Source organism: Gordionus sp. m RMFG-2023, chromosome 3, assembly GCF_954871325.1.
Source record: "Gordionus sp. m RMFG-2023 chromosome 3, tfGorSpeb1-WG-v2, whole genome shotgun sequence".
Classification (NCBI taxonomy): domain Eukaryota; kingdom Metazoa; phylum Nematomorpha; class Gordioida; order Chordodea; family Parachordodidae; genus Gordionus; species Gordionus sp. m RMFG-2023.
In genome coordinates, this window is record NC_088777.1 from 51195399 (window position 1) to 51339577 (window position 144179).

Consider the following 144179-nt stretch of genomic DNA (forward strand, 5'->3'; position numbering starts at 1 on the left):
AGTACAAATTATTACTTAAAATTACTCATGACCACTCCACACGATTATAAACAAGCCATATTGGGGAACTCTTAAACTTTTCTTATTATTCTGGATAGTACTATAATATAATTGCAGTAAATAGCCTATATCAAGAAATATATAATCTTGCTTAAAAATCAGAGACCTGCTGGCCCGATCCTAAGCCAAACTCCTGTATATGAGTTATTCACTGGTCAGAAAATTTTTTAAAGTTTTTTTTAATCTACGAATTGATTCTTGCATATAGCCAATTATAAAAATTTAAGAATATTTTTTCGAGAAAAATTCATTATTATATATCTTCATTTATCGTTCTGTTTAAAATATAATATATAACAATTTTCTTCCCTATCACGCCATCTTATGGATATAAATTTATTTTTTAAAACCTTTGGAAAATGATCAATCCATTTTTTTTTTAAATGGTGAAATCGTATCTCATCATAGAGTGTTAAATCTAAGTTCAGTTTTTTTATTGGTAATAATATCCCATGCTTGCCAAAAAATCTATGAGCGTAGTTACGAAAAAAAATATTAATCAATAAATATGAAATAAGTTTTATTTATGACAAATAAAGACATTTTCTGATAGAAGTCAAGGTCAGTTATCCGGTTTTAAAGGTCTAAGACTGAGACCTGATTAATTGATTGATATTTTTCAAGGACCGCGAACTGGACCTGTGTTCGTTTTTGATATTAACGTTTTGAATTCTTATCATTTTTTTTACCATATTTTTGTGTATATTTTATTTTAAATCACTATTTTAAGGAGCTATTTTAACTTTGTTATTTTTGGCAATATTCTATTGAAAGCGAAAAGTTTGTTAAAATAATCCCAATTACAATACCAAATTTAATGTATCTTTAGCAAACGTGTAACTTAAAAGTCTAATAATATTCTATATTAAAAATTTTTAAGTACTTTAAGCAGACATCTGATAAAACAAACCATCAAATTCTTATCATTAATGTATCTATTCTTTATTTTAATATACTACTCACAAGTACCCACTTTCCTCGGTACCATTTAGATAAATATTCAATAAACTGTACATATTAATAAAAGGGTAATAAAATTATTGATAATAGAATGCCTGCTGATGAGTACTTTAGAATGATCAGGTTTTCGTAATTTAGTCAGATATCTGAATTTAACTGCTATAATCTGATATAGAAAAACAACTAAAAACATTTATACATTACATTTAGAAAAAATTAATTAATAGAAATTTTCTAAAAGAAATGATTAGTTAATAAGTAAATATATGGAATAAATTAATTTCCATTCGTAGTCATACTCTATAATTGATACATAATTTACAATATATAGCCATGTATAAACCATATGCCACTTCCTCGTAATTATAAAGAAATATCTCTTGTTATAAAAGAAGTAATTGATATATTCAGTTTGAGCCTTGAATCCCGTCATTTAACTCATATTTGCTATCGTAATTTACCAGGGGTATTGTCAACCCAAGAACTATTACCTTACCCAATCCTGAGTTTTATTAAAAAATTTTATATTTATTTTAAAATTTTTATAGCTAATAATGGCGATTTAAAATTTTTGGTTTTAAAATAGGGCCTTTATAGACCCGGCCCGGGTATGAACAATATAAAATGGAAAGAAATATTGAAGGAGCTTATCAATTGAAAAAGTGAAAGCTAAAATGGAAAAAAAAGATATAGAAGGACAAAAATACCTTAGCTAGTTACAGGGAAATAATCGGTCTCACAAGATTTAAACGTTAGCAAATTAACTTAGAAATTAATCAAAAGATTTTTTTTAAATATAAAAATATTATAAAACTCATATATAACTAACTTTATATTCAAATCAATTCTTCAATAAAACAATATATATGCATTGTCTGGAAGAGATTAAAATCTTAACAACTCTATTTTACTTATGGATGGGTTATTACAGCTAAATCAGGATCTTAGTCCTTTCTGCCATCTTTTGGGGAGCGAAATATACAAGGAATATTTTATATAAAAATTTATATTTAGACCAAATATAGATTTTTAACAAGAACTACCATAATTTATGAAACTGCTTCTTTCCCATGTAGGTTACAATTTTCTATTATTATTTATTATTAGGAAATTAAAAAGATACAATTATTTAAAATTACCACAGTCTCAAAATAACCAAAATAATTATTATATAATATAGATAATTATTATTTATCATGAATTAATTAATAATGACAATTTTATAATCAAAAAAAAAATGTTATAAGAATAAACGCGTAATATTAAAAGTAGAAGACTCAATTACGTTTATCATTTTGTCTCTACTCTCTAATAAATGGTGTTCCATCTCACACGTTATGTTATAAAGTGCAATATCAGATCGATTTTGAAAAATATTACTGGTAATGCCATTATGATATATTTTCAGTGTGAATTTTTTGTTTTGTTCAATCATTGCCTAAAATATTTGTTTATGTGAATTAGTTTAAAAAAAAAATTCTTGTAATAGTATAGGTTCCATAATATCTGAAATGTTAATTCACTCATATTAATACTGAATAATATAAAATTAGTGATACAATGCTTCATACAGATTCATCCATTCTTAAGAGAATTGAAAATTCTAAGTCGTGATTGATATTGATGCCGATTACCACTATAGAACAAAGAGCAGATAAATTGTTGTTCACCTCTATTACCATCTTAATTATTAAAATCCAAATTTAGTAGATTACATATCATAATAAATTAAACTTTTAAAATTATAATATATGAAATAAATTTCATTTAAATGTTATAATATTTTGATAACTAAAATTATCCCCCACTTAATAAATGTATATTTCGAGTTTATTGAAATTTTTTAACACGATTATTCTGGGAATAAGACTATATAATATAGAAATATGAACTAATGATTTACTTAACTCATAAGTGGTAATATTTAAATATTTGATTTAGTTTGTATAAAAGCAAACATTTAGAAAAGTAGCTTAGATATATATTTACATTTAACCCATCTAATACCCAAGATAGATGAATAATTTCAGATATATTACGGATATAAATATTTGCTTACTAAATATATTCTACCTTATATTAAATACAAAGGATTAAGATGGTGACCTTATTTGTTGATGAAATATGAAAAGATTTCAAATTTTTTATGGCAATCTTTATATCTTCAATTGGGATCCTGAACATTGACAAACTGTAGGTAGATGCGCTTCCATAATAATTGTAAGAGGACTTGTATATTAAATCTATGAAGCGCTCGGTACGACTATCTGAATCATAGTATGGAAACAAGGGTAGATTTCTTAAAGTATTAAGAAATTAATCTTAAATTTAAAATAAAATATTATAACTTCATAAAAATTGTCAAATTTTCTTTTGACAAAATCACATTGTAAACTCCTTCAAATAACACGTGTTGGGAAATATTATGTATATCGATATACATTGCTTTTATAAGGTATAAATATAAATTTAATATAATATTTTTTTAAATTTACCTTTTCCGAAAATGGATTTAAAATTAGCTAACCCATAGCCTGAAAAGATAAAATAGCATAATATTTACTTGCAAATTAAAAAAAAAAATTTTTTTTTTGATTTCTTTACTTGCAATTTTGTATAATGACATTAACATTGGGTCTGGTAATGGGAATCGATATATAACTATTGTTAAACATTTTGAAAAAGATGGATATTAATTTTATGGGTGGTAATCCCAGCGAACCTTTGTAAATTATATATGATTCGTGAATTTCGTAAATTTCAAGCAATCCCTTGTACGGTTGCACGAATCGTAACTATAATAACATTCTATCAATAAAAATTTTCATGTTTAGAGGATTTCGATACTTACACTTGTAACAGGATCATCCTCAGTAGTATCTCTATAACCTTCAATTTTATATCTGCGCGTATCATTTGAATTGGAGATCATATTTTATGTTGAGTTTGAATGTAATATTTACATCGGCGAGGATAGACCACAATAACTTAGGATTCGTGTCTATATAATACTATGCATTAATAAATTAGAATTCTATTTAACCGATTATTTAAAAAATCGTCAATATCAAGATTTTGGTAAATTTTCCTAAGCCTCTAAATATTATCAAAAATGTAAATTATTTTTCCAACTATAAAATAAAATATTGAAGCTTAGATAAATAGTTTGTTTAAAATGATATTTTTTTAAATTTTACCAATTATAGGTTTCCAAAAACACAGATATATCAAATTTTACTTTAAAAAGTATCTTTTTTAAACCTTATAGAGGACATCATTTAAAGGATGTAAAAATTTAAATCAAGTTTGAAACGAAATACACTTTTAATTTAGTTCCGTACTACATGACGAAATACATGGCTAAGTGAAAGTAACGAGCAACAGTAGTCGCAAAATCCTTTAACCACTTTTGCATTTATTTAATTATTCAAAATATTTAATCGATAAACTAGAGAGACGATACAATATTGAAAAGTAGTTAATTTGTAATTTTTTTAAGAATCAGAACGTTATTTATTATTTTTTTTGATAAAATAGCTAAAATTTGCGAACAGAGATGTGCGATTCCCGGCTTAGCATCCATTTTTTAAAAAAAAATTGGACTCTGGCAACAGTTTTATATATTTGATGAATTCTGATATTTCATATAGAAGTGATTGTGATAATCATCAAAGTTACAATATTTTTAATTTTAACCCACTCCCAATAAATAGTTATTTATTTTGGTGTTCAACATCATATAATTTGATTTAGAATCTTGTATTTAAAAAAAAAATTAAACCAGGGCCGGGTGACCCTAATAAAAAATTATAACTTAGATAAATATTTAGCCGCATCGAGGCATTAACTAAATTAGAACCTAGTCGCGACTAAAGGGTCGCATTTGCCAGACCTCTGGTAGATTAATCGTTAACATAATTGGTAAAATGTTAGACATATTTATTTTTTTAAATTTATTACCGTGGCATTTAAAGCAGCAGTGATTAATTTCAGATTATTTGAGTACAATTGATCAAGGTTGTATTTGTAAAGGTAATTGTGGAAATTTCTTAACAGGCTTTGCGGCATTTTCCAAATGACTAAACTATCGACTGATTGCAAAGTAGCATCGCTAAAATATCTTTATATTAGTTTATTAATAATTTCACTCGCCTTAAATTAAACCGTTTTGAATCAATTAAATTGTATAATCTTATTTCTTTACATTTGCAAATTCAATTCAATTAATTTAAATTATATAATTATATTAATTTACAATTAAATTAATATTATACTAGTTAATAATATGGTTATTGATTTACATATGTCAATGGATAAATCTTAATCAATCTAGCAAAATATAGTAACTTTATATCTCAAACTATTAATCTAAATAAAAAATTAAATATTTGATCAGAAATTATATTCACAAATCTCCCCTCGCTGTCATCAAATGACTTGACCATTATAAAAAATATGATATTAAATTTTTACGATTAATTTTAAAAGTTAATATTGGTTAGAATCTTAAAAATAATATATAAATCTATGGAATACTTAGACGAATTGAAGTGTTGTGAGAAGGAGTATATAGTCAGGAAATCGCATTTGACAAAAGTCTGTCATAATATAGAATGTATATTTATAATATAATTCTAATTTATATCGTGTAAACCTGTAAAAAATGTTACATGTACTATAGTAATTATCCATAATAGTAGCATTGAATAATTCATATTTTTAAAGAAAAATATAATAATAAACAAAAATTAAAATTTTTCTTAGGCTTAGATTGATATCTTATTTTAATAAATTTTAAAAATTATTAATAAAAAATGTTTGAGAGAAATTATCATTTTTTTATATTGTTTTGTTATGTAGTATTTTCACCTTAACTTATATATTTTAACAAAATATTCATTATTTTTGATGAATAAAAATATAAATATAATGCTGATATGTTGTTAATTTTTTTTTTTTGATTTATAAATATTACATAGAATATATATCATATTCATGAAATATATATTTAAAAAAAATAAGGTTATTATTCTAATACAAAGTATAAAATTACTCATGACCTCTCCAGACTATTGTAAACAAGCTATATTAGTTGTTATACTTATAGTATTATTCTCTACTATATAATTGCAGTAAATAGACTTATACCAAGAAATACATAATCTAGATTAAAGAACAGAGACCTGTCAGCCCGATCCTATGCCATGCTAGGGTACACTGCCTGGATTCTGCTGTATTTTAATTTTTTACCAGTGCCGGGGTCGAAATTATTTTTAAAAAAAAATACCTGGGCAGGGCCATATATTTTCGAAAAAAAATATATTTTTGAATCGCTATTTTTAGCTATAAAAATTAAAAATAAATATAAACTATTTTTGAAGAAATCCTGGCCCTGACCATGTATATGGTATCCCTACAGGTTCTCTGTTAAAAGTTAAAGGAGCTAAATTTTGACTAAAGTTTGATTGGCTAGGGTTTTTGATTTTTTTAACTTTAAATTTCGGTTTTTTTTAATTTATTTTCTCTCTTTCTTTCATACTTTCTTTCTTTCTTTCTTTCTTTCTTTCTTTCTTTCTTTCTTTCTTTCTTTCTTTCTTTCTTTCTTTCTTTCTTTCTTTCTTTCTTTCTTTCTTCTTTCTTTCTTTCTTTCTTTCTTGAAGATTATAGCATATGATGAATCCCTAAATAACCAAATATAGAATGTAAACTTTGTTATACTATTATAGAAGATACGTTTATAAATATTTTTTTAGTCACATTAACATAGTATCTTTTACTTTTCTAAGCTAAATACACGAAAATAGGATTGTTATGAAAAATATGCTAAATTAATTAGAAAGAGTTATATATATATATTTATATAACATCCTAAAATTATCTTTTAATATGAGTCTATGTTTTACCTACCACGCAATTCTCTAGGCCATCTTAAAATTAGGCATAATGTAAACTAAACAACTTTCTAATCTTTCTGAAAATATATATATGCCGGAATATTTAAAGGGATTGGAATCATACAAGATCAACGTTAGATTTAAAGGGATAACTATAAAAAAAATTAGGGTTTTAGGTTAATGCAATGGTAATACGATGTTATCACGTTTTAACCGCGATAAAGAGGGACCTTATTATTTTAAATTGCGTTAGGCGGGCGTTTCACTTCATTTATTTATTTTAATTTTATTATTTATGAAATATTTTAAAGTTATTTATCTTGATTTTATAAAGGGTAGATAGATATTAGTGTTCTTTAAATGGTCAGATTTAGGTAGAGTTTAAAAAGCGGCCATAAATATTTTTACGTAAGACTTATAGATTTGACAAATAGAGGTCCAAACCTTTCTGCCATCTGTGCGCGAAATTTCCAGGCTTACGTGATAACATTTTGGTTATCATCATAATCATGCTGTTTTTTTAAAAAAATAGATCCAAACCGGGCCTTTAGACAACACTAGTTGACATGTTCAATATAGGCATTAATCAATATCTATCTATAAAAAATCTTTCTAACTGGACGTCAATCACTCTCTCTTACTGGGCGGGTTTAGGCTTTGTAGCGGGTCAGGAATAATATCGATATGGGTATAAAATAAAAGTTCATTTAAATATTTTTTATTTGTTATTTTAATTAAACGTGTCTGGGGTAGAAAGGGGGTCGGGTTGGGGGGGGGGAGTGCTAAAAATAAAATATTGATATGGTTATCAAATAAAAGGCAAATCAGTCCAAGTGGGCGGGATTAAATCTTGGGTGGGGGGGGGGGGGGGGTCAGGAATATTATTATCAAGACAAAATACTGATACGGATATCAAAGAAGAGGTCATTAAAATATTTTGCTACCATAATGTTCATTACTTATGGTCGGGTCTAGCTTTGGGGAGGGCCAGGCATATTTTTATCAATGCAAAATATAAATAGAAGCTAATTAAAATGGGTATTGCTATCAAACATTACAATATCTTTTGACTAAATTAATAGTATTCCCTCTAGGTCATTTTGGATTTTATTAAGTCCGAATTGATGGGAGTAGGGGGGGGTGGTAAAAATACAAAATTTATATAGGTATCAAATAAAAAATAGTTAATGAAAATTACGAAAAAATCATTTATAGAGTTAATACTTAAATTTAGAATTTGCGGTTTTATATTATATATAAATATATATATTTAATAATATTCAAATTTTTTTTTTTATGATGCCCTTATTTTGGTTTTATCAAAAAATAAATAAATAAACCTAAACCCACCCAAATTAGGCTTACAAATATTGGTATCTTCAAAAATATTTTAATTTTCTTGAAGCCCATATATAATTGTTTTTACCTTCATCCCCACTACTCACCCCTCCCTCAAGTCCTAACCGTTAAGATCAAAAGTGATACATTTTTATTTTTTTAACACCACACACCCTCCCTCAGACCAAGCCCAACTCATTAAGTCCAAGCGTCAATATGATTATTTCAAGTCAAAAAATATTAAAATTTGCCTTTATTTCACAACCATATCGATATTCAGCATTGATAAAAACTCAAGACCCCAAGGGGCCATCAAGAGAGGGCTTGGATTGATCTTTTAATTACCTATCTATTGACAGCTATATTGGACATATCTATTCTTCATAAAGCCAATAAAATAAACAACATTAAATATGAATAATAATAAAATTAAAAATAGATAAAGATAAAGATAAAGATAAAGATAAAGATAAAGATAAAGATAAAGATAAAGATAAAGATAAAGATAAAGATAAAGATAAAGATAAAGATAAAGATAAAGATAAAGATAAAGATAAAGATAAAGATAAAGATAAAGATAAAGATAAAGATAAAGATAAAGATAAAGATAAAGATAAAGATAAAGATAAAGATAAAGATAAAGATAAAGATAAAGATAAAGATAAAGATAAAGATAAAGATAAAGATAAAGATAAAGATAAAGATAAAGATAAAGATAAAGATAAAGATAAAGAGTAACGCTTGTAAAACGTTTTTCAAAATATGGCCCCTCTTTATCACGGTTAAAACCTGATCGTCCAATAGATTTCTCCCTCAAAAATTTAATTCTTAAAGGGATTTTTTTTAAATCGGTAAACGTAAAATAATTCCCCGTTAAAAATATATCCCAAAGACAATCATGAACATAATTCCAGGTGGTATAAAATAATCCTAAAAACTTATTTTAAGAAATAAATTTCCCTAAAAGTTAAATCCAGGGAAAAAATTTCTATATTCCCTAGTGCACACAAATTGAGCGTTTCAAACGCTGCGTTGCAAACGCAACTAATGCATTTCGAATACATTCGTTTAAATTGCGCACTTTTACTATTTCAATCGCGCCAATTTTAAAAAACTTGCTTTTTTGTAACTTTTTCCTAAAACAAAAATTTTGATACGATGGATATTCCTTCAAAAATGTAAGAAATATGATATATTTTTTAAATATGAATTGATCGACAACATAGTATATAAAATTTATAACAGGTAAAATTGTCTTTTGACATGGTATATCTTTATTTCCTAAAAATATTTTCTTTAAAAAAATGTATAATGGACAACTTGGCCAAAAAAATTAATTTTAAAACCTATTTTATTAAATTTTTATTGCTTTAATTATTTTTTAAAAAAATTTGAGCAAAAATCCTTTTTTTTAAAAAAGATTAAGATTAATCAAATTTTAACTTAAAAAATTCAAAACATCACGAAAAAATCTCTCAAGTATCATAATATTTAAAAAATTGTGACTTCTTCTAATTTAATAAAACGAAAATATATTAAAACACCTGCTTATCGGCATTTTATCTAAAACTCTTTCTTCAGCCCATTTATGATTAATCCTCAAGGAAATTTTAATTAGACTTCTCATGATCTAGATCTGCTCCTTAACATTATTATTAATTGACTTTCCCATCAATATAATTAATTTGTCTAAATATAATTTATTTTTGTATTTATATATTTATCAAAGTGAACTCTAGTATAATATTGGTCAAAAAATCTGACTTAGATATTGGGGTCAGGAAAAAAGTGAATCAAAATTTATAACCCTTTGAAACCTAACTATATAATAAAAAAAATTTTTAAAAAAAAATTATTCAATTTGACCTCATCAGTCATAGCATACAAAATGAGATACAAATATTTGCTGCCTATACAAAAGCCATATATAAGTAAAATATTAAAATAATTAAATTTATTACAATAATTTATACAAAATTTTACACATATTAATTAATTTCAATTTAGTAATAAAAATTCCATAAAAGAAAACATGTGTATAACAAGATTTATTATTGAAATATCAAGCAAATTTGATAAAACTATAAAAAATAATATTCTCTAAACATAGGCCTTACTTTAAATAAAGTTAAATCTGAAATATGCTTTTTAAATTAAAATACTCTAGAAGTCCAAGGGTTTAAAATCATTTAAAAAATCGAAATTAATCTTCTAGCACCTTTAAACAGTTTTTCCAACTGTGAGGTGTTCGTGGAAAAATTTTTCGAAGGCTTATTAGGACTTAAAAATGTTTTAAAAGAAATTCCTACACACCAGAGCTTTTTTCTTTTAAAAAAATATTTATTTTTACTAAAAATTTTACATATTTTTAGATCTTCTTCCTTTTTTTAAATAATGAAATTATTAACCGTGTTCATGAATTTTTTCGAAGTTTATTATAAAATATTTTAAATATTAAATTGGAAGATTTTAATTGGGGTTTCTCACCATTACCCTTGAAAATGGGTGGTTTAGATTTATATCCTTTAAATCTTATATCTCTTTCCTCATTTTTGGCATCCCGTTTGATGAATAACGCCATGATATCTTCTTTTATCTCTCCTAAAGATAACCTTTTAGACTCAGCCTTGACAGCTTGGGTATCTTTAGCTCCACCTGAAGCTGTTTTACCCACAATCTTAACACATCAATCTATTCGAACCTTTAATTGAAAAATTTTTTTAAATAATCTCATCAAACCCCCCTAGCGTAATTCAACTATTACAGAATGCTGACTGTGTTATGAATGGTTGGAAGCATTACCAAGTCGTAACCTAGGTAACCTCTTATCAGATTAACAATTAAGAGTTGCCTAGGCCATCGACTTGGATGTAACATTGTTCAACTACATACATGCATCAAATGTAAAATATTAGTTGACTCCAAAGGGAGACATGGTCTAAATTGTATATATAGTCAAGGCAGGCATGCTAGGCATGCAGCTATTAATTTAGCTATTAGCCGTTCTCTTACAAGGGCCCGGATACCAAACATCCTGGAGCCTACAAATTTATCATTATATGATGGCTTAAGACCAGATGGCTTAACTTCCGTGCCTTGGTCTTTAGGGAAACCCTTAATTTGGGACTTCACATGCATATCTTCTTTCCCAAAAAATTTAAATTCTAATCCTGTTGATATAGCCGAGAAGAAAAAAACAATGAAATATTTCAATATTTTTACACCGATCGTTATATCTTCCCTTGGACACATGCCAAGCGGAACTTTAAAATTCTTAAAAAATATTGGCGATAAGATAAGAGCCCTTACATCAGAACCAAAAGAATATTATTTTTTAAGACAAAACCTACAAATCATTATTTTAAAATATAATTATACATGTTTTTTGGGAACTTGTAGTCCCACCTCCGTTTTTATTTAATATTTTTTTATTTTATCCTATATTTGATATGTTAATTTTAATATTATTTTATTTGATATTATATTCAAATACAATGTTTTTATATCTTAAAAAAAAATACTCTGTGAATATCAAATAAAGATAAAAAATTTAATAAATGATTTTTTGTTTGCACTTAATATATTTAAAATAAATGAGATTTTATTGAATAATTTTTTATATGGTTGAGTAATGTTCATAAATAATTTATTTTTAAGAAATAATATTAATCAAGTTAGATAAATATCCTAAAAATTTTTATGACTAAAAGAAATATTTCATCATTATTATCTTGATTGAGACAAATGAATCTGAGTGGTAAGGTTCTTTGACAATCATATATATAAGCTGTTGACATTATTTGGTGACATATTTGAGGTTAATTTTCTGGAGAATGTATAAATTTCTTTGAATAATCTATGGGCTAAATTAAATTATGAAATAATCATAACGTTTACATACGCGACAGTCGTAACAATTGGTGCTGTAGTATTGTTGAGTGGTGGTGTGGCTTTTAAATATGTAAATCTTGATTTTTTTAATTTTGAGAGTATTAACAAAGTTTAATTGAAGAATTTGAAAAAGTCAGTTGAGGTTAGTGTTACATGTTGGTAAAAAGTAATATATAATAATGTTTTATTTCAATTTAAAGTTTAATGTTTAGGCATTAATGTCATATTATAATATATTTCTTTATTTATTTTTGTTAGTTTTAATATACATGTACATTTAAATTTCTTTAAGGCAACAATTGTAATGATATGTAAATTAGGCATTTAGTTATATTAAATTATGTTTAATTTTGATATATATATATACATAATATATCCAAATAGTTAGAATAAAAACTTTTTCTTTAGACAAATTGAAATAAACACTATTATATCGTTTCCATATATCAAGCCTAGTGTTGTTAATCGACTAAATTTAGTCAACTAACAGACGACTAACTAATAGTTTTAGTCGAAAAATTTGAATAAAAACTTTAGTAACTCTATACACTAATTTAGTCGACTAAAAGAACTAGTCGGCAGTGGCTAGGTGCCCCCAAAAATTGGGGGTATATAGAATATTTTCTAGGTGCCCCACAAATAGATACTTTTAAGCTTATTAGATACATATATTGAATTTATGGGGGCAATAAGATAAACAGATACTTTTAAGTAGATACCTTTAAGCTTATTAGATATATATATTGAAATTATGGGGGGCAATAAGAAAAATAGATACTTTTAAGCTTATTAGATACAATCGAAATTATGCGGGCAATAAGAAAAATAGATATAGATACATAAATTTAAATTATGGGGCAATAAGAAAAATATATACTTTTAAGCTTATTAGATACATATATTTAAATTATGGGGGCAATAAGAAAAATAGATACTTTTAAGCTTATTAGATACATATAATTAAATTATATGGGCAATAAGAAAAATAGATACTTTTCATAAAATTTTTATTTAAAATCATAAAATTAATCACTTATCTTGTAATACAACATTCACAGATCTTATTAAAATGTGCCTAGAATTTTTCCCCATAATATCTAACGACTCGAAGATAAATGAAAACTTTACTTGTTAAACAAAAATGAGCAAGAATATCATCAATGCTTTAAAACCTAAATTCAGGAGGTCAATTCTTGACGATTTGAAAGATGGGCATACTACGCAGTTCTAACAGATGCATCTAATAAGGGTAATAATGAAATATTAAAATATTTCTCTTGATCCTCCGCTATTTCAACAAAATTAAGGACGTTTCAAGAAAAGTATTAAATTTTTTCCCCTTAAATATTGAAAAATACAAAGACATAGTTAACCATATAATGGTAAATATAGCAGATTCGGTATTATCAAATTGCATGTCAGCTTTCTGATCTGATAATGCCTCAGTGAATTTGGAAAAAGCATTGATAACCCTGAATCAGCTATATTTACATTATGTGGTTAGCTACATTGTTGGATTTTTCACTATCCGAGTAAAATTTTTTTAACAGTAATATTGAAATATTCTTGGGAAATATTTTAATATTTCCCTTATTAGATGCATCTCTTAGAATTGCATATGGATGCCAATCTTTCAAATCGTCTTGACCTCTTGGATTCAGGTACTAAAACCAAGTAAGGTTTGCACTTATATTGGAGTCATTAAACATAAGATTCTACCAACATTGCAGTGGCGTAGCCAGAATTTTATCATGGAAGGGGGGGGGGGGGTTTAAAAAATTTTTCGGGGCGTTTTTTGAACACTTAATTGCTTAAATTATGGATTTGTTAAAATTGTTTTATATTTTCATATAACAAAATTTTAGGGTATTTTATTATATATTTTACTTTATTTAATCATGTATATATTTTTATTAATTAAAATATTTTCAAAATGTTGATATTTTATATAATACAGATATTTATAAATTATAATGTATAAAGACTCTATTTAAAAAAAAGTAATTTTTTATAATTATATAAAATATGTGTAATTCTTATGCAAATAATGGTATTTAAAAAAATATGATGATATTATCTTATAAATAATACTTTTATTACAAAAAAAAATTGATTATATATTAAAACTAATAAAATTTTATTGCTATTTTTTGATTTGAATTTAAAAAGAGAGATTTACTTTTCTCTGAGATTTATCTAGAATCAAATTTTTATCTAACATAATCTCCTTATAAATATTCAATAGGAATCCATTTAAACGTTTTTCACGGGTTGTGTTTCTTAAATAGGTTTTTAACCTTTCTAAAGTTAAAAAAGATCTTTCATTAGCGCAGGTACTTATTGCAAGGTAGCAAAAATAATTAATAATGTTTTGATATTAGGCAGGGAATCTAAAATGCAATTACAAATGGAAAGGGCCTGCAGAGAATTTTTTGGTCTCAAAGAATACCCTATTCTGTCAAGATTTTTATACCAAAATCACAAAGTATATCATATAAACCTACTAAATCATCAGCAGAAAACTGAGATTTTTTTAATATCCTCTCGTGTTTCAAGTGTAATCAACAGTTTAGACTGAACCGCAAAAGAAAATAAAAGCTTTTTAAAATATAATTATGACTAACAAATCTTTCTTTCAATTGAAATAAAAATGTATCAATAAGAGGAATAAAAATGTTTATGTAAAAATCATCAATCGTAGATGCATCAATATTTGATCGATTGGATTGTCTAGAGACTACTCTAGGTTTAAAAATTTCAATTCTAAACATATTAGCAATCTCCTTTACTTTTTCATATATTTCATGAAATTTTTCATCCACATTCTCTCTGATATTTGTTAATATTTCAACAATATTCATTGCTCTATTCATAATCTCCCTTAAATCCAAATCAATTTTTTGTAGCTTTATGCTAAAATCATATGTTAATTAAATAATAAATAAACACATTGAATTGAAATTAAAAACTATGGCTTAATATTAGCCCGCAAAAGATTTTCGGCATCTGCTGAATCTTTTTCCTTGCTTGATATATAAAATTCTAGTGCTTCAAAGACAACATCATAAAATAAACACATTGAATTGAAATTTAAAAAATGTGGCTTAATAATAGCCTGCAAAAGATTTTCGGCATCTGCTGAATCTTTTTCCTTGCTTGATATATAAAATTCTAATGCTGCAAAGGCAACATTTTCCCATTTTTTATGGGGGGGGGGGGGTGAACCCCCAAAACCTTCCCATGCCTACGCCACTGCAACATTGTGATGATATAGCTCTTTGAATGTTGAACTACATGATAGGTTTATACGATTTCCGAAGCTGTAGTTGAATATGTATGATCTATTTTTTTTTGTAGAATATTTTTGTATTGCAATAGATGTTAATATACGATATACTCTCCTGTACTGACTTGTATGAATAAAATGATGTTGATTTATTATTGGATATAAATAAAACAGGATAAAAAGAAATTTACAAATTAGACATGTTTTTCGAAATATTTAAAATTTATTTTAAAAATATAAAAATATTCAATACTGTGTCTCAAAATCATTATTTATATATTAAAAACGTTGAAATACTTTATTAAAAAATTGCGGAAATTAAAATTGCGGTAGATTTTTGCGGGAGATTTCCAATTGCGGTAGTTTTGCGTGAGAGAGATATCTGCGTGTAAACTAAAAAATTGCGGGAGTCTCTCGTTGATGGGGAAGACATGTCATCCCTGTTCGGGATATCTAGATGCCTTAAATCAATGGGATGGAGCAGGAAAAGGGTTGGAAAAGAACCCGATAGACGGAATTCCCCAGATGTTATAAATATTAAATATTGCCTAAAAATGATGAACGTGCCATTTCAAAGTATATTCTATGAAACAGGCTTCAATTACCACGTCAATTTCCACTATGGATGGGCACCTCTAGGTAAGAGGCCATCCGTCAAACTCTCTCCTTCAGAGGGGGAAAACGTATCGGTTTTACGCACCATAGGAATTAATGGTTTCAAAAAATACATGATTATTAGTGTTGTTAAACGGCTCGTTTTGAGCCGATTTTTAAAACGGCTAACTCAATATTTTAGCCAGAAAAATATTGCCTAAGCCTCAAGATTTCGATAATATATGTATAGACCTTTGTTCCTTCTATGAGAAAAATCTTCAGGCATGTGTAATATTTTTTTGGATGAAGTATTGAGTTAGCCGTTTTATCGTCAAAACAACACTAATGATTATAGACGGGGCAGTTACATCAATAAAATTCAAAACTTACATGGATGAATTATCATCCATATTACCGATGAATTCGCTAATAATAATGGATAATGCGCCCATTCACCGAGCTCATATAATAACAGAAAACTATCAATGAATTTTATGAATTTAAAAAAAAAAGATGGAGCAATGTATAACGCGATCAATTAATTTTTAAAAGCAAATTTCATTTAATTGACAATATTTTGATAACTAAAATTATGCCCCTACATAATAATGTGTATTTCGAGTTTATCGGAATTTCCTAACCAGATTATTATTGTGAATTGTACTATATCTTTTAGATATGTGAACGAATATCTTACTTAACTCATAAGAGGTAATAATTTATTATTGATTTAGTTTATATAAAAGCCATTTACAAAAGTAGCTAAAGATACTTTTACACTTGTCCCATCTACTACCCAATTGCCTATATAATACCTAGACTGACGATTCAATCATTAAATTGCGTTTTTAAGCGTCGTTAAAAGTTAATCAGCTGGACCCGCCATTTTGGTAACACATAGTAATTATTCTCATTTAAAATCTACTATTAAATTGATAACTTGCTTCCTTATTTTCTAGATGATCCGGTAATTTTTTAATAAATTTTGCATTAGATATAAGATAAATTAGGCTCTCGTTTAAAGATACGCATGTGAAGTCCCAATTTAAGGATTTCCCTAAAGTCCAAGACACGGAAGTTAAGCCATCTGGTCTTTAGCCATCATTTAAAATAAATTTGTAGGCTCCAGAATGTTTGGTATTCGGGCCCTGGTAAGAGAACGGCTAATAGCTAAATTAATAGCTGCATTGCATGCCTGCCTTGACTATATATTCAATTAAGACCATGTCTCCCTTTAGAGTCAACTAATATTTTACATTTGATGCATGTATGTGGTAAGAATGTTACATCGAAGTCGATGGCCTATGGCAACTCTTAGTTGTTCATCTGATATGAGGTTATCTAGGTGACGACTTGGTAATGCTTCCAACCATTCATAACCACTAGTACAGTCAGCACTCTGTAATCGTTGAATATACTTCAAAGGGGGGGTTTGATGAGATTATTTAAAAAAAATTTTTAATTAAAGGTTCGAAGATAGATTGGTGTGTTAAGATTGTGGGTAAAACAGCTTCAGGTGGAGCTAAAGATACCCAAGCTGTCAAGGCTGAGTTTAAAAGGCTATCTTTAGGAGAGATAAAAGAAGTTATCGTGGCGTTATTCATCAAACGCGATGCCAAAAATGAGGAAAGAGATAATAGATTTAAGGATATAAATCTAAACCACCCATTTTCGAGGGTAATTGTGAGAAATCCCAATTAAAATCTTCCAATTTAATATTTAAAATATTTTTTAATAAACTTCTAGAAAATTAATGAACAAGATTAATAATTTCATTATTTAAAAAAAAGGAAGAAGATCTATAATTATGTAAAATCTTTGGTAAAAAAATATATATTTTTAAAAGAAAAAAGCTCTGGTGTAAAGGAATTTCTTTTAAAATATTTTCAAGTCCTATTAAGCCTTCGAAAAATTTTTCCGCCAACACCTCACAGTTGAAAAAACTGCCTAAAGGTGAAACTAGAAGATTAATTTCACTTTTTTTAATGATTTTAAACCCTTGAACTTCGAGAGTATTTGAATTTAAAAATCATATTTCAAATTTAGCTTTATTTAGAGTAAGGCTTATGTTTAGAGAATTCTTCTCTATATATTCTATTGCTGCAAGAATATTTTTAGAAGGTCCGCAAATGGTACCATCATCTAGATACCATATGTTAAATCTAAATTAAAAAATAATTTTAGACAATGAACTAGGTTATGTATACCTAAACTAAAGATCAGACGGCCCAAAGGGTCTCCTAGTTGAATACCTTCGTCAGATGGAATTGTATATTGCCCGAATTTGACTATAATTTAAACAATGAAAATATAAGTTGACAAAATAATAATAAAATTTATGCATGTAAATTTACTGATCACTTATTGTAATGTTAGACCATTCAACATGTTCCAAAATACAATTGCAATAAAATAATCATAATTTTAAAATAGGTTTTGGTCTCTAATAAAATGAGTGTTTCTCCTCATCCGAAATAAACACTAACCCTTATCTTTTAATATCTTCAAACTAGCCCCAAATATGGTCCTCAAATTTAATATTAGTCAACATAAATTCCATATTTTAGAATCTTATAAATTCCATCTAATATAATATTAACCCTAGCCCACATCAAGACCTATCATTAAGAGTAGTATAATAATAAATTTTGTTATTACTCCTCTTAGCTTATGAACAGAGAACAAATAAACTATATATTAATAAATATTAGACAATCCCACAAATTTGAAAAAAATTCAATATTTTGTTTCATCAAAAAACATATATAGATATAAAAATGTTTCAAGAATATTGAATATGATAAATAGGCATTTTCTTGAATAATAATAATATTAAAATGGGATATTTTGTTATAACTACATATAGATATAATAATTATCAATTATTTTTTTTTGATTATAAATAAGTATTTTCTTTATTATTATAGATATATTTTATTAAAATTTATACATTTTTTAAATGATATTTACATTTTAATTTTATTTTTGTTTTTAGATTAGTTATTGTATTATGAAATTTTTGAATTTTTAAGAACAGCTGTTGAATGATTTTGACAAAATTCCAGCACCACCCTTTTAAATGACATTTTATTTGAATTTTCCAAAGGAAAACCTACCATTTTCAACTTTGTACGATTTATGTCACAAAAGAATTTTATTTTTGAAAGATGTTTATAATTCTCCAACGAAAGATATTGACAAAATTTTTGAAAATGCAAAATACAATTTTGATTTTATAATTCCAAATAGTGTTAAAGACAATATTTCACATCATATTCTTAGGCATTAATAAATATTGTATTCTTTAGTATTATTTCTCATTTATTAGAGTATTATGTTCAATGCAATATGAATATTTTGAATTTTTTATAACATCAGAGACAATTTGGTTTAGCTATTGTCTAGAGAGTATGAATTCTAAAGAGTTTTTAAAATTTTGGAGATATATTGAAAACTCATTAAATATGTATAATTCTAACCCTTCTGTTGAAAAAGGTTTTAAATAATGTTTATATATATATATATAATAATGATTATTTTTAATAAATTTACAAAATTATGATGTTATTATTTATATTTTATTAAATCTCATTAAAATTTATAATTTTTTAAAATTAAATATATTTTGGCTTTTAGAGTCTGGCACTACAAAGTAGTGTCAGCCATGCAGAGTTCTGCATTATTACTTAGTGTTTGTATTTTTAACTATTTAATTTGCAGAAGATACAGTTACTTTTAATATTTCACTATTTTTTTGATATATAATGCTTATTCAATTTAAAAGATTAAATATTTAATTTAAATCCATATTAGACTCTTTTTTTTAAAAAATCCCCCCCCCCCTCCTAATGATTTCTTGCCCAAATAATAATATTTAATTAATAAATCTCAATTAAATATATAAAAGGTTTTTCTGTTTCAATACAACACTAATAATAGCTAAAAAATTATTTTGAGGAATATACTATACCAAAACAATGCATCCCTTATCAAGTGCTATGGGCCAAAATATTTTTTATTATAGGGATTGGGTTCCAATTGTATTTGTTATAAAATTAAGTGCACACAATTTACCTCAACCTGACATACGTTTTTGCCTATCACTTGTTAAGGCCATCGAAATTGGGTTGAGAATAAAAGATTTCGAAATATTTCGAAATTTAATTATAAATATAAAATGACTATCTGGTCACCCATTTCTAATACTTGTTTGTAAAATATTATGAGGTGACAATGATGATAAAATAGTTATCTGCAAAATCTGTTGATTTTTTTAAGGGCAAGAATGCATTTGACAAGCACAAGCCTATAAATTCATCCTTCTTTTATTGAAGAGAATAATCTTTTTTTTATAATGAAAATTGGAAATATTAATTTATACTAAAATTGTCTTAATAATTGCAACTCACATAAATTTAAATAATTTTTTTTAACACTATTTTGCCCTCTTCAGCCCCAATTGACCAGCTATTTAACTTTGCTAACCTTGTCAATGGGTAGTATAAAATAGGCATTATCTGAGAAATATATTTTAAAAATAAGAATTATTTATAAAATTTTTAATATAGTTTTCGGTATTTTTTGGTCCTAATACTGTCGGTCAGACCGAAAGGGACCAATGAGCAACCACAGTCCAGACCGATCTTTTTTTTAGTCCGGATCATGGCGGGCCAGTTTTTAAAAATTAATATTTAAGTTTAATCAATTCATATAATATTTTCTTAAATTTTTTTTATATATTTTATTTTACATTACTTTTCTAGGGGAGTTACTCCCGCATTTGAGATTTTTTTCTTCTTTCTTTTTTTAGTTCATTTTTTTATTCTGCAACGAAATGTTTGTCAAAAAACGTATTTTAATTTTAAAATTAAATAATTGTATTATTTAATATATTATTCGTATTTGATCTGATATTCTTAACAAAAAGACCGGTCTTTGACCATGGTCTGGACCGGGCATTTATTTAAGGTTTGAGGTCTGGTTCGTGCCTATCGACCCGGATTAAAGACTGAATCATGACTTTCACTATTCTACATAAGTCAAATCAATATAAATAAAGTGTTTTGTTTAGACCATTATGTTATAATTTATAACGCGATATCCAAAAATATTATAAGGCTTCACCGTTATGTCAATTTTTTTTAAGTATCTGTTATCTTACATCTTACTGATATTTTTGGGAAAAAAATATCATGTATTAGTATCTAAATACCTTTTTAAGGAATATCATCATCAGTAAAATTTAGATCCAAGAACAATATTAATATTTTTCTTTCCGATTAAATATCATTATGAAATGAGTTTTCAAAAAATCAGATGTTAAATATTTTATATAATTGATTTTTCATATAATATTTACAATTATTACTGAATATTTTAAATTCGATGCCTATTTTAATAAGTTTGGGCCATTTTCTTAACTCCATTTATAAGAGATATGAGTTAGGCTTAGACCTAGAAAATGTTTACCTGGTTAGGCTATGGGTAGTGTTGTTAAACGGGTCGATTAGAGCCGATTTTTTAAAAACGGCTAACTCGATAATTTTTTTTTCCAGAAAAATATTATACAACCCCGAAGATATTTTGCTCTTCCATGGCACGAAGGTTTGAAAATCTATTATCGAAATCTCGAAACCTATGACATGTTTATCCGGCTAAAATGTTGAGTTAACCGTTTTTAAAAAAATCCGCTCAAATCGAACCGTTTAAACAACACTAGCTATGGGTTGGCTTTACCTAACCAAAATCGATTTCAACAATTATTAAGATATATAGGACAATAAATTATCATTAGTTCTCCCAAAATAAAAATAACCAACTAATTAGTGTGTAATAATTCATTTTTTTTTGCTTGTTAAAACTTAAAATAAATTATGTATATATATTATATTTTAGCCGCCTCGGAATTCTTCAACATTTTTACGCCTATATATCAACAAATCGATTCGCTCTTCGTCTCCAACCTTAAACTTTGGATGGAAGAACAGAAAATTGGCGATATAATAAAACCCAAAAATAGTGTTAACTCGTCGTCGCTTAACGATACGCTAGCTTTCAAGGTCCCTTTCTATTCCTCGGTCTACAGGTTAGTAGCCAAAAAAAAATTGGGATTAAGCCATGGCCAAGCCATGGTGACGTTTAAATGGCTCAAGACCTTTATGACCCACACCTTTCAGCATTTGTTGGATGTTAGTCGCTCCTACTACAAAAATTTTATGATCGCACTTATAAACAAGGATAAACGATTCGAAAGAATGCACACCTTCGCGAAAGTTGATATTTTATTTTCTTTCTTTTGTATTATGCCCTACTTAAAGGTCTGTAATGGTCGGGTTATAGCAAAAAAGCTGCCCGCCCATTCGTTGTTTTGAAATTTATTTAACCCGCCCACGCCTACCCATTACTTTAAAATATTTTAAACCGCCCGCCACCCCCCCCCCATGTTGAAAATATTTAAAAAAAACCCCGACCATGCTTATTCAAAGTATGGGCGGGCGAGCGAAAAACCCGCCCAATGCAGACCTCTATGCCCTAACCCCCTCTCCATCCATCTTTTCTCATTCTTTTCTGGAATCTAATCGTTGACCCGACTGGGAGCTGGCTACCTCCACTCCACCTTTAGGTGTTATTTGATAAAAATGAGATATTTTTAATAAAAAAATTAATTAGCTTATAGAGACCCTTACAAAGCCCCCCCCCCCTCCATGTTTTATTTGGCCTGGTTTAGGCTATCATTGAACCATATATTACTTGATATTTTGCCTAAAATCAAAATCACATGTTTTCAAGGGGTTGAATAAGATATAAAGGATTATACATCTTTGTGAGAAGGGGAGGGGTGGGGTCAGAAACTTATAATTAGATAATCTTGTCACACTAACTTGTACCAAAATATTTTTAAGGGCCAGGCAGAAAGTTTGATTGAATTTTTTTCTCCTATTTTATTAATTTCTAATATCTCAAAAATCGGGGATTTTTTATTTTCCGGGGGATTTATTTTCCCTAGATTCCAATAGGGATTATATTTTGACTTTTGCCTCATTCATTCATACGAATCGAATAATTCCGTATTCATGATTGTATACGAATAATGAGAACATTATTCGATTCGAATAGAAAATTAAACTAATTTACTAATAATTGTTAAAATTCTTATAAATGTTTATAATAATCTACCACCCTTCCCCAATCCTACTTTCTAGAATGTTCTCGAAAAGGAATGTCGGATCAAGGTGAGCTCGCCCGTTTCTCCCAAATCGAAAGACAGCAGGTACATTAAATCCGAGGAAATCGACAGGTTATCCAAATATTTTCCTCCCTGCATGGAATACTTGCACCTCAAATTAAGGTTCATTCATCGTTTGGATCATCATAGCAGAGTATATAATTACAACCACCACTCCTCTCTCCCCATACCGTATATTTTTCTAAGTAAGATCTGCCCAGTGTTGTTGTTTACTATATTTAATTGTTATCGATTTAAATGGCCCTGACTCATTTTGAAGATTTGAGCCTTAAAAAAATATTCTAGATCTGTGTTTTTGCAACGAAATCCTTCAATTACGACTCTTACGACCTATATTCCTAGCTAATATTTTATATGTATGTAGCTAATTTAGAGTTTGACAGCGTTTTATTTTTCGTCTTCAGAAATTATTTTATTGAAGCTTTAATTTTGCGTGTTATTTAGGTAAGGGACGCACCGCGATATTTAGACTAGTTTTATTCTGCTTTATGGATTAGAGTTTTAAAAATATAAATGTAAGCATAGAATATGTAATTGTTCTATATTTTTTCTAAGTATATATTTTGAAAAGTCTTATTTAGATATTTACCCTGGGGCGAGTTGTGATCCCAATATACTTCCACCCTACATTTATCTGAGCATAATATGATGAATTTATTCACAGAATTTAGTTAACTTTGAGCTAAATAAAAATTATTTTTAAAAAATCTTAATCATTCCATATTATAATAACTATACATTGTAATTCCTTGTTTTACAGATCAGATATTCCTTATTCCTCAAAAGTGCTGGGCTCCCTTTTAGTGAAGCCTTAGACTTCTGGAGGAATGAATATTCCAAGACTAGACAGAGCTCGGCTTCTCACTCGTGCCATTGCAATCATACTTGGACTTCTTCGTCGGAATACGATTCCAAAAATGGTAAATCTTTTGTCTGCATATTCCCACAATCGCTTTTAATGCATATCTGGCTATGAGAGCGCCCATACAGCAAAAATTTTATTTAAGTTTTGCACTAAACTGCTGTTTTTAGGGCATATATTATTCCCATCATGCTCTGATCAGTTTTGCTAACCACCACTATAATTGAAAACTAAAAAAGAATGGCACAGGAAGCACCCATTTTATCTTTCAAAATTTTCCATTTTTTTTTCTTTCGATTTACACCACAAATAAATTTATGAATATTTATATCCATTTTATAAATGCACTTAGATGATAAAAGGTACACCTATAATTTGAGGCACCTATACGGAATGGAAGGTTCTCGCAAAAACTATTCCTGTCATTCGTGTACCCAGATCCAAGTTTTTTTTTATTTTGTTTATTTTAAGTGGTCTTCGGTGTTAAAGTTATATTATGTTAGCAAAATTATTTGTCGTTTATATTTATTTTAAAAATATCATTTTAATCATTTGAGATACGTGTAAACTTTTTTAAAATTTATCGTATTTAAGTAAGACACGAAAATTGGTCAATGATATTATTTTTGAAAATTAAATTTTTTTTTTTTAAAAAAATAAATAAAATAAGTCTAATCTAATAAAAGATGGCGAAATGGTAGGCTGTCCGTTCGCCCACTTCCCCGAAAAAAATCTGCAAAATTTTTTGACGAAAAGGATACCTGCCGCGATAGAATTCAAATATTCTGGCCAGAATTGTTAATATTTTATTTTTTTTTAATAGGCCCACCTCAAACAAGACGAAAGTAACCTGATTTCGCCTCTCAAATGCAAATATAAAAACATGTTTTTAGCCTATGATTCGTTTATATTTTACAGCTGTCGCAAAATCTTATTACATCTTAGCTTGAGGTGGGACATAACCATTTATTTATACCATGTTGCTCAAATTTCACTTATTCAGATCGTTAATGGGAATCCTATTAAATGGTTTTTACTCGGATCTTGAACCCGGTAAGCTAAGGACTGTAACCATAACGTGTTCGTTACAAGAGAAAAACCGGACCGAAAACCCGAACTTTTTTTAAAAAAATTTAACCGGAAACGATTCTAACAAATGCACAACTACGTTTATTCTTTTTAATATGAATTAAAATAAGCTCTAAACTGGGTTAAATATAAGAACTAGAACCGCCCTTTGAAAAATTTGGAATGGACCAACTGATAAATATTTTTCCTCAAGCTATTACCATCATTTATAATATATTATTCCTATATATGATTCAATCTTACACTGAGATCATGTTTGCAATTCTGAATTTATAATCTAATTTAAAAAAAAAAAAATTACATATACAGCTTCATCCTCAGAACCTGGGTACCTTACTAAGGGTCGAAGCGAGTTGATAGAAAATATCTTAAACAATAAAAAGGATAAAAGGTATAATAAATGTTGCGACGAATTCTTAAAAATTAGGCGATCAATAGCTTTTTCCCGCCAGAACGTTTTCTTATTTGGCACGGAGGCCACGAGTGACCTGGTAGTAATGAAGCCGACGGATTATTTTGCAGCTATGACCGCTCCCTCAAATTAATAATTAAAATTAGGGATCAAAACTGGAAGCATATTTCTTGAATATTACTTTATTATGTTTATATAGAGAAAATAAATTATATGATGACAAATACATTGTCGCGCCCTTTCCTGAATTGTTAAAGCCTTTTTGGGGCTAAATGGACCATCATATGTTTTTAAAATTATTCCAGTATTATAAAACATATTTTATTTTATTTTTTAAATTTATAAAACCTGACACATACTTTATTAAGCTTTTCTGTATTTACTATCTATTCCATGTTCGACATTTTTTAAAAAAAATATATAATAGTCACCTTTTGGACAAGATATACATTGTATAAATTATTTTCTAAATTATTATTTATACCTTATTTTGTGCAATATTTAGAGTCTCATGCACCTTTTTGTTGAAATTGAATTGAATAAAATAATATATATTGTGGTAGGTAAATCTAATAGATGGGTAATTTCCATCATGAATTTTTTTTTTGGTATTTATTTAAAAACATGATCATATATTGATTTTACCTCAAGCTAACTTTAAAATTGATTTACTTTTCGTAAGCAGTAATATAACTGTCCAATAAAAACTTGGGACAATTGAATAGGAGAAGTAAATCCACATTTATAAGTAGGATGGTAAAGAGTTCAAAATTTTGTTATTAAACAACGATATGATTTAAAATATAAAATACTTTATTTAAAATTTTTGAAATCAAATATTTTATTTGGGTAAATTTAAAAAATTACATATCGAATAACTAATATTTTAAAAAATGACATAAGATTTGCATCAGTCAAAACATAATATTTTAGATTTAATTTCATTTTAATTTATTTTTTCATCATTTTTAAGAGTAATTCACATGTTATAATTAATCTATATCAAATAATTAGAAAAATAAAAGTTAATCCCATAAACAGTAATTAATAAACAAATACTTAAGTGCAAAATTAATTATATATACATATATATTATGTATACAATGGGAAATTTTTTTGTTTGTGATAAATGACTTTTTTGGGTAATTATAGGAATTTATTTAAAAATCCCAAATTGGGTTACCACTCAACCCCGTCTTATACGGGACGGTCCCAAAAAATATTCTTTTTTTTCCTATTAATAAAAGCGATATTTTTTTTATCGAGGATGATAGTAAATAAAAGGTAGTTAAAAAAAGCCTCACTTTTATTTAGAATTATATTATTTTCCCCTCAAAAAATAAATATCAAATCAAATATAAATTTTTTTTAATCTTTCTATTTATTTCTCATTTGTACATTAATATTTTATTTCACGAAAATTAAAAATATATTGCATTTTTTCTTAAAAAAACATTGATGAGGGCCCTTAGAGAAATATCAGAATGGCCTAAATCAGATATTTCATCTGAAGAAGCTGATACAATTATGACAGCCGATTATTCTTACAAATATCTGTGTGAAAGAATTTTATATCTTTTTTAAAAATTTTCTAAGCAGCAAAAATAATTTTTTACTTAAAATTTTGATTATTTTTGTCAGGTGGATTTTTTTTTCGGTGTCTTGTCCTGTTGTCCGAATCTTTATGTCCAGACACTTCTGCCTTACTAATATATGATTTTTTTTGAATAATAGAAAATATTGGTAGAAAAAATTGAATGTATACTCAGAGAAATTGGTGTTGTTAAACGGTTCTATTTAAGATTTTTAAAAAACAGCTGACTCTAGATTTTAGACAGCCAAAAATATTGTCCTAAGCCTCGAGATTTTGTGTCATCTATGCATAATCTTCAGGCTGCATAATATTGTTTTAAGAAAATTAGGCTCAAATCGCGCCATTTAACAAATGTAATTTTTTTAATAATTCGTTTAAGATGTTCCTTGTGGAACTGTTATTTTATTTTTAAACTTTATTCACATATTGCGTGTTCTGTCAATCGCTTTTTAAAAAATTTAATCCAGTCTTTCATTAATTTTTAAATATTTTTAACGAAATCAATTTCCCAATCGAAAAATCATGTGTTTATTGTTCGTGCTAATCAGATTAGGAATTATTTGATTCTTAAAAATCGTATTTTGGTAATTTTACAAGATGACCAAGAGATCTTGATGGACAATTCTTTGGCCAAGGTATAAAATCCTTTAAATAGTTGGCTTAAAATGATATCCTATAGGGCCATGGATTTTAACATTTAAATCAGTAGCAGAAAATTAGTAGAAATATTATTAAAAATTAGGCATAGAAGATTGCTAGAACAATTATTCGAATGGGGGAACAAAAAAGGAGAAGTTAGAACACTATGCTCAAAAATTCTAAATAGGTAAAAAAAATTGGTCAGGAATTTTCTATGATAAAAAATATAGAAAAAGGTTATTATTAAAAAGTATACTGGGATCACTATTATATGAAGTAAGTATGAAACAGAGTAAACCGATTAAACGTCATATTGATCAAGTAAAGAAAAGAACCGAAAATATATTAACCGAAGAGTATACCAAATAGAAGAGAGAACTGAAGAAATAGTAGACAAAGAGGGCATAGTAAATAATAACGACGAAATGAATCTAAAGGAGAGTTAGGAAAATGATACAAATCAAGATGCTGAAGAAAGTATTATACAAAAGTCAGAAACTACATGTCATGATCGATATCCCAAAAGAGTATACACAGACGAAACCAATTAAATTAAGGGATAAATGTTATGTATTAGTTTATTTATTATTTTATAATTTTCGTAATATATATCATTTTGGATTATTTTGTGAATATGGGATACACATAGATATATAATGGGACTTTAGAGAAAATAAGATAAAGGATTTTTTTTGCAAATTCTGGAATTGCTAAAGTGAATTAGAGATATTAGATATTTGGCTATACAATGAAAGGGTAATAAATTTTGGCAATAGACCAAGATCGCTATTAATGCCATTGTCAAATGATTTATTTTTAGTCCTGGCATAATTTTCCCTATTTGAATAATACATCTTTAATTTTAGAATAGGAATGATAGTTAAATATGATGTTTTATATTTAGTGAACAATTTTTTTAAAAACGGTTCCGAAAAAAACAAAAGTAATTTTTCCCTTTGGGTTGAATTTTCGAGTGATTTTTTTGAAAAAAATAAATAACATATTCGCGTTTAAGGTTTAATTATAGTTACTTTTGGTAAGCAATAATTATGTTATGATACAAGCAAACTTCCCTAAGCTGATCAATGATATCTTCGCCCGAGAATTAGATTATCTCATCTCCACATTTTGTAATTTTACTACAGGCGAGCAATTTTAAAAAATTAAACATCGATATTAAATCGGCTTATAAAAAAAAATTTTTTTTTGTCATCAAGAAGGATAAAAAGATCTCAGATAACTAGTAGTCAGGTGAAACTAAGTTATCCAAGACTAAACTAACTATTAGGTAAAAACATTAACTTAAACTAATTCCTTCAAGTGTTTTTAAAAACTTGTAACTTTAAAAAATGTAATTGTAACTTTAAAAAATGTAATTATAACTTTAAAAAATGTATCTATAACGCATTACGAAAAATCTTACAGGTTACCTCCCACCCGCCTACATTATGGGGAGGGTGAAAATATTTTTAAGACAATGGGCTACCCGTAAGAGTAAATTTAAAATGTATTATCGGGCGAAAAGAACGCGAAGATATTATAATAATATTTTAAAAAAATTTGTAATTTTATAATACTGCATATTTTATAAATTTAAAGTAAAAATCTATTAGAATAAAAATCAACCAATCAAATAATTTAAAAACATTGGGCCGAACCTTTAAAAGGTGAATTATCTATTTCTTATTTTGCATTGATATTTAACGCACACTTGGCGGGTAAGATTTATAAAAGCTACAGATAAAGTGTATTTTTTGATCTATTCTCGTTCACTTTTTTCCCTTGCAAGGTTCTCCTAATTTATTTCATGTTAGCGGGAAGGTGTTTTTTTCTGGCAATGTATAATTTTTCCCAACTTTTATTTTAAGCTCGTTTTTTTTTAATTTAAAAATCTTACCGAAAATGTATTCTATCATGTTTGAAGTGCCTACCCTAAGAAATTCAGATAATTTTAACATGAACTTTAGAACTTAATATAATTTATTGTGTTGTTTAAGTTACTTTTGAAACATAAATAGTAACAGTTACTAATTACATTTCAAAAAACTTAACTAGTTACAGTTACTAGTTACAATTTTTAAAATATAACTAGTTACAGTTATTTTTTAGAAAAAAGTAACTCGTTGCTTTTTACTAGTTACTTTAACAACTAAATTTTTCCATAGATTTTTCATATAAATTATAAAATAACTCGAAATTTAACGGTAAAAAGTATCTACAAAAGATGGGTATTCTAAACATGCTGGAATTCATTTCCGGTAAAATTAGATTTTTAAATTTTAAAAAAAACGCGCCAAAAAAGTGTTTTAAAGTTTGAAAATGCTAATATATATATATATATAATGAAATTAAATTAATGATTGATTGACGGAAATTTTTATTTATCCAAACATGATTAACATAAAAATATAAATACATATATATTGTAATATATAAAAAAACGCGTTAATATATACAAAACATGTTCATTAAAAAAATCGCGCGCGTTAACCGATCATAACCCGCCATCTCCCCATCATTATTAAAACATTAATAAATTTATATGATTTTTTTAAAATTTTTTCCGCTAGGATTCATGCTAACAACATTAATACCGACTTAATTTTACTAATCGACCAATAATTTTTTTTTTAAAAATATTCAGCTGATATGATTTTTTTTTCTCCATTTTTTTCCCCCCAAAAGATTAGCATTTTTTTTTGCATTTTTGTAAAAATTTATTTAAAATTTTTGTATAAAAATTTTTAAAAAAAATAATACATCAAAAAATAGTCTCTGAGGCTTTTTTTTTAAGTAGAAGAGGAAAAAAAATGTTCCATTTATTACAATAGCTCACGTGACGAAGACGTCAAAAACAAAAATACAGATAAATTCGATATAATATTCATTCGCACCTTTTTGCTTACGCGATTCAAAATGGTCGATACATTACGATTGTGAAGTACCACCAAAAAACCTACGCGAAATATATTTTTTTGGTGGATTAATAAAAAAAATCGGTTAACAAATACTACAATAACAATAATTATTTATAATTAAGATCCGTAAAAAAACAAAATTCGTGATTTTATTTAGCGGTAGGGATAACGGTGATGTTGCTAGAACAAGACGTCCTTATGGCACTATAATCGTTGCCGTTTCTCCTAAATATTCGACCAGCCCATTGAGCGATCTCTTTACCTCTTTTGCCTACCAGGTCCACGCCGTTTCCCTTGGCGCTGGCGGACGAATCCAGAATTTCCATGGTGGACTCGGAATGAGTGATAGTATTGGTGAGGACGGAACAGAGCGGAGGAAATAACAGAGCCGAGGGAGGGTTGGTCGCGGAATTATTGGACGAGGATCTACGATTTTTAGCGTTGGCCCAGATTTTGTATAAGGATATTAGGGCCTGGTGAACCTTTTCGTTTGAAGAATGCAGACATAAATATGATGAACATAGAGTTGGCATGTGATCCATGCACTGACAGATCCAAGTCTGACCGGAGTTCGGTCAGACATTCTAAAGAAAGAAAAGAAAGAAAGAAAGAAAAGAAAGAAAGAAAGAAAGAAAGAAAGAAAGAAAGAAAGAAAGAAAGAAAGAAAGAAAGAAAGAAAGAAAGAAAGAAAGAAAGAAAGAAAGAAAGAAAGAAAGAAAGAAAGAAAGAAAGAAAGAAAGAAAGAAAGAAAGAAAGAAAGAAAGAAAGAAAGAAAGAAAGAAAGAAAGAAAGAAAGAAAGAAAGAAAGAAAGAAAGAAAGAATTTTTTTTAGGGAAAATTATTTATATAAACATTTAACAAATATGTTTACTTCTCCATTAAGATAGCAACAATAGAGGGATATGGCGAGTCCCTGGATGAATATAAAATATACAAAGAGTTAAATTTAATTACTCGTCTTAATATTCAAAAAAATAGATATATTTAATTTATAGCGTAAAATGTAAAACTATTAGATAAGGTAAGGAAAAATAATGCGAATGGTTAGTTGGAGCATAGTTCACCGCCCCCCCTACCTTAAAAGTGTTACATAACCGGCCGTCACTCAAATTTCTAGAAACTTTGCTATTTTTTAAAATTCGAAAACTTTTCAAAATAAAAAAAAATCGTCAAGTATTTTGATCTACGAATATTTTTTTGGGGGAATGCTCCATTTTAATCTAAAATTCCAATTCTTTTTAATTAAAAAAAATTGATTTTTATGCATTAAAAATCTTTTTGTGATTTTTATGCATTAAAAATCTTTTTGCATTAAAAAAATCATTGTGATTTTTATGCATTATAAAAAATTTTCGAAAAATCAAAAAAAAATTTTTTTTAAAGCTTTGTTTATTTTTAGATGGTAAATCAAGTTAAAATTTAAATTAATTATAAATAAATATTTTTTTTAAAAAAAAATAAATTTGAAAACTAAAATAATAAATTTTTGTAAAGTTACCTAGAGTGTGTGTTGTTGTTTAAACGGCTCGATATTTAAAAAAAAGGCTAACCCAATTATTTCCGCCAAAAAATATTTCGCATGGCGGGAGATTTTGCTAGTAGAAGATTTGGATGTCTATCAACGAAATTCTCGTAGCCATTTTAATAAAAAATTGAGCCGTTTTTAACATTACGACGTAGAAATCGAAAATACTTTCCTATTTATTCCGTATCTAGTTTACTATATTATTAAAAAATTCTTTCATATAAATAGGCAATAACCGTATTTTAATTTAATTTAATATTAAATACATTGTTTTCTTTTTGGTAATTTATAACATTATAAAAAAAATTCAATGTCAAAGTATAAATACAGTATAAATTATGAAAAAATTGTGAGACGCGAACGATATCGATTTTAAAAAATAAATAAATTCCAGGGTTGGATATTTAAAACCGAAATCGGATTAAGTTTGAAAACCGGACCGGTTTTAAGAGCCATATCGTGAATTCAAGCCTCACTTTTTTTTCAAAATAATTTACAAAATATTTATTGGATTTTTGCATCACGCATAATCGCATATATTATATCGTATATTAATGAAGGGATTGGTTAACCTGAGTTGAGTGGAGAGCTGGCGATAGCCTTCTGCTAAAATAGTGACCATTGCTGAAGAACAAATGCGTTATGCCGAACAAAGGCATCAGGAATAGAAACCCTTTATAAGAATGACTTGTTTTTTAAATAAATTAAATAATAAGAAATTCGAAATTGAAATATAATTTTTTTTTTCCTCTTCCGAGTACCAAAACCCTATTTTTTGATCCCTTTCTTTCTCTCCTTCTTCCTTCCGTTCTTTCTTCCTTCCGTTCTTTCTTCCTTCCGTTCTTTCTTCCTTGAAAAGATGATCATACAATGAATACGCAAAAAAGATTAATTAGTGCCAATAAAATTATTGTTGTAATAAATAAATATGGATAATAAAGTTATGAATTTTTATTTTTTTACTCTTTGGGGTGACCGACAGGCGATTTCCGCTTTTTATAGACGATATAGCACACTACCAATAACAGCGAAAAATTGATCTAATATAGGCCACGTTAAATATATACGGTATATAATTTAAACAGTCATTTCGAATTAATCAGTCAATACGCGTATCTTGGAATTCATAATGAAGCGCGATCGCGATTGACCCATGATATAGAGAGACGTATCAGCTGGATCGATCGCGGCGATTTTCACTATGAATTCATGGATAAATACGAAATGATTTTATTTTTATTTTTTTAAATCGCTGGCGATTAGCTTTTGCGACTCAAGTTGCGCCATTGGTAACTATAAATGCGATATGATATATTTGCTGTATTTTGTAATTATCGCTGCTAAATAGCGATCGCAATCGCATCACTATGATCAAGATATAGCCTTAGCCAATATGTGTAAATATCGTGCAAAAAAGTGACTAAAATTTATAATGTAAGGTATTCTACACACGCTTGAGGGAACACATTTTTGAAAAGAAAAGGAAAAATCCGCCAAAAATTAATGACTTAAAGGTGGTTAATAGCACAATTTTGGCTAAATGCTTCATTTTTTTTTGAAAAATAAATGTTAGGTATATCCAAATTTGCCTGAAATGTACTTCCCCTATAAATTTTTAGACAATTCGATCATTAACTTTCGAATCATTTCTAGTTCACATACTAGCAATACGCGACTTGATTTGAACACGCACAAAAGAGATTGATTTCTAGTGAGATGTTACCCGTCATACGCATTACTAATTACACAAAGTCACTCCATTTGAGCCGATTGTTAATAGCGGCTGACTCAATACTTTTTAGCCAGAAAATCCTTTTGGAATAATAGATTGGTCCAAACTATTTGTTGCCATTCTTATGAACAAAATCTTTAGTGTCGCCGTTTTGTTTAGATAAAATATTAAATTAGCTGCCACCCCCCCCCCCACATTTTTTTTAAAAAAATCGGCTCACATGGAGCCATATATGTATCAAAGTGCTTTCTCTTTATTTTATTTTTTTTTTTAAAAATCTTTCATATCCATGTTCATAAATTTCCGGGTGTTGAATCAATCTCCTGGACTTATATTAATTTTGTAAAAAAAAAAATTAGTTGAAGGTCAATAGGACCGGGTCGGACCGGATCCTATTGACCTGGTAAAGGTCGGTTGCTATTCGATCGATTTTTTGGAAAATGAAACAATTTTAGTTATTTTATCAAATCAAGCTCGGCCCGGGTGGTTGATATACAAAAAAAAATTATTTAACCAATCATTGACTTACAATAATAATTATGAACCACGAGTAACCCAAGTAATTTAAGGTTTTGTCCTGACTACATCTTTATATTATTTTTTTTATAGAAAAAAAAAATATTTTATGAAACATTGCATTAGAAAGAATTCATTGCTATTTTTCAAACTTAGACTTCTACAGTTCGACGAATTTGCTTCTTTTTCCTTTCTAAACCCATCTTCTCCATTCCTTTTTCTTTCTTTCCTTCTTTCTTCTAATTCTTTATTATTTTCTTATTTATCCCTCACTTCTTTGTTGTGTTAATCTTCCTTTCCTAATTTTTTTTAATACCTATCCCCCAGAGTAACGTATCTGTATAAGATTGTTATGGTGACCATGATCCATGGCACGCCCCATCCTATGATCTTGAAAAATTTGAGAGGGGAGACCTTGTTTTCGAAACCTCTTATTAACAGCTGGAACAGGAAAAGGCCCTCGTTCAGCATCCAAAAATAGCTACAAGTGTGAAGGTAGTAATATATGAACCAGGTTATGGTGCATAATTTCTGCCGTATTTAAGTATAATAATAATATGGTTACTGGGTTCATAGAATCGTGCATTGAAAACAATTTTTTCCGATACGGGTCTGACCACATATGCGCACAAATTGAGCGCTTCAAACGCTATTGGTTAAAATTACTGTTTGACGTTAGCTAATTTTGTTAAACGGCTCGTTTTGAGCCGATTTTTAAAAAAGGCTAACTCAATATTTTAGCCAGAAAAATATTGCCTACATCTCGAGATTTCGCTAATAGGTGTACAAACCTTTGTTCCTTCTACGAGCAAAATCTTCAGGATTACGTAATATTATTCTGGATGAAATATTGAGTTAGCCGTTTATAAAAATAGGCTCAAAACGAGCCGTTTAACAACACTAGCGTTAGCAATCATTTTAAAAAAAAAGGCAAACAGGTTTCCTTTTTTATAACTATTTTTTATTCTTCGCTTTGTAATATTATATAAAAATGTTAATATAAATAATTTACTTATATAATCCTAAAAAAAATGGAATATTTAGAAATTAAAAAAATAAAAACGCAGACGATAATATAATTTTCGAAGATAATTCCTTTTTTTTTAGAAACTTATAAATTTTGAATGACAGCCTCAATTTAAACAAGGGATGTGTTAGGTCTTTTTTATTTCAAAAATTACGGCAAAACGTAAACGCTCAATTAGTGCGCACTGTAAGCCTCTTAGGTCTGGCTCAAACTAAGACAAAATGAACATCATTTATCGCAACAGCTGCTAATTTAATTTTTTTTTAAAAAAAAATTAGGCTTTTAGCACGATTTACGTTTGTGGTGAAAGATTATATTAGGTCATAATTATTATATAAGCCCCGGCCTTAGTTCGGTCTATATTTAAAATATGATTTGTATCGGCTCCGAGAGAATCTTATTGGGATCGGAACCATCTAATTACAAAAAGAGTATCGAAAGCCCGTTAGAATTCGATTTCGGTCCAACTGGCAAAGGGCTAACCCGTACTGGACTATAATGATTGACCCAAAACCAAGGGAGGAACACCTAAGTTTTTTTTAAAAAAATGACGCCCATATAGAAAGGTTCGAAGATTATAATCCATCGTTGAACGTAAGCAAACGCCCAATTAATTGAAGACATTATTCGAATAAAGTCCCCCTCCCTCCATCCCCATGTGTGGATGTGATATATTTTAAGATTTCTAAGAAGAAGAAGAAAAAATATAACAGAATAATGAAACGATGCACTAATGCTAATTTTTTTTTAAAAAACCCAGGGAAGCGAAACGGTTTTTGGGTCGACATTGCTCTTGGTGGAATTGCGATATCCGCTTTGAGTTGAATTGCGAGATTCTGGGATTGTGCCAATTTGTTCCAGGTGTATCAACTTTTTCGTGTACAACGAAATTACGTAATAGAAAAAGAACCAGCTAGCGATGGATAGCACGAATGAGATTATCATATTGCAATGGATAGAATTGCGGGAACATTTTAAATTCCTATTTTATACAACCCCCCGAGGAAAATATAAAAAAATAAAATATATATTTAAAATTTATACTTTCATACAATTATATTAAAATTAACAAACTTGGACTCAACGATTAATTTATTAAAAGTGTACAGTATATACATTAGAAGTCAGCTGTTAAGTTAATAGACTTGTCTAAATGACTTTCGAATGGTGTTCAATGTATAAACACTTTTTAAATACATTTTTTTATGGATGAATTGTCAATCCAATCTAGATTAGTATTTATGTCATTGACTTTAATAAAATTTTTTTAAAAAAAATCAGCCATTTTCTCCAGACGCGCAATTATATAAATGATATTATATATCAATTTTGGAATAGCAGCTGGGATCAAGGGAATTGATGTCATATTGTTAGATAAAGAGTGAGACACAGAAGGTTTCTAGATTCCCATCAGGATCAGTGTTTTTTTCCAAGTGTCACCAGATTTATTTTAAAAAAAATGAGTTTAAATAAAATTTGGTCATTGTTTGGTAAATTGGTATGATGACTGTTATCCATAAAAAGTGCATTATCGTTAGTCCATAATAATTATAGTCCATCTATCATATATATATCTTTATAAATGTGAATGGCATTTAGTTTAAAATATATATCAAAAGTCTATCATAAGTTTGAAATGGCTGGCTAAAAATTTTACTTTAGGCACTTCAAAAGAAGCAGAGCCAATAGCAAGGCCGCTAACGATATGATGTATCCGCTGAAATAGATGTAGAGATTTATGTGGTCCGTATTCTATGGATATAATTATTTTAAAGAATTAAACATTTATTTCTTTCTTTCTTTCTTTCCTTATTTTTTTCATCTCTACTTTCATTTAGAGAAGCTCCTTAACGATCTTATAGAACAGATGATGGTGATCAGTTAAAAGAAGGAAAAAAATTATAATCGTGTGCATGGTACCTTTCGGGTTCAAAACATATTTTTTTTCGGAGAGCGAAAGGAATGAAACTGGAATATAAATTTTTTTTTAAAAAAAAGTTCCAGAGATTTCAGGAACTTTTAGAGTCATATAAAAACGAAAAAAATCAGCGGGAAAACGAATAATAATAAATTTAAGAAAATTTGAATAAACAAATTAATGAATTCTAGAAAGAAAGAAAGAAAGAAAGAAAGAAAGAAAGAAAGAAAGAAAGAAAGAAAGAAAGAAAGAAAGAAAGAAAGAAAGAAAGAAAGAAAGAAAGAAAGAAAGAAAGAAAGAAAGAAAGAAAGAAAGAAAGAAAGAAAGAAAGAAAGAAAGAAAGAAAGAAAGAAAGAAAGAAAGAAAGAAAGAAAGAAAGAAAGAAAGAAAGAAAGAAAGAAAGAAAGAAAGAAAGAAAGAAAGAAAAGAAAAGAAAAGAAAAGAAAAGAAAAGAAAAGAAAAGAAAAGAAAAGAAAGTGCCTATAAATTTATCACAATCATTTTATAACTCGTTTATTTTGTTAAATTGTGATAATCAAAAAAAAATTTTTTTACTCTTTCAATTTATTATATAAGAAAATAAATTATATATTTTGAATTTGCGTTTTTAAAATTTATATTTAAAAATGTTTATTTATAGCTTTTGTAAGTGTTTTTTTCCCTTGTTTTTTTTACTTTTGGAAAAAAAATATAGTTTTTTAAATGTTTTTTATTATCCTTGTTTCCTATCCTAAATACAACCAAATATTGATAAAGAGACACATTATACTTCCGCATCATCAATCTCATATACGTCATCGGATACCCGCATATTTTGGTGAACCGAGGTAACGGCGGAAGTGTGATTTGCGGAAAGCGAATTGTTCCAAGTGTAGTGAGTGATTGTTGACAAATGCATAACTTTTTCTTTTTTTAAAAAAAAGGAAGAAATTTGGTCTCTCGGAGTTGAAAGGGAAATGGGTTATAACTTTAGCCGCGGCTGGTAAATGTCAATCATTTTTGAGCGAAATATGGGGGAGTTAGGTAGTTTAATTGAGATTTATCAAAAATCGCATCAAGTTTCTTTCGTTACCCTAATTTTAATAATAAAAAAATAATTGTAAAAACGCATAAAAAAAATAATGAAAAGAACTTTTTCGTAAAATAATAAATAAATATTTTGGAAAGAGGAGGTTGGAGAATATAAAAGAAAGTAAGAAAGATAGAAAAAGAAAGAAAGATAGAAAGAAAGCAAGCAAGCAAGCAAGCAAGCAAGAAAGAAAGAAAGAAAGAAAGAAAGAAAGAAAGAAAGAAAGAAAGAAAGAAAGAAAGAAAGAAAGAAAGAAAGAAAGAAAGAAAGAAAGAAAGAAATATATTTGAAATAGGAAAATGTTAATATTTTTTTTGTCTAAATAATTATTTTTATACATCCAATTTAATTTAAAAACTTTTATTATTAAAATTTTCGCAAACTTTTATAAACTTTCGAGCTAAACATTTAATAATATTTAATATTTTTTTTAGAATTTCTCTAAACTTCAAATATAATTATAATAAACTTTCGTAAATTCGAGTAAATAATTTAGGCCACTATTTTATTTTTGCTATAAAAATTAGCTTATTTCTTTTTTTCCGTTAAAGTTACGAAAATTTATTAATTTGCTTATTTAGTCAACAACCTTAATAACCCAGAGTTTCGAAATTTGTTGAAAATAAAAATCTTTTTACGTACCGTGCCATAAATGTTACTTTAAAAATGTAAGTCGTTAGCTTAAAAGTTCCAAAAAGGAAACATTCATATATATTTTATTTAGAAAATTTACAAAAAACCAGTATTTTATTTTGAAAGTAACGAGCTTAAGATACATATTTATAGAACTATATTTCAAAATAAAAAAAAAATTTGTATCTGGGTATTATAACTTGAATATACAAAAAATGAATCCACTAGAAAAATTAAAAAAAAATTTTTATATATAATTAACAATTCTTATCTCCACGAAAAAAAAAATTATTTTTTCTTAAGTAGAGATAAGGTATTTTTTTTTAAATCACCACCATATAAAAAAAATGGCGACAAACTTACTCATCTTTGAATGGAATGATTTGGAAATCATCTTAAAAACAGATTTATAAAAAAAAAAAATTTTTTTTTTAAAATAAATATAGTTTGGATAGAAATATTTATACATTTTTTATAATAGTTAATAGATCTATTTCCAATCATTTTATAGGTAAATTTTTTTTTATATATAGAATCATAATTCAATAAATATATTAAGTTATCATATCAATCATAGTAAAAAATAAAAATAAATTTAAAAGCCTTTTTTTAAAAAAAAATCAAAATATTTTAAGTAATTTCCTTTTAAAAAAAAATAATATCATTTTTTATGGAATTATAAGATATACATTAGGATTATTAGACGAGCGAAAAGAACTAAAAAAAATGGATCTAGACTAGTTAACTGCCATCGCCTATTAATGGAGTAATTTAATTAATAATATTTATTTTTTTTTAATGGTAGGGGTTCCCCCCCCCTCATCCCTAAACGGAAATATCGTAATTAACTAATAAGTTGTCTATCTTTGTAATAATGATACAAACCTACTAACACGCGCGAAAAAAGAGATGGAAGGATGGTGGGGGAGGGGGGAGAGGGTGGCAAAAATCCAATCGCGTCATTGAAATCCCGTGGTGTAAAGATGCAAAAAAAATATAGGAGACCTATAATTTTTAACTAAAATAAACAGTAATAGTTTTAAAGAGGTTATGACCTGTTTCGGGGTCGGTTATAGGAAAAACAATTTCTAAGGAGAAACCTTTGAGTCTATAGAAGCAAGAACCAAGATCCCCTACTTCTTCCAAGTTCCAAAACTCTTCTCAGAACAAGCTTTTTAGAATTTCTAAAAGGGAAAGAGAAGAAAAAAACGAGCTAATAACACCAACGTAAATCGCTTATTTTCTATGAGCGATTACCGCTTCAAAAACTCATTCACTTTTTCGGAAAGCAATTAATGTAGTAAAATATAACTATTACCGCTTGAGAAGAAGAAAAAAACTTAAGAAGGTGGCATCTGAATAAATCCTTGGTTTAGAAAAAGCATAAGCATTGGATTAAGGGGCGAACATAATCTGCCGGGTCGGGTGACTAAACCTATCTCAAAAATAAATAGTAGGTCCAAGCAAGACCGGACCTCGATGAACCGGGACCCTCGTATATATATAAGGATTTGCATCCATTTTGTTTTGTTTAGGTGAAATAATAACATTTTCTTTTTAAAAAAAAATTAAAAAATTATACCTGTGTTTTGTTTACGACAATGTATATGTAATACCACTCGAGAGAATATATTTCCGCTAAATAATAAATTTAAAAAAATGAGAGAGGATCCAACGAATCGCGAATCTCGAATTTTTCGATTAAATTATTTTCTTTATCAGGAATAACTAAAAAAAAAAAAGAAGTAAAAACTGAATTTATATGTGTTTATTCTTCCAAATCTTAAATCTTAGAAACCAATCAGGATTATTCAAATTTTTAAAGATGGCACCGATTTTAATTATATAACTTATTTATTATGTTTTTGGATTGGTTAAAAAAAAATATTGAAATATTAATTTAGGCGCCTCTGAAAAAAAATATATATATATCAGGGGGGAATTACTGGTCTATATAAAAAGACAATTTTATCAAAATATTAGACATTCAAATTTTATTTAAAAAAAAAATTTTGTTTTTTGTATCATTCTCATTTAACGGCGCCCGCTTAGTTTTAATATGTAATATTTCTTTTATAAGTTTTTTTGTTTTGATTAGGCTAGGCTGTGTATCCAAAAAAAAATACGAGATAATTCGGGAAAATTTTTTAATAATACTATTGTTTTTAAGTGCTCGTTTTGAGCCGATTTTTAAAAACGGCTAACTCAATATTTCATCCAGAAAAAATATTACGCGAACCTGAAGATTTTACTCATAGAAGGAACCAAGGTCTAGGACATATGTTATCGTGAGCCGTTTAACAACACAGGGATATATTACCCTTTATTTTATAATAGAAAAAAAATGAAAGGATGGGCTTTATAACGATGACATGTAAGTAATCCAATAACACCTGGATCTGAAGAACACATTCGTAAATAATGCATTCGAAAGCGTCGTTGAATGCAAATCAGCTGGACTAGCCATTTTGGTAAACCCATATGGTAAATTGTTAAAAAAAACCACTATTTAAATTGATAATACGCTTCTATTATTATCTCGATGATCAGGCGATTTCTTTAATAAAGTTCGCGTCAGACATAGGAATAAACTGGACTCTCATAATTTTTAATAATGATACGGGTATTCAAAATGGCGTCCCCAGCTGTTTTCATTTGTGCAACACTTTTAATGAATGCATCGTCAATCTATGTATTATTATTATATGTCATTATTTTATAGAAATTTTATTTATCAGCTCTGACTCGACCCGTCGAATAACCCGGTCCGATTCTTGTAGATGGGGGGACTAACGAACTTTCGACGTGATAGTTTATAAATTATTTTTCCTATAAAAAAGAGGGGAAAATTAAAAACTTTCAATAGAAAAATTGGAAATCTTAACTGATTTATTGGTTTCCTATTTTATTTTTTTCCTCCCTTCTTTCTTTGAGGGAGATAAAAGCTCTAACTAGATTGTATATCATGTCTGGACCAGAACTGCAGTTCCAAAAATATCTGCCATCCCTTATGGCAAGAATTCGTTTCGTCGCATGACACAAATAAAGCATGCGCATTTAGATTTAGAGCGTGTCATTTTTGTCACCATTTTATGAACCAAGTATTTAATAATTTTTTAAAAAAATTATAATTAGCAACCTAACTCTTGTGCCGCCTTCCTTTATAGTGAGCACAAATTGAGCGTTTACGTTTTGCCGTAATTTTTAAATTAAAAAAAAACGTAACGCATCCCTTGTTTAAATTGAGGTTGTCTTTTTATTATTATCCGTCGATTCAAAATTTTAAATAAGTTTCTAAAAAAAAGATTTGTCTTTGATTATCGTCTGCGTTCTTATTTCTTTAATTTCTTAAATATTCATTTTAAGGATTATAAGTAAGTTATTTATATTACATTTTATATAATATTACAAAATGGAGAAATAAAAAAAGTATTGTAAAAGCAAATTTTTATAAAAATGGTTGCTAACACCAAACGGTAATTTTACCAATTAGCATGGAGGTCATTTAAAAGGAATTATTGGCACTTGCAATGCAGGGTTTGAAACGATTAATTTGTACGCGTTATTATAACTAAAATAGGACCGACCGCTGGGACAATGCCAACGTAACAGGTCCGATATAAGGCTTCACAAATCATTTAATCCTAATTTAAGCAAGTTATGAGATACTTTAATAAATAGTTAGTTAATCCATATGACAGTTGTTAATTTATCAAGATAAAAAACATCTGTATCTCTTAGATATATTTTCACTGTATAGGTATTTGTATCTGGATACATTTAATAGATTAATATGTTTTAAAATTATTATTTATTATATTTAAAAAATATTAAAATTTGAATTATTTTTTTGTAATAAAATTATAAAAATTTCTGTCGTTTATTTCTTTCCACATAAGACAAGACAAGTTTAATTTAGACAATGGATGACGAAAATATGGTATGACGTTTATCAATAATATTTCTATATTATATTATTAATTTCGACGATCAACATTAGTGACATAATGACAAATTAAGAAATATAAGAAACAATAGATACAAGCATCAGCAAATTATTCATTCAAACTTTTTTGGATGGCTTTTCAAATGCCAGAAAATTTGACACTAAAAAATAATTGACACAGAGAAGATAAACTTTCAAAGTTTTCGAATGATATTATTTTTTTGAAAAAAGTGCATAAATTTGTTGTGTAATAAATATATGCAATCTAATTTAAAAAATCAGTCATATAATCCAATGTATCCGCTTCAGATGCAATATCTGTTTTAGGTGCTACTGATATTTCTCCAAGAGCATACAAAATAGGTTCTTCTAGATCCAAAAAATGCTGTAATAGCTTGATGTCGAGGACTCTATCTTGTCGGACAGGCTTTTTGCAATTTCTTTTTTTCCTGTAGCACAAGAAGTTTCAGAAATAATTATATATTTAGCAAATTCTGCCTAGTTGGATATCTGAACTTTTCATGCATTCTAGAAATTTTATCATAGTTTATTAATAGAGATAAAAATTCATTTTAACTTTTTGCTAATATTTAGAATAGTATATAACCTATTTGAAATAGAATACTTTGCAATAATCATTTTTCTGGCTACGCGTCTGCCTGCGCAGGCGTGAGGAAAGTGTGCCAATTTATTTAAATTCATCCAAAACTTATATCTGAATAAATTTAATGACATATAATTCATTCATTTATGTATGTCTCGATGAAAAAATACCCTCTGGCACGCCATTTTGGTTTTATAGAAATTAGCCTCCCCCCACACACTGATACATTATTTACTATGGGTTCGGTTTTACGGAAAACAAAATGGCACCTCACCAGCTGATTTATATCACGATCAAAATGTTTTTCTTTGCATGTCGTTAGATTTAGAGAAACCTTCAATCAATAATACTACCACCTATCCGAATTTTTTATTATTATTCTTTTAAATTCCATACAAATTATTTTAAGTTTATTATAAATCTAAACTTCCGCGATTATATACGTCTGTGTCCTAAATATCAAAAATATAATTAGTAAACTTTCGTTTCGAAACTTTAACGAAATAAAAAGGAGATAAGCTGTTCTTAATATAAAAATAAAAACATGACCTAAAGCATAATTCTAGAAAATATTAAAATTTTAGCATATTTACGATTTGTTTAAAATTTAAAAACTTCTGAAAGTTTTTATTTATTTTTGCGAATTTTTAAACCAGATTTAGGACATAGCAATAAAATATACATTACATTTTTACATTTACGTAACTTTCAAATAATTTTATTTTGTACATAATAAAATTTACAAATTTATACGTAAAAACAAAAACACTTAATAAAAAAAAAAAAATTTTTTAAACCATATGTTTTCATTTTTAATTTTAAAAATGTTTTTAAAAAATTCACATTATTATCTTTTTTGAAAATGTAAAATTTTCAATCCATTTTTTAGGACAAATAATCGAATTTTCCAAAGAAAGGTTAATCCTAAATAAGTGGTAGGTTCTTGCCACATTACTGGCTTCGAAAATTATGTGTTTTTGAAGAGACCCTTTTCATTTTTGTCCGGTCTAGGTTCCGGTTTAAAGATTCGGGTTAAACCGGACCGTGATTCGGATTAGAAAAGTGGCACGAAACCAATTTTTTGGACAAAATCCGACTCGTAAAGAATAATAAAAAAAACTCCTAACCCGACCTGAATCAAACTCTATGGTTCATTCTTATCACTGGATAGTAGTGTTGTTAAACGGCTCATTTTGAGCCGATTTTTAAACGGCTAACTCAATATTTTAGCCAGAAAAATATTGCCTAAGTCTTGAGATTTCGATAATATATGCCTAGACCTTTGTTCCTTCTATGAGCAAAATCTTGAGGCTGCGTAATATTTTTCTGGACGAAATATTGAGTTAGCCGTTTTTAAAAATCGGCTCAAAACGAGCCATTTAACACACTACTGGATAGAATTAAAAATAATAAATTTAAGAAAAATAATATATATTTTCAAACCCGATCTAATCCATTCCATAAAAATTAATAATCACAATTTCCCTGACTCTAAAATGCTTCTTTTTTTATGACCGAACTGAGAAAGTGTTCAAATATTTTGCGGCACTGAACACGCTTTTGCCTTTGCCTCACCATATGACGCTCTCTAAAATAATTGAATTCACACATTTCTGACCTTTAATTTAACTCCGACCTTCGCTTAGGTCAATTTTTTTTTAAGGCTATATCGATGTGAAAAATTTTTTCCAGTTAAAACCCTACCCTGAATTTTTTTTTATATATTTTGACTGGACTATTTTTTTATTTTTTATCGGGGAAAAAATAATTCTACTACCCGAATCCATGACTGAAAGCGTCGTTGAATGAAAATCAGCTGGACCCGCCATTTTGGTAACCTACATAGTAATTATTCTCATGTTAAAAACTACTATTAAATTGATAACTTGCTTCCTTATTATCTCGATGATCAGGCAATTCTTTAAAGTTTGGTTAGACTTAGGGATAAATTGGCCTATCGTTTAAAATTTTTAATAATGATATGGGTAACAAAAATGGCGTCCCCAGCTGTTTTTCATTTGATGTACACTTTTAATGAATGCATATTCAGTCTAGGTATTATTATATTTATGTTATTGACCCGAATATACTTATTTAATGGAAAATTTTCAACGTTTTAAAAATCATCTTCCCCCCCCCCCTTTCTCAAATCTGAAAGGATAATGTTAAGCATCTAGTAAATCATCTGTTATATTTATCTCAGACCTGCAGATAAAGTGTTTTTTTTAGTGTTAGAAGATGAGAAGAAATGAATGATTCAATGGTTTCCATATTGGTTAATTTGATATAAATTTCTTTACCATTCATGTAGAAGAAAAATCAGAGAACCCTGCAATAGGTAACATTTTCTCGGCCCGGCCCGGGTTTTATATTTTCAGGCCCGACCCAGATTTTTTATAAAATATATTACGTATTTTTAATTTTTATAATTAATAATGGCGATTTAAAATGTTAGGTTTTAAAATACCCGGTCCGGGTATAGTTAGGCTTAGGGGCGGGTCGGGCCTGTTTATAAAATAATACCATTTATGGGGTCCGTTAGGAGCAGGCGTTGCTAACTGATATTTTAATTTTTTTTACTCTTTTTATAAATATAACAATCAGGGAAAAATGACAATAATTTTTATTATTTAAACATTTGTCTTCTTTTGTATCATTTTAAATTTATGTTAGGTTATAAATTTTAAAAAAATAAGTGATAAAATTAAGTAATTTCATATTAATAAAATTGATTAATTTGATTTTTTTTGTTATTTTATGCCATTATTTTATATTAGGTAAATAATATTTATTTTTTTTGGTATTCTAAATATAGATAATAACTTAAATATTATATTTTGTGATTTAAGGTTAAACTTAAATTTAGTAGATTTAAATTTTTCGCTAAATATAAAATTAAAAATAATTGCATTTTTTCAGAAAATTGAAGGACATTCATCTGAATAAAGACGGAGAGCGTTGACGCGATACTGTGGTTTTTGTCGTTTTTAAAAGGATATATTTTTGTAAAAAGGGAGTGAATAGTGCACACAAATTGAGCGTTTACGTTTTGCCGTAATTTTTTTAATAAAAAAACGTAACGCGTTCCCTTGTTTAAATTGAGATTGTCTCTTTTTATTAATATCCATCGCAAAATTTTAATTAAGTTCTAAAAAAAAGGGATTTGTCTTTGAAAATTATAATTATCGTCTGCCTTCTTATTTCTTTAATTTCTAAATAAGTTATTTATATTACATTTTTATATAATATCACAAAGCGAAGAATAAAAAAAGTAATGAAAAAGCAAGCCTATTTGCGGATTTTTAAAGGGTTGCTAAAGCCAAACGATAATTTTAGCCAATTTGCATGAGGCCATTTGAAATGCATTATTTGCGCTTGCAACGCAGAGTTCGAAATGCTCAATTTGTGCGCGCACTATAATAACCCGTTTTGCATATTTAAGTTAAGGTCGGGGTCAGATTTTTCTTAAAAATAATTAGCGTACAATTTACGATTCGAGAATTTTTACATTTGCATGGGCAGATGAGACCTCACGGTCACGTGCGAAATTCTAGAACATAAAGAAGCGATTTTAAAGCCACAAAAATTAGCGAATCATATTTGGGGATATAAAATCGTTGGGTTTTTTAATCTCTATTGAATGCGGGCGCCCACTTTATTTTAAATTTTCTTATGGATTGCGAAAGAGGTTCGTGATTGACATCACCATTCAAAACTTCTCATAAAACTTTGAGCTGCCACTCAGCTTAAACCTCTTAAATATTACGATGAGGATTTATAAAAAAATTATTTAAAATAATAATTATTTTTATATAATTTTTGTCACCATTTTAAACGACGAATATTTAAATTATTTTTTATGTAGATCATCTCATGCCATGCATGGATATATTTATATGAATATTTAAAATAAAATGTTTTAAAAATAAATTCTATAAAATGATTAATTGTCATCCTTACTTTATTTTTGCGCATTTTATAATAGACTTGTCTAATTTGGGCATCCCTCCGGATAGGCTCAAATTATTGAGAGTCCAAATTAGATAAGTTTCTCTGTATATATTTTAATTTATTATAATTTTTGTTGTTGATGTCAGAGAAAAGAAACAAGAATTAAAGATAAAAATTTACATTTTTGTATCTTATTGTTTGTAATTTTTTTATTTGTTTCGTGTAGTAAATTTTTAAAGAATAATTTTAATAAAATATTAGCGAAAATTTTTAAGTGTTTTACTTTTAATTTAATTTCGGCAGATAGGGTATCGGGTTGCTTTATAAATTATATTTTTATTATATATATATAAAACAAATATTTAGTAAACAAAAACAGGATATGCCTCTTTTTAACACATATAAAAAGGTTTTTTAAAAAAATAAAATTTAAAAGAAAAACAATTAGAACACGACTTGGGTACCCTGGCCGGGCCTGCAGGTCTCTGAATATCAATGCAATGCTTTTAAATGTAATAATTTATCTTGAATCCTTTTTCTTTAGGAATACATTTAAACGCGTTGTCGAGTGAAAAGGTATATATATTATATAATTTTGTTATAAAAATAAATTGGACCATTTTTGTCCCAGTTTCTTATGCTCCGATAACTTATATTCCTGCCTTAGAATAATTTATCAGGCATATGCAAGTTTTTCGACATCCTAAGGTCTCTAAGTAATCGATAGAAGAAAATGGATATTTCAGTTATATTTATTTTTGAGCTTCCCCCTCAGCAGGGTTGAGCCATTCTTTTAGACCAGAACGGAGTTCGCTAAGGTGATAACTTCCGGATAAAACCCCGGTTTGGCTGTTTTTAGAATTTGAAACCGGTAACCGAAATCGAACTCCGAGAAATGTATTCTTTTGTTTTGTTACTTTTTATCCTATTCTATTTTATTGTTGAGTTTATCATTACGTAATCGTAACATAGGAAAATAAATAAAATTACACAATAAATATCTTTTCTTTTCAAATGTATATTAAATCCTTGGAAGTTGCAAAAACAATCGAATCTTCGTGATCTAGTTTCCTTTCTTTCATAACATTATATATTAACATAATATTTTATTTTTGCTAAAAAAAATTATTAATTAAAAATATGTGTATAAAATAAAATTAGGTGTTTTATAAACAAGGGGTTTCATAGGCTTAATCAAAAAAATTAAATATATATCAGTTTTAATAACGCTATTTTTTCCGCTAAAGATTGCCTAACACCACCTTACCGATATGCGATAACCCTTGATTTTTTGGCTCACATTAATTTTCATATTAAGAAATAATTATTAATCTCTTTAATTGATTAAAATCCTGATTAATAATTGTGTATGATATCAATTAATGAATTAGAAAAGGAACTTAATTATATTTTTTTTATAATAAGGAAAATAAACACTGTACTATTTATCACCAAAAATATTTCACTCATGTTAAATCATCTACCCTATTTTTAATATTGCTTTTTTTTTAATAAAAAAAAATAATATTATAATCTAATTTACAATCTTTTTAAAATCTTAGTTTCTTCAAATGGATTAGTGACAACATTTATCCATATTTACGAGAGGATATTCTTTCAATAAGGCAAGAGGATCATTTGTAAATTTTGCTTACATTATGCTATTTCATTTTGCCAAAAGAAGAAGCTATTTTTTCAACAACATTAGAAAAAGATTAAATTGGAAATTTAAAATAGGTAAAAGAGCAACGAGGAAATCTTATGATGAATCAAATATATAGATTATAGGACAGTTCCAGTAGAGTTACAAGAACACAAGCATAAATCTACCATCTGACTATACTTATAATCACGGTTAAGTTTCCAGATAGTAGGTTGTGGGAGGTCAAAATACCTAAGAATCAAAATAGCTCAAATTAAGTATGTTTATTTTTCAATTGTAAATTATGCCATTTCGAAATCCCTTTAAAATTGGGGATATTTATGCCCTATTATCTCTTGCGTCCATTTTTTTTGTCACAATAACCCAGAATATCATGTCAAAATATTATAAAAACAAACTATTCATATTTAGAAGTTTTGTTTTAAATAAAAAATTAATTTATTTAAATATATTTTATTTTTCGTAATTTTATTCTTCTTTGATATCGATTCAAATTTAGCACATTTAAAAAAAAACACATTAGAATTCAAAAAACAAGGATATAATATTAATCGGTTTATCTTTGCAATAACATATTTGATAGATTTAGAATTGATTTATATTTCGCATAATATAAATGTGGGTAGCGTATGTGTGTGTAGCCATTTAAGTTTGCAATTATCCAAACAATAATAAAAACATAAACATGATCTGCCATAATGAAGGAGGAGGGAGAACGCGATCTCGAATATAGGTATACTAATTGGCGTCAAGAATATGTAAAAATTTAAGGACTAGAGATTTGGGATGCTGAATGCTGCTCTAATTAAATCTTTGAAAAAGTTCAAAACTCCTTCCCCCTACCTCTGACAAAGAAGGGTCTAAGTCTAGACAATATCAAAAAAAATTTCTCAACCTCCCCGCCCTTCTCCTATAAAAACTCTGGCGATGCCAGTAGCTGTTAGAAGATAAAGTTCTAATGTTCAGGTCGGGTTAAATCCAGCGTACAGCGCTTTCGAGACGCTTCTAGTCCTAAAAATTAAAGATGGGTAGAAGTTCCATCTTCTCTGATAGAAGGAAAAAATTTACCAAAGAATCTTAAAAATATAGGAACTAAGGTTTCCAAAATGTAGAAGACATTCTTTACTATTTATGAAATATTGTATTTTATACTAATTTTAAGAATTAAATATAGTTATAATTTTGGTTTAATAAAATTTAGTCATTTTTTAATGGATTACTAGATCATAATATAAAACATAAATCATGATTTAATAAAGATTATAATTTTAAATTAGTATAATATTAAGAATTCACAAGTTTTGGCTTACCTTAAATTATTAAAATAATTATATAAATTTTAAATTAAAGTAATATTATACTAATTTATAATAATTAATAATCTTTATTTAAATTATGATTTGTGTTCCGTATTTATTAATTATTGGCATATTTAAAAAATATTTTAAATGTATTTTTGTTATATAAATATATATGGAAATTTATAATGATGGATTGATAAAATAAAAGTATTTAACATTATTATTATGTTCGAGTTTTGAGGGATGTGTAAAAGTCGAATCATGACTAAAGGTAACCAGTTCATTTTAATATCCTCATATTAAAAAAACATTTTAGGTGACATAAATTTTATATACCTCTAATTTCTTTAAAAAATATATATATAACCCCCAGCCTTCCTACCCCATAGTCAAACAAGATGGAAGAGATAACGAGTATGTTTTAAATTTAAACAAATTTAAAAATCGCGACATTTAGCGTAGTACAACTTTTGGAACCAGGCACTTTCCAAATATCGGATCTTTGCCCAAATGTAAATTGCTTTATTAAACGGCATCAGTTGCATACGAATCAAGGATTTGCCTTCACCTCTACTTCCCCTCCCCGATCACACAAACACTTTCTATCAATCGACATTATGAGAAGATCCTTTTGAGCAATAAACTTTACCTATTGCTTTGCTCATATATATATAAAATTTTTATCAATAAATCATTTATATGATAATAAATTATTTATTATTTTTTTAAAGAAGCAAAACCCAAAGGTAATGAATGTAATGATGGTAAATATGTATTATAAAAGAAAGATACATCATATAAATTTGAAGTAATTATGTTAGATTTGAAAATAAACCGCGAAACAAAAAAAATGAGGACTATGGCTCACTCTTTATTTTAATATACTCGTTTTACATATAATATAACATACATGTTAAAGCGGCCAATGTGTTATTTTTTTAACTTTAAATCTTGAGCGATACATGAAATGTATTTCAATCATGTTTGGAATACCTATACCCTGTGAATTTTTAAGAATATTTTGTCATGAACTTTTGTATTCGTTTTTCCATAGATTTTTCATATAAATTATATAAAATGACTCAAAAAGTTTAACGGGAAAATTATTTGAAATTCGTAAGCATTTCCGATGATTTTTAAATTTAATTTAAAAAAAATTGAGTTCAAAAAATGATTTACGTGATACGTGAGTAAATATAGCAAAAGTTATATATACAACAGAGCAACGCTTGGTTCTCTTATGAAAAAACCCATCAAACTGGGATAAAAAATGGGATAATAATAACACATTTCCGGGAAAAAAAAAATCCATTGCCGCTTAACTTATATTATATATATTTTTTTTTAAATTAAAATAATCCCACCAGTTTTAATTTTAACTTGAGCCCATAAATCCCGGGGCAGAGAGATTTAGGGATTAGTAAATAAATAATCATATCTATAAAAATATTATTTAAAAAACCGCATAGTCATTATGATATGATAAATACTTTTTAATTTCATTTTTTTATTATTACAGGTGGAAAATATTTTTTATTTTTCTTTAAAAAATCGCGATTAGAATGACTAGACTTATTTTAAAGACCGTAAATTTTTTTTTTATCTTTTTTAAATAATTTTTTTTTATTTAAAAACACTTTATTCTTTTTTAAATAATTTTTTTTTCTTAAAAAACTTTTATTTTCTTTTTATGAGGGTTTTTTCTTCCTCCCACCCCCCCCCCCCTCTACTCAAGATAAATATATAGAATTTAATTTTTGATTGGAAGCAATGGGAGGTAACGACGGACTTAATTTATGAGACTTGTGGCTGGGAACGGATAGTTGGCTTTCCGGTATGGATTGTAAAAGTGTAATGGGCTTAAAAATTTCCAGGGAACGAACGGTAGGGGGAAGGAATTTCCTTCTTTTCATTTTTTTAAGGCACTTAAATAAATAACGAAAGAATTAAATAAAAATTAATTTATTTATAAAATTAACGATCTGGATAAAAATAATTGTTAGAACTATCCGTAAAATAAAGTATCGATATATATGACATATCCGATACATTAATGAAGATGAAGTAGTATATTTTCTCCTTTCTCCTCCCAAAATTCATTAGTATAACAGAGGCCTGCAGGCCCGGTCCTAAGTATTTTAAAAAAATCCGGGCCTGGCCTGATAATTTTTTTTTTTAAAAAAACCTTGGCCGGGCCGTAAATTTTTTTTTTTAAAATAAATCAGGGCCGGGCCAATAGGTACCTCTGCAGGTCTCTGAATATAATCATAAATTATTTTAAAACATTGTTTACCTAAATTTTAATTTATGTATTTTAAATAAACAAATCTGTTTTTGTATATATTAAATAAAGTGTAAACAAGCTTTATTTTCTTATTATACATTTTGGCTCTAATTCGGGTACAGTCATTCTCGAGGCAGCTTATCTAATAGTGCGCACAAATTTAGCGTTTCAAATGCAGCTTTTCAAAACGCAAATAAAATAATATATTTTAAATGCATTCGTTTAAATTGGACAGTATTTTTTGTTTCGTTTTAAATTTAAACGCTTCATATTAAAAAAAATAAATAAAAATTAGCGGTTCAATTTAAACAGAGGTGCGTTTACGTTTTTTTTACTTGCGTTTTTGAACGCTGCGTAAAACGTTCAATTTGTGCGCATTATAAGTTCGACGATATAAGGGTATAAGCAGCCTTCTCCCTGAGGATAAATCATATATCGTTTTGTTAGACATGAGGCAGGCACTGGAGGGGAGGGAGGTGGGCTTAATTTTTTTTGATCAGAAATTGCTTTCCATAGGGTTAGACCGGTAATCTCATATTTCGACCACTTTTCTATATTTTTATGGTGAATAAGCAGATCAGAATATGAATCAGGAAAATAAATAAAAATAAGCGATACAAATAGCTATAGGTCTACAACACCCGACTCGGTCAGTTAAAAATTTTAGTACAAGTTATTCGGCCCGGCCAGAATATTTTTGTCAGGCCTGGCACGTAAAAAACTTATGAAAAGTTAGGACCGGCTTGTTAGATTATTTGGTTTACCTATTTATAAATCAATTGGGTCTGAGATCTGAATTGTGCATTTATAATTTATTATAATTATAGATTTATTATTTTAGTGTTAGACAGCTCTTAAAATACAAAAAAATAAGCATATTTGTAATTTATTTTTTTAAATATTAACAATCAAAATATTAGCCTGAAATTTACAAAAAATATAATGTTAAATTTTAATGCCCGGGGGTGGCCTTTTAAAATTTTAGGAGAAATCCAATGACATATAATAATACCTAGACTGGCGATGCATTCATTAAAAATGTACATCAAAGAAAGCAGCTGGTGAGGCCATTTTGATTACCCATACCATTAAAAATCTTAAACGAGAGGTCAAGTTATTGCAATATCTAAGGAATTGCCTGTTAATCGAGATAAGAAGCAGGTTATCAATTTGATAGTAGTTTTTAACATGAGAATAATTACTATATGGGTTTACCAAAATGGCGGGTCCAGCTGATTTGCATTCAACGACGCTTTCAAATGCATTATCATGAATGCATCTTTAGTCTAGGTATTTAAATGTCATTGGGAAAATCATAGATTTGCGAGGCCCCGTCTCTTGTATGTATATTGTCCGGCCTAGAACCGAATTGTTTTAACTTTCCCGGACTGGTCTGTGGGCTTTACAGATCTCAAATCGCCAAAAATAAATTGGTAAACGATTAAATCAAGTCTCGTTAAATCATAATTTATGTAATAATAATTAGTGTAACATTACGGTTAATTTGTGTAAAATATTTTTTTAAGATTAAAATTCATTTCTAAGTAGGCCTATTCAAAAAAAATTCGAATTCGAATAGATAATAATAATTACGAATACATAAATTGGTGGTTATATCCGAATACGAATAATTATGTATTCGATTCGAATAAAACAAATTATTCGAATCAAACTAATTATTCGGAATATTTTATAAATTGCTTTTAATAAATCTAACATTTGTCATTTCTATTTGATGACCTTCCAATCTGACACGTGATGTGTTTATAAAAAGACTAGCACAAATTTAAAAAATCACTGAAGTGAAAATTAAAGCAATATTTAAATTTTTATTTGCTGTATTTTTTGAATCTCGCGAGAAGTTTTTTTTTTGAATCTCATAATAAATTATATATAAAAATTGCAAAAACAAAGGTATATAAAAATATAATACATCTTAGAACAAATTATTATTAGTAGTCTAATTATGTTAGAGAAGAATACTTCTGATGATATAGCTATGCTTGATGTTGAAGTTGACAAAATTTCTTCACAAAGAGAGATTATATGGGATCAATATCAAATCAATAAAAACTGCTTGCAATCAATTGCAAGAGCATTATAAAATGTAAAGGCAAAACAACACTCCCTCTTAGTAATCATTATAATAGGTTTCATTCACACCTAGGGGGTAGTGATCTGCATCGGGCCTAATTTTTCAAGCCCAGCCCGACTTGAAATTTTTTTAAAAAAGTTTTGCCGGCCCGGCCCGAACCCAAAATTTTTTTAAAAATGTTTTGCCGGCCCGAATTTATTTATATATAGAAATTAAATTTACTCAAAATAAAAGACATATGTTATATGTCGTTTAGTTTCAATAAATAAATTAAAATATTTTTATTTTACATAAAAAATTAAATAATTCCAAAATCCGATCCGACCCGGCCCAAATTTTTTTTAAAATATTAGGCCCGTCGCATGTTATAAGGAAGAAAATATAAGAAAAACTCTTTGCCTTAAAAATTGGCTTAGACCTACTATGAATTAAATTAATAATATACGTTTTTAGTTTTGTTTATAATTTAATTACATATTTTTTATCATCAGATTATTGATTACATACTTTTTATTATCAGATTATTAAAATAATTTACTCTGTAATTGTAATAAATTTGTTAATATATTTAAGTATGATATATTTTATTAAGAAAATTTATTTCAATTATTCGAATCGAATACAAATAGTAGATTTTATTATCCATACGAATACAAAACGAATAGGCCTATTTCTAAGTATACGAAAATGGGTAAATTTGTTAGATTTCGTTTCGCCCAATAATTCGGTTTTACTCTAATATTAGCGTTATCTAATAAAAAATTTTAAAAATGGCTGAAACAAGTTGATTTTTTAAATAAAAAATTCTATTTATAAAATAAATTTTTAATTAATAAATCATTTTTTTAATTATATTTTAAAGATAAAAAAAAAATTTTATGTTATCTCTTTTTTCTTTCTTTTTATTAATTTAATAATATTTTAATATATATTTTTATACAAGTAAAATTTTTTCTATCAAAAAATAATTCAATTTAAAATTGTTAAAAAAAATATTTTTTTTTAGGATATTAAAGACAGTTATTTTAAAAAATGGCCAAAAATCCAACTATAGCAATTTTCTAAACAACAACCAATTTTTTTTTTATTAAATGATAGTAAGATGCATCTTTTATATATGAGATGGAATCACGTGATAGCTTCCGATCAACCTAAGCAACAACCAATTTTTTTTATTAATTGATAGTAAGATGAATCTTTTATATATGAGATATAATCACGTGATAGCTTCCGATCAACTATATATCATCTACCCCGTAGCACACATCCATCTAGTTAGGATCAGAAAATATGGATTCGAACCCAGAATTACAACCATATATGGCGTCGATCCAAACACAAAAAATATTTTAAAAAAATACCCATTTCAACACTGCCTTTGTGGGTAGTTGCTAATAATAAACTTTAAAAAAATGTAAAAAAAATTATCTTTTTTTTTATTTTGTTTTTTTGTGAATTTTTTAAAATATTGCGTTTAAAAAAATATAAATAGAATAAATATTAAATTTGTTATCAATATGCGTCAGAGGGGTAGGGAAACACACCCACTAAATTTAAATTTAGCGCCATTTAGCAGAAGGCAACGCTTAACGAAAAGCGCGGGAATTAGAATGGCGCCGACTACAAAATAAAATAAGACAAGATGGTTTGTGAAGCGTTTAAACCAGGGGTTGAATTACTAGTGAGAATATTGTATCAAATAACGAGTTTAGTTTTTTTGTTTTAAAAAACCTGAGATAGAAGGACGAAAAAGGAATTTTATATTATTTGTTTGGATCGACACTGACACATATGGCTATAATAAATATTTTAAAAAATCGTCGGTTTCGGAAAACTTCTGTGACCTAGTCGGCAAGTGCGTGGATTGTCAATCCGACAGTTCTGGGTTAGAATCCAGCTAGGACCCTAATTTTTTTTTCAGAAGTCAACCCGGTGGTACAGTTCTTGGGGAGATGAAATATAGCAGATCGAAGGCGATCGCGTGATAAAGAAAGAAAAGAAAGAAAGAGAAAGAAAGAAAGAAAGAAAGAAAGAAAGAAAGAAAGAAAGAAAGAAAGAAAGAAAGAAAGAAAGAAAGAAAGAAAGAAAGAAAGAAAGAAAGAAAGAAAGAAAGAAAGAAAGAAAGAAAGAAAGAAAGAAAGAAAGAGGAAAGGAAAGGAAAGGAAAGAAATAAAGACCAATAATATATAAAAAAAAAATTTTTTATTGCATTTTAAAAATAGTTGGTTGTTGTTTATCAAATAAAGTTGAAAAATTGCTATATGTTGATTTGGCAGTAAATAACATTAACCATCGAGTCACTTTCTTTTTGTATTAAAAAATATCTAATTTTAAAAAATACCCATTTTATATTTAAGTTTTTATAAAAGTTCTGAATTTTAACTTTTGCGTTTTATACCTCTAGTTAAATTAATCATAAAATAAATAATAACACCTTCGGTTAAATAATTTACGCGAAAAATGTTTAAAAAGTTCTGAAGCCCCTTGACCCTTCATGGCTTTCTCCGTCAAGAGGGTTTCGCTGGACCACCCGTTACGCCTCAGACAAATATAATTTTTACAATGTATTATAAATATGTTAACCAATTATTGATCAATATAAGTACATGGCATTTTTATTTTTTAAAAAAATCAATATTTTATTTTTAGGATATTATGTATATAAATATATTTTAAGAAGGGATTTTTTTTTTACAGAAATAATTTTGAAGGGTAATTTTTAATTTACAAATATGTTCGACTTAGGTTCCCTTTCCAGCCCCCTCCCAACCTGCCCCTTTCCCCAAATCAATCGATTTTTTATAATGAGGAAAAACATATTATAGCCCCAATATTTTGTTATGTGAATTCGTGACTAGTTCTCATTACCAACCTAGCTTATAAATAATGTGACCATTCGCACCTCTACAAAATGGCCATAGAATTTAAGAGTCGAAATTAAAATTCTGTTATTTTCATAAACCTTTAGAAATTAATTAATGTTTCTCTAATTTTACGTGGCAAAAGTTTTTATTCAAAAAAATGATTGCCATCATTTTTTTTTGGTGAAACCTCTAAAATTTTTAATTCTTGAATAATTTAACCTTCAGATTAAGTGGTATAAAATATAGGGTAGAGCCAGGGCTTACGGGGTAATATGACACGGGGAATATAGTGGCCTTTTCATAAAAAATTGAGACCTAAAAAGCAGGGTTCTTAGGGTTTAAAATTTGAAATTGTTTTGTTGGATATCTTGCGCTTATGAATTAATCATTGAAATCAAACTCTGCAAATTTAATTATTTTTAAGCCCGAGCCCTAGCCCGGCCTAAATTATTATTAAATTTTTAGGTCCCGAAAGCTGACTTGTGGCTCTAACCCTAACTAGGGAGCTCGCGCAATTGGGTGCTGCAGTGAGTAAAAAAAATATATTCTATTGATAGTAAGCGACATGTTTTTAATTTTATATAATTTGATGTGCTCAATTGTAATCTTCAAAAAAGAAGTTTTATAAACACTATGAATAAACAAATTAAATTTAAAAGCAAAGGAAAGCCTAAACTATTCTGTAATTTTTCTTTTCTTTTATTTTTGTGTTTATATTTATTTCTTTCTATATTTTTTTTTCTTTCTTTCTTATTTTTTTTCTTATATTTTGTTTTTTTTTATACAATTTTTGTAAAATTGCAAATCTCATACTTCAAATTTTCGTAAGTTTTTTTTTTCTTCGAAAACATAAACCCCCTAAAGCTCATTGAATATAAAATTTAATAATAATTAATAATAAAACATCTGATTTCTAATGCGCATTAAAAAAAAAATAATTAAATTTCTAAAAATATAAATTAATTAGTTAATTGATAATGTAAATCTCGTAGTGTGATCTAGCAGTAACTTTTTAAATACAATTTAAAAAAATTTTTTGAATGACAAAGATTTTTGTAACCACTTCTGGATTTAAAGGAATATCTTACTAGCATAATTTAAAAACAATTCTATAAAAGAAAAATTGATATGATAAAGGTAACAAAAATGAAATGATTATAAAGGCCTAAATTCTTAAACAAGTTTTTCTTAAATTATCAGCTGTTCTTAACTAAAGTTATATAGCGATATAAAAAATACAAGGTAGCTAAAAAAACATATGAAATAAGCTATTTATAGCAATTTTATTTTACCTTATAATCTTATGATAATTTATGAATCCAGGGAATTGACCAAAATAATGATTTACATCTTTTTTTTTTGTTTTTTAAAATATTTTTGTTATTTTTAGAAAAAATATTTTTTTCATTTTTTTTAAAATAAAATTATCGTCTGTAATTATTGTTTATTTTTTATTTATTTAAATTTTTTTTTCTCCAAATTTATTTACCCCCACTAAGAATATAAAAAATAAATAAACCACAAATTAAACCCGTTAAATAGCGATCAATTTACCCCTATAAAATGGGCATTGCGATACGGTTACGTATTACTTCCATAAAAATTATTTCAAATCAGATGCGAAAATAATTGGCGTCCATTTTTTCATTCTTTATAAGTCGTCCTGGTGAGTTTCGAGGAAGATCACACTCTTTTTTGTATCAGCCAGCTTTCCTTAACTTTAGAATGTGAACACTTTTTTTACTACGTTGGAAAGAGCTAAAATGTCAGTTAAGGCAGTCTATATTAAGAGTGTCAGCTGTTTGATTAGAATAGAACCAAAATTTTGTATCCTCCTGAATGCTCTCTAAATGCATTTGATAAAATAACTTAAAATTCAATATTAGCAAACAAAAGGTTACTATTCTTCTGTTGGTCAATTAACTCTTATATTAAAATTAGAAAGATTTTTTTAAAATAAATCTGGAAAGAGCTAAAATGTCAGTTAAGGCAGTCTATATTAAGAGTGTCAGCTGTTTGATTAGAATAGAACCAAAATTTTGTATCCTCCTGAATGCTCTCTAAATGCATTTGATAAAATAACTTAAAATTCAATATTAGCAAACAAAAGGTTACTATTCTTCTGTTGGTCAATTAACTCTTATATTAAAATTAGAAAGATTTTTTTAAAATAAATCTGGGCCTAAAATTTTGACCCTTCTGCGGGTCAAAAATACCAAGAACCAAAACTTTTTTCATGCTTGTGTTCAAATTAGACAGGTAAAAATTTCCCAAATAAATAATCATAAAAGTCAAGGCAACCCCTCCCCCCTCCACCAAAAAAAAAAGATGAAAAACAAAAAAAAATGTCGGAGAAAAACAAATTCACAAAATATTTTTTTATTGTATGGTCTGGTCGGAAAGAAGTCGTATTTTAATTTTAACAATTTAGCTCTAATAACCTGTCTAATTTAGTATTTTAATATTTTGAGCAATATAATTTTGATGAATTATAATAGCTTGAAACAATTTTTCTTTTTATGAGTAGCAAATTAATTTTAAATTAAATTTATATTTAATTTTATGGGTCATTCATTTTCACGAATTTTAAACCAAATGGTGCCCAAATTAAACAAGTGCTTACTTGTATATTTTTTAAGTGGTTTATTTTAAAATCTAAAAATAACTTTATTTTTTTTTTTATTATTTATTTCTTTTTTTTTTGAAATAAAAAATCTAAAAATAAATTATTATTTATTAAAATAATAAAAATTACTATAAAAAAATTTGTCTAGGGAATAAAGGTCTGTCTAGTTCTTCACTTAATCTTTAATATATATTGTAATCTGTGGGTAATGGAATTTTGGGATTGTAGGGATTAAAAAAAGATTAACTAAATGGATTTAAGATTAGCTCTCAGAAAGAAAGGAAGTGAGGATGCTCGACAAGATGGAACCTTTGGGCATAAAACTGCTACAACATTTTTGGAAGGATCTAGAAGAGCCCATTTTGAGTGCCCTCAGAGAAATATCAGAATATCCCTAACCAGATTTTTCATTAGCTGAAACATGATTAGATTCAATCGAACAGCTGATTTTTTTATTACATTGGATTGTATTTTAATAAATTAAAAATGATATGGATTTGGCTGAAGTATCTCCAATATTATTTATATTTAACTCAGAAAACTGACAGATAAAATCAACCAAGAATTTTCATAAGATTTTTTGAGATTTGTTGAAAGCGAAAATTATATTTTGAGATTCAATAAGCCTCGACTTCATAAATTGAATTGAGGTCACGTCACTCTAAAATGACAGTTTTTAATTAACTTTTGGAGATACATTTTTGACTCAAATCAATGAACAATTTTGATGCATCAAAAATGGCTATCCAATTTACAAATAAAATAAACTACCTCTCTCACCTGCTGAAGTATATATTAAATTTTGATAGTAGAAAAAAATTAAATATTTACCTATATTTTATTTAAGGAATATCAATATATCGAAAGCCAATTTATTTTTAGAATTTAAAATCTTGATATCGAAAAAAATATATAAATATTTACCTAAATATTTATTTTCAAAGGATGTCAATATAATCGCGAGAGCCAATTAATTTCAGAATTTAAATCTTGGAGATCTAATCTTAGTAGATAATCCTCCAGAAAACAGTGGAAGCATTGCATATACTTAAATATATTATTTTTAAATTCCTTTAAAATTACATTATATTTTTCGCAACGATGCCAATTTGTACAAGCACAAATGAGCTATAAAGATCTAATCTCCGACACAGAACAAATTATAGAAAAATTGGCGCAATCGTAAAGAAAATTAAATTTTTACATTTATGAGAAACGTTATTTTTGAATAACTTTTTAAATAATCATTCATATAGTGTATTTAATTCTATATATTATACTGTGATTTACATAGCGGTTTAATAAATTGCATGTAATATTTTTTTTAATACAGCTATTAAACATTTTTTAATTATCATTTCTTTATGATTGGTTCTATTAAATTTTTAATGCTCAAAAAAAAAAATTCAAAAATTTCGAACAGGCCCGGTTTCGAATTTTTTTTTTTAAATAAATTTTTTATCCGGGCCGGATATTTTGAAAATATTTTTTCGAGTGATCCGAGTTTTATATTTTTAGGTCAGGCCCAGATATTAAAAAAATTTATCCTTACACCCCCCCCCCACCTCTCTCCCATTTAAAAAAATAAGATAATTTTTTTTTAAATAACGACTTCTAATACCCAAAATTATTTTTATAAATAAATATATCACAGCTACAGGTCTACAATAAGTGGACCTAAAGATCCCCGATAAAAATGTAGCGAAAAAATAAAACACATGATAGTGCTTTCCTCTATACGAAAAAATCATGGAAACGCCCTATGCGTGAAATGTTATTTGCGGGATAGTATTGTATTGTATTCGATGTTCGGATAATAAAAGATAGAAAGACGGAAAAATTTTAAAATGGGTGTAGCATGGAAAAAACGGAATTATTCAGTAGGAGGTAGGACAAAATTAAATTTGTTGAGCAACATATTTGCCTGATTAGTTTTTTTTATAGTAAGTAGATAGCTTTAAGCCTCTAAATGGTCAGAGCCAGGGGACATCAGTATTAGAGACGATGATGATACAGAGATAAACATCGTGAAATGGTCGGTTGAAATCAATAGAATGTTATAATCACTTAGGGGTGCACATGCACACAAATATATATGAAGGCATAGAAAAGGGGAAATTTAATCAAGGATATATGAGAGTGGCTTAAAGTTATATAAATCTGAAGGGTGTTATATGTAACAAGAATATGTTCCGGTTGCTACAAATTTTATAAAGCGGTGATGCTATCCATTCTTATATACAGATCAGAGACGTGGGCTCTAAAGAAAAATAAGCCAGACTTTGGCTACCGTAGATATGAGAAAGTTATACGGGTGGATAGCGGAATAGAACCATAATGATCATATTTTTAATACCCGAATGCTGGAAAGCTTGCTTGAAGGTAGAGTCCCCATAAGGACAAGGAAGTTGATAAACAAACTGAGATAGGATGAACGCGTGTTGATAAGATCAGAATCACTATGTTGGGAAAGTATGGGACAAATAACTTACATTGAAGGCAATAGGAAAAAAAGGGGGAAGGACAAAAAATGAAATGGAAGCACATTATAAATAAATAAAAAATACTATAATATTTATGAATGATTGTTATGAATCGACATTATAAATGGAGGGAAAAAAACGAAATAAATGAGCTAACCACTTAAATGACGAAAATAGCTAATGGATAAAATATTTTAAAAAAAGCAATAAATCTTCATAAAAAGATGGCTGATAAATTCTATTATTTATATAACTAAATAACAAAGGCGGAAGGATGACTTATTTATGCGCAATTAGTTTTTCCGTTACGCAAAAAGGAACATTGTCATCATTTTTTTTTCTTTTAAAAAATCATTCCTAAAAGAAAAATCTTTATAACTAATTAATATGATTTAATACGAATTAGGACATTAACCAGAGATTCATTTTCAATTTCTAAATCAATTATATTTGCCAGATGAAATGATAAAAACTATTTTTTAAAAAAAAATTAATATTTTGATTTAGTATTATAGAATGACGATTAGTATTATAATGGTATATGTCGCTTAGCCTAAATTTTTTTAAAAATAAAAATTAGCTGAATTGAATTTTAAAAAATTTATTTTTGGACTTTTAAATTTATTTTTGGACATTTTTATAATAAATTTTAGAAAAAATACTCAAAAATATATAATATTTTGCAGTGGCATTGAGCATGTCTAAAAAATAATAATTTTTTTGATTTTTTTAAAAAAATATATTTATGTTTTTGTTGTGTTGCAAAAAAAAAAATAGGGGTTATTTTAGGCCTTTAATCTACTTTTAAATTAAATGATTTTAATTGATATCGACGAAAATTATTAATTAGTGTTTATTAGAAATGATACTAATTCTAACTGATAAGTATGAATAAATAATATGTAACACATAGTAAAATCTTCATATGCGACCATCTTGTTGTTATAGTGGTCCTATAACTTCGGTCCACCTGATAATGGGTATATTAAGATCACCTAGTGTTGTTAAACGGCTCGTTTTGAGCCGATTTTTAAAAACGGCCAACTCAATATTTTAGCCAGAAAAATATTGCCTGAGCCTCGTGATTTGGCTAGACTTTTGTGCCCTCTATGAAAAAAATCTTCGGACTTGAGTAATATTTTTTTAAATGAAATATTGAGTCAGCCGTTTTTAAAAATCGGCTCAAAACGAGCCTTTTAACAACACTAATCACAGCTATGATTAATTTCTATATTGACCACCTCTCTTTTTTGAATAGTGACTAAAAAGATTTTATAATTTTTAAAATGATCTTCTATACAACGTGAATCATTTTATAAAATATTCAAAAAAAAAAACAAATAAACAAATAAACAACCCAAAAACTCATTTTAAGTTGGTTCCACCAGATGATTTATGCCTTTTACAGCAAGTCATATAAAAATATTCTCTAAACAATTGGAGATATAGTTATACTTTAAAATGGGGAAATTCCTAGACAATTTATCGATAGCTAGCTGCCCTCAGACCAAGTATTGATTCAATTATTATTTATCAATGGTTTGGCTACGATTAACAAGTCCTGAATTTATCATTGACTTAGGGGGTTAAATTGATGTATGATGTCCTTACCGAGCTTGGCTTATTTTTCGCGAAAATCATAATGCAAAAATATTGCTGTGTACTAAGAAACCCAGCATTCAGAGCGCAGATTCGTGGCCGGCCGTGAGGCACTGTCTATGAATTCAGGGTGATAGAATAGAAGTTATTATCAAGAGATAAAAGTTTCACACCTTTAGGTAATCATGGTAACCAATGTTTCGAATTTATATATTGTGGTAGGTTGAATATTTAAGGATGTTTCTCGATTCAAAAACTAACGTTTTATCAGTGACATATATGACGATGCATTCATTAAAAGTGTAAATCAATGAAAACAGCTGGGGACACTATTTTGATTACTTAGATCATTATTAAATTTTAAACGAGAGGCCAATTTATTTGCTATGTCTGACGCAAACTTTATTAAAGAATTGGCTGATCATCGAGATGATAAGGAAGCAAGTTATCAATTCAATAGTAGGCCTTTTACATGAGAATAATTTACTATATCGGTTTACCAAAATGGCGGGGAGGTCCAGCTGATTTACATTCAACGACGCTTTGAAATGCATTATAAGAATAAATATACTATTTTTGAAAAAGAATTAAAACTAGTAAGATAGAAATACATATCTGGTGTTGTTAAACGGTCAGTTTCAGGTCGATTTTTGTAAAACGACCAATTTTAGATTTCATAGCCCAAAATAATATTATGCAAGCTTCGAGATTTGGCAATCAGAGGTCCAGACCTTTCGGCCACAAATGAGCGAAATCTCCGGCCTTACGTATATATCAGAGACCTGAGGATATACCATTTGCATGGCCCGGCCCGGGTTTTTTCAGGCATATTTTTGAATTTTATAACTAAAACGACTCGACCCTTGTATCAGGGCAGGGCTTGAGGCCGGGCCTGCAGGTCTCTTATATATATTATTTTGGCTACAATCCTCATGAGGCCCTTTTTTTAAAAAATCGACCAAAGGGTGTGTGTGTAACAACACTATACAAATATATTTTTGACTTTTCTACAAGCCCGTGCAAAATGGAGGAGCGGATTCTGCCAAATTGTTAGGGCCAGAGCTCTGGGCCTATAGTAAAAATGAATTATACTATAAAAAATAGCGTAAATTCTATCATTAGTATGAATACGAATAGTTAATTATCATACCGGTTTAATCGAATTTACAATTATTTTATCATATCCGACTCTTATTCGGTTTCGAGTAGGCCCTACCAGACTCAGAGTTGTAATAAAAAAAATTTATTTTTCATCTATCCTCGACATTTTAGATAAATATTTTTTTGGTTTTAATTATAACGGGTACCGGACATGAATAAAACTATTTTACCTGGTGGTTCAGGTGGGGTTTTCAAAAATATTCGTGACCGACCCGGACCGATCTCAAATTTATACCCTTACAAATAAAAGATGACAAATGAGACCTTTCCAAAGGTGATTTACTTGATTCTCCTAACCCCCCGCACCGTCAAAATTTTTAAATCCCCCTTGCAGTTCATATAGACGTATAGCTTAGGTGATGCGAAAATCACTCCATTAGAGCCGCTTTTTAAGAAAAGGCTAACTACTTTATCCATAAAAATATTGACCAAGAACTCGAGATTTCACGAATAGATTTTCCGAATCTATGTATCATTGAGAAAAATCTTCAAACCTTGCGTAATATTTTTATGGCCTTTATAAAAAAAATCAGCTCAAATTGAGCGAAATTGCATCAAGTAAGCATATTCTATACATTTTTTTTACAAGTTTGTTAAATTTTTTAAATTTGCTTTAAACTTTATAATGCTATTTTAAGTGAATTAGGAAAAAAAAATTCATTCTACAATAATTGGAAAGATTATGATGTAAAGTAATTTGATAATAAGAATAACATAATATACCATTATCCTTCACCTTTCCTTTCCTTTTCAAATCTATTTTTTCATTTTCTTAAAAGTGTTTTTTACGGATTTTTTAAAAAAAAATTAATACAAAATCAGGAAATATTACTAATATATTAAATAATTATAATTAGAAAACCTTTCAATTTCTTGCAAAAAAAAAATTTTTTTTTTTGCAAACTTATAAAATAAGATATAGTGTTATCAATTTTTTCACGTAAATTTTAAATAATAATGAAAAAAAATACAATTATAGAAATGGTATTTATAAAATGAAGGTATAGTTTAAGTTTAATAGTTTAAAATAAAAAAATGAAAGACTAGCAGTTTATAATTTAATGATTAAGTTTAGTTTGGGCATATATACAAATCGATATTAATATATCTCTTTTTATTTGTTAATTGGGTTAGTTATTTCCATATCTTTGTCAAATTTGAACCATTAAACCACTTAATCTTTACCTTAAAAAAAATACTAAATTTGGATGAAGGTCTGATAAAGAATTAGGGTTAACTACTCATTATGATATGGATAGAAGTTAGATATTTTAAATTGCTTAATCTGACGGGTATAGTCTTAAACTATATAAAGGTGTGACGTAGAATATACGTAGGATTATGATTCAAACTCACTCAAGGAATTCGTCGTTAATAAAAAAAAGTTGGTTTATTTTAAATCTTTATTTGGGAATTCATAATCATATTATATCTGTCTGATTTGACAGGAGGTTCGTGGGGCTTCACTCCCAGACCCCATTTTGGGCTAGGCCGGGTTACCTTGGTTTATATATAGTCATATCATAACATATTTTTACAAGTTAGGAAGTTTATTTTAATAAAAAAAATAAACCTAGAACAAGTATGAAATCTATTTTTATTAATTTATATAAAATATAATAAATTACTTGTATATACGTCATTATAAAAGCATGCTAATAATTTATTCCAAACAATATAATAAATTTATTTATAAAAAGTAAGTAGACATATAGTTGATATTGCTCTATTATATAGAATTGGTTATAAAACACTAGGTAAGATTCCACTTTTACAGACATATTTAACAATTAACAGTTAATAATTAACAAATTTTACTAATCAATGCTCTTGATAATAAATGTAGCAACAATTTGCATTCAATTTTATAACGCCATCTATTTATTTTAAACAAAAATTGATATTAAAAATTAATCTTCATATCATATTATTCATCCCACAATGACTTTAAAAGATATTTTATGATGTCTTTATCAATATTTTATAGTTTTCTGTAAAATATATAATTCGCTATATTGGTATAAATTAGTTGATTGTCATACGATAATTGATTAAATTAGATATTAAAGTAAATCTAAGACATATAATATTCCACTGTTTGTATTGTGCTTTAATTTTTTTATTTAATTTATTATTTAAATTTATTAATAGTTTTATAATTATATTTTACTTTTATTAAGATAAATAAATTAAAATTACTCACTTTATAAAAAATTATATTTGATATATTATTATATTACATAGCAATTTTATGTTTATTATTAATTATTATACTATTTTGTCTTAAGACTTATCTTTGGCTTATATTCCATTTCTTAAAAAACATTTTTGGTTCACTTTTTATATATAAATGCTTTTTTCCCAAAAATGTATAAATTATGATAAATAGTTTTAGTTTAAAAACAATATCAACTTTTTCATTCTTTCTTTCAAATTATTGTTTAAATATATAGGCTTGTTAATCGATCCTTTTAAAAAGTGAAAAAAATAAGATCGAAATCCAGGATCGACCTTTTTTAAAAGGATCGCCATCACGATTCTTTCCTTTAAATTTCTGATTGATGCAAAATTAACTAATACAAAAATTAATTAAATAAGGTATGAATTGATTTTAATTGAATAATATAAGTATAAGTATAACAATTAGAATATATTTATTTATAATTAAAATTAGCCTTTAAGAATAAATTTTTTTATAAATTATCATCATAACAACCACGTTTTCATTAAGTATGTTTAGCTTTACTAAACAAGCGCTCCACAGGAACGCTTGATAGCAAGGGTGTGTTATATTCAATAAAAAAATTTTTTTAAATTAACATAATTATTAAAAATATTCACTGAATCATCATTAGAATAAAAAATAATAATTAATGAAAAGAGCATTTTGTAAAGAATTTTTTCCAAAAAGGTAATCGATACGCATTTTTGTAGGATCTGCATGTGATTGACCCTGTATATTTTTTAAATGGGCAATTAACCTTTCTTTTAGCAACAAATTTTGTGGCAGATAAATAAAAGGCCAATTGTGCTTAAACTTTGGGTGAATTATTGATGCCAATATATTACTGTCATCATATAGTGAAGGAAATCTATAATAATAAATGATAATTAATTTATTTATTAAATAAGTGTTCATTCATATAAATCAGGTATCTACAAAAGTTAGCCATTTAAAATTTTACAAGGCCTGAAAAATTGTAATATTGATTAATGCAGATATCTGATATCTATTAATATAAAAAAATTGCATAAAAATTTATTACCTTTTATCAATACCACTAAGCACACACTCTACAAGGGGCTGACAATATCGCAGGCAGCTAAATTTCTTTAACTTATCTATAAGTATGGTTAGAACCGGGGTTAGATATCCCTGCTCCATATTATAATCCCGTTTCAAGATCTTTAATGAGGTAGCGAAGGGTTCCATAATCTTTAATATTTAAATTTTAGTTATTATAAAAATATAATTGTATTAATAAAGCATATTCTTTGACAAAGTAACATTCTTCTTGTCTAAATATTGTGAACCCAATTTGATCACAAATGATGCTTTGGAAGGCTGATAGGATTATTTGAGTCATCAACAGATATAACATGTCATCCAAATTTTTTAATTCCATATCCTCACTATCTTCTTCATTTTCTCCAAATACTATAGAAAAAATAAAAAAAAATTTTAAATAATTTTTTTTATTAAATATAAATATTACTTGAATGCCTTTACAAAGTTGGTTCCATTATCGTTCACCATCTTCACCACCTTATTATGAATATAATAAGTCTTGTGGATATCCATAATTTCTTTAGCCAAAACATCATATGATTGCTTTCTAATTATACGCCTCAGTGCTAAAGCTGCTGATCTTCTCTTGAGGGTTAATGGGTCCATCCAATGGACAGTAACACTAATAAAAGCCCTAAAATAAAATAATATAAAATTTATATAAATATAATATACCTTCGATGACCACTCTAACAATCAGCAGTGGTGCATACATAGTGTTGTTAATTGGTTGATTGTGTAAAACCCAGACCCGGGGTTTGGGTCTAAAAATCGACGGTCTAGACCCGGTTCAGACTCGGGGTTCAGACTCGGGGTTTAGACCCGGGGTCTGATCGTGTTGTGTTGTGACGATTTAATAAACATGTTTTAAAATATTTTTTTATTGTAATACACTGATAGAGGGCGAGGCGGAGGTCTTGGGGGGAGGGGGGGGGGGTCAGGAATATTTTTATCAACACTAAATATCGATATGATGGGTATCAAATAAAATCTAATTTAAATATCTTTAGATTAAAAATATTCATTTTTTGTCATGATGGGTATGACTTAGTCTGGGAGGTATGGAGGCGGGGGGTGTAAAAAATAATATATTTTGATATGGGTATCAAGTTAAAGGTAATTAAAATATTTTTTTATTAGTCCCTTTTTAAGGTAATTATTTTATTTAGTCATTAATGGTTAATAACTATTAAAATATTTTAAAAATATTAAATGTAATTGTCCAAGATACATATATAAAATTAAAATAAAAAAAATAAATATACGTGTTTAAAAAATAGCGATGAAATTAAACAAATCCGGCAAGAAAGTTCGTACTTAATTATGAACTATGATGGGGCATAACGATACTATTAAATCTAGATATACTGACATATTTAAAGAAGGTTTCATGACCGGTCTGTTGTTTTGAATCCTCTTTTTTTAATACCGGAAATTATTTTAAAACTCAAAAAATAGAAGATTTATTATATAAATTTAAAAAAAAGAAGGAAAAAAAATTCTAATATCATATTATAATTTTTTTTCTTTAGTAATATGATTTAAAGAAAAAATTTAAATTATTTACTAGATTAGCTTGAAAATATATTTTATTTTCAAATAAAATATTTTTTTATGAGATGGGATGTTTTTTTATTGATTCAATCGTCATCCTCATGAGTTTTAAGGTTGAGTCAATTTTTAATATATTATATTACATTTTTTTGAAAAAAATTTTAAATATAAAAAAAATAAACAAAAATGCATACACGTGTAATATAAATTATATTTAATTTTTTGTATGGTAATCTTAATTATTAAATATAAAAATATATAAAATTTTAATTTTATATAGTAAAAAAACTAAAAAATAATAATTAATAAACAATTTCAAAAATATTAAAAATGCATCATGAGTCTTGGCCATTTCACCTAGTTCCGATCATGATGATAATTTGAAATTGAGGCTCAGGGACAATAAAAGTAAAAGCAGCGGCGTTCTTGCTACTCTACACTAATTATAAATTTACATTTCTTTTTATTATTTATACATGCATGAATGACGTTTAATTTTTATTTTTTGTTTATATTTAATTACAATTTTTTTTATCCAATCATGGGTTACTTTATTATTTAAATATTTACTGATATTTTTATTTTACCCGAAGACATTATGATCAAACGAAAGTTGCCAAATTTAAAAAATTATTTAAATGGTAAGAAAATGAGATTAAAAGCTTTATTAATTTAGAATGTATAAGATAAGTATAAGATTAGAAAATGTGATTTATTTTTTACTTTACATTCATCCGAGCCCCAGGTGTAATTCTTAAGTGGGTCTGGACTCCGGGTCGGAACTCCGAGTATTAACCCCGGGTCTAGACCTCTGGTCTGAACCCCGGGTCTTAACCCTGGGTCTGGACCTTAGGTCTGAATCCCGGGTCGGCCTGAGCACATAAAAGGGTTATAAATTTTACGACCAAGCAAATTAACAACACTATGCATTAGGAGACTTCAGACAAATCTCTTATAAGATTTGTTGTCATATCTGTAAAGGCGGTAGGGATTTTGTTGCCCAGAGTTTGACGACAAATAACTTTTGTCGTTGGAGAAAATGTTTTAATCATTTTCTGGAATGAAGGATCATCAACCAGTGAAAGTGGTTGAAAGGTATCAAAAATAAACTACATTATAACTTTATCTGCTGTTTTTTGCACGTAAATTATGAAATAGTAAAAGATTCTCATTCTTAGCTATATCTGCTGTCACTTCAATAGTAGTACTAGTAGATGTATCATCTTCTAAATCTAAAATGGAGGACATTATTAAAACCTAGAATTTATTTATATTATAATTAAATTAAATAAATAAAACTTGTAGTTATAGGCTTTAAATCCCTTCCAAAAATTGGAGAAATGAAATTGTTGAAATATGGTGGTTGATAAAATATGATGTATAGATATTTATTTAAAAATTATATTTTAATTTAATTTTCAAAATTTGGATTTTATTTATTGCTTTTTGAGTAAAAAATAAATTTTTAAAAGGATCGGGATCGAATATTTAAAAAATTTTGATCACGATCCTCAATTTGAGATCAGAATTCCGAATCCAAGAAAATTGACAAATTTAGGATCGAATCCAGGATCGGCGATCTTTTGATTCGATCCTTTACTCTGGCTATATGCATACATTTTGGGGGGTCAGAGTATGGGGGGGATAACGGGGGATATTTTTTATTAGCTTAAAATGATATTCACAAAATGTGATAAATTTCTAAGGGGAGGGGGAATTTCCCCTTGTTCCCCCTCTGGCTACGCCTATGAAGATACACCTGTGATGTTCCAAATTAAATTGCCTAAAAGTCAAGGTGCAGAGTTTAAACTATCTGGCCCATAGCCCATCTGAAGATAAATTAGCATGATCCAGTGTGTTAGGTATTCGGCATCTAAAGGCCAAATTTTGATGCTTACATATTATTATTTTATATCGTAATCGGGTCAGTTTGAAATATCAACCCAACCAGGCTTTTTAATAATTAGTTCGCACTGCTGCCTCGAATGTCATAAGCATATGCATTGGTTGTATTAAAAAATTGGGTTAACATTCTTGTCATGTATACATCAACTTATTATAATTGATAGAGCTGTCATTATCATTTATTATAACGGCTAAAAATTGAATAAAATTTTAAAAATATTTTTAGCGCTATTTATCATTAACACATAATTTAAGTTAAAAACCTAATATAATAGGCAAAATTTATCATGGATGTCCAAATAATGGAAAAGGCTTATGACATGATTAAGCAAAATGTTTTATATAGGAAAACACCAATGATACCTTTGGACAAAACAATAGATTTGCCAATATATGTTGGTTTATACTTAAAGCTTGAAAATATGCAATATACAGGTAATGCATAAAAAGTTTTTAAATATATGGATTTAAAAGGTTCTTTTAAAATAAGGGGTGCTATAAATCAAATTGCAAATATGGATAAAGATAATTTTAAAAAAAAGCTTGTAACTATATCTACAGGAAACTATGGAAAAGCATTGGCGACTATATCAAAAGAGCTTAAATTAGACTCACTAATAATTATGCCAAACAATGCTTCTGATGAAAGTGTTCAAATAATAAAAGTAAAACCTAAAAATGTTATTAAATAAAGATAATCGTAGGAATTACGATCTAATGTTGAATTAGTTGATAAAAATTTATTACAAAAAACACTTGATGATCATGTAAAGAATGATAACATGTTTTTTTTTGCATCCATATGATGATTATATTCTAATAGCTGGATATGCAAGGTTTTTTTTTTAATAATGTGTTTAATTTTTTTAAAATCTAGTTGTGGATATGAAATATTTCAACAATGTCCTGACATTGATATTGTTATTGCTTCTTGTGGTGGAGGGCAGTTTTTAGCTGGCATATCATCTGCAATAAAACATAAGAAACCAAACTGTAAAATATATGGTGTTGAACCATATGGAGGTAAGATAATTATTCTAGTCATATTATTTCATAATTTTACATATTCTTAAATTTTTACCAAAAATCAGAACTATTTTTAAACAAACAAATGAAATAATTTAATATTACTTCTTCTTATATGATATCATCCTTAACATTAAAAATCAAGACTATTAAATGAACAAATGAAATAATTTAATATTACCTATTTTTTTATACAAACTGGATTGGAAAATATTATTAAAATTGTCTTAGTGATTGAAACAAATTTACTGAAATTGATCAGACTAAATCTTTGTCCTAGAGTTCTCTGGTGCAAATTTGTGAATATAAAAGAAAGAATATTGTCAAAGATATAAAGTCATTTAAGCCTTTTGCCCCTTACTTTTTCCTGTACACAAAACGGCTCCAGAAATTCTCTATAAATTTATATATCATTCCTAGCCAAAGCAGTAATAACGTTCATTGTTGGAATAAATTGTCAATAGGGCTATGCTGATATTAAATATCAGATCGGATTGGCATTGATATTTAGTGTTTTCTAAAGAATATCAGAATGGGCCAATACCTGTAAAAAACTGATGTAATCCGATCTTTTTATTTTTCTGATTTTATGTAATGTATATTTATTTTACATTATTATAATATTATTATAAACAATCCGAATCCATAACACCCTAAAAATTTTATTTCTTTTTTAAAAATAGATTTATAGTATTTTAAAAGTTTTTTTTGTAAAAATAGAAAGGAACACACAAACTTTTTATTTATTTTAAATCTTTTTAAATAATAATGCCAATTTTATTATTATACTATAAATAAAAGAATTTTTTTAAATATGGTATCTGAATTATGGATATATTTTACAAAAGCCAATGATAATTTTGTAAAATGCGATATCTGCTGAATCATCTGAGTCTATCTTCAATATGGCAGGGGATATAGATAGTCCATTGTGTGGAAGCTTATTGCCAGAAAATCTAGAGGCTATTATTAAAAAAATCTAATACTTTATAAATATTACAATTTTAAAATTCATTACCAACATAAAAAATATATATTATTAAATATATAATTCTTTAATTATAGTCTTAATTGTAGAAATAAAAAAAATTAAATGAAATGCATAATTTGATTTTTTGCATAAAAATTATTGATTTGTTAATTATATTTGGTTCAAAAGGGGATATCGGATTGGTGAAAAATATGTGGATCAGCACAGCCCTAGTTCAATATTACCCTTTCAAGCATTAAATAGGTTAAATTCTAACGAGTTGGAACATCCAAAATTGGGTGAGGAGGTAAAGAAATATTTTTTCAAGTTTATTGAATTTTGATAAAGAGATTTTGAAAGTTTAAAAAAAAAATTAGGGCTGGGCTGATCCGCATATTTTTCTCTGATCCGATATTTTCCGTTAATGCTTCAACCGATCTGATATTTTTACTGATTTTTAATTACCACCATTTGAACCAAATGTAATTAATAAAGCAATATTTTTTATGCAAAAAATCGAATTATGAATAATTTAATTTTTTTATTTCTACAATTAAGATTATAATAAACAAATATATATTTAATAATATATCCATTTTATGTTGGATTTATAAAATTGTAAAATTTAATATATAAAAATAATATATTAGATTTTTTTTAATAAATATGAGTGCCTCTAGATTTTCTGGGAATAAGCTTCTACGATATGGACTATCTATATCTCCTGCCGTACTGAAGGCAGACTCAGATGATTCCGCAGATAAGGCATTTTGCAAGATTATCTTTGTCTTTTGTAAAATATTTCAATAATTCAGATACCATATTTAAAAAAATTCTTTTATTTAAAGTATAAATAAAAAAATTTATTTAAAAAGATTTAAAATAAATAACACTTTGGGTGTTCCTTTCTATTATTATAAAAAAAAAAACTTTAAAAATCCTAAATCTATTTTTAAAAAGATATAAAATTTAAAAAAATTATTTTGAAAATATTATAATGTAAAATAAATATACATAACATTAACTAAAAAAAGAAAAGTAAAATATAGGATCGGTTTTTACAGGCACCGATCCGATCCAATATTTCTAGGGCCATACTTAGTCCGAGGCCGGCTGTCTTTTTTTTTATTAATAATTTTGGGTCGGATCGGGCTTAGATCTGTAAATATGATATCATTATATTATTTTTCTAAATAAATTGATATATTTAGAGATTCTCGCAAGAAACAAAGCGCTAATATTTTTTTTACAATAAAAAAAGTTTTTTTTTTACCTATATTTTAATAAATTCGGGCTGGGCCGGGTGGACAAATGAGTTTTATTTGGGGTCGGGATTTTCGGACCAAATAAAAAAGTTGTTAGTGGTCGGGCCGGGTCGGGTTTGAAAAATTAGGCCCAGATCAATAGTTTATGTGGCAACTATTTTAGCTTTTTAAATATAAAAATTAATAGATTAAAAAAATTATGATGACAAATGATTTTCCTAGGCGCGAAATGTTTAATAAAATATCTGGACCGCAAAATATAAAAAATTTATTTTATAGAAAAATCTTTCTTTTCTTTTTTTCTTATCAGTAAATAACTTTTCCCAAATTTAAATATTGAAAACACGTTTACCATTAATGTTTTTAAATTTTATTTTCATTAAACCTTAAATTTAACAAAAATATAAATACTAATCAAATTAAGATATAATTTCAATTTTTTATAAAAAATATATCTTTATTGTTGTATCTGTCTAGTTTTAATTGACATTTATAGACGTTTTTCAATATATTTTCTATAAGATAAAGATGGACTTTTAATTTGTCTTTGCTTGATTTTTTATAAATATTATATTATGGAAGTAATAATGATTTGGATGAATATCGATATGAGTATATAAATAAATAAATATAATTTAAAAAGGATCATATGAAATATTGGGTTTTAATATTTATTGGAATACCTTATTTTTAAATTTAAGGTCGAAAACACGTTTTTTTTACCATGAATGTTTCTATATTTTTATTAAAAAAATTTCATAATTTACAAAGCTTCAAATATGTTTCAAAGTTTCAAGGGACAAACTCCAGTGATATTAGACAAAGTTGATACCATAGCAAAGGGTTTAGCCACACCACATACAGGTATGAAAGTTTATTAATATAAGTGCCTAATTTAAAAGATGACGATTTTGTCTTGTCTTGTCTTATTTTAATTTTCTTTATTATATTTAAGAAAAAAATTCCCCAGTGTTAAACTTTGACTAGTGTTGTTAAACGGTTCGTCTTGAGCCGATTTTTTTAAAACGGCTAACTCAACATTTTAGCCGGAAAAATATTGCCTAAGCCTCGAGATATAGATAATATTATGTCTAGACCTTTGTTCCTTCTATGAGCAAAATATTCAGGGTTGCCTAGCATTTTGCTGGATGGAATATCGAGTTGGCCGTTTTTAAAAATCGGCTCAAAACGAGCCGTTTAACGTTAAAAGGCTTGATTTTTTTAAAAAATGAATAGCTCAATGTTTTTTTAATCAAAATTATTACGTAAGCGTGAAAATTTTGCTCAAGAAAGGTGACATCTATTAATGATAGACTTTCGTTGTATCATTTTGATTAATAATCTTCTATATTTATTTATATTTTAAACCTTTAGGGTTGTTTTTATTTATATGTCCAGTTATTCACGTCAATCATTTTTTATAGGGATGTATCGATATTTTTGTCGGATCGGACGGGTATTTAATCTTTTTTAAAAATGTCGGTTATCGGGGCCAATATTATTAAATTTTTACAACTCCATCCGATAAAATGCCCCCCCCCCTAATTTTTTTTTTAAAATAAATTTATTTGAAATTTCATAATATATTTGTTTTTTTACTCGGTAATAATTTGCAAAAGAACATTAATTATAATTGATTTTCTAAAATGTTAGTCTCTCAACATTTAAATTTTTGGAGATACTAGAGTTCATAGTGGTAAAAATGACGTCATTTCATCATTATCTGCCTTTTCAATTATTAATCATATCTTAAAAACCACATGATTGTAAATAAAAAAAATTTAATTTCAAAATTACGTGCAAAGATTATACTTTTCGTTTTGAGTCGATTTTTTAAAAAAACGGCCATATCAATATTTTTTCCAGAAAAAAATATCACGTCAAAACATGAAGATTTTTCCCTCCCATATAGATGGCACAAAAGTTTGGACAGCGAAATCTCGAGGCGTAGGCCATGTTTTTTCGAGCTAAAATATTGAGTCAGTCGTTTTTAAAAAATCTACTAAAATCGAGGCGTTTAACATCACTTAGTATAAAAAAAAATTTTTTTTTTTCAATTTCCGGTCATTTTATTTAATTATATAAAGGAATATAACACAATATTTTCGAAATAATTACTACCTTCAATTTTTATAAAACAAATTCAGGGATCCAAACCGAAACGAATATCGGTTCGGGTTCTGGTTCGAATAAAAATAACGGTTCAGGTTCGGTATTAAAATATCGGTTCGGTTTGAACCTCTAAAAACCGGTTTGAACACTTTTATATTCAAACCTACATTCGAATTATGAATAGGGCAAATATTTTATTATTTTATCATTAATTTAAAAAACACATGTATAAAACCTTCATTTTTATTAATTGCACATTATAAAATTTAATTTATAAATATAAAAATAAATATATATATATATCAATGATTAATTTTAATATGAACAATATTTTAATTTTTTTTAATTAAGCCGCACAATTAATATATTTCTAAAATTCGTTTCACTCAAATTATATCTATAAGGAAATAGTGTAAATTTAATTGTTGAAACATCTTGGGTAGCCGGCACTGCCAATATGATATCAGATTTGATATGTCATTTATAATAATTTTGGATTGAATTTTTCTCTAACAATTATAATTTATAAGCTTAAAATATTTAAAAAATGTTGTAAAATGACAATATAATAAAGTTTATAAAAATTATGACCGACATTTCTCAATCAAATGTGATTGATGATAATCTTTAAAATTATTCGAATATAATTGAAATCTAATAATAACTTACATATTATTTTATAAGCATAAAATCATGGACTCGAACCGGTTCAGAGGCATTTTAGCGGTTCGGTTCAGGTTCGGCTGAAATTTTTTTAGCGGTTTAGGTTCGGTTCAGGTTCGATAAAAAGTACCGGTTTTTAGCGGTTTAACGGTTCGGTTTGGATCCCTGAACAAATTCAATCTGGTACCTGGCCAGCTTAATTAGATAGGTGTATATATTTTTTTTTGCCCCACAAAAGGGGCCATCCTTGTATAAAATTACATATTAATCAGTTTTTTTAAAAAAATACTTTAAATAATTTTTCTTAGACATAATTTAAAATGATCATTGCGTTGTTGTATGTAAGGGCTTTGCCGATTCACAAATTTTTCACCAGTCCGAGATCATTTCAAAACCGATCCAATTCCTTATTTACCAACATATCTTTGTAGCCAAATGTCATAAAAGAAAAAATGCCAAAATTTCTATTCAAAAAATAACCAACTACGCTAGTGATATCTAGGTTAGTGATCTGCATCGGGCCTAATTTTTCAAGCCCGGTCTGGCCCAAAATTTTTTTAACAGTTTTGCCGGTCCGGCCCGAACTCGAAGTAATTTAAAATCCATCCAGTCAACATTATATAAAAATGTGAACAAACAAATACTTTAAAAAAATTTACCGACCCTGCCCAGCCCGAGTTAATTTAAATATAGAAATTAATCTTTATAATTACTCAAAATAAAAGACTCATGTTATATGTCGTTTAGTTTCAATAAATAAAATCAAATCTTTTTATTTTACATAAAAGATAAATTTAGTTTGAAAAAATTTCTAAGATCCGACCCGACCCGGCCCGAATTTTTTTAAAAAATATTAGGCCCGGTCCGGCCCCACCCGATTATTTTAAATAGAATGTCCGGCCCTAACTTTGCAGAACTCTACTCCAAACCTTTGTTCCTTCTGCAACTAATCTTAGTCGAGTCTTTGACTTAATGTTAATAATATACAAAACATGACCCATACTGGATATATAATTTTGTTAATAAAAAAACAATTTATGGCAGCAACCACAATTATAATTACCACTTTAAACTTCAAATCACAACTGCTTAGAGCTCTTAAACAAGGCTGCATTCTACTCACCTATGATATCCAATGCAATCGAATGACGTTTTAATTTATTCCTCTCTCTAGGTCGCTCCGAATAAATAATATTTAAATTAAACCGGAAACTTATAAATCACATATCTGATAAATGATTTCTCATTTATTTGACATCGTGGTTACCTCTTCATTATAAAATAAAGAAGCATTTTATCTTTGTCACACAATCTCGAAAGCAAATAGCTTCATACCTGAATTGATTACTCTTGCCAAGATATCTATTTTCTACATTTCAATAATTTAAACGTTCTATCTTTCAACGTCAATTATTACGATTTCGAATAGATACAAAATTTTTTAATGATTTTTTTTTTATATAGTAAGTAGTTATATTTATTATTTTACAGGCAGGATAACCTACGATATATGTTCTCGTAACGTTGACGCCATCATTTTAGTTAGCGACGAAGAAATACAAGCAGCCTTAGTTAAATGCTACCATACAGGACTGGCTGTAGAACCGTCTGGTTGCGCTGCCTTAGCCGCTTTATTGTATAAAAAGGTTCCTGGAATTTTTAGTGTACAAAACTCCGGCAGCATACCAATCTCTAATGACTACATTCAATATTCGCCCTTCGTAGGAAAAATTTGTGGTGCTAGTTTACGCGGACTTAGTATAGTAGTTGTGATAACAGGTGGAAATATAAGTCCTGACGATTTAGCCAAAATTGTTAATTCTCAGAGTGGATAATAAGGTGTAGATCAAAGATTTTCTTGTTCAATTAAATAGATGTTTTTTTTAATTTGTTAATAAACTTGTGCATATAAAAATTTATTAAACTTATTGTTAATATTTTGTTGTAAATTTATTCATTCATTTTCAATACATAAATATAGATTATAAAAAAAATTCCAATAAATAATTGTTGTTATTAATCCAAAATGGCCTATAAATGTAAATATACACTTATTGTGCAACCCATCAAACATGTTATATTTAATTGGAGGCTTATTAACTCGATTATATCAGTGCCAACCTCACTGATTTCAGTTAAAACCTCTTTAAACGATTTCCTGTTTGCGGGCTGGGTCGGTCTAAAAAATATAGAGAAACTTTTACAAAATATTTGAACCTAGCTAAATACATTTAAACTAAATATCCAAATATTCGTTTGAATAATGCAAAATGACCCCACTCTCCTCCCTATCTTCCAAAAACAAACTTGGATTGGGTCAGTGTATTATTTATACAACTTAGATCTGTAATTGGCGAGCTTTAGCCAAAAAATCCTTTCATTCATTGTTTTAAAATTTTTTTTAACCCACCCGCATACTTTTTACCCTCCCGCCCGTCTATTTAATAATGAATTTTGTAAACAACTATTATATAAGCAATCTTATATTTTTCTTTGTAGTGTGGTTGAAGGGTCGCCAGATAGGTTAAATGATTTTATTAATTTGTGTTTAAGACAATGACATATAATAAAATCTAGACTGGTCAGAGTGAAAAAAAAATTAATACATATTCTTATGAAGATTAAACAAATATATTTTGATAATTTAATAATTATGGATTGATACCTTAAAACGAAGCGGATATAGTAAAATATGTTACACAAGGAAAAGAATGTTATTATATGTTTATTATTTTTAGCAACCTTTTTATTTATTAGTTACAGGGTATTTCAAACCCTGACTTATTAAAGTTTCTTACTGAATGCCAACAATTCTTATATTATCTTCTATTTTAATCTATTTTTTCACTTCAAAATTGTTTTTTTTACAATATTTACGAAAATTATTTTATTTTTTATCTCAATAAATAAATTTACAAAAAATTTTTTTTTTAAATATCGAAACGGATTATTTCTATAATAATCAGTTATTATATAAATATATATTTTCAAATGTATTAAATTCAGTTTTAAGTATATCATGATAAAGTGCCGCATTTCAAGTGTCGATAGTAAATGGTTCAGATCTTGCTCGAAACTATCAATATGCATAAAATGTCAGTGCTTGGATGCAGAAGCCCCCTGTGTTCTACCACTTCATTGGTTGTTAAATCTGAATTATATTTCGGGTTTAAAAGGTAGGAGTTAAAACTTGATTGTATCGTTTAGCAAAGGATGAAATTACTTATTTTTTATTAAAGGTGGTGAAAATTTTTTGTATATAATAGTTCAACCACTATGAGTTTCAAATTGAGCTAATTCTTAATCGGTTGAGAAATAGCAGTAGCTATTCTTAGTCTGAAAAAGTTAAATTTCATTTGACATTTTTATTTGAATCAGAAAATTCTACAATAAAATTATTTTAGCAAATAAAATCAGCTGACCTTCTTTTAACGCCAATATAGAATAAATTTTTTAAAAAATAACTATATATTATATATCATTAGCTTTTTACTTGAAAACAATATCAAATTACAACATATCATTATTTAATTTCTCAACAATTTCCTAACTTGTTCCCTTGAGCATTAATCCTTTATTTGCAAAATATTAAACACAATCTTGGCCCATAATTCTTTAATTAAAATTTTATTTGGTTTAAATCGCGATTTAAATCAAAATTTTTCGTGGTCTTTATATAGATAAATTAAATAATAAAAAAAATGAATATTAATAATCCTGGTACACAGGGCCGTAGCCACGGGGAAAGGGGGGGGGCGCCCCCCGCCCAAAAAAATTTTTGGCCCCCAAACCTAGCCCCCAAAAATTTTTCTGGTCCCCCCCCCCCCAATTTCAAATTTTTTTTTAGAATTGATTATTTTTATTTTTTAATATAAATTTTGAATATTTATTCAAAAAACATGTCTATTTAGAATTGATTATTTTTATATTTTTAAAATAAATTTTGAATATTTATTCTACAAACATGACTAGTTTGTAAATTTTTTTCTATCCTGTTTTATTTTTACCCAATATTAAATTATCATTTGTTCATTTTTTTTTTCATTTGTTTTTGTTGTGTATAACATTCTCTATAGGTAACACATTTTTATTATAATTTATAACCAGTTATTTTATTTTACAGCGTTTATTTTAAAATTATGAAAAAAAATAAGTTATTAACTCTTATTTTAAGTTAAAGTTAAACAAATGTCAAGCAACATCATCTCTACAAACTACTAGTAATACTACATCAGAAATTTCAGAAACTGATTCTTCTCATAGTTAGTATAAATTTATATTATTATTTCATGACTTATATGATATTGATATACGGCAATACCTATATATTATTATTTCATATATATTTATTTTATATAAGATAAGAGACAGACATTTATTATTAATATTATCATATTTGTATAATAATTTTAATTATTAAAATAAATATATTCACTCATATTTCAAGATATGAATGAAGCTAATAATCTAGAAAATGATCCTCACTACACTCAGGAGGAGGAAGATGGTAAATAGTTTAAAATTTAACCCAAATTTTTCTATTTATATATTTTTGACAATATCAATAGGAGATTATGGTGTTTCATTATTACATTTTGATTTTAAAACAAATAAAGACGAAGAAGAGACTCAATCATCTTCATCTAGCAGCTCAGTCTCTTGTCAAGAGGCAACTAGTAATTGATTTATAAATATTAAAATATTATATTTTTTTGTTAATCTTTAAAGATATAATGTTTATGACCTTTTTCTAGTTTTTAATACTGAATATCTATAATTTTACTGATTAACTTTACTGATAATCTTCATCAGGGTTGGGCACTACAGTATAGCAATTATTTCTATATTAAATACAAGATAAATTTTGTGTTTGTTCATTTTCAGCATGCCCTTCCTTCGCCCATCCTGATGACCATTATTATTTATGACCCTTTCCCTCATTACAATTTATTAATTATAATATTTTTAGTGTCAAAAAAGTCCTCTAATGGTTCAATTCAAATCCCAGGTGACCTTGGCCAGAATAAACCAAATCAAACAATTAGCGAAAAAAGATATCCATGGAAGGCAAAGATCATTTCAAAAATCATGGTATAGAGGCCGAGACTGGTTGGAGTATAGTGTAGAAGCTGACGCTGCCTTTTGTTTTCCATGTAGGAAGTACTTGTGTAATCCAAGTGATGAATTTGGACAAACGGGATTCAGAAATTGGAAAAATGCGTTAGCTGCCAAGGGACTGCTAAAACACGAGAGCTCAAAAGCTCATTTAAATTCAATTACAATATGGCATGATAAAAATCAAAATATAAACAAAGGTACAGAAATAACTAAAATGTTGGGAGGTGATCAAATTAATCGTAATCAATATTATATTTAATCAATATTTGATTTGATGCTATTTCTTAGCATACAAGAGCTACCTTTCCGTGGGACTGGTTCAACAAATATTACGGATGCTGCAAAAGATGAAAACATAATTTATTCTTCTGGGCTATTTATAGCAATGTTTTCCTACTCCATCCAAAAAGACTTTGAATTAAATAAAATTATGAAATTTATACCCCAAAATGCCCAGTATACATCACCACAGATTCAAAAAGAAGTAATATCCATTATGGCAGATATGGTGCTTGAACATATTTCAGACAAATATAATAAAAGCGAGATGCCTTTTTTTGTCTTAAGGCTGATGAGACAAAAGATGCTTCAGGTTGTGAAAACCTGAGCATAATAATTCGCTATATTTTTCCTGGAGAAATCCAAGAAAATTTAATAGGAATCATTAATTTAGAGAGTCTTTCTTCTGAAAGCATTACAAATTGCATTTTAAAGCAACTTAATGATCTAAATATTAATTCAGCTAATATAATAAGCCAGGCATATGATGGTGCAAACGTTTTGTCTGGCCGAAATGGAGGAGTGCAAACACTTCTTCAAAAAAAAATTAATAAAAATGTTCCTTTTATACATTGCTACAACCACAAGTTGCATCTTGTGGTTCAAAATTGGTATAATAATATTATTTCTAATTTTTTTAATTTATCAAATGCATTGTATAATTTTTTCAGGCGTTTTAACGTATCCTGTCAATATACAGGCCACACCCTTAAGAGACTTTTAGACCAGAGGTGGACTGGTCATTTGGAAACATCTCGCATTATTTATGAGAATTTTGAGGCTATTGGTAAAGTATTATTTTACTTTTCTAATAGAACTCTTAATTCAGAGGTTTCAATTCATGAAATCGAAGCCTCTGGTCTTTTATCTCAATGTATTAATATAAATTACATTATATTAGCCATCATAATTTATGAGATATTAATTACAATAGATCCACTAAATAAGTATCTACAATCAGTAGGTACTAATCTAGTGGATGCTAAAAATTGTATTGATTCTACTATCAATATATTAAAAAATAAAAGAAGTGATAATTCTTTTGCTTTGATTATGATTAAGGCTGAAAAACTTTTATCAAAATTTCATCTTACTTCCCAAAAATCATCACGGGTACGTAAAACGCCTTAAAATTTTCAAGATTTTTTAGTTGATAGCAAACTAGAATTCGATTGTGAAAAAGACTTCAATTGGAGTTCTTTAAAAAGGATATATTATGAAATTATAGATAACTTTGTGGATCGTTTTTTAGACCGATTTTAATCTTTTAATACTTTGTCCCCCCTTGACCCATATTATTTTTTATCAGATAAAATAGCCCCAAAATCCCTGTTAAACTTAAATATGGAAACACTGCATCATGAAATGAAGATAACAAAAGGATTGCTAGCTTCGGAAGCTAAAGAAAATCATAATTTTGAAAATATCTTACATATTATGTATAAAAAAAATATAATCATGCATTTAAAGAATTATATAAATGCTACTCAGCAGCGATAATCATTGGGATCTCAATGGCTTCTTGTGAGGCCTAAAAATAAAAATCGCCGTATTCTATTATAGTAATATTTTGTTTTGTATATGCATATTATAGTATTATTTTGTTTTGTATATTCATATTATAGTATTATTTTGTTAATAAATTTTTAATAAAAATAGGAAAAAATTTCTATGAATGCGTAATTATTTGTTTGATTTTAAAAAAATAGTGCCCCCCCCCCAAGTAAGCACTTGGCCCCCCTAAGTGAAAATTCCTGGCTATGGCCCTGCGTGGTACATCCTAGTTTCGATGATGAAATCAAAACAGGCTCGATATATGTGAACAAAGAAAAAAAGATATAAATGATAATTTGAGGAAAACACATCACTTCTAAATTGAACAAAGAAAACCAAAAATATAAATGGTAATATATAAAAAAAACATATCACCAGAACAAAAAAAAACATAATAGTTATTATAATCTAGTTAAAACACAACACATTCAAAGCTTGTTTTAATTCAATAATCTTTAATATCATATCAAGAGTGAAGTTCCATTCTGTGAACAATATTCATATGGGTATAAATATTAATGGTAGTTGCAGGTTTTTACAAATTTCTTTCAAATGGATATTTTTTATATATGAATTCAATGAACAATTGCTTGTATCTTGCCAATTTGTGGAGATAATATTTCTAGAGCTATTTGGGCAGCTAAATTTAAATCATGCACAAAACATTCAAAAAGATTAATTGATTTAAAATATGTATCTGTATCTCTGATGATTAATATTTTTTATAAATTTAATTATTATCTAGTTATTCCTCGTTTTTTATATTTAATATTATATAATATAATATATATATATCATCAAAAATATTGATAAAAGCTTTGCATATATTCTGCCAGTATGGTCATCTACAAATAGCTGTAAAGCAAGAACTAAATTTTTATTGCCCTATTTATTATTAATAATAAGATGCAACACCTATGAATCATATTTGATTAGATGAGGTCCAGATGCCAAATTGTAAAGAATATTTTCAAATTAACATCTTCTATCCTATATTTTTAAAATATTTATTGACTATATATTTTTTAAAAGTGTCAGCTTTGCAAAATTTAAACTATTATATGTTTGAAGCAAAAACTCCTGACTTTCTATTGAATTAAAGAATATATCTTTCTAAATAAAATAGGATATTAGCAAGTTTGAATAGAATTATCATTTGGGGGATTTTCCATTTCAGGGTGGAATCTTTTTTGTGATATGTTGGGTATAACCCTCATGAATGTCCCAAAACATCTTATTAATAATTTATTTTCATTTATTAGTCACTCATAAATTCCTTTTTTAGAAATATTTTTTTTTTATTATATACACACAATTTTACATTATTTATAAAATGTTTTATATCTGATATAATAATATGTATATTATAAATCTTTTCAAGTTGAAATAGTTTAATTATTAAATAAAGTTTTGTTTTAAATGGAAAGACTGGTAGGGATAACATAAAATATTGAGTTAAATATATTATTATTATCCCCTTTCAAAGGTTTCTTAAAATTCAATAATAAAAGATGTATGAACTCTTATCCAAAATATATACTACTTAATTATATTTTATCTCCACAGCAAAATTATGAAGTATATTAAAAATTTAGGTTTATTTTTTCTTTCCATAAATGTTTAATATTGGAAATAATGTCATAAGTTTTTCCATTTTCTTTAGGCAATTCTTGTCCTTTAGTCAAATAAAATTTAATCGTTTCTACAGTAGTTGGTATATTCAATTAATTCATTGAGAATTCTTATAAAGAATTACCTTATAATGTTCTACAAATTTCTAGCAGTTGGAAGCCAAGGTTCTGATGTATTATTTTATAAAAAGCAGATTGATAGCAGTGAAATTTATAACTAATTTTGTTTTTCATCAAGATATACATTTAGTTCATTTCAATTTAGAATACTTGCAATAAGTAATTACCTATAATAAGGTTCACGCAAAATATTGAAAAGTTTGAGTAAGATTTTATAAAAAATTATTTGTGATATATATTACCAAAGGTAGTGTCTAACCATATATTTCAAAATCGCGCGATAAATACAAAATTTGAATTTGAAAACTTGAAAACCTTTTCGACAGAAAATAGATCATTTATCACGTTACCAGTTTGCAAACACAGAAAAATAATCAGCCGAAAACAGTTTCAACATGGATGAAAATAAGATGAAGGAGGCTTGTGATTTGTTAAATTATCATAAATTATTCAGGAGAACACCAATCATGAATGCTGAGAAAATAATAAATTTGCCCACATACGTTGAACTATGGTTTAAGTTAGAAAATATGCAAAATACAGGTTAAATAAAATTTATCTAAAGCTATGAAATGTTATACAACAGGTTCTTTTGAAATAAGAGGAGTGATAAATCAGGTCGAAAATATTGATAAAAAGGGTAAATTCAAAAAAATTCTGACTATTTCTCAAGGAAACATTAACTATGCTAAAGCTTTATCCTTAATTTCTAAGCAATATGAACGATCTCGTCCATTAATACTTTTATCAGGATATTTCTCTAGAAATGCATATAAAATTATAGAGGTAAATGCAAATAGTGTTAATACTTAATTTAATTTGTTATGGTTTTAGAAATTGGGATTAGGGATTGAATTTGTTGAAAAAGGAATGTTACAAGAAACCATTGATTCTTATTTAGAGGAGAATAACATGATATTTTTGCACCCATATGATGATTATAATTTGATAGCTGGCTATGCAAGGTTACTTATAAAATTACTTAAGGTTTTCTGTATGCTAATTTTTTTTGAATATAGCTGTGGATATGAAATATCTGAAGTGTTTAATATGGTAGATATTGTCATTTGTTGTGGAGGAGGAGGGTTCTTAGCTGGTGTCGCATCTGGAGTAAAGTCTTGGAATCATACCTGTAAAATATATGGTGTTGAGTCTTATGATGGTAATTATTATTTTTATCAGACTTTAAGACCAGAACATAAGTCTTGACTCTGAGTGGTTACCATGACTAGTAAGTAAATTACAATTTTAAAAATATAGGCCAGGCAAGGACATAACCAGAAAATTTCACTTGTGCTGGTTAAGAATACTTGGAGTAATTAGTTCTTTACATTTAGATTTTAGGCCAAGTTATATCTGTGCAACTTTTAAATGGGTGTTAAGCTACATCACTTAAATTTAATCATAATAGTTTTATTAACTCAAATGGCAACCAAACTCTTATAAGAAAATTAACCTGATTCATATCCGTTTTAAAATTATGTTTATGGGTATCAAATTGATAAATTTTCAGGAGCCTTTTAATTTTGATAAAATTTCCCATACTGAGAGAACATCATTAGAAGGCATTGGAAATTTTAGACTCACAAACAATACTAATAGTTCCTGAGATATTTTTTTTTGATATATCATTAATTTATTAAGTTAAATAGTGTGTATATAATAAAAACTATATAAAAAAATATATACTATTTATTGATATATATGTTAGCGGCAATGTGAAAATTCCGGCAATGTATACATTGCCAGAATTTTTTCGGCAATGTGAGGTAGTGGTAGGCAGGGTAATTTTGTTATTTCAGCAATGTGCACATTGCCGGGTTAAATGAGGCAATGTGTAATTTTTGTAATATTATATTATTAATAATTTTTTCGGTATTAATAATTTTTTAAGATTAATATTGTATTTTAATTTTAAATATATTTTAATTTTAAATATCATTTACTTTAAAAAAACTCAAAAAATTTCAAAAATAACGATTATGACAATTGTCACTTTTCCATAGTACACTTTCACTGAAATATTAATTTAACATGTTTACAAAACATATTTTTACCCATTTACTTTAAAAAAACTCAAAAAGTTCAAAAATAACGATTATGACAATTGTCACTTTTCCATAGTACACTTTCACTGAAATATTAATTTAACATGTTTACAAAACATATTTTTACCCATTTACTTTAAAAAAACTCAAAAAATTTCAAAAATAACGATTATGACAATTGTCACTTTTCCATAGTACACTTTCCGTGAAATATTAATTTAACATGTTTACAAAACATATTTTTACCCATTTACTTTAAAATCAAAAATAACGATTATGACAAATGTCACTTTTCCATAGTACACTTTCACTGAAATATTAATTTACATGTTTACCAAACATATTTTTACCCATTTACTTTAAGAAAACTCAAAAAAGTTCTAAAATAGCGATTATGACAATTGTCACTTTTCCATAGTACACTTTCAATGAAATATTAATTTAACATGTTTACCAAACATATTTTTACCCATTTACTTTAAAAAAAGTTAAAAAAGTTCAAAAATAACGATTATGACAATTGTCACTGTACACTTTCACTGAAATATTAATTTAACATGTTTACAAAACATATTTTTACCTATTTATATTTTCAACATTTCTCTATTTGATTTGACTTTTAGAATTATGCTGTTCGATTAATATTTTGTGCATCGAATCTATCATATTTTCAATACTTGGCCAAATGTCTTTAATTGAATCATCGACTGAAAATGAGCGGTTGATTCTTTGCCATTTAACTGCCTTTGAAAAATTATTTATATCCGAAAATCTTTTATCAATTCAAACCTATTTTTCCTTTGGGAATAATAGGCATGAACAACAATATAAGAATTAGAAACTTCACATCCAGTAAGCCATTCATATTTATCTATAGAAAAATTACTGATGCAAGTTTTGATTTCTTTTTTTAAGTTTTGTAAAATTGGTTTTGGTCTTCCTTTTTCAATAATCAATTTTTCTCATCATTTCATGAGCTAAATGGTAATGTTAATAAATTTTCAATAATAAAATTACAATTATTAAACATTAATTAAGGATTTTAAAAATGAAATATTTTTTATTTTAAAAAAGTAAGGAAAAAAATATTATATAAAAAAATTTCTTTCTCTTTTATTTATTAAAAAAGCATTTTTTTATTTGCTTCCCCAATACTTATTTTTTAATGGTAAAATTACATAATACCATGGCATGATTTTCTCTTTATTTATTAAAAATTAGCAATATTAAATTTGCTTCCCTCATGTCTATTTTTTTAACGTAGTAAAAATAATAGTAACATTTTTAACGTAGTAAAAATAATAGTATTTCTTAATATACTAAAAATAATTTTATTTTTTTAACGTTATATAAATTATATTAATCTTTTTAACGTTATAAAAATTATATTAATCTTTTTAGGTTATTAAAATTATGTTAATTTTTGAAGTCAGTTTAGTTTATTTAGCATAGTAAAAAGTTTATTTAAAAATTTTGTAAGAAAAATTTCAAGGGAAGCAATGCTTCCCTTGCTTCTATGGACGCTTCGTCACTGTATTAATTTATTAAGTTTAATAGTGTATATCATAATATAAAAACTGATATCAAAATATATCTACTATTTACCTCATTTCTGGCTAACAGAAACACTGACCCCTTGGAACTCAAGAAATCAATAAATGCAATAAATATAGGTCTCTTCATATTTCTTTTATTTTTATTCCTCTAATTTTTAGCGTTTTGGAAAACCCCAAATTTAAATCAATTGGGTAAAAATTTCTTAATAAAGACAGCGGTCAAAAACGAGTCCCTATCCCTCAAACAAAAAATTCAATTCGAAATGTTAAAAGGGAACTACAAATGTTTCTTCGAAACACTCCCTTTTCCCTCCAAAACATGATAATATAAAATTTGATATAAATCCAACATATTAATATTAAAATATTATTAAAAATTGCATTCATTTCATAAATTTTGTTCTAATGGTGCTATCTAATATTTGAATTTATTTATAAAGTATATATTATATATATATCAGTAGCAAGATGATTTAACTCTGACTTGTTCCTAGTATGAAAATATTTTTTTTACACCCAATAAAGAAAATTAAGCTCACTGAGTCTATAAAATTTGTAAGGTAAGATTGTACCCTGATTATTTTAACCTCGTTGTCCATTCAAATTTAAAAAAAAAATAAACATGAAGGTAAAAAAAAAAATGTTCAGATTAAATTCTGATAAAAGATGTAGATTGAAAAAAATTTGACCAGATTCTGAACGAAGATTCTTGTGATAATGATTGAATAATTTTTTTTTTTTGAAAATAAATATCATTTTTTAAATATCTTTAATTAATTCTCCCGCCCTCTTCCCCATCCCCAACTAAAAATTAATACAACCCTCCCATCCTCTGCCATTTGAAAGTATATTTAGCCCAGCGAAAGCTATGTTGAACAATACTGATCATAATTTTGAAAATCGATTGTTAATAAATAAAAAAAATTTTTTTTACAAAAGGAACTTATATAATTTAATATAATATTTTTGTTAGATTTTTTTTTTATTTGTGGTGTTGGGGAGGGGCTGAGGGTTTTTTTTTGAGTGACGCCTCATTTATAGTAAGGTTTGCTGCATAATTTACAAAAGTAAGCCACTGATAAGTATGATATATGAATACGGAGCGAAATGACGATATAGCGGCAGCTCCTTACTTACGTATGAAAAAGGACGAATCAGCTGCGATTTCGCTAGCAATTAATTTGCGTGAGCAAATCTCGTTGACTATAAATGCAGCATCGTACACGAGTTAACGAGTAACGCGTTTCTTCTTCGAAGTGAAACGTTTACAATAACAACTATAATATATTTAGTATAAAATTCTAAACAGAATAACTCCATAAGGGGTAGTTCAAGGTTTAGAAATGAATGAGCCCATTTTTATCAAGGGTAACTGATATCTATCTTTAACTTGAAAATATTAATATTATCAATCATATAACATTCACAATTTTATATATTTATTATGTATATGTATTATAAAATTTATAAACGAAGCTTTATATTTATTAAAATTATAAGATCCAATAATGTTTCAGAGTTTTAAAATGCGAACCCCAGTGACCGTAGACAACGTTCCTGATGTAACTTTCACAACTAAGTTAGAGCCACCTTATTCAAGTTTAATATTTAAGATGCTTACTTTCTATATTATAATTCAATATTTTTTAAAAATACTAAATCCAATTTTTATGTTAAAGAAAAATATAAAATTGCCTTAGATAAAATACAAGGGGGGAAAACGATTATTATTATAATGGTGAGTTTGTTCCAATATTATTTTAATCTTAAAGTTCCGAGATTATAAAAAAGATTAATCATGGCAATTTCTTTAAAATTTTACAGTTTTTACTTCTATCCCAAATTCAATCAATGATATTAAACTTGAGGTGCCTATTTGCCTAAGAGTTTTAGAGATTAAATCAATATGGTACAAGGTAGTTCTTGGCAACTTTGGTTAAATAAATATAATAGAACTCTTGAAAAATTGATAACTTTAAAAAAAAATTAAATATTTTTTTTTAAAAATAATATATTCGATTATAAATATAGTCTTCTCGTTTTCTCGTTTTTTATGATTTATAATCAATTATAATTACTCTAAAAAAAATCATAATTAATACTTTCAAAAAAATCATAAATACTTGTAATTAGTAATTACAACTAGTTACAAAAATTTTGTAAGTAATTATGCAAATCCCTGGTATATAATACTCTAATCATGTCAGGTACGATTCCAGCAAAATCAGGTCTTCAAAATAAAAAACGCGCTTTATAGTGTGGACAAACTGAACGTTGCAACGCAGCGTTTCAAAACGCAAACAATGCATTTTAAATGCATTCGTTCAAATTGAGCACATTTCCGTTTTTCATTTTAAATTATTTTTTAAAAGACAAACTTGCTTGCGTTTTTTGAAACTTTAAATTTTGAAGTGATAAAATTCTTCTAAAATTGTAAGAATAATTATTATTAAATGATATAACAATATTTTTAGGAGATGAAATTAACAAAAAGTTTGCAGAAATGCTGAAATCTTTTTCATGAGAAACTTCAAGTATCAGCTGAATAAGGAGAAAATAGGAAAACCTACTTAATTAAATATTCATGTTATTTATTTTATTGGTAAGTTGATATAACTACTTGGAATATAAAAAGTAGGGCTATGCCAATCCTCAAATTCTGTTCTGATGTTACTACAAAGCTTATCCAGATCCAAAATTTATATTGATTTTACTTACCATCTATATTTGAATAAATCCAATGTTTTGGAAGAAAGCCCATCCGGGATGCTGTAAAGCTAATTTATATTTTAAATTTATTAATATTTTATTTAGGCATTTTTTGAATAGCCTTGATGTTATATATATACTATCTCAAGCAAGACTAATGATATATCACCACAACCTGCCAATTAATCTCCATTAGACATATTTAATAGCATATAAATTATATTTTTTATAAAAATGTATTTTATATATTTTTATAAACTTTTAATAAATGTTTGTATCATGTTGTAAAATATTAGAATTGATATTATTTTAAGTTTGAGGTTCATTCCTCAAGATTTTAAATAGCTCAATGGGCTACACCTAGAATAGTGTCCAAATTAACATTCAATATATTAAATAAATTTTTCTTAATATTCAATTTATTTATTTATATCATTTAATAACATAATTGATAATTGTCTATAAAAATTAAATATGTAACACAATTTAATAGTGTTGTAAACGAACGCGTTCAAAATGAACGCGTTCGTGAACGAAGTTCGTTTTTTTGAAAAAAGGTGATGAACGGCGTTCTTTTTTTTTGACGAACTTTGAACGTGAACGCGTTCCTTTTCTTTGATGAACGCGTTCAATTTTACGTTCGTTCAATTTTAAAAACACTTTTTATTTTTATTTATTTGAAAAATTAATATTAATCCGCATTTTTTAACAAAAAAGTCTTATATTTTTATTTATTTGAAAAATTAATATTTAATCCAATTTTTTAACAAAAAAGTCTTATATTTTTTAATCAGCTGTTTTTACTTTTTCCTTTTTCATATTGCAATTAACGTACCATAGTGCTACTGCTAGAGAAGTTAAGATTAAAGTTTATTAATTTGAATATTTTATATTTTAATTTAATAGATTAGCATTTGCATGGATATAAATATTTCATCATCAGATTCTGAAAATCAAAATTCAATATTAGATGAATTAGAATTACCATGGCCCAAATATCAAAATTATTTCACTGTTTTAAAATCAATTCAGAGATATCCTTTTTTTTGACGAGGAAGAAGAGGGCAGATTGGAGGATGATAACTTAGCTCAATTTTTTGAAACAATGGATAAAACATTAAATGTTTTTAATAAATTCCCCCTTTTAAAAGAATTGTTAATCAAGTATAACACCGCAATCCCTTCATCCGCCCCTGTTGAGCGAGTTTTTAGTATAGCTAACGCTGTATTAACTGACAAGCGTTCATGCCTATCATCAGATGAAAATTTTGAAAAGCAATTATTATTAAAAATTAATAAGAAATTTTTTTTTATAAATTTATTTTTTTATCGCTCTATTATATTGTATTTATAATTATATTATCAAAATAAAACTATTATTTTTTATCATGGCTAATATATTGTGTTGAAAAATATAAGGCATTTATTTATATTAAATTAAATTTAAAAAAAAATTTATCATAAAATTTTGAACGTATGAACGCGTTCCTTTTTTTGAACGTGAACGCGTTCGATTTTTGTCAATGAACGTTGAACGCGAACGCGTTCGATTTTTTTTAAAATTTTTACAGCACTACAATTTAATAATTTATAAAATTTTTAATCTCTAGTGGTTTTACATCATGGGAATAAATGAATGTTGGTGATCATATATATAGACTTTACAAGAAATTGTTCATCTTACCAATTTTTTGTAAGATACTATGCAAAGGCTAGTGCAAAATTCTTCATTGTCAAAGACAGGTTATCTAAAAGTTTTATATTTTCCTAGTAATAGAGCCATTATTATATTATTTTTTGTTTTACTCTTACGGTTTGAAGGGGCATCGTTATATACCAATCACACAAGCTGCTTATATGCACAATCTTGGATGACAACACATGGATATAATGTGATAATCATAAACTTAATAAATTACCAACTTTTAAATTGATTAGTTTATCAGTGCCCTGTGAATTTGACATATAAGCAAAACACTCAATTGGTAATAATGTTGCCATAAATAAACATTTTAATCTTTCTCATCAAATCTTATAAGAAAAGAGAACTAAACCATAAAATTTTTCATAATCCAAAAATTCATCCTTCCTATATCAATATATGTGTCTGAATTGTATTCAATGGGCATCACTATAACTTATTATTCATAGCATTGTTATCTATCCTAAATGATTCAAGTTATTCAGGAGTCATCATGGTAGATTCCTGGATAAATATCTTTAAAATATATGACGATATCAAATCCAAATGGTATCGAGGAATGACAAAAGGACTAACATACTTAAAAATGATACAATAAAAAATTATTCATGATTAAGAAATGAACCCAATAGATCATAATAGAAGAGCGGGGGTTGTAGTCAATGGAACTCATTATGTTTCCGTTTTGGCCAAAAATATGAATAAATTCTAGTAATTATTATACTCGTTTTTCAATAAAAATTAATTAAATAAGAAAAAGGATTATAAATGTAATTAAGAATTATAATAACTTATAACTGATAATTCCTTATTGCATGCCATCGAATGGAATTAATTATAATTACTAACCCCCCCCCCCTTTTTTTTTACGGTGAAATTAATTTCAAAAAAAAAGATTTGTAATTATGGAATTAATCATTACATTTGTAATTAATTACTGCCAAACTTTAGTATTTAATACTTAAAATTTAATCTTTAATTTATATATGAAGATTAATATAAATTAGGTCTATGTCAAATGTTCACAAAATAATTGTCTTATATTTACAGGGTGTGGACTCTATACATGTGGCAATACGATTCTGGCATAGCTAAAAAAAAACCAAATTTTTTTCAAAAGTATCATATGAGAAGAAATCTTAATATAAAATATTTATTAATTTTATTATAGTCGGGAAGATTTTATTTATAATTTATATGAAAACAAAATTTTATTCACTCTACTTAACTATATTATATCAAAATTTGTGAGAATTTATTTACAAACAATACAAGAGATTTGATGACTTTAAATTTTGAAATGAAAAATGTTAAATTGCAAAGCTGCTTATAAAAACTAATATTTAAAAAAAAAATATGATTGATGGGTTAAGAATTACAAACGAGATTTATTTAAAACTTTAATTTAAAAAAAAAAACATTTCTAAAAATATTCTAAGGTTTTTTATTTGAGATACTTTTTCAAAGTGTAACTAGTTACAGTTAAAGCTTATAAAAAAGCATATAACAAAAAATTCATTTCAAATTTCATGAAGTTTTTAAAAATATAAAACAAATTCTTATTTTTTTTTATAGCCAAAATAGCCTACGATATATGTTCTCGCAATGTAGAAGCCATCATTTTAGTTAGCGATCAAGAAATAAGAGCGGCCGTAGCTAAATGTTATCGTACAGGATTAATCGTTGAGCCCTCTGGTTGTGCCGCTTTAGCCGCTTTGATGGTTGGAAAAGTTCCCGGAATCGATAATGATGTAAATATAGCAAATTTTTGGGATGGCAAAGAAGTTGGCGACCGGAATAAAAACTCTTTTAAACCCATCTCTAATGAGTACATACAATATTCCCCCTTCGTAGATGAAATCGATAATACTGGTATCATCTGGAGACTTAGTATGGGCGGCAGACTAAATGTAGTAGTCGTGCTAGCGGGCGGAAATATAGGTACCTCCGTTTTGACCAACATTGTAAATAATGAGAGATAATTATGGATATATTTTGCTCTATTATTAATATGCCATGTACCGATTTTAATAAATTTTTTTTGTAAATAAACGCGTGCAATTATTCATAGATATGTTGTTTAACTTTTATATTATATATGCTTTATCGCTTACCAGGCGCGTACGCAGGAATTTGGTCTGGGGGGGGGGATAATAAATTTTTTTGAGAAATATTATTGTTTTTTAAAAATATCAAGCATAAATTTATTAGGACTAATAACTATTCCTAATACACAATTTTAAATTAATGTGAATTATAAAAAAATTATATGTAAAGAATCACTTAAATGACCCAAAATAGAAATTTGAATTTTTTGAGCCTTTACACAAAAAGTTTCTTAGGAATAATTGTATTTTGTATGTTATATATTTACAATGTAAAATCCAATCTTCGTTGGAATTGAGCTAATTTTTCAATTATCTCATTCTTGCTTGTCGTCAAATGCCTATGAATATTCAAAAGATCCAAACCTTTAAATCTACTTTCACATGTTGTACTTCTTGGTATGTTTTTCAGAGACCTGCACGCCCGGCTCCTGGGCCGGACAATATTTTAATTTTTTTAATTAAACCAAGGCCGGGCCCAAAATTTTTTTAAAAAACACCCGGGCCAGACCTAAATTTTCTTAAAAAAACACCCAAGCCGGGCTGTATTTTTTAAAACAGCCTATATTTGAAATCGTTATTATTAGCTATAAAAATCAAAAATAAATATAATTTATTTTTAAAAAATCCAGGCCGGGCCAGACCTAAATTTTCTTTAAAAAACACCCAAGCCGGGCTGTATTTTTAACAGCCTATATTTGAAATCGTTATTATTAGCTATAAAAATCAAAAATAAATATAATTTTATTTTTAAAAAAGCCGGGCCGAGCCTGTAAATTTAAAAAAAAAGCCGAGCTGCCTAAAGATTTTTTTAAAAATAGATTAAAAAATCTTTAAAAAAAATCCGGCCGTACCCTGCAAATGGTACTTCTGCAGGCCTCTGTTATTCTTCTTAAAAAAGAGAGTGTTCTCTCATTAGTTTACTAATGGGAAGAGTTTATAAACCCTTTTAATACATGGGAATTTAATCTAAAATGTGTTTGAAATAATGCAGAGCTACCATAGCATTTTTTGGGACTATATCAACTATAGTTAATCTTATGAACATAGTTATTCAGCTAGTAAGGCATCATAAGATACTTTAACATCTTCATAATAAAAATCTAACAAATAATTTTTTTTCTATCACCATCTGAAAAAGGTTGAAGACTTTTGTGGAAGTAATATTTGCAGATGTAAGTGCTGCATCATATATTAAAAATTCATTTATTTGGGTTATAAATGTATCTGCATCTAAGATAAACTCTTCTACTGATCCTATATTAATAATTTAACGATGAGCTTGCCTTGCTGTCGAGGGAGTCAAATATTAAACACGTATAGCTCTGCTTTTGACTCAACAATAAAATATGAAATTCTTCATCAACATTAGCCCTAATTTCCTTGAGTTCTGATAAAATGCTCTCCGCTATTCTCATCTTCTTAATCAAATCATTGTCATGTTTTTGAAAAGTAATACTTAAAATAGTTGTATAATTAAATAATACATTCTAATGAGAAATAAAATTTGGAATAAGCATTGAATCCAATAATTTTCTTGCTTCTGAGGAAATATTTCTTTCAGGCCATTGTAATATTTCAGTAATAGCAAATAATTGGCTATTCTAACTCCTTAATAGCTGTTAGTGCTTGATGGAAGAGGCTCTATCTCGTTGGACAAGGTTGCAATTTCTTTTTCCCTGTTGGACCAGAAGTTTCAGAAATAATTATTATTTGACTAGAAATTTGATAATGGTAGATAAATATTACGCCACTAAAAATTTGAAAATAATAAGTAAATATTACACCAGAAAACTTGAAATCGAAATTAATATAAAATAACTTATGAATGTGATAATAAATATAATATATATTTAATATGAGATACGAATAAATATTAACAAATATAAATTAATATAAACAATAATATTTTTGAAAAATATATCCGCCATCTGCATTTTTTGGCTTTGGGGGGGGGGGGGGGATTTGTCCCCCTGCCCCCCCCCCGCTGCGTACGCCAATGTCGCTTACGTAAAAAGTATATAGAAAAATAAAAAAGTTTATAAATCATTATGCCTATATTATTATTTTATTATTATCACCGGGGAAAATTTAACTCATAGATATAATTCCCTCAATTATATGAAAATTTGGTATTTTTTTTTGATACCTTCAACTAATTCATGTATATAATATAATATAAATTAGAGATCCACACGGACCGGACTCGGCCTAATTTTTTTAAAAAAATCGGGTTCTGACAGGAATATTTGGAAATTTCAATATATTTAAATTTATCAATTTTTATATTGAATTTTTTAGGTAAAATACAATTATTTGATTTTATTTATAGAACTAGACGCCATATATAAAACATATGTCTTTTATTTTGAGTAATTACAATAATTAATTTCTATATTTAAATAAGTTCGGGTCGGGCCGGTAAATTTTCTTTAAAAATAATCGGGTTCGGGCCGGGCCGGCAAAACTTTTTTAAGAAAAATTCGGGCCGGGCTCGAAAAATTAGGCCAGATGCAGATCACTAATATAGATCGTTTGCACCAATGGGAGCTATATAAGATTTGGCTCAATGAATTATAAGGAATCGACAATTTTTATTGCGTTTATTATAAAATTTTGAAATGACAGATAACGTTGCATCTTTTATAAGACGTGTATAACTCAAATTTTTAATCTAAATAACATTCTACTGTAATCGATATCGAAGCGTAATTGGGAATGCATTCTGGACACGTATTATCGCCATCTGGTAATTACTTTACAATGTAAATAGCCCATTAAATAAGCGTTACCCTAATAAATTACAATAACGAATTTGTGTGGATTCAGGGATCTAAATCTTTACCCACTTACACCTTGTTATTCGTGCCGATCTTTAAAAATGGCTAGCTCAACATTTTAGCCAAAAAAAAATATAGCCTGAGCCTCAAAATTTTGTTAATAGATGTCCAAACATTTCGGTCATCTACTAGCAAAATCTCCAGGTTCGCTAAAATATTTTTTTGTGGCTCTAAAATAATAGGTTGGACGTTTTTAACAAAGCGAGCCGTTTATAACAACACTAATCGTAATCTGTATACTCTAAATCGTTACAAATTTCGCAGTCTAACCATACCGTATGATTATAATCTGGACAATTGTTAGGCCAGAACTAGGCCTAAGGGTTCATCCCGTGGCACAACCTGATTCCGTTATACTACTTGTTAATAGAAGAATTATACATGGGTGGAAGGAGTCAAAAAAGATGTATTATCTATTCGCGGGAATGCTTATAGTATTAATGTATTTTTTAAAAAAATAAGTAAATTATCATTTGTGTGAATACGAATTATTTATCCGACTTTTTTTTAAAATAGAATCGAACATATGGTTACTTTATTACGATTTTGAGTTTTTTTCGCTATTTTTAGCCTGGATATTTTTTATTAATAAAAAGAGACATTTTGAAATTTTAGATATATATATATATATATTTGGGTTTTTTTTTAACGTTAGACATTGAATAAAATTATTTTTATGGGTCAGGGAGGGGAAAAAATTACGGTTATGGGGAAAAACGTTTTCAAAAATATCAGTAAACCGACTCGAACTGACCTCTAATTTTTATCTCGCAATAAAAGATGATAAGTGATTCTTCCAAATATGATAAATAATCGCCTTCAGTATCGTCAAAATTTTATTTGAATGAAAAAATGTCCCCTTTTATTTTGATCGAACGCAAACCCTTGAAGTTCATAGACGTAGCCCAGATTTTGTGAGAGGGGTATAAAAATCCAAGGATGTGAACCTGAACCCGGGTTCAGAAATTTAAAAATGTTTGGTTGAGCATTTTTGATACCACAGACAAAACGGGAACCGGGGGTAAAACGGACCGGGGACGAGTTCGGGCCTCTTTTAGAAAATTGGTTTCGATTAACTTCCTGTTATCAAAATATAGGCCTAATAGAGTTTATAATTCCCGAACCCAGATTCGGGTTCCATCCCTGCAAAAATCGCTCTGGCATCTGCGTTCATGGTTAGCACCGATTCGCCACGAATTTTTGTCAAATGGAATACACATTTTTTTTAAAAAAAAAGAATATTCATTATTTTATAAAATTATTAACCTTTACTTATTTTAGCTTAAAATGCTATTTTTATTACGAGAACAAGACAAATTTTTATGCAGTTTTATTCAATAATGCATTTATAAAATATAATAGGAAAGATTGGAATAAAAGTCTTTGATAATAAGAATTGCCCTCACCTTCCCTTCATTAAAAATAGCTCCTTCAGTTTAACATTTCCTTGAGTTGAGCTATTTATTTTTATCATAGCCTATATAGTGCTTCCATCTTTGAATTCTTAATAACCAAAATTGCAGAGTTGTTAAAGTAGCGCGCTATCTTTTTTTTGGTAACTATAGCCAATGGCGCGCTACTTTTTTTTGTAATTATTTAATTTTTTAGCGCTCTCCTTTTTTTTGAAAGTAGCTAAGTATAAAAAATATAATAAATGTAACTATAAATATGAAAATTTAAATATAATCATAATTAATTATAATTTTTATGATTTATTATTTATTATTTAACTATGAAATTGAAATATATTCTCAATTTGTGTTATAAACCTAAATCACGTGTTAATTATTTAAAATGTCATCGCCTATGGATATCCAAATCGTTGAAAGTGATTCAACCAATGATATTAATGAAATGGAGGATACCAGGGAAGAAAATGTTCTTAATAGCTATAAAACAAATTCCCCATTCCCTAGATTTGAAATTTTTTTTAAAATATAAAAACCAAAACTGGCTTCAAATTTATTTGTTTAAAATATAAAAAAAATATTTTCTTAAATTAATCCAGTAGCTCTAATCTCAAGAAACACCTAAAGGTAAATTGTCAATTTTAAATTCTAATAGTATTTATTTTATAAAACTGTCATGCCAATAGTTTTAAAGAAATTGAACTAAATAATTTTGGCATAGGCGACTCTACATCTAAAAAAGACTAATTCAATTCAAACCAAATTAAATAATACAAATGTCAATACAGAAATTGGCTAATAAAGTTATTGTTGATTTTATAATTGATACAGTTCAGCCAATGTCCTTGATGATTAAGACTCTCACCTGGTACAACAATTTATTGTCGCCAGACATTAATGAATACGATAGCAGATAACTTTAAAATAATGAAAGATGCTCTAATATTAGAGTTATCAGAGGTATCATATATATATGTATCACGGCAGGTTGGACACATAACCGAAGGTAAAAACTTATTTATATTTATAAATTGATCTGATTACATATTTTTAGAGCTTATTTGGGAATCACAGGCCATTGGCTAGATTCTAGGACTTTAAAAAGAAGATCTGTAGTGTTATATAGTATGTATATTTCTTTTAGTCATAAAAATTTATAATATCATTTTAGTCATCGTCATAAAAATTTATGATATTAATTATAGTCATCGTTGAATATTATATTTTTGTTTGATTATTAATAAATTTATATATTTTTTAACCAATTCATAGTTGTTTTTTCCAATTAATTTTTTTTTAAAAATTATAATCATTTTTAATTATTAATATTACATTTTTAATTTTTTATTATAAATTTGTTTTAATATTGTTGATAGAAATTACGAAAATAAATAAATAAAGTTCGAAAATATTCTATTTGAAAAAGTGTCAAACCATAAATAAATATATATAGATAGTTAGTAAAAACATGAAAATGGTGCCTTACCAGGATTCGAGCATTAGCCCTTAAAAGAATAATTATATAAGACTAAATACTCCCTTGCCTTCAAGTGCTAGTGTTGAAAGATTATTTAGTAAGCCAAAATTTATACCTTCTGATCGTCGCTCTAGACTTGGGGATGATAATATTGAAATGATGTTATTATTAAAATGCAACAAATTAACCATAAATATTTATTTTTATTACATAAAATTTTTTGTAATTAAAACTAAATATATTCTAATATTTATAAATGTTGATTTTTATATATTATTTACTATAACAATTAAAATAAAAGCAAAAAATAATAAAAATTTGATTCTAAATTTTTTTTATAAAAAGTAGCTTTAGTAGCTAATATCGCGCTACTTTTAAAAGTCGTTTAACTCTGCAAAATAGTAACCTTTTTGAACTTTATTTATTATATAAACTTTAGAAAGGCATAATTATTCCTATATTGATAGATATTTTAATGATTATATTGAACCTTAGCAACTTCAATCAAATAATTATCTAGAGTGTTTCTGCTTCGCATTGGACCTTAAGATTTAGGTATCACCAAACAGGAAGTTCTATCACAAGTGGGGGGAGTGAAGTATGCTATTGAAATTGAAGGGGCATCGGATCATGAAATCATGAATTAGCGGGCATTTTACGCAGAGGATTGTATATCAAAAAAAAATGATTCAAAAATCTTCAACTCACCTCTCAAACGCGTTTATATGGTAACAAAAACGGGTTTTATTAGGAAACTTGCCATAAACCAAACTTTTGAAAAATGATTTTTTTTTTTTAAATATTAAAAAATTTATATTCTAAATCATAACTATTTTCCGGCTCAATTTGAGCCGATTTTAAAAAACGGCTAACTCAAAATTTTAGTCAGAAAAAATATTGCCCAAACCTCGAAATTTCGCTAACAGATGTCCTTACCTTTATGTAGTCGTTAACAACGATTCATCGTGAACAGCGTATTCGATAATCGTTAAGGAACGACGAACGCGAACGATTAGGATTTCCAAGAATGTTTACAGCGCTACGAATAATACGTGTTTCATATTCCAAGCTGCTTATTCAATTTCAATTTAAAAAGGTGGCGAAGCTTGTTTTGTATTACTTTTTTAGGGTTAGGTAAATAGGGGAGTTTTTTTTTAAAGGCCTTACAATTAATTCATTCAGGTATCTTAACCGATCCTGAACCGAACCTTTAAATTTGTACTAGCCGTTATTATTTATCGAACCCGAACCGAACCACTATAACTGTTTATACCGGTTTTAACCACAGGATTACCGCTTATAAAGTAATATGAAAGTTATTGCTAATATATTGCCAAAATTCTTAGTTTATATCTGAATTGTTTTAAAGCAATTATTATCATTAATTTTAATTAATGATAAGTATCAATCACAATTTTTATGAATATTTGTACATTGCTATTAAACAACATTTTTTTTAAAAAAATGACTTCCTTTTTTGATATTTAAATTTTAAATCCAATAAATAAATTACTTATGTAGAGTATTATGAACGATACATCAAACGTTAAGTATCGCGATACAATTATGAAAGCGATCAAGGTGCAAATATTAAGAGTCACGTCAAAAGAATTCATCATCAATTCGTTAAAGCAACAAAATATCGCAACAAAAGGCTAAAAAAATATAATAAAAGATTAAGATGCCAGTAAACCAACAAACTCTTTTGAAGTAGCATTTTAAAAAAAAACAAACAAGATCAGAGTATATCAGAAACATTTTATTAAATTTTTCTATTAAACCTCGCCTAAATAAAGAAATAAATATCGCAGACTATTGGCGAAATGGAAGTAGTCGATACCCCGAATTATATAAATTGTCCGATATTATATTGGCACGGTGCCGGCTACTCAAGTTTTAGCCTAAAGAGAAGTTTTTCAAGAAAATACCTAATATGACTCAATCAATGCTATATTTTTTTTATTAAAGTAAATATAATGTTCAATATTTAAGTTAATAATATAACTGATATTTATTCGTTACAATTTATAAATTAGATTATTAATAATGTGCAAAATAAACGTACACATATTTATAATGTCTTTGTATGTATACAAAAGAGTTAAAACTTATTTATATAGGTTTAGACCGAATATATATTCTTTCCGATTTAGATACTTCAGTTCATTTTCTCCCTTGGCCTGCCAAAATTATTCTCATGATACTATCTTAACGCCCTGCCACTTTTTTTTAGCCTTGCCTTAAACAAAGAAAGCAAGTTTATTTTATTTCTGCAAATATTTCATAAGTATATGAATTACAGATACAATTACTTAAATCTATGAAATAAAATAATGCCAAGGGCTGACGATGCATTCATCATTTGAAAGCGTCGCTGAATGCAAATCAGCTGGAGCCGCCATTTTGGTAACCCATATAGTAAATTATTCTCATGTTAAAAACTACTATTAAATTGATAACATGCTTCCTTATTATCTCAATGATAAGGCAATTTTTTAAATAAAGTTTGCGTCAGACATAGGGAATAAATTGGTCCATAGTTTAAAATTTTTGAATAACGATATGGGCAATCAAAATGGTGTTTCCAGCTGTTTTCATTGATGGAGACCTTTAAGTGATTACGTCGTCAGTCTCAGATATTATTTATGTCATTGACTAAAGTAAAGATAGACATAATTACGCGATTAAAAATTTTATTTTATATATAATACTTTCATTTCATCGTTTTGTTTGGGCTGTATTTTTCTTTAAAAAGATTTCATTCATGTGATTTGTCGCCAAAATTTTTATCATGTATATATAATATTTTTATAATATATTCCATGTGGTATATGATTTAATATAAATAGACAAATATTTAGCGAGTAACATAAAACTATTATCAAATATTAAGTAAAGATATTTAATCTTTATTTAATATTTGGGATAAAGGTGTGACGTATTTATTAACTTATTATATGAGTTAATTTATTTTTATTTTTTAAAAAAATACTAAAATATTTCCGCTAGTTAGCGTTTAATATTTAAAACTGGAATTCATATTTTAATATCGTTTTTAAAATATAACTATTTATTGCAAATCAAGGCTTTAAGTTTCTTTAAACTTTAACCTCTTAGATTAATTATCTTAGGGGTGGGGGGGGGGGGGAATCCAATTTTAGGCGATTTTTTATATATTATATTTAAGTGAATTTATCTTGCACTATATTCCCCCAAAAAACACGAATAATTATATTTTAAAATAGCTTAATTAAATTTTTTTGTTTAAAAAATAAAATTCAGTATCTTCCGATGTAGGCAGTGTTGTAATACGGCTCATTTTGAGCCGATTCTTAAAAAACGTCTAACTCAATATTTCATCCAGAATAATATTACGCAAGCCTGAAGATTTTGCTCATAGAAGGAACAAAGGTTAAGACATATATTATCGAAATTTCTAGGCTTAAGCAATATTTTTCTGGCCAAAATATTGAGTTAGTGGTTCTAAAAAATTGGCTCAAAACTAGCCTTTTAACAACACTAAAGTCTATTATTACGTCCCTATATTATTTGTAAAATTTAAAATTTCGGTTGACATATGTTTAGGATAAGAGATAACGATTGGCGAAAAAGACATAATTTATTAGTTTAGAATATTTATTTTTATTTATTTTTTCTCAGGCTATATATATTAACCGGATTACATTTTCTGGAAATGAAAAGACGCATGTGAATTCTCAAATTAAAGATTTTCCTAAAGGCCCAAGGTAAATAAACTATCTGGCCTCAAGCCATAATATGATGAAATTAGCAGGTTCCAGTATGTTAGGTATTAGGGCCCTCTTAAGAATATAGCTAATAACTAAATTAATTGCTTCGTGTCTTGTATGTCTGCCTTGACTATATATACAATTAAGACCATGTCTCCCTTTGGAATCAACCAATATTCTACATTTTATGCAAGGTATGTTGTTAAGAGATGTTACCTCCAAACCGGTGACATTTTTGAGGTTATTCGAAAGTTTGTGTCACTTCTGCGAAAATATAACTAACCGCACATTTTTCATCTAAATTTCAATCCTAAAAAATAACACGTGATATTTTTTAAATTTTAGAAAAAAATTATCTGACCTTTTATTAAGAAGCAAAAGTTTATGAAATCTGTAGGGAAAAAAAATTTAAACAGCATCAATTTTCAAATTTCAATAAAATTTATATTTCCAAATTACTAGAAGATTACCATATTGTTAAAATCAATCAAACAGAAAATATTGATTTGCCATATCGATACCTAATTAGGGGACATATACAATATAGACAAGTTTTATAAAAGAAGAGATATAAAAACTATTCTCTGCTAAGCTATGTAGATTACGTCCGCAATCTTGCAAGATTATTATTTGAGACCTGAAAAATTGATTTTTTTTTAGCTTTAGCTAATCTGCTGCCTGGTGGCAATTTTTTAATTCAAAAATAAGCATGTCTTGTGTCCTTTTCCAGTTCAGCCCCGACTTGTATTTTTTAAAAAAAGCATATAGTTGACTATACCTAAAACGAATTATTTGTTATTCGATATTCGACTCGATTCGATTCGTATTTTACGAATACGAATAACACAATTATTCGATTCGAAAATTCGAATCTAATTGGAAAAAGGAAAATATATTATTCGTCGAATAATTTTTTATCTATTATTCGAGATTATTCGATTAAAATAATAATAATAGGAATTATTTGCAATTATTCCTATTTAATAAAATTTCCTAGTGAAACATTTTATATTTCAAAAATTGTTGTTAACGCCTGTTTTTATTCGAATAACTTCTTAATATAAAATTAACTTCCGAAAACTGTTTTATGATGGAAGAAGAAAGTATTTATTTTTATACGCAATTTATAACACATATACAATTATAATAAACTAGTAGCCATCCCGTCAAGAATGACGGGAGAACCAGATATTTCTCCGTCATTTGATGATGGAGAAATCATAAATTTTACTTTTTGCAAAAACTTTTTGTTTAAAAAATTTGTTGTTGGTATATTTGTTGCTTCCATATTATCTTACTAATTAAATTTGTTTGTCATTTATCCATAGTTTATTTTTACAAAATAAATTTAATATTCTATCTTTTTTAATTTATGGTTAAAAAAAATTTTCGAATTGAATCGAATAAACATTTTATTATTCGTACGAATACGAATAATGTATTTTTGTAAGTATATAAGTTGACATATTAATTTATTCTCCATTTCAATTTAGCCATTAATTTTGATAATTGAATTATATTTTTATCAATTTAATTCTATTTATTATAAAAAATATGATATGAAGATGAATAGTAAATATTTCCCCATCTCCTGATTTTTTCTTAAAATGAAATATGATGTTTATATTTTTTGGGCCATGGGGCAGCTCGAACCCGTATTTAATGATTTTACCAGCTGATCCTCCAGGACTAAACACATATTACTGGTGGTAGTATCGATTTTTTTATAAATTTTTACTGTATTAATGAATGCTAAGTGTAAAAATATTATTAACAAACCTAAATATCAGATTATTGATTCATTTAATTAAATGTGTATCGATACAAATTTACTAGCTGCTGCAACCTGGCCTACCCACAAGGACAGCATATATCAAGTGATTAGTGCAAATATATGATGGAAACTATCTACAAAGAACACTTAAACTATCGAGCTTTTTATTTTCCTAATATTCTTTATGATTTTTTATATTTCTAAATTTTTATACGCCAATTCAAAACTTTCCCAATAAATTATAAAGTATCCAAATTTGTTTACTCGTTTTTATTATGTCTTAGCTTCTTCTATAACATGAAATCCAATCTTTCCCCAATTTAATGTGTTTCTTAAAGAACCGACATTTACATCCTAACGTGACCTAGCAAGTAATTTAAATCTTTGACAGATCCTTTGCATTTAGCCGCACATCTAATGGCGAATTATAATTTTCTGGCAGATTTAAAAAAATATATAATTTATATTACTTTATTTATTCAAATTATTTTACCCGAATTTTTAAAAAATCCGTTACTCACCGGATTGTATATTGGTTTCCAGAAGAAGACATTTATCTATATTTAATTTTACAATTTTTTAGATATTTAAAAAAAAAAATGTATATACTGTATAATCTATATTGAAAAACTACAAATATAATATTTAAATATTATGAATATACTAATAATTTCGATTTAAAACCCGTTAGGCCATTTATTTCTCAGTTATATTTGTCACTTCAATAAATTATATGTATTATCTTCTAGATCTATAATAGGCATTAGTTAATAACTAAAAAATAATTTAGTTTATTTTAATTCAATAAATAAGACTTGTAGTTTGTCAAATACGTATAAGTTGCCTTGATATCATGAAAAAATATAAAATGTGGCGGATGATGCCCAAAATATGATTGATATAGATTTATAAAAAAAATATTTTATTTTATTTACATATACTTTTCAAATTAAATTCTAAAAACAAAATGAAACTCGATCCCGTTCGAAATCCATAAATCCGGTATAATTGCAATTAGGATTGAATCCAAGATCGTCCATCTTTTCATCCTGGAATACTACACATTCGTTAATATTACGAAGCTTATTTGGCAAATATTCAAATTTGTATATTAAGGCGAGCTAGAGAATAATAATTTTGGCCTTATTATTTTATAATTATTTTTAAAAGAGTATTTTCACACAAAATATATTTTTTTTTTATCGTCATTAAAAATTACGAATGTTTAGGCAAAAGGTAAGTTTTTTTTTCGGTAAAATGGTTAACATGTACATTTTCTGAGTTATTAAATATTGCCCTCGTATATTCTTGGATTATATGTATATATTATATATATAAAGTAATATGGAAATAAATGGTATTTCAAACTCAAGAAGATCATCTTGCGTATAAAAATTATATGAATATTTAATAAATCCGTGGTTACACTCTCTCTAAAATTTCTGGTCATGATCGAAGATATTCTAAGGAAAAACCCATCAGAAGAAAGAATCCTCCCGAATCTATTAGTACTATTTTCTACCATCAAAATTGAGGCATATGACAAAAACGATTACGGACACTGCAAAAATCAAGCTGCCATGAATGCGAATTTTTATAGTTAAATGTTATTTACATTAACATACTTGTGTGTTCAATAATGTTTTATGATTATTTTACGATAAAATTTATGTCTAAAGCTCAATTGGTTATAAAATTTAAAATTTTATATTGTCGTAATTTTTAAAATAGTTTAGTTTTAAAGTAATTTGTTCTTTAGATTATTAATACAGGGTTAGCAACTCTGCTACCAATCAATGTCAGACATGTGTTAATTTGTATTAAAAGCCGGTAAAAGCCGGGGCCATTAACCATGCCATTCCTCAAGAAATTTCTCAGATTATTTCTAAAAAAGACTAGAATCCCCAATATCTTAAAACCTCGCAACCTTTCATCAGATGATGTCTTAGACCTGATGGACCCATAACTATCTCATGTGCTATGAGTAAATAACTTATCTGGGGTTGTACCTGTGTTACCACTTTCCTGATAAATATCAATGACAGTAGACTTACTCAAGTCAAGCTGAAACAAAAAGATAAATGAACATAAAACATTGGATATATTTATTTTTACTCCAAATGACACATCCATCATTCTTTTTTAAATAAACTTTGGCCACTAAAATATGAATTCATGAGATCAAAGAAACCTTTTCTTAAGAGTAAAAATACAAATATAAATATTTAAAAACATAATTAATGTGCTTTTTAGGGCAATTATGATTGTTATAATTGTGCACCCCCCCCCCCTCCCTTCACACATCTTTTAGCAATTATATTTTTTTATAGAATATATGTATAGTCTTTAATTATTAAAATGTATATTTGTGGTAGAAATAATAATTTGGCATTTTAAAAAATCCAGATCTACAAATAGGATAAAATCCACGCCTGCTAATCAAGTAGATTTTTTAAAATGTTTATCTAAGACTATGATTTATTGGTATTTTAAATGTCAACAAGTTAAAATATGGGACAATAAATTAACGAAAATGCGCAATATTTTTTTTTTAAACTCAAGTAATATTTTGGACTGTTTCGTTATTAGATATTGATCAGATCATTAAAAATATAAAATATGTCCAGCTAATTAAAAAAGTATACTATTATATATAATTTAAAATTGTTGCTCCATTTTTGGTGCAGATTTTTTGTACGTAGATGCACACATTTGCAAAGTTTATTTTTTTTTATCTTCTTTTAGATTATTTGCTCATAATTTTACATAACACTATGCATAGTTTATGCAAGTAAAGTATATCTTCCCATAAGCATTGTTAATGATTTTGTTTTATTTTTAACAATTTATCTTCTTTTTTTTGTGGATCTATAATATGGGCAATCTAGTTGGTTAAGTTTTCTGTATTTAAATGCTTTTATAAGAATTTAATCATGCATTAATAAATTAAATAGATTCAGTATATCAATGATATATATATAATATGCCAGTGTTTTTAAAATACGCCTACAATACAATGATATATAATTGCTACAATATATAAAAATGATAGGTTCTTATAGTTTTGGGTTCCATTTTTGGTCAAAACGATTTATTGCTATATTAAATGTTTCTATAATTGAATATTTCATTATTACATGTATAATTGAATATTTCATTATAACATGTACTAGTAGAAAGCCTGTCAAAAATGACGGGGAATGAGATTTTTATTCATTTTTTACGATAGATGTCATGCCAGGTCATTGTGTCAGGTTCAAGCTCACAATATTAGGAAGCATCCAAGATCTTATAATTTAAAAAAAGTTTATCAAGCCCACCTCAACCCTTAATAATTTATAAAAGATATTTTCAAGTCAGGTGCAAGCTAATATTAATTTTGAGGTTCCAAGCCCAGTCCTACCCATTATAATTTTTAAAATTTTTTCCCACCTCGGAGATAGTTAAATTTTTATGCTTGAATATGAGTTGAATTAAGAATTAAATGATATTTATTTTTTGATAAGCCCAGCTTTCGCCTGAATTGTGTAGACTGAGGTAGGGAAATAAGAGAAAATTAAATGGAAAGAAAATAAGGAAATTAAAAGGGAAGGGAAGATAAAGAAAAAGAAAATTAAAAAGTGAAGCTAGGAAAGAGAAATGATGAGAAAGGGGAAGATAATAAAAGAAATTAAAAGGGAAAGAAAGGAAAAGAGAATTTTAGTATTTTTTAAATATTGATTTTTCCCATATTATTTGAGACTATTGTTAAAATAATGAATGTTAGTGATATCTTTAGTAGGGATACATATGGTGTCGGCATAGCATAATCAGTCTACATTTTGTATGTTACTGAAAACTATTCTTTGAGTTAAAATATATATTTTATAAATATATTTACATAAGACAAACATTTAACATCGAAAAATCCCAATCTAGGTTCAACCCTACAATATCTGGGAAAAAAATCCAAGCATCCAAGATCTTAATAATTTAAAAAGATTTTCTCAAACCCACCTCAATCCCTAATAATTTTGAAACCAAGCCCAGAGATATTAAATTTATAATTAATGAAGGGAAAATCTCTGATTTACCAATTTCTCAGGTAAAATATATTACTTTATAAAAATAATAACATAAGACTAAGATTTAACTTTAAAAAATCCCAATATAGGTTCAAGCCTACAATATTTGGAAAATATTTCCAAGCATAATAATTTAAAAAGATTTTCTTAAGCCCGTTTCAATCCCTAATAATTTTTGAAAACCAAGCCAATATTAATTTTGAGAAATATTTTTTGATCCCAGTCCAACCCATAATAATTTAAAAAATTTTTCCAAGCCTAGAGATATTAAATTTATTGAATTAACTCAGTTAAAATTTAAGTTATAGGATCATCTGTTTGTATAAAAAAAATAAATAAAATCAACAAATAAAAAATAAATAAATATATACGTAGCGATGACATGACGTCACGATGACGTAGTGAGAACATCGGAAAATTATAATATAGATAATTAAATATTTCATTATCACAAATTAAGATGAATTATTTATGATATTATAAAATAATCATTATTTAATCTTTATATATATATATGTATAAAATCAATATAATTTTATCTTGTATCTTATCTTTGGGTATAAAATTTCATAGAAATCGAATATTAAATTTATTACCTTTTCTAAAATATTAGATAAACAATATCTTAATAATTTACAATTCTTTTATTATTATGATAATTTATTTGACCAAATACCGCCTACATTAGACACTAGATGCAACTCAAAAATTATATCTACCTTCTAAATAAATTTCGCAGCCTTCGGGAATGATATTTTCACATTATTAATTACAACCTTTTAATTTTAATGCTATTTCCTTCATAAATTTTATAAAGAATAACTTAATTTATTAATGTTCACAAACTTTCTATATATTGCTAATTTAATAGTATATTGTTTGGCATTAATATGAGTTTACTAATAAAATGTTTAACTTTTTATTTTAAAGGATAGCAGAAAATTATCTAGAAATAGGTTTATTTGCAAATAATTATCTATATTGTGTGCAATATAGATTTGGACGATATGATTGTATCATAGGTCTATAATAAAGTATTAATTATTATTGCAATACATTTTCCCCTATTTCATCTAAAAATTAATAGATAACCCTTGAACAAATTTATCCGCTAGTCTATCTCCATTAAATTTCAACCCTCTATCCCTTCAAAAAAATTATATGAAAACTGTTCTAACCCTCTTCCACACTCACCTAGAAGCTGGGGATAACATAATTTTCATACAATAGTTAACAGTAAATAAAATGGATAAATTGCAAAATAATTTTATTTGTATGATAAAGAGCAATTATTTTATTAATTTAAATAAAATAAAATAAAAGCAAGTTCATTTTATCTGCCCATATAAATTGAATTATTATAAATAATTTATTGATTTAAAAAATTCAAAAAAATACCAGTCATAAAAATACAAAATAATATTATATTGCAAATAAAAATGATGCATATTTATTATATTTTGATCAAAAAATTAATGAGATATTCCTAATCAATTTTTTTATAAGTTAATTTTCAACTTAAAATTTAAAGTTCTAAAATATTAAATGTTTAAATAATATAAACTTAGTAATATTTTATGATTTTGAATATTTATAAATAATAATATTTCTTATAGCATTTTCTTAACAATCATATGATATAAAAACCTAATTTTTTGAAAATCATATGTTATTTTGCTTAATATTCATTCCTCGTGGATAATTATTTGATTCCCTTCATATGTTTTTCGTTTGTTTTATTTTATTTGAAATTTTTTAGTGTTCCATAGTTTGTGGAATTAAATATGTCTGTTTTATTTTAACAAATAAAACATTTGATTAAATAAATTCACGGGAATTCAAATTATCATCCTGGAGGAATCATCTGTCAAAGTCGCTGTTAGGTAACTTATTTATTTTATAATGATGCTATTTATAAAATATATATATATCATATGTTATATTTTTAAGATATATCATGTATATGAATCTACTGTAATCTTATAAAATATTTTATCACACAATTTATTACACTCAAGCCTAACCAGTATTTTAATTGGAAGGGGTGGTGGGTACAGGCAGAGATTTTTTTTGCTTAAGATATAAAAAATATGAGCTATAAATGATTTATTTAAAATATGGCTTAGCATGGGTTTGCCCACTAGTTGAGATCTTTTATCAGGTATTTAGTTGTCCCAGCTTTACTAATTGTTATTTTTAACTGGCCTAGCCCATAAAATATTTTTTATACATGAAGGATTAGAGGTCCTCATTCCCTTGGTTGGGTAATATTTGTAAAAAAATTATTTTAGCTGATTAACTGGCTGGGTAATATTAGGTTGGATTATTGCTTAATTCTAATATTTGATAGCGATATTCCATAAATTGTAGTGTTTTTAATTTAACTACTCCCCCTATTATAAATAGTTGTTTATTTAGGTGTTAAACTACATATATATATTTTTGAGTATTTTTTTTATTTTAAGTAAAATGTGGAAAAGGGCTAGATTGAGTAGAAATTTAACCAAGATGGGCCTGATTATTTTACCCTTTGCATGCAGAACTCTGTGAAGTATATCAACATATATTTGTCCAATTTTCAGCTCTAATAACATTTTCAAAACTTTGACATATGGCCCATAAAAATATTTTAAACAATTTGACAGACTCACCTCTATCTTTAAAGATTATACTCTACCTTGGTATCCTGTATACCTTAAATATTTCTCATTTACAATTTAATTTTACTGGGCAGCATACTTGCATTATCAACAAATTGCTAACTATATTAGCCATTAAATCAAAATAATTTATTAAGTTTATTTTTGCCCTAGTTTGCTCAATTTAAAAAAAAACAGATTTTATCAAAATAATAATTTTTTTTAATTAATTAATCACAATTTGATCCTATTTTTCCAATTTCAATCCTATGTTTACTTCTATAGCACTTCTTTTAATTACACCTGTAACATATTTTTGGAATATTTAAAATAAAATCAATAAATTATATAAATAGATTCAAAACTAAAAAAAAAATTTCAATAAAGGTAGATAACTAACTACCATTCATTCATAACCCGTTATTTAATATATATATAAAAAAAAATTTGATTTGAGTATAACAGACTAGACATAAAATTATTTTTATAATGAACGTTTCTTAAAATAAAATTAAATTCCAAAAACGAAATATGGAAATAAATTGCTTGAAAAACGATATTATGTTATTGTTTGATGCTTAAATTTAATATCCATTAAGGCTCGGTCTAGATATATTTTAAAATAAATTAAAATACGGCCTGGCCCGTGTAGCCGGTCCGGGCTTAGGGTCGGGCCTGCAGGTCTCTGATAATAGGTAAATAAGTAATCCTAATTCCCTTAAAAAAAACGTATAAATATTTTGTAAACACTTCTACGACTCTAAAGGTCCATTGTAGATTACTGACCAAAAAATCAATAAATATGAAAATAGGGGAAGTTCCACTTTAAACCCCCTAGCAAATGAAAGAAAAGAGGATAGAATATTGTTTTATTTATTTTTAAATTGGAAGGATATGGTCCAGACTTGGTCCAGACTAGGGTAGGTTAAAAAGCCCGATTCGGATCGATTTTTAAAAGCTACCCGATTCGCGATTTGAGCTATTTTTTAAAAAGTGTCAAACTCAGTATTTTATTCAGAAAAGAAATATTACGCGAACCTGAGATTTTGCTCATAAATGGCACAGAGGTTCGGACATCTATAAGCGGAATCTCGAGACTTATAGTGCGCACACAAATTGAGCTTTTACGTTTTGCCGTAATTTTTAAATTTAAAAAAAAACGTAAAGCGTCCCTTGTTTAAATGGAGGTTGCCTTTTTAATTAATATCCGTCGATTCAAAATTATAAATAAGTTTCTAAAAAAAAAAAAGGATTTGTATTTGAAAATTAGATTATCGACTGCGTTCTTATTTCTTTAATTTCTTAAATATTCATTTTTAGGATTATATTATAGTTAAGTTATTTATATTACATTTTTTGTATAATATTACAAAGCGAAGAATAAAAAATAGTAATGAAAAAGCATAACCTATTTGCTTTTTTAAAAAAAATGGTTGCTAACGCCAAACGGTAATTTTACCAATTTGCATGAGGAATGCATTATTTGCTCTAACGCAGCGTTTGAAAGGCTCAATTTGTGCGCACTAACTTTTTTAGCGATTATTTAGTTAGCCCCCCCTCCCAAATGGAGTGATTTTGCATCATTATTGCCATCTTTGAGCAACATCTGTAGGCTCACATAATATTATTTTAGCTAAAATCTTAATCGGGCGGTTTTTAAAATCGACTCGAATCTGTCTTTTCGACAGACCCTAGTCCAGATCTTTTAAAATATCTCAAGCTCTATTTTACGCCCATTGTTATAAAAAAAAATTCATTTCCGCTAAATTGGTATCCAGAATACACTTGCCTCAAACTAAGCTATAAGTTCACTATTTTGATCTTATTAAACGCAATTTTAAGACTTGGCATTATGTTTATGTTGACAGGCAAGATTAGGTGCATTTCGCCAAGTACTTGTACCGGAAGGTAGTCATTAAAAAGACAGGGATGGAAGAGGGTGGAAGGTATGTCCTTTTCCCATAGATATTTAGGGGCTGGTAGAGTAGGTGATTTATAAGGGGAGAGGATAGGTAATGTCTCCATTGGCTTAAGAGGTATAGAAGTGTCTGCATTTCTCTAAGTTTTAGCCAGGATGTAGTTGTGCTGTGAACTAGCCTATCCGAAGATTTTGATTAATAGAAGATAAGGTGAGCTTCATATCTCTTGTCTATGCTAAGCATCTAACCTATGAAGGGAGAATTTAGGAACTGAAAACCCTCTTTATAATTTCCGGTAACCTGACTCGCCCCACGTGCTATTACACATTTATAAGGTTAAAAAATTTCTTCGCGCGATATTTATTTTTTAGAGAGTTTATTTTAATGCTTTGATCCTTTTTGCTTATCATTACTTATTTTAGCAAAGTTTGGAAACCGAAATAAAAACCCGGAAATCTCAAATTCGGGTCAAATTTTTTAGAAATCGGAACTAAATATTCGGAACCGAATCCGTTTTAATTTCGGTTCCAAACTTTTTGCTAAGAAATTTTATTTTGATTCCAACTAATCTCGAATAGTTCTAGACAATTAGACCCCCCCCCCCTCTTTCTTTAAAAAAAATATATTAGCAAATTACAATATTGACTTAAATTGATATTATTTCTTATATTTACTCATAAATATATTATAACCTTGTAGTGATCAAAACAAAATGACTTAAACAAACCTAATACTAATGTTAATTAATTGCAGCTTTAAACGTTAAATTTAATCATAATTTTCAATCAATAATATAACCAAGAATTTTTTTTAAATAAATCTAGAAAAAAAATAGAAAGAAAGAAAGAGAGAGAGAAAGAAAGAAAGAAAGAAAGAAAGAAAGAAAGAAAGAAAGAAAGAAAGAAAGAAAGAAAGAAAGAAAGAAAGAAAGAAAGAAAGGAAAAAAGGAAAAAGAAAGAAGAAATAAAAGAGAAGGCGTAAAATGATACCTAGTATAGAAACATAATTGTGTAATATTTTTTTTTATAATAAGCGATTATTTTTTAAGTTTCCGGATTCGGTGGAAAAGCCTACCTAATTAGATGATATGATTGAAATTGATTTAGTAGAATATTCGAGAATATGAAGCTAACGACACGGGTTTGGAAAATCGGTCAATTGACCGATTAAATTCAGTCATTTGACAGGAGGAGTAATACGGTCAAATACTCTAAAAAATCTGAAGAAAAATAATTAAAAATATGTTTGAAAAAAAGAGAAAAAAACGCGGCCCATTCATTGGGTCCCTAATATCAAGAGGTAACAACTTACTAAAAGTGAATTCAATGAAGTATTATAGCGAATTATGTGAAAAGCATTCCACAAGGAACTATCTGATTACGGCTTTAGTGAAATGGGCTTTGCGCATCATGCCCATTAAAAGAAGTGTCATTTTACTAGCTATTCTTATTTTCTACTTCTTCTTTAGAGAAGAGATTGGTCGATTTAGGTTAATTTTCTTACTAAAACAGAAAATCGATTGAAGATCTCGACAACAGGTAAATATAGATTAAAAAAATATTATAGAAAATGATAATATTGAATATAAATCAGAACAAGGCTCTGCCAAAATGACATTGAATTTAAATAAAAATTTAATATTGTCTTATAAAACATTTATTCGAATATTTGACCGGTCTAAATCGGTCAATCGACTGAATCGTATTTGTAGGGTCAAATACACACACCGGCAGCAGCTGTTTACGAGATGGTGTATTTGACTTGTTATGAATCCTTATATATTATATAGTTATTAATTCCCCCTTCTCCAATAATTTTTTGGGAAAAAAAAAATTTATTACCACGTTACATCGAAAAAAAAATACATGTAATTATTTATAATATATTATTACGGTATTAATAATTAAGACCTAACATCACGATAATTATGTCATGTTAGATATATCTATCATATAATGTATAATATAACCTTAGGTTCAACAAAATTTCTTTTTTTTGTAAAAAATAAATAAATCAGATATAATGTATTCAATATTCTCTAAAATTCAAAAAATTCATTTTATTTTTTAAATATATATATAACACTTCACGAAAATTCCGTTTCACGGGAAACGCGGGCAGAAATTGTCTTGGTTTTGCGGGCCGGATCGCGATCTCGAACCGGAAATCGAAAGTTGACCGGATATTGTTTTTGATTAAATATATTTTGAAGATGCCCGAATGTCGTTTCTCCTTACTGTTCGTTGGCTCTAACTTTATCTTCAAAAAAAAATAGGGTAGAACTCGAAAGAGTAACATTAATAAAGAAAAACAGTAAGTTAACGGTTTATCTTCGGTGACGTGCGCTGACTTTTGGAGGTTCGGTTTGAAAATGAACTCGACGGCTCTGTAAAGAAAAGAAAAAGCAAATTTACCTTATAACTTTTGAGCAAAGAATTCCTAAAATAACGAACTAAGTTTGCCATTTTTTTAAAAAAATGGTATTCCACAATTAAGCGATTTATGAGAAAACAAAATTTGGCGACCCGTTGCCGCCACCCAGAACTCCTAGCTGCCCACATGTTTGCGCGTACTTATTTATGTTAAATGAAGACATTAAACTTTCGAGGAATCATTTTTAATGTCGTCCGTCCCACCTCAAAACCGTCTGACCAGTAAAATTTTCAATATTGTTGTTTTTTTTGCATCTCGTAAGCAAATACCTGATAGGAATACCTTATTTTATCATATTTGAAACTTCCATTCCTTCCTAATAATGGGGAAAATAATATTTTAGTGTTTAAAAAATCTGGGGTTGGAGTGAATCTGTAAAGAATCTAGATGATTTACAGCAAAACAGCTGATTATGTCAGAACTCAGAACCGTATTCAAAGAGTGTATAGAGTAGCTACCCTGTAAGTAAATATCACGCAATTTTTCCGTCATTGATTCCGCAAATCATCATTATAATTTTTGCTTAAAATGGATGTTTTGTTCATGTTTGATAACAAAGGATAATTTTATTTTAAATTATTATTCTTATTAAAATTTGAATTTTATCAACGTTTTATAAAATTGAAATACATTTATTTTATGTTTACCGTAAAATTTTTTTGCAAAGGTAGTTTAGAAGGTTGCAAAGGAGACCGACTATATAATTGGAATGAAGAAACCACGAAATGAAATAAAAATAAAACGAAATGGAACGAAGAAAAAAAATAAATAAAATAAATTTCCTTTCTCCCCATTTATCTCCCAACGTTATAAAATAAAAAAAATTAAAAATATATCACGATTTTCCATTATGCACCGGAACCGAACCATGTTAGAGTTATTATTTATTTTATTAATAATTGAAATATATTTTTTTTTATTTTTATAAATTAAAGATGAATGATTTATTTATTTTTTATTTACATTAATTTTTAACGTGGTATATTATGACAAATAATTTTTATTAAATATGTGGTTAATAAAATATGATTGTTGTGTAACAATAGGAAAAATAGAAAAATAATATTTAGAAGAAAAAAAAATTACGAATTTCTGTATACCACGCCACGCTTGATTGAGAAGGAATTTCAATTTTTTTTTTCTCCTTCTTTTCATATTCATATTTTTTATAGTATTTATTACTAAATAAATTAATATAAAATCTGAATTAATAATTGAATAGAAATAAAGGATAGGAGGTAGTAGCGCATTAGAAGTCTGCCATGGGCGACTTTTTAGCCAGCCCGTCCGCTTATTCTCCGGGCCGTCTTGGGTGGGTTAAAAATTTTTTAAAACAATAAGTGGACGGGTTTCGCCCTATCGCTGACTTCTAGATCGCATACCGTCAATACCATTTCAATTTATACTCTTATTTTATTTTTTAAATTTAGATTGGGTTAATTTATCATCTTTTAAAAGGTTCATTCAATCGAGATATAAGATTGTGGAAAGAAGGATAGAAAATGTTCTTTTCGGATACCCAAAATATTAGCCGTGAGAGGCGATGGTATCATAAATGCAAATTATCCAACGATTTCCCTCCCGAAAGAAATTTGTCGAAAGAATGGCCTCAATTCTTCTCTAAAAGGTGTCAGCTCTTTGTTTGGAACTTAACCGGTCAACTACAGTTCTAATGATCCTTCTTATTCATTTATCTCTCTGTTGGTATCGGAGGGCAAACCTATTTCTTTTAAGAACTAAACAATTGATTCATGAAAAGAACGTATCCTAAAAGAAAATCTCGTTCCTTATGGCGAAGGCTAGTTTCCGCTATTATTAGCTCCATCTAACTATCTTAACTATATCCATTTCATCCAATAATCTCCCCATTTAAAACCAAACATTATGTTCTTCTCCCTCAACGGCATTTCTCTCCTTACATCTTTTTCCCAAACTTTATATTATATTTATAATACTACTTCTTCCGTGTTTGAATTCTAAGACAAAATTTATTCATTAAATGTATTATTTTATAACGTTACACTTATTACAATGATAAAAAAAAACATTTTTTGGCGTGGAACTCAAATGTCTGTTCGATAAGGAGTTAAGTATCGGGTAGACTTATTCTTTTCAACTGATCCTGAAAATTAATATCAAGACAGCCTATTACAGATAACGTTTGTATTTGTATCTGTATCTATATCTATTTCCTTTAATAATAATAAAAAAGAAAATTACATTAATTTTTGCAACAGGGTGCTACGCTTAGTAATATTAAATGAGTTATATAAAAGAAAACAAATTTTAATTTTTTTAAAAAAAGAGGCTTATTAAACTAAAAAGAAATGACGCTTAAAATTAAATACAGAAAACTAAGTCAAAATAAAGAATGATAATATATATTAAGAATTACAAACGTTTATAATTTTTATATAAATATCGCGTTTGCCAAATTTATGCTAATAACGTTGGCTTATTTTTTTTTTATTACTACCTATAATTATAGTAATTTTATGTTATTTTTCATTTAACCTTTTTTTTTCTTCACCTCTCATGCAAGAGTATAGTAAAAAAAAAAATTAAAAATTAAAAAAAAAATTAAAATTGACTTTATTTATTATTTATTTTTGATTAACTTATAAAAATTTATATTTTTTTTTGTTAGACAAAGATTTATTATGACTCCGGTTATGCTCGATGATGTATCAGATTGGCAGTTCATTTATTAAATACATTTGTCAGCTGTAGCGCCATTTAGCGGCTTGCGTGTCCGCTTTAAATTGACATTTATGCGCATTCATTTAAATAATAAATAAAGGCGATTAGTCGAAGTGCGAACTATAAAATGGCGCTACAGCTGGACCTTTTTTAAAATTTACGATAAAAGCTAGTGTCGTTAAACGGCCGGTTAACTCGATATTTTACCCGGAAAAATATTACGCAAGCCTTACAATTTTGGTCATAGGCGGCACACAAAGATTTGGACATCTATTAGCGTAATTCTCCTTCAAAATCGGTTCAAATCGAAATTTGGAAGTATATACGGGGTTCGATAATTTAATTTTTAAAACCCGGACCATTTTTTATACTAAACCCGGGACCGACCGACCAATAAATCGGTTTATTTTCCTCTACCAGATCTAGGTAGGAAGAACAATTTTAAAAAAAACGCGATTTGCCGATACTAATATCGATGCCTGGACCCTACTTACAATTTACCTTGACTTAAATGTCCGAGGTCCTATCGAGAAAACGCTAGGATATCAGCTGGCAGTATCTTCTTCTTTTTCCCCGTCCTAGGTCAACGAAATTCGCCGCAAATTTTCTTGCCCGAATTCGTTAATCACTTATATTTAACGCTAAATAGGTCTACTAATTATAATATAGTAATGCGTCTTGGACACTCTTCGGCCTAAAAAAAAATAATCGTAGCGAATGTAAAGGAAGATATAATAATAGGAAAATGGGTTTACAGTTACAGTTACGGTACCTCATAATAAAAAGGTATATGTAAAATATCAAATAATCTAATTTTTCTTTTTTAATATTTTTAAAATCGATATTTTTTTTAAAAATTTTTTCGTGCGCTATTAATAATTAATGCAAAAATTTTATCTTTATGCCTAAATAATACCCCATTTTTTGCTTTGTTCTTACGTTTCTTCTTTTGTATCATTTTATAATACCTTTCTCTCTTCCCGCTATTATTTAAATCTCCCGGGGCGCAGTTGTGGTGGTAGAAATTTGAAGGATGATTGGTGGATTCATTCGGGCTTTATTCATTTTGACACCATAATTAGCTATTTACACAGTCCGACCCCCCCTCCCTTCAGACAGGTTTACTTCGTCACCGTCAGTTATATTCGGATGATATATCTTCCAGAGATTATATAGCCCGCATAAATGACGCCATTTTATTTGTAAATTAATTTCCTTCCTTGACTTTCATTGTTGGTGACTAAGGTTTTTGAAAAAAAAAATTAACCTTTAAAATTTTTTTTCATATTAAATTTTAACCGGGTAAAGTTTTAACTGCTACATCTCCGCCATTTTTGTATAGGTCAGCTGTAGCTTAGATAAACACCCCACGTGGAAAATATGTTAAGATAAAAAATTTTCGTTTTCATAATACTTTTTTTTTAGAATGAAGTCTAAGACAAATATTTGCTTCCATTTCTTTTAAAAACGATAAAACTTCTTCCCTTAGAAAGAAAGAAAGAAAGAAAGAAAGAAAGAAAGATTTTATTCAAAAATAAGTGCATGAAAAAAATCCTGAAAATCTGCCAAAAAAAAACAAGGGTAATGATATACGACGTTGGACCACTTGCTAAAAACAACTACCAAAATTTATCAAAATACAATAATAAAACCCATTTATTTTTTTTGAAATATATATTGACGGAATCACGGCAAAAATTACAACGCTATCTAATATTTTGATCGAATGCAAGAAAAAAATCAATAACGTTTAACGCTATTCGTCATTACTCAAAAAAAAACAATATTATAGACACATTTATTTTTTTTAAAAAAATTAATAATTGAAAAATGGGTCGCTTCTCAAAGGCGATATAATTCATATGGGATCGAGAGCTGCGTTGACCTTTTTCTATTTCAAAGTGTAGAAACTCACCTAAAATTACTTTACTAAACGATCCCCCAACATTAGCTCTTTCAGGGGTGAAAAAAAAAATCATCTAATTTGCAACCGTTTTCAATTTTACCCAATTTCATCTAATTTTCGGGGTTACACCTTTCCCTAAGATGCCACAATTCTATTTGACAACTCTTTTTTTAAAAAAATGCTAAATGTGTTTTTTTTTCCCGGCAATGTTTGAGCGCGTTTTCTAATATTTTAAAAATCTGATTTAAACCGGAAATGTGTGCCGTAATGTTTGGAAAATCCTACCCTCACGAATTTCAGTCAATTTTTCCACGAACTCTTTTTAAACTTAATTATAAATTTATATTAAATTTTTCCATATTTTTTTTTAGTATATAAACTATATATGACTCAAAGATTCATAAGGCAGGTATTCCGAACATTTTTTGAGTGAGTTTTTTTTTTTTAAATTTAAAATTTTGATTTTACCGGGAAAGTATTCCAGCATGTTTAGAATAACCTATCTTACGAATCGTAGTTCCAGACTCTGAGCAAAATCTTCAGGACTTGGGTAATATTTTTCCTATTACGAAGTGTTGAGTAAGCCCTTAAAATCGGCTTCAAAAGCGAGCCGTTTAACAACGCTAATAATGATAGTAATTTTTTCTTTATATATATTTCGTTTAACATGAATATTTTTTAAAAATTATTATTATTGTGTTTTTTCTTTGTATTTCTATTTTTCTATCTTGAATTTTGGTATCAATTTTATAAATTTATTTATACAGAGTTGTTAAAAGATACTTTTTAAATGGACCTAGATACAGGTTCATCGTCTAAAATAATATCTAGATACAGATAATTTAATCAAAAATCTATCTAGATACAGATACCACATTTTTATATCTAGATACAGGATCTAGATACTTGTATCTAGATCCTTTAACAACTCTGCAGTTTACCCATCCTAATTAGGCATTGCATATTGGCTCACCGAGAATATTCAGTGCTTCATTAATTTTGGTTTTCAGCATGAAGGCAATCTTGGTAAATTTTTTTATTTTTTTTTGTTGCCAATAATGCATTTTGAATTTTAAACTATCCCAAAAAAATCTTAATTCAGAAAATTTTGAAGGTAGAACCCGGCCTAAACCCTTGGAAGGCAATGGTTTAATTTAATGAATTACTTAAAACCCGGCTTTATTGTTCGCTATAAAAACTTGCTCACCCGGATTCAGAGTTCGGATCAAACCGATTACTTATAATAATACCCTAGACTGACGATGCATCCATTTAAAAGTTTACATCGATGAAAAACAGCTGGAGACGTCATTTTGATTACCCATAATCATTATTAAAAAATTCTTTCTTTCTTTCTTTCTTTCTTTCTTTCGAGAGGCCATATTTATTCCTATGTCTGACCGCAAACTTTATTAAAGAATTACCGGATTATCGAGATAATAAGGAAGCAAGTTACCAATTTAATAATTAGTTTTTTAACATGAGAATAATTAATATATGGGTTTATCAAAATGGCGGATCTAGCTGATTTGCTTTTAACGACGCTTTGAAATTTCATTATTATGAATGCATCGTCAGTTCTAGGTAATATTATTATATGTCATTGCCCTAAACCCTTGGATAAATATATAGGCAATGGTTTTACAAATTACGTAAAATCCGGCTTTATTGATTCACCATAAGATCTCCACCCGGTTTCAGAGTTCGGATCAAACCCCCGGGTTTTCGGAACTTTGTTTTTCTATTATCATATTTTAATTTCTTATGTGTTATAAATTTTAAGTTATATCTTTGACACCTAACAAATAAAAAATATATATTTAATTATACTTTAAAAGAAAAAAAATTTAATTAGGTATTTATATCTAAATCAATAAAAAATTTAATTTTTCTAAAATAAAACACATAAATATAAATTAAAATTTTAAATCTAATAATGTTACCTGGATGTGCTTTGCTTTTTATTTTACGACAATTTTTTTTTAAAAAAATATATTTTTTAATTATTTTTACAAAAATTTATCGCGAATTAAAATTATTTTAAAGTTTATATAATAAAAAAAAATAATATTTTCACCGAATTTAGGTTGAATCCACACACGTACAAAATTAGTGTTATTTACATTATATTATTATTTTATTTTAAGCGTGGAATGTAGATCGTAAATGACACTGCTGCCCTGATAATCTGCTGTTTTAGATAAGGCGATGTCTATTAAGATATAGGTGCCCTGCCCGATAATGCGCATGAACTAGATCAGCTGTAGCACCATTTTGTGGTTCGCACGTCGATCAATTATTTTAATGGCATTTAATCGACGTGCGGACCACATGCATTTAAATCAATTTAATAGTATAAACGCGCCACCCGTCCAGTCCTAAACAAAAAAAACGCCGGACAGTGGCATCTTGATATATTATCGCTAGCGAAGAGGTGTATCAGCTGTTGGACGTAAACCTAACGAAGAAAATTATTTTAAAAAAAAAATTTTTCCCCGCTATTCGTTATTAATAAATTAATATTTTAGTTTTATTTACAACCTAAACCTATAAACCTAATAATAATTTATTAATTAATTGATGGCTTTTTTTAAAAAAATTTTAGAAATCTGATTTGACCGGAAATATTCTAGCACGTGTTATATTTGGAATACTTCCGGTCAAAACAGAATTTTTCAGTAAAATGATTTGAATCATACGACACATATATAACGCTAAAAAAAAGACTAACCCTTTACATTGGCGATTGATTCTTTAAAAGTGCACAAACGAAGTAATCAGCTGTAGTCGCCGTTTTGTATTCTAACATAGAGACGCCGCATGATTTGGCCCGCACCGGCCATCTCGTTAGAAAAGCTTATAGGGAAAAAAATCTCAAACTCAATCTATTTTTAATGTTGCCCAATGAGGAATAATTTAAAGATGTTTATCTATTTTATAGCCAAAAATGGACATTAGTATTTTTCGGACCACGTGACGAGCCTATATATTTTATTGATGAGCAAGACTCTAGTGATGTAGGCTAAATGACATTTTTATTGTTTATATTGACGAAAATGTAATTTACTCACCCAGCAGACACACTAAATGGCGTTATACAGTGGGGCTTCTATTGGTGACTGTATCTCGACGAATAAATCGTCAATCTATGATATGAAATTTGTGTCATTGCTACTTTACCGTCCCATAAATGGGGATAGAGAGTTTTCCTTTAACACAAAACCCAAATGTCAATTTAGTCAACGTACAACTACAAAATGGCGCTTATAACACTCGCGTGTAACGGTTAAAACGGCTCGATTTGGGCCGGTTTTTTAAAAAACGGCAAACTTAATATTTTATTGTTCTATCTAAAGAAAAATACTACGGCAACCCTTAAGGATTTTGCTCATAGATGACACAAGAAAGAAAGAAAGAAAGAAAGACTGAAACTTATCAGCAATATAAGATTTGCTATCTAATTTTTAAATAGTTTAATATTTTAATCTTTCTTTCTTTCTTTCTTTCTTTCTTTCTTTCTTTCTTTCTTTCTTTCTTTCTTTCTTTCTTTCTTTTCTTTTCTTTCTTTCGAGCCATATTTCGAGGCTTAGGTAATATATTTTTTTTATATGTTCGCCGTTTTTAAAAAATCGGCTAAAATCGAGTCATTTAACACCACTACTCCCCCACGCGCGCACGATTCTCAGTCTAGACCAGACTTGTATATTAATATCATCGGGGGTAACGTGGATCAGGAAGGGTGGGTTCGAATATTTAGTGGTTACGGTTCCACCCAAACCGGCCGTTAGATTTCAAAAATTTGACCCGGCCCGAAACCTGATTTGTTCAAACTGCGCCACTCAGCCCGATTTTTTTTTCTATATTATCTTATCCTCTTTTTTTTTAAACGTAAATTAATAAACTTTTTTTCTTTGACTGAGTAGACTTTGACTTTGAAAGGAAAGAAAGAAAGAAAGAAAGAAAGAAAGAAAGAAAGAAAGAAGATAATGATTATAATACTTTATATATAACATAATTCATAACCTCAGTAATTTTTTTATTTATTAAAGGAATATGGGATTGATTAAAATCATAAGTTTTTTTATTTATACTGGTTTGAATTCCTTAGAGGAAAAAAAAAATAAATGATTTATTTTATTTTTTAGGTAAATAGTTCAAAAAAATTATTATTTTTAAATCTTCATTTAAGCCTTTTTTTCCAATATTTTTTTGTTTTAAAAAAAATAAGATGAGGAGGATTCTTTTTTACAAAGTAAATATTTATACAAAGAAATCATTTGCCAATGTGATTTCGTTTTCGCTTTAATTTTTTACCGCTACCGGTTTCGGCGCCGGATTTTAATTTAACCCGGCCGGGTTTGATCCCGGATATTATAAAAAAATATTCTTTTTTTTATACTTGGAATGTAAAAATTAAATTAATTTGGTTATCACCTGATTTTACGGTAAGCTATCGATTTGTGAATCTCTACCCTATTTAGCTTGCCCCCCCCCCATTTTGCGTTTTGTGAGTAATAGGCATTTTGTAGCTGATATCCGGTTCAGGGAGCCCGATAAATTTAGAACCGTTAAATGTCAGATTAGAGGGAACTGGGACACTATTTGGTCGCGAATTCTCGAAAATCTCCGGAACTGAATAAGAAAGATTTGCCATTTCTTAGAAGAGCGAAAAGACAACTGAATATTTTTTTTTAAAAAAAAACCTTATCCGCGTTTTAAATTTTTAATACGCGCGCCCTAGGCTAAAAAAAATGTGTTCATTGAAAGAAATGTGATTCAAATCAAAACAGCTGTTTAAAAAAAGTATACCGAAAAAACATATTTATCTATCTAAAATTTAATGTCGGAAATATTTGGAGGATTTAAAAATATTTAATCTTTAAATTAAAATTTTTTTGAAGTTATTTTTTTAAAAAAAATCTCTACATTAAATAGGTTTTTAGCACGTTTATATATTAGATAAATATAAAAACTTTTTCATAGTCATCTTCTTTTTGTTATTTTCTTTTTTGTTTCTTTTTTGTTTTTTTCTCTTTTGTTATTTTCATTTTTCTTTTTTGTTATTTTCATTTTTCTTTTTTGTTATTTTCTTTTTTTGTTATTAAATTTTTTTTTGTGTATTCTCAAATAATTTTAATTTATTTTTTTATAATATATCATACAATACATTTTGTCTATTTGGAAGTTGTCTAGAAATATTAAATATATGATTGACAATCTAATAAGTTTTTATTTTATTATATTTTTTTTAAAAACTGTGATACGTTGAACATATTTAAATTTTAATCATTTAATTTTAATCATTTAAATGATTTGCCCTAATCCCATAAAATATGGCGATGTCGGGCTTTAGTCCGAGCCTGCAGGTTTCCCTATTTATATTAGAAATATTTCTTACCCTTAGCGATTCTATTAAAATAATTCTTTTTTATAGGATAAGACCGCAGATCACGCGGGAGATAATCGAGCAATGCAAACTGTGCGTTCAGCATCTCCCGCCGAATCAAATCGTACTTTCCAAGGACAAGGGCTTCACCTTCGACCACGTGTTCGAACCCCACAAGACCCAGAAGGAAGTCTTCGACGCGGCCGTCAAGGACGTGGTCGATAAATGTTTCGAAGGTTATAACGCGACGGTCCTCGCTTACGGCCAGGTTTCGAATTCGAGATAATATTAATATTCATTCCTCTCGGAAAACTTTTTTTTTTATTAGGTTTTTCCTCTTTTCCTATTGTTATATTGTTATCCATGAGAATTTAAAGATTTGAAGCGAATTATAATACCGCATATAGAATAAGAAGGGAGGGGGGGGGGGTAAGTGGGGATGGGGCACATTGATGTCGGGGCTTGTTCCCACTGACGGATTCGAGTCTACGATTGTGGCTTTAAAATATTTATCGCGACCCTCATTCGGAATTCCATCAACAGATGATCGATAAAATTTATGAAAATGCTCAGCGCATCACAACAGTGAAGTTACGTATATTTCTGTAATGAATTTGACCGTTTGTTTTATGAATCAACACGGTCTAATTTGGTTGCTCCCTATTCAAAAACATGATTACGTAATTTATTATCGCGCGAAATTAAAATGGCGGTCTAAATCCATTTCTTTCTTACTTACTTAAATTTTCGCTAAATTATGATTTAAAAAAAAAAAAATTTTTTTTTAGACTGGTTCGGGTAAGACCTACACCATGGGCACGTTTTACAACTCGAGCGAACCCAGCGAAAACGGTATAATATCTCGGTCCTTGGAACTCTTATTCGCTCGGTTAAGGACGACACGAGGAGACGATACCCGCAAATACTCTCAGCCGAAGGAAACGGAAGCCCACGCTAACGACCATTTCGAAATGTCCGTTCAATTTTTGGAGGTTTTTTTTTAAAAAATATATTTTCCTGCCATGATCCCGGTTTTATATTTATCGGCCCAACTTCTAGACCTGAACCTGATTTCATTTTTTTAAGCAGAACCCGAACCCGGTTTTGATTTTTAGATCATAACTATAGGTATCGGAACGGATTCCATTTTACGGGTTGTATCGGATAGACGGACATGCGCAGTGCTCGCATCTCTTACTTAAAAAATATAGAATTTTCGCTAAACCTTTTTTCTTCGTTTTTTTAATATAAAAATAAAATAAATATTAAGCTTTACAACGATGAAATAGTGGATCTATTGAACACGATCAAACCTAATGGCTTGAATACGTCTTCTACTAGTCAGTCGGTAATAATATATATATCTTTAAAACAATATCAAACAATTTTATTTTTTTCAAGATAGAACAATAATGTTATTATATTAAACATTTTTTTTTTCTTCTAGCAAGTAGGTGATTTGTTTTCATTCCTTATTATTTGTCACAATGATATTTTGTATGTATATATGTATGTTAGCGTCGGCGTGTTTTTTTTAACAACTTTTAAATCATTTTTAGCGCGCATTTTTTCCATTAAATTTTAAAAATCTGATTTTTTTACCGGGAAATAGATTCTATCATGTTTAGAGTAAACCTATCCTATGAATCGTAGACTACTTTGCCTTAAACCTTTGAGTCATTTTATGAAAGAAAGAAAGAAAGAAAGAAAGAAAGAAAGAAAGAAAGAAAGAAAGAAAGAAAGAAAGAAAGAAAGAAAGAAAAGAAAGAATTTATATAGGAAAAAATGTATGAAAAATTTAATACGAATTATATTAAGTTTAAAAGCTCATGCGATTGATAAATTGTCTGAAATTCGTCGGGTAGGTATTCCAAACAAGACTGTATACATCGCGCTCAAAAAATGATTTAAAGTTGTAAAAATAACACTTTGCCGGAAAAAACACGTTGACCCTAACATATATTTAATTCATTACTAACAAGTCCCCGCGAATCCGCACTAACAGTGAATGCGGGGGTTATGTATATTTTAAAAAAAATTTTTCTTAGGCCTAGAAATTTTGACCGTATCAGCTGGATATGACGTATTTATATTTATAAAATGAGTTGAGCCGCTAATTGTAATTTTTTTCTCTCGTTTCTCCCGGCGAGACCAATATTTTTCTCAAGCCAACCGCTTTGACACAGTCAGCCTAAGGCGACGGCCTCCTTTATAGTAAATGCGATTTGTTCAAGCTGTGCGGTATTTAACGCCATCGAAAATCACAACTGATTCTTCACGGCTATAATAATTTTTTGAAATGTACGTCGTAACACATGTTTTCCAAATTTTTATCGTTAGCGTTTACGTTTTCGCTCTACATTTGTAAATGATGCCTATTTATTGGCTCGATTTTGTATATATAACTCGGCGTTAAATACCGCCACGCTCGAACAAATCGCTTTTACTATAAATGATGCGTAAGGCCATACCAGAACGCACGCCTAAAGTTTTAAAAGATATGAAGCTAAGAATCGACAGTTACAAAATATCATTTCTAACGTTTGCATAATGAAAATGTTATCTTCTTAGTAGTTGTATAACCCTGCATTCACGGTTGACGCGAAATCTTAGGCGATAGCCAATTTTCGCTAATATTTTCCCTGCAAATTTTGACATTATCAGCTATGAACGCAGAGTTAATCCCGAATAAATTTCCTTATTCTTAAAGTAATTAAACGCGTTATAATATATAATTTAAAAATTAACTCTTTTTGATAATTTCTAACTTACATATTTATCGTTTTGATATATATATTTTTAATGACTGGTAAACGCCAGAGCGCCCTGATATATCCTTTAGAGTCTAAAGAGTTAATCCACTTACCAAAAAAAAAATGAAATTCTATACTCGCTTTATATCTTCTTTTTTGATACAAGAGTAAAAAGGGGATGAATCAAAGTTTCAACACGAGCGTATCTAGCGGTAGCGGACTCAAGGTGCAGGAAGATGTTTCTGGGAACGTCTACGTTTCCGGGTTAACTACCAAAATCGTGAATCACGAAGATCAAGTACTATTTATATTTAAAAAATGAAATCACCCTTAGGTTTAATGGCGCCAATTTTTTAAATGTCCCCTATTCGAACAAATTTTCCTTTTTTTTCCCCCAGGACGCTTATGAAAGATTTAATCTAATTTATGAACGCGTGCTAAATATATTAATTATTGTTCACTCGCGTTACGTGTTATCTTAAAAATTTTAATCAATAATATAATATAAATGATGCAATCCCTTTGTAGGTCCTGACATACTTGAAGAAAGGCATTCTATGCAGAACGACCGGTTGCACCGTCATGAATTCACTCTCCTCCAGATCGCACGCTATATTCACCATCAACGCCAAATTCAAGCGGGGCTCTCTCGCTTACCATCCTTCCTCTCCAACCACTCGTACCGCCTCACCTACCCCGCCTAAATTGATAAATGGGGACGTTCAGCTGACCGAGGAAATGCAAATCGCCAGTGAAAGTTTAACCGAGAACGGGAACGGTATTCTCGACCCCGAAACGAACGAATGGCTGAGTTTCAAATTACATTTCGTAGATTTAGCCGGCTCTGAGAGGCTTAAGAGGACCGGGGCCACTGGTCGCAGGGCTAAAGAGAGCATTCACATCAACTGCGGACTGGTGAGTCCTCATTAGTGTTGAATGTAATTTAAAAATTGTTGGTGGCCATTTTTTTTGAATTACATGAATCTAGAGAGGTTTCTTTGATACTAGACGATATTATATTTACTAAGCGAACCGGATTAACCCTAAGGTCTAAATCTGTACCATCCTACCGTTGACATTCAACAGATTTTCTGATCAAGTTAGTAGTAGTGGTTATTCTTACTTAATTTTTTATAGATTATAACATTCTGGTCTATTTTCTCCCCTCCCTCTGACACAGTTAGCTTTGGGTAACGTTATTTCGGCACTCGGTGACAGATCTAAGAAAGCGACTCATGTACCGTACAGGGACTCGAAACTCACGAGATTGTTGCAGGATTCTTTGGGTGGCAATAGGTTTTTTTTTTAAAAAACTATATATCTAGATACATCGAATTTATATATTGTTTTATATCTTATCAAAAATAAATTTTTATAAAAGTATCGATATCCATTATACTATTTTTAAGAGTATAGATGCTCCGTATTTAAATTTAGATTATTTATCTGTATATAGATAGATTTAAGTATCTTATAATACCCCTCCCCATCGAACATAAATAGACAAATCATTTTGAATTTTCATTCCTCCTTTTTTTTTTAAACCCAATTATTTATCTTAATAACTTGTAAAAGGAGATGGGAGGTTATGGAAAAAAAAATCAAGTTGATTTTTTTTTTTAAATCAATGATTTAAATTTTTTTTACATAATAATTATTAAAATGCATCACTTACAAATCACTTGACATTTTGTTTACAAATGACTTTCAAATATTATTATGTTTAATTTTAAAAAATAATTTTTCACCAATTTATTCGATACTATTATTGTAACATTAACAAGCATTTTCTAGTCCAACCCTATGCCAAAAAGTGAAAAACATTCCTTTTACAGAAGCTGTCACACTAAGCTCACAGATTAGAATTATTTCTACATCACCAACAAAAATTCTATTTTGGGATCTCCAGCACTTAAGATTCGAGACAGTATTGATATGGAATTCGAAAGCATTATTTACTAAATGTTACTGTTTGGTTTCGTATTTAGTTATTAAAACGAGGAGATGGGGGCAGTCATTACTCACACGATCTGAGATGTTCGATAATTTTATTTAATTGAAATAAGTATCTTAAAAAAAATTCTGAGGCTGGTATATAATCTTTCGGTAAACTATTTTTCACTATAGTTTTTCGGTCATCGGGATATTGGCCCAAATATGTTTGTGTAACTATCTTTCAGTGTGTTCTGTCTCTCCTTTTATAGTGCAAAATGATTATTTCTTTAAAATACGTATTATATGTTCTCCCCTTTACATACCTCAAAATCATTCAATTAGGTTTAAATATATGAAAAGCTCTTCTACGAGTTCAAATTATTTTATACTAACAGTTAATCTTCATCTTTAACATGTTTTATGCATTATCTGTTAACTACGCAAATAACCATATAATTAAAATCATTTTTTAAATATTTTATAATGAAACCTTAAGTAAAATGTTAAGAAATTTTTTTTAAAAAACATATATTTAAACATAAATAAAACGTTATAAAAATTTTTATTCATAAATCCCCATGTTTAAAGATCTGGAAATGGAAAAAGTCCTTTTTTTGTAAATTTCTGATCAAAATGGAATAAAATTCTATTATTTTTTTTTAAAAAAATCTGATTTAAATGGGGAAAAATCTTGGGGGGGTGGGGGTGGGTAGGGTATATTAAAGCTATTTTAGAAAATCATTATCGATCATCGATCAAGTTTTAAGCAAAAAAAAAGCATTATGAATATAAAAGACTTAATTAAGTCGATTTGACTGATGATAACTTTAATTCGTCTAATTTTCTTTTAAATGAAATATTACATATTCGTGCAAAAAAAATAAAGCCAAACCGTGATGATAGCCTGCGTTTCGCCTTCCGACGTCGACTTCGTGGAAACTCTGAATACGCTAAACTACGCCAATCGGGCCAAAAATATAAAGAATAAACTATTCGTCAACCAATTCTCGGCCTCGAACGGTAGGGATCTCATGAGCCAGGTCATCATAGCCAATCTCAAGGCCGAGCTATGCCGGTTGCAATGCCAATTGACGGAATTGAAGAAGGTTGACTTCCACCCTGGTTATCCATAAGCTGTTTCAGTTTGCGATTATCCGGGAATAAAGAAAGAAAGAAGAGAGGGAGGGAGGGAAGGAAATAATGAAAGAAGAGTAAGAATAGAGGAAAAAATAATTGTTTTATCTTAGCACTTTACTTATAAAAAAAACCGATTCTCACACAGAGCAACACCGCTAACATACTCACCGATGCTCATTCAGCCAAATCGTCTTCCGAAGAACCTTCCAGACTAGATCGAGATTTCGGCCACGTCCAAAATGGCCATTACGAAAATGACGCTGATGCATGTAACGTTGACGACTTGATCGATAAATTGCATTCGGCTAGGGCCGCTTTGGAATACATGATTAACAGTAACTCTAAGCTGTATTACCGGCTGAAGGCCAGGAAGTATTGTACCGATATCAAAAGTAAACACCCTTTCATTTTCTACAAATTCTAAAAATCATAAAATTATAAAAAAAACCTCGATAGATGGAGTCATAGACAAAGACAAAAGATCCTGGTACCTCCTCAACATCATCAAGAAACGTATCAGGGAAAGGGAAATTTGTAGGTAGAAATAAATATTACGATTGATAAACGTTTTAAACATTTTTCTATGTAACCATTAGTTAAACGGCTCGTTTTGAGCCGATTTAAAAACGGCTAACTCAATATTTAAGCCAGAAAAATATCACCTAAGCTACGAGTGTCGGTAATATATGTCTAGACCTTTGTTCCTTCTATGAGCAAAATCTTCAGGACTTGGGTAATATTTTTTCTGGATGAAGTATTGAGCTAGCCTCTTTTAAAAATCGGCTCAAAACGAGCCGTTTAACAACACTCGTAACCGTTAATAATAATTACGAATCATCTGGAAAATCTTTAAAAAAAAACAATATTTGACAAATGAGGTTTTTAAAGAAAAAATATTAAAGGACACACGTGAGGTGAGCACCATTATTCCAATAGGCCAGAATAACCGCAATTATAATTGCCCTACCCCTGCTCCCGCAAAAAAAATTCTCATATGCACCCTTTCAGGGTCTGCCCTACATTTTTATAGGTTCTTGGGTAAGAGCATCATTTTGCCGCTCTTTCTGAAAATTGAATCCTCTTGTTACACCTTTCTTTATTGACAACCTTGATTTTATTGTATTTTAAATAATTCTATATCTAGCCCTCTTCTGTCTCCCCTTATAATTTAAGATCCTCGTATCTTTAATAATTTGGCTTACCCCCCCCCCCCCCCCGCCCGATATTCGGGTTGTGGGGTTTCTGACTGACTAGAGATAAGGTTGTATACCAATATCAGACAGGTAAAATGGTAAAAATTATGGCTGCCATTAAAAAAGGAATTAGAGAACCGGATCAGTCTGGAAAATTCGAAATCGTTTAAAATTCTCAAGATCTCCGATACATATGATATGCGCCGCCATTTTTCTAATCAAAAATAATAATGACATGATTCTTTATTTTACATTTAAAACCCTCTATCTCCAAGACTGCCTAACGATATTTTTCTTTAAAATAATTAATTCATTTATATTATGCATTTTCGTTCATTCAATTCATAATCTTTGCTGTTAGATGCAAAATCGTAGAATTGTCCAACTTATTCCTCCGCTTCAAACGAAGATTATGCAAAGATACCGATAATCTAGATACTACTGACTCGTCGAAAACCGGTGAAAAATTATCTCACGATTCTCCAGCCATAAATCCTTCTAGTCCCAAATTCAATCTCGAGGTAAATGCTACAATAATTATATTTCAAAATCTCTCAGAATAATCAAACGAACATTTTATATATCTACAAGACTCATTTCACCATAATTTTTTTTATTCCATGCCTCGTGTCATATCACGTCAATCTCTATTTACTATTCAACTAAGGCCACTCAATCAATATATCTACCTCTTTGATTAATTCTGACATTGTGGCGTGTAGGATTAGGATTTTGTTTGGTGGGAAAGAATGAGTTTTAAAAAAAAAATTTTTTAACGAGGTGTAACGGGGTTAAATGCTCCTATGGGGTTAGATGGCCCTATGAGCACTCTCTAAATAAGCCATCGAACCCCAATTACAAAGTATCCATCTTTTAATTACTCTTTAACTCGAATACAATAACCCTTTTTATGTGCACCTTTTTATGTGCATTCTCAATATTTGAAATCGGAAGCGGAAACTCTTAGTCAGAAAATATTTTTAATTTCCAAGTAGCCAGAATCAGACCCGCTATTCGCCAAAAAAATATGCTCAACGCTGGAACCAAGTTTTGTTATTAGCGGAGAGCGGTAAAATGATATATAAACCTGCAAAAGTTACGCACTACTATAGCTGGGTAATTGCTCTATATTTAGCCGGCTAAACGAAAGGCGAAACCTAGTTTTTAGCCTAAAGTTTTCAGCGCAGTCTCGGTCTTTTTTTTTGGAAATATTAAAGTAAATAGATAATAAATTAACTCCGGTTTCAATGCTTAATGGATCTTCTTTGGCATGCGCCTAAGCAGAATTAGCCGATTTTTAGACGTCACTCAACTATATGCACCACTCTTAGAATATATATGGAGGAACACTTTACCCTCATTTTCATGAGTCTTGTTGCGGTCTAGAGTAGATTTTATAATCATATTAGATTACTTTAAGGTGATCTTAATATAGGAATTGACCATTTTTTTTATAATGAAAAAAAAATAATTACGTGCTTATTTGTTTTTTTTGAGCAGGGATGTTTTATTAATATTTTTAAATATTTGCAAATAATCAGATGATTCACTTGGTTGAATTGTCGCTGAGTCAATTGAAAGGTCTCAGGAAATGCCTCTCAAAAGATGATCTCATGCCTTGCGATGAAGACAACGACGAGGCGGCTATAAACGCCGACGCCCTTTGCGATTCGATAGCGGAAGCCGAATTTCGAGAGTATGCTCTATTTATTTATTTTAATTTTTAGCTGTTTACCCTTATTAATTCGCAGACCTAACTCATTTTCTTCCTTAAGGTTTTATCACAATTTTCCCAGTTTAAACTTTTTAAAAGCTTATTCTAATCTATTTTTTTTAAAGAAGAGGTAATTATTTATATAAATATCATTATCTTCTAGAAAATTAATATAAAATGAAGGCTTGTGCTAGTGTTGTTAAACGGCTAACTCAGTATTTTATCAGAAAAACGCAAGCCCGAAGATTTTTCTCATAGATGGTACAAAAGTCTAGACATCTATTAGCCAAATCTGGAGGTCTTACGCTATGGCGTTTTTCAAAAGCGGCTCAAAACGAGCCGTTTAACAACACTAGCGTTTGTCCTACTTGGACGAAAGGCCTGTATCCACAACCCAATGGACGAATAAAGGAAATACTATATTATATTATTTTTTAAGTAATAATTTTCTTTCAAGAAATCGAACCATATCGGCGGCCTCTTCGACATCCGAAATCATTGCTAAAAATATGCTGGCCATTTCCGACCCCGATATTCACCATCGTTCCGATTACGAGGATGAGGAAGATCAAAGTATGGAAGAAAGGAAAGACAAAAAAAAATGCAATAAAATGAAAAAGAATATGATTTTTTATAAAAAAAAATTGATCTGTTTGCAAATTGACAAAATAATTAATATTATTATAACTCCCCCCCCCCCACTCTTTTTTTCTCCATTGTTCAAAGTTTCCAACCCCGCTTCTGACCTAGCCTCGGTTGACGACGCGGAAAGCGTCCAATTGCTCAACGAAATTCAAACCGGGATCGATGAAAAAATTCACTTGATTCGCGAGCTCAAACGGTCCCAAGTGCAGATCAAGGATTTGAAAAGGCATTACGAACGCCAGCTGGTAAAGATGGAGGACAAGATAGAGCAGATCAACAAGCAAAAACGGGAAACCCTCGTCAATTTAGGTATAATAATAATTGTTCACAACTTGGTTATAATTTGTTCAGATAGATATTGGGTGAAGGTGGTGGATGGGGGGGGGGGTTAATCGGGCGTTATTGGATTTTAAAATAGCACCCTAGACTGAGACTCGGCACAACTTCGGGTTCAACCCCCAGCGGAGCCAGTTTTTTTTTCTAAATCTAATCTCTTAGATGAGGTAAGGGTAAAGTTAATAAGATATAATTTGGTCATTGTTTAGTAAATCTTAATATGCTGACCGATGCTACTTATCTAAGACCTCCCGGACCGGGCCGGGTCGGGTCTGGTCGAATATTATAAAGCCAAATATCTTAATCGCTATTATTAACTATAAAAATTATAAATAAATTTTAATATATTTTTAAAAAAAAATCCGGGCCGGGCCTTGCTAATGGTACCTCCGCAGGTCTCTGCCATATATCGTTTTCTGGTTTTTTTAGGAAAAAGCTATCAATGATTCCGATTCAAATAGTTAGATTTTAGACCAACTTTTTTAAATCATTTTTAAAATCGAATACTTATAAAATGAAGAAAACGACAAGAAGGAAGAAAACGGCGAATTCTACCACGAAAGAATCAAGAATCTCAATCGCGAAATTCAAAATTTGAAGGTCGTTAAAAAGGATCACGCTAATTTGGTCAAAAATCTCAAGGAGAATCAGCTGAAGTTAAATATATTGGAATCCGAAATGCTTGAACTCAAACAAACAAAAGTAAAAATTCTTCAATTTCCCTTTTTTTTCGTGAATGAAAGTTTTTTTTGTTCATTCATTAAAATGCATTTTTAAGCGTCGTTAAAATCAAATCAGCTGGACCCGCCATTTTTGGTAACACATATAGTAATTATTCTCGTGTTAAAAAAACTACTATTAAATTGGTAACTTGCTTCCTTATTATTTCGATGATCCGTTAATTCTTTAATAAAGTTTGCATCAGATGGGCTCCCGTTTAAAATTTTAATAATGATTAGTGTAACCAAGATGGCGTCTCCAGCTGATTTGTATCGATGTACACTTTTGATGATTAAGTCTAGGTGTTATATATGTCATTGCATCTCTCACAATTAGTAAAATAAAAAAATGGAAATTTTTTTATTTTTTTCTTAAAAAATCAAATTTAACAAAAATTTTGGCCGAAACTATTTTATTTTTTTTAAGTAAAATTATTCAAAATTAGAGGGATTATTTTATATAAATACAAAGATAAATGTTGTAATTAAAGTAGTTTTATTTTGTTTTATAAATTTTGATAAAATGTCAAGAATTTGTCAATAAATAAAAAAATTTCGGATTTTGATGAAGATGCAGTAAAAAAAAAGATTTCTTTCATCAAGTCATAAAAATATATAATATTTTAATAGCCTCTCCTTGTCACCGTATATAAAATAATCTTTATTAAAATCATTTTTTTGACAGAAGAATTTTTAAAAGGTTTTTAAATTTGAATTTCTTTAGCCAAAAAAAAATTATTTATAATGTCAAGAATTTGTCAATAAATAAAAATTTTCTGATTTCGATGAAGATGCAATAAAAAAAAAATTTCTTTCATCAAGTTATAAAAATATATAATATTTTAATAGTCTCTCTTTGTCACCGTATATAAAATAATCTTTATTAAAATCATTTTTTTTTTGACAGAAGAATTTTTAAAAGGTTTTTAAATTTGAATTTCCTTAGTCAAAAAAAAATTATTTATAATGTCAAGAATTTGTCAATAAATAAAAAATTTCTGATTTCGACGAAGATGCAGTAAAAAAAAAGATTTCTTTCATCAAGTCATAAAATATATAATATTTTAATTGCCTCTCTTTGTCACCGTATATAAAATAATCTTTATTAAAATCATTTTTTTTTTGACAGAAGAATTTTTAAAAGGTTTTTTAAATTTGAATTTCCTTAGCCAAAAAAAAAAAATTATTTTCATTTATCTTTCTTTCATTCTTTCACCCAATTTTCCTAAATAAACCCACGATCCTGTCCTCGTTTTAAAAAGATAAAACTGCTCCGCAAAATCAAAGAGGGTCACAAAACCCTCAAGGACCTCGAAGCCCAAAAGGAAAGGGAGATTAATCGTCTCAAGAAGGAAGGGGCTTGTAAAGACAAGACGATCTCCAATCTCAAGGCCGAAAAGGTCAAAAGGGATGACATGCTCAAGATCAAGATGGACGAGGTAAATATACCTATATAAAGTTTTATAATTGCAATATTTCTTGCTAACAGTTAAACGTCCTGCGCAAACTCAAACAAAATATCCAAGCTCAGCGCAGCAATGCCGTCGACTCTAAGAGCCAATCGAATGGGCCAATCGGATCTCGGGGTCGGGAGACTCATAGTAGCGAACGAGCTCTAGTAGCTCCCTCGAAATCGATCTATAGGAACAAGGCTAGTGATGCCACCTGGCGGGAACAGCTCATGACACTCCTGGGTAATAAAACCCTATTTTTTTAAAAAAAATGACGATTATAAAAATTACTTTTTGTCATAATCAATGGATATTTATGTTATGCGTCATATTGAGACAAGGAATCCATGGTGATTTAATTTTAAATCATAAAATCTTTCTCAGTAAATGACAAAATTAAGAGATTATGAATTCCATACAATACAAAAAATCAAATTTTTCTAATCGCCAGATGATACAAAAGTATAAATTTAACGCCAATTCCATTAGTTAGAAAACAATTTTTTTTTAGAGAATATATATAACAAAAGTACGACTATAAATATATTAGACTTAGTTTGGTGTGATTTTAAAGCAGTGAGGTGGTCTTGCACTGAGATTTGGTCAAAATAAGAATGTGAGAACGGTTTAGAATTTATGATGACCATTCGTCTTTATTTAATAAATTACCAGTATATATCTTTTATATCAACAAAACTGTCCTTTTTATATATACCTTTTCTGAAATAATATATATATATTATCATATTACAATAACATAAAGAGAGTTTAAAAAAAATAAACCGTTTTTTTTTAAAAATTTTGGGGAAAAAAAAATACTTTAATCCCTGGTGGATTGTACCATCAAAGTAAGCAGGAATTCAGAAAAAAATGACGATCCCTCCACTCGCTTAACTAAAAATCGACTTGACCGAACCGGTCCATATAATTTTTTTTTAGTTTTTCGGCCCGACCAGTTAAATAATTATCTACAAGTTGTTCGACCCGGTCCATAATAATTTTGTTTGCAAGAAAAGACATAAATTCGATAACATTTTATTCAAGCGTAAAAACCGACACATTACTTTATTACTTATTGGGAATTTCTTATAACAGGTAGTGCTATATCCAGGAAGGAATCGGAGGCCGAGATGGAATACTGGATCAAGAAAAGGGAGGTTCTGGCTTCGAGCTTGGAACAACTCAATCGTCATATTGACGATATGGATCATTCCGGCATTAATGATACGGTAATATTTATAAGAATTTACTGCGCCCCCCCCCTTCCCTCACCCCATCCCCATTCAAATTAAAATAAACCCCCTGATCCCCTTCATGATCTAACCGAATTCAAACGCTCTTGAATAATCTAGACAAAAGAAAAGTTAACATTTCTAATAATTATTATAAAATACTTTTTTTTATGGCAATTTATTTTTATGCCATTTTATTAAGAAAAATTTTCTCTTTTTTTTTTGAAAAAGAAATTTATAATGTTTTGAAAAGATACTATTTTAGGCATGTTGTGTTAACTTAAAGTAATTCTCCTCTGTATTCCAGTTACAACTATAATTCTAATATTTTTTTTCAAAACTTGTTTATTATCATAAGATAGCGATAATATAATGAACAAAAATTAATTATTTAATTATTGAATAAGAATGATTTGGAATGTATAATTCTTTTTCAAAATTATCGCCTTAAATATCCTTATTTAGCCCAGATTTTTATGGCATTGAATTAAGATTCTGCCTCATATTTTGGGTTATTAATTTGTATATAAATTCTAGTTTTTTTTTCCTTCTAAGAAAGTTGTTCTCGTTTAAGTAAAATCCCCATATGTTTCCAGTAGGATTGGAATTTGGTGGATGGTAACAATTGGACATTATTATTATTCTTGCAAAATTTTTATGTCGATTTGGTATATGAGAATGAGCTCCATCTTGCCAGAAGATGTAATGTGCTTCATGTCCTAATAACCGAATTTGGTTGATCAATATTTCGTTGATGATATCTTGATATTTAACACATCCTAGCCTTTTGCATTCATGCAACATCACTGCTATTTTGTCTAATTTACTTATTTTAAAGCCCAATTTGTTCTTAATATTGATAAAATATGGTTTCTTTTCACATCAAATGGTCTGTTTGAGGAGACACGCAGATTTTTAAAAACAATTTTTCTAGAATTCTCTCCCCTTTTGAAGAAGTTATCGTTATGGACCATTATTTTAATAGGCTATTCTTATATTTACGTAATATATTTCTATTGAGTGATCTGCGTATGGCTACTTGGCTTGCTAAATTTCTGTCAGGATTTCCTTTCGTAGATGAATTAATTAATGATCTCACCAATTTGGATATTTGAAGTCTAACCTCTAACCAATTTAAAGAAAATCAAACTTAAAGAAAGCCTATAATTTATTAAATTATGATATAATTCAACAAATATAATTAGCAGACGATAGTTAAATTTTTTAAAAATAGGATAGATAAATTAACATAGTCGATCATTTGGGTAATCTTTAACATATTGGACATACATTTATGTGGAACATGACAATATTGAAACCCTTACCAATTTGGATATTTAAAGTCTAACCTCTGACCAATTTAAAGAAAATAAAACTTAAAG

General features: G+C 27.9%; 6 protein-coding genes across 13 annotated transcripts in view; 5 read left to right on the forward strand and 1 right to left on the reverse strand.

Moving 5' to 3' along the window:
- Window positions 1-19383: 19383 nt before the first annotated feature.
- LOC135926318 (DNA primase large subunit-like) lies at window positions 19384-26089 on the forward strand. The gene is made up of 7 exons (XM_065462150.1): window positions 19384-19518; window positions 21919-22295; window positions 23226-23402; window positions 24030-24189; window positions 24484-24575; window positions 24802-24928; window positions 25530-26089. The coding sequence occupies exons 1-7, from the start codon at window positions 19434-19436 to the stop codon at window positions 25763-25765; spliced, it is 1254 nt and encodes a 417-aa protein (XP_065318222.1). The 5' UTR covers window positions 19384-19433; the 3' UTR covers window positions 25766-26089.
- Window positions 26090-30222: 4133 nt separating this feature from the next.
- LOC135926023 (corticotropin-releasing factor receptor 1-like) lies at window positions 30223-61477 on the reverse strand. 4 transcript variants are annotated; one of them, XM_065461673.1, is made up of 10 exons: window positions 61462-61477; window positions 38271-38574; window positions 37241-37335; window positions 36340-36565; window positions 34873-35087; window positions 34570-34627; window positions 33272-33348; window positions 32881-32995; window positions 31655-31696; window positions 30223-31265 (listed from the first exon to the last, which is right to left on the reverse strand). In XM_065461673.1, the coding sequence occupies exons 2-10, from the start codon at window positions 38397-38399 to the stop codon at window positions 30933-30935; spliced, it is 1290 nt and encodes a 429-aa protein (XP_065317745.1). In that variant the 5' UTR covers window positions 38400-38574; window positions 61462-61477; the 3' UTR covers window positions 30223-30932. The 4 variants fall into 4 exon arrangements, with proteins under 4 accessions (XP_065317745.1, XP_065317742.1, XP_065317744.1 ...); XM_065461670.1 differs by lacking the exon at window positions 61462-61477 and adding an exon at window positions 59204-59307; XM_065461672.1 differs by lacking the exon at window positions 61462-61477 and adding an exon at window positions 42690-42707.
- On the forward strand, window positions 42483-108796 carry LOC135926024 (uncharacterized). 5 transcript variants are annotated; one of them, XM_065461678.1, is made up of 5 exons: window positions 42483-42577; window positions 76561-76653; window positions 92371-92469; window positions 96857-97245; window positions 108698-108796. In XM_065461678.1, the coding sequence occupies exons 2-5, from the start codon at window positions 76569-76571 to the stop codon at window positions 108740-108742; spliced, it is 618 nt and encodes a 205-aa protein (XP_065317750.1). In that variant the 5' UTR covers window positions 42483-42577; window positions 76561-76568; the 3' UTR covers window positions 108743-108796. The 5 variants fall into 5 exon arrangements, with proteins under 5 accessions (XP_065317750.1, XP_065317746.1, XP_065317747.1 ...); XM_065461674.1 differs by lacking the exon at window positions 42483-42577 and adding an exon at window positions 57519-57649; XM_065461675.1 differs by lacking the exon at window positions 42483-42577 and adding an exon at window positions 57519-57649 and having other exon boundaries at window positions 96866-97245.
- Window positions 72816-74784, forward strand: LOC135925847 (uncharacterized). The gene is made up of 5 exons (XM_065461369.1): window positions 72816-72963; window positions 73003-73193; window positions 73233-73312; window positions 73406-73551; window positions 74714-74784. Exons 1-5 carry the CDS (start codon window positions 72816-72818, stop codon window positions 74782-74784), a joined length of 636 nt encoding a protein of 211 aa, XP_065317441.1.
- On the forward strand, window positions 87662-91193 carry LOC135925851 (L-threonine dehydratase catabolic TdcB-like). Its single transcript, XM_065461374.1, has 4 exons — window positions 87662-87809; window positions 87853-88052; window positions 88101-88253; window positions 91083-91193. Exons 1-4 carry the CDS (start codon window positions 87662-87664, stop codon window positions 91191-91193), a joined length of 612 nt encoding a protein of 203 aa, XP_065317446.1.
- A 19108-nt stretch (window positions 108797-127904) lies between the features above and the next one.
- The window catches only part of LOC135927091 (kinesin-like protein KIF21B), a 30688-nt gene continuing 14413 nt past the window's right edge, over window positions 127905-144179 (forward strand). Inside the window, exons 1-18 of the mRNA XM_065463028.1 lie at window positions 127905-128035; window positions 129731-129950; window positions 130471-130674; window positions 130953-131030; window positions 132602-132733; window positions 132964-133350; window positions 133616-133731; window positions 135257-135476; window positions 135653-135899; window positions 135964-136045; window positions 137062-137221; window positions 138242-138396; window positions 138854-138987; window positions 139141-139368; window positions 139916-140097; window positions 141377-141553; window positions 141604-141808; window positions 142661-142794. Coding sequence (XP_065319100.1) covers window positions 127905-128035; window positions 129731-129950; window positions 130471-130674; window positions 130953-131030; window positions 132602-132733; window positions 132964-133350; window positions 133616-133731; window positions 135257-135476; window positions 135653-135899; window positions 135964-136045; window positions 137062-137221; window positions 138242-138396; window positions 138854-138987; window positions 139141-139368; window positions 139916-140097; window positions 141377-141553; window positions 141604-141808; window positions 142661-142794 — 3192 coding nt within the window. The remainder of the gene's footprint in view (window positions 128036-129730; window positions 129951-130470; window positions 130675-130952; window positions 131031-132601; window positions 132734-132963; window positions 133351-133615; window positions 133732-135256; window positions 135477-135652; window positions 135900-135963; window positions 136046-137061; window positions 137222-138241; window positions 138397-138853; window positions 138988-139140; window positions 139369-139915; window positions 140098-141376; window positions 141554-141603; window positions 141809-142660; window positions 142795-144179) is intronic.

Bases quoted from the DNA above. Each gene is read 5' to 3' on its own strand.
- LOC135926318 (XM_065462150.1), top strand. From the start codon at position 19,434: ATGAATTCTAAAGAGTTTTTAAAATTTTGGAGATATATTGAAAACTCA. The intron at 23,403-24,029 runs GTATATAATTAC...CTTGTTTTACAG, and splicing joins GTTTGGATCATCATAGCAGA to ATCAGATATTCCTTATTCCT. The intron at 24,576-24,801 runs GTTTTTTTTTAT...AAATAAAATAAG, and splicing joins ATTCGTGTACCCAGATCCAA to TCTAATCTAATAAAAGATGG.
- LOC135926023 (XM_065461673.1), bottom strand. From the start codon at position 38,399: ATGCATTTGTCAACAATCACTCACTACACTTGGAACAATTCGCTTTCC. The intron at 34,628-34,872 runs GTATTAAAAAAA...AATAATATAAAG, and splicing joins TACGTTACTCTGGGGGATAG to ATGTAGTCAGGACAAAACCT. The intron at 32,996-33,271 runs GTAAAAAAATAA...TTAAAAAACAAG, and splicing joins CCTGTCGGTCACCCCAAAGA to TCATTCTTATAAAGGGTTTC.
- LOC135925847 (XM_065461369.1), top strand. From the start codon at position 72,816: ATGGATGTCCAAATAATGGAAAAGGCTTATGACATGATTAAGCAAAAT. The intron at 73,313-73,405 runs GTTTTTTTTTGC...TTTAAAATCTAG, and splicing joins CATGTAAAGAATGATAACAT to TTGTGGATATGAAATATTTC. The intron at 73,552-74,713 runs GTAAGATAATTA...TTGGTTCAAAAG, and splicing joins TGGTGTTGAACCATATGGAG to GGGATATCGGATTGGTGAAA.
- LOC135925851 (XM_065461374.1), top strand. From the start codon at position 87,662: ATGGATGAAAATAAGATGAAGGAGGCTTGTGATTTGTTAAATTATCAT. The intron at 88,053-88,100 runs GTAAATGCAAAT...TTATGGTTTTAG, and splicing joins ATGCATATAAAATTATAGAG to AAATTGGGATTAGGGATTGA. The intron at 88,254-91,082 runs GTTTTCTGTATG...TTCTTAATAAAG, and splicing joins TACTTATAAAATTACTTAAG to ACAGCGGTCAAAAACGAGTC.
- LOC135926024 (XM_065461674.1), top strand. From the start codon at position 57,610: ATGTATTATAAATATGTTAACCAATTATTGATCAATATAA. The intron at 57,650-76,560 runs GTACATGGCATT...TAATTTACAAAG, and splicing joins CCAATTATTGATCAATATAA to CTTCAAATATGTTTCAAAGT. The intron at 76,654-92,370 runs GTATGAAAGTTT...TAAAATTATAAG, and splicing joins TTTAGCCACACCACATACAG to ATCCAATAATGTTTCAGAGT.